Source organism: Orcinus orca, chromosome 16, assembly GCF_937001465.1.
Source record: "Orcinus orca chromosome 16, mOrcOrc1.1, whole genome shotgun sequence".
NCBI lineage: Eukaryota > Metazoa > Chordata > Mammalia > Artiodactyla > Delphinidae > Orcinus > Orcinus orca.
The window spans coordinates 73079032-73203338 of NC_064574.1; the positions used below are offsets into that span (position 1 = coordinate 73079032).

The window sequence follows — 124307 nt, forward strand, 5'->3', positions numbered from 1 at the left end:
CACTGCGCCACCAGGGAAACCCATGATGATTCTTTTTAAACTGCAGTGTCCGTTTTAGCTCATATTTATTTCCCAAATTGGTACATGTTTGAGAGTTTCTGCTTAAAGCTTTTATACTTGGGATGACATCATTTTGGATGGAATATTGTTGATTCATTTTTTTTTCCAGCCCTTCCTTTGAGCTGGTAGAGGCTATGGAAAGTTCTGAGGTTAGCTGAAGTTTCTTCTCAGATGTAGGTCATGCTTTCCTGCCCGAAGTCCTGTGGAATGCTTTCTCTTTCCTTGAAGTTCAATAGCTTAGCCAGGATTTTCTCTGGGCCAGTCACTCTATTAATTTTTCAAGGTATTTGATGAGCCCTTCGACTGCTGATTACCTCCTTCTATATCTCTGCATACTTTTCCTGTTTCCTTTTTTAGGTTCTCTGCCTCTGAGTCATCAATTACAACCAAGTGTTGGATCGTCTCTTTCTAATTTCCACAATTATGATTTTTTCCAGGTGCTTTTATCTATTTATTTTCTCCTGTGAATTCACTATGATTATCTCAACCACATCCTTCGTTAATCTGATTTTTGATCATGTTGGTTCTCTTCCTTGTGTCTAATTGATTAGATTTTCATGGTGGTGTTTTGGTCCTCTCTTTGCTTCCTTTTTTTTTTTTTTTGCCGCTTGTGGGATCTTAGTTCCCTGACCAGGGGTCGAACCTGGGCCCTTGGCAGTGAGAGTGCAGAGTCCCAGCCACTGGACCACCAGGGAATTCCCTCTCTGTGCTTCCGTAGTTCTATAATTTCCCTTTTCATCTCATACTGGGGTGCTATTTTCTTGTCCTTGTGCTCTTATTTCCTGATTCATCTATAGTGCAAAGCACTTGTAGGGGCATTTTCTTCCAAACAGCGTTCTAAATGCTGCAGCATCTCTAGGACTGGTCCTTTTCCCTTCTCTGCCTACATCCTCTGGCTAGGTGATCTCTTCTATCCTATGATTGAATGCCATGTAGATGCTTATGACTGGCAAAGTTATACCTTTAGCCCACACCTATCTCTTGAACTCAAATTAAAATTCAGCTGATTTCTTGACATCTCCACTTGCAAAGCTAATATCCATCTCAAAATCCAAATGTCCTATACAAATGTCTTGGTTTTCTTCTCCCACCTTCCAGTCACTCTTCCTCCCTCAATCATCTCCATTAGAGTAAACGGCACCAATATTCACCCTGTTCCTCAAGCAAAAGGCCTCACAGACATCCTTCTCCTCACACCCTACATCCAGTCCCCGACCAAGCCCTATTATGTCTACCTCCCAAGTGTGCCCTAGCATTCTGCACCTCTTTCATCTCCACCCCATCATTATTTCCTGCTTGGATATTCCACTGACTCCTAACTGGTCTCCCTTCTTCCACCGTTGCCTCCCTATAATTTATTCTCCACTTAGGAACCAGGATGTGGTGGTTTAAAACGTGTTTGCAAATTCTTTGACGCATCTGTCATCAAGATGTGGAATCCAGTTCCCCTTCCCTTGAATATAGACTTAGTCACATGTTTCTAAGAATAGAATACCCATGCCTTCAAGGCTAGATCGTAAAAGACGATATGGTTTCCACCTGCCACTCTCTCCTGTGATGATTGCTCTTGGGACCTGTTCCCCATTCCTTAATGGGGAAGAGGCCCAGGCCACGTGGAGAGGTTGCCTGTAGATATTGCACTGGACAGGCCCAGCAGAGGTCCCAGCCAACAGCCCACTTTAACCACCAGATATCTGAGCAAGGAAACCCTGAGATGACTCCAGCCCAGCTGTTGTTTAAAGGCAACCACATAAGAAACCTTGATCAAGAACCACCTAGTTGAGTTTAGTCAGGCCCCAGAACTGTGAGAATGATAGTGAGTGTTGTGATTGTGATTTTACATCACTAAGCTTGGGGTGGTTTGTTACACAGCAATAGATAACTGATACACTGAGTGACTTTCAAATATAAATGATATTATGTGACTCCCCTACTTGACAGCATTGAATGTTTTAGAATTGAGTTTATTTTTTTATTTTTTTGGCCACACCACACAGCTTGCAGGATCTTAGTTCCCGACCAGGGATTGAACCCAAGCCCTCAGCAGTGAAAGCACAGAGTCCTAACCATTGGACTGCCAGGGAATTCCCTCGAATTGAGTTTAAAGTAAAATCAAAACAAAATCCTAGCATGATCTGGCCCCACCTTCCATCTATCTCCTCCCTCTTGCTCATTGTGCTCCAACCCTGTAAGCACCAAGTGTTTCCTCTTCTCAGGACCTTTGCACACGCTCTTCCCTGCATGAAATGGACTTCCCATACCTCTCACCATGGCTGGATCTTTCTCATCTTTCAGGCCTCAGCTCAAGCATCACCTCTGCAGAGGATTTCTCTCTCATTCTGTCTAAAGGAGGAACTCATCCTCCTTCTGGTCACACCACCCTGCTTAGTTCCCTCAGCGCAGATACCACACTCAAAAATTAGCTCATTATTTGTTTATTTAAAAAAATTGTATGTCCTTCCCCCCAAATTAGAACATAAGCTCCACATGGCAGGAGTCTCATCTCGTTCATTCTCAGAACCTAGTAATTGACACATAGTAGGCACACAATAAATGTCTTTAGAATGAATGTGTATCAAGGGAGGGAGATTTTGTGATTTACCTCCTTTATATGGAAATCCTAGCAAGCACTGAAATTTGCCATTTGATGACATTTCCTAGTATTGAATCTGGACTAATTAAAAGAGAAGAACCTTTTGTTGGTTGTCCTCACTTTTTTCATTTACTCATTCATTCGTTCATTCACCAAGCACAAGATTCCTTCTCCCAGAAGGTGGAGGTAAACAAACAATAAGTATTAAAGGTACAATATAATATTAGGATGTGATACATATATGAAGAAGAATGAAGCAGGGCAAGGGGATAGAGTGTGAGTATTTTAGGGGGACTGTTTTAGATGGAAAGACCTGTCTGAGGAGGTGACTGGAGCAAAGACCCAAATGAAGTGAGAAATGGAGCCGCAGGAAGATCTGAGAGTCCTCCCGCAAAGAGATGGATCAGCAGGTGCCACGACCCTGAGAAGGGTGTGTGCCTGGTGTGTTTGAGGAACAGCTGGGATGCCAGTATGGCCAAAGCAGGACAGAAGGGCAGGAGATGAGGTCACAGGGGTCACAGGGGCCAGTCAGGAAGGGTTTCTGAGACCCTAGTAAGATCTTTGGTCATTACTCTAAGAACTATGGGAGGCTGTTTGAAGGTTGTGAGCTTCAAAGTAACTGATCTTTGTTTAAAAGAACATTCCAGAAACTGGACAAGGAGGGGAGAGGGAGGAGGATAACTGGTGAGGAGCTCCTTTTCACTCCAGGCCAAGTTTTCAGCAGGGCCTCGGAGAAAACATGGCCCAGCCCCAGGTCCCCTCACCTTCAACCTCAGTGTCCGGGGAGGCCCAGTGGGTCCAGACTGTGGAGGCTTCTCGGGAAACTGCAGGCTCCTTGAAATCAACATGTTAATTCATTCCTTCGATACTGGTGACAATGGTCTGTCTCTCCTCAGACACCTGCTCCATCCAATTGCAAACAGAGTGGAGTGTCTCTTAGCTCAAGAGCATGTGTTGCTCAAACAGAAATCATTGTTACAGGCTGCCTCCCAGTTGGTGTGGCTTAGTTATGAGTCAAAACAGCCTTTCAGCGGCAGTGGGCTTCTAAAGAACAAAAGTTCCCCAATAGCTCTTTTCCCAAGTTTGAACATGACACCCACACTTTGAGGGGGACAAAGACATAGGGAAGAGATTGGCCAAGAAACCAACCAGGCTTGCCTGGATCAACACAGTGTCCTTTAAAATTGGTTTTACTTCCACTATTGTCTCTGAACTTTTTTTTCAGTTTCTCTGAATTTAAAATTTCCCAAATAGTTTTTGAGTTGTTTTCCTTCTCAGTGAATTCGAACCTTGAGTATCCATTTTGTCATTGAACAAAGGTGATACTTTACACTTGGGAAACTGTTTTTAAATGAGTGGATTATAGAAAGGAATGGATAAACTGGCGGCCAGGTGGAGGAGGTGTCACCGTGGCTTGTGTCCCTCTGCCCCTTGCACACCTCCTCCATCCCCTGTTCTCCCAGCATGCTTGTTAAGTGGCACAGGGTGCAGAAGGAGGGATTACCAAATGGAACACCACCCAAAAGGCATAATTCTTGGCTTCATGGAGTTCACTTACTTTTATCTAATTTTTTTACTTATAAGATTCATTAAATGTGCACTGTCTGAGGACTTCTGAATATCTACACCAAATGTTAAACACAATGATGTTATTGGGTTCTTAAAACAAGCTTCATTTTGTGACCGTGAAGACAGGCAATCAGGGCGGGTGAGATGTCTGTCATGGGGCTGGAGACACGCGGCCCTCTGCAGGCTCTTGGTCAGAGTGTATTGATGGCTGAGTGATGGTACGTATTCTCCCAGCTTTATCTGCCAGCTCAGTGACTGTCACTGCCATGTGTCATAACAGGCCATCTCGCCCGGGCACCTGGGAGCCTTCTTGAGTTCTCCCTTCACCCATGCCACCAGATCCACTTGCTCTCCAGGTCCCATTTTGTTGTATCTCTGGACCGTCTCTCTTGTCTGCCTCTTCGTCTCCGTTATCCCCACCATCATACTTTCAATCTAGCGATAATCATTTCTGGCCCAGAGCAGTGCAATAGTTCCTAGTTGGAGTCTTTTAAACTCCCTCTTTTAATCAGTGATAGAACTCTTTACAAAACAGCTAAATGTAGACACTTCCTAGTATAACGACACATTGCCTTTTAAATGATCCAGGTACCATGTCTGTGTGTCTAAAATGTTTAAGCATTCTAATTACCATATGATCCAAAAGAGGATACAGTTGTACCCCCCAAACACATCAAGTTGTATGCGTTAAATATGTACAGCTTTCTATATGTCAGTCGTACCTCAATAAAGTGGTGGGGGGAATACAACTTTAAAGAAATGAAATATGTAGGCACTTTTCTCAAACTTTAATCGTTAACTTACTTCGACTGTGATCTCACTAGGCCAGAATGAAAATGATCCTTTGTAACTCATTGGATTTTCTTAGACCCAAAATCTCTTGCTAATGTGTTTTACTCTCTCTCCAAGTGGAAAGTCATTTTCCATTTCCACTTTAAGTTGCTCCATGGCATATTTAGTTAAGCTTCATTCTGGTTCACCAGAACAAAGGCATCCCTGGCTGCCCTGGAGTGAATGCTTCCATTGTCTGAGTTTATTGTGTCCAATTTCCACGGGGAAAATTCCAGAGGTGGTAGGGGAGCAAATTGTACTAGCTCACAGCTTTCCTCCCTAACTAAATACTTGAGGAACAAGCATGGATTGAGAAATAGGAGAGAGAAGTCAAAATCGGGCTTGGAATCCTTTCTGGAGGTAAATACAGAATTGGAGGGGAGAGTAGTGAAGCAAGGGCTTAGACCTGCCTCGAATTTTCTGGGGATTTCCCCACTTCTCCTTCAAACTCTCCTTCTCTTTCTAACTTCCTCCCCTGTCTTTCTCTCCCCTTTTTTTTTGGTATTCTGGGAACCTTAGGGAATAAATATTAATCTTATTTCCATGGGCTATATATATATATATTTTTTTCTTTGCGGTATGCGGGCATCTCACTGTTGTGGCCTCTCCCATTGTGGATCACAGGCTCCGGATGCGCAGGCTCAGCGACCATGGCTCACGGGCCCAGCAGCTCCACGGCATGTGGGATCTTCCCGGACCAGGGCACGAACCCGTGTCCCCTGCATCGGCAGGCGGACTCTCAACCAGTGCGCCACCAGGGAAGCCCTCCATGGGCAATATTTTAATGGAGGAGAGTCCAGTAAACACTATGTCTGATAAAAAATAACCCACTCAACTCTTGAAATGTCCCCCTCTTCACCCTCCATTTTCTCCTTTCCTGATCTCTTAGCATCAGATTTCACTGAACACCTCTGGGTACAACCGTCTTCCTTCCACTCTTTGGTCTTTTCAACGTGTTGTCTTGCATTCCGTGTTTTTTCAATCTTGTATCTAGAGCTAAAAGTTAGGTTTCATTTGGGCTGAGGGAAAACATATAGAAAAGCAGACAAATTATTTCAACCTTCAGTAACATTAGCTTCAAAATTCTTTGAGGGTTTACCCCCTTTCCCATCTGTTCCCTGTGTGGTGGCCACTGAAGTCTTCTAGAATAGTAACAGTTAATGCTCTCCTCTGGTTGACTATGTTTCTTTTACTTCAAGAGGAAAGTAACTTTAACCCCTCTTTTTTTTTTTTTTTTAAGGGAATGAGCTCGTTTCAGAGAGAAGTGCAAGGAAAAGCACAGGGTGACACAATACCCGAAGGAGAGGCCTACAACAGGGTGCATGGGATCTAGCACACGTGAGGAATCACACTCCAAGCAGAGAAAGGACAGGAGGAGAAAAGACCCTGTACTAGGGAGGCGTCTGGCCAGAACCTTGCCTGCTCTTGGCCTTGGCTTCTCCCTGGGGGTTCTTCCAGGCCCACAACTGTCCCCACTGACCCTCAGCCAGATCTGGACCAGCACTGTCCTATTTCACTGCTGTGCACCAGTACCGTGTGTGCCTGGGGCTGACCTTGACTTCACCCTGGAGTTGGGGGGCACCCTGGAGGCCCCCTAGGGATGTCACTTGGCATGGCCACCCAGCTCAGAGCACTCAGTTAGGACTGGCAGGTGCCTCCTGGGTTGGACCCCCAGGGACCTGCTGGCTGTGGTGCTGGGCAGTCATTCTGGATGGCCCAGTCCTCACTGCCCTCTCCAGCCATCAGAGGGATCAGGACAGGACCTCACAATCCCTGAGGCTTGTCTGGCCACTTCTACCCCTCCTCGATGGGCCTAGTCTCTACTCACCTAACTAAGAACAACAAATGTGTTTTCAGGCCTCTGTGGAGAGAGTTGGGAGCGGGCCGAACCATCGCAGCCTTTGCCCTCCATTGCAGAGTGGAGAGCCTCTTGGTGCAGCAGCTGGCACTGCTCAAGGGTTTGCACAAACACAAGGTTGAGAAATCCTGCTTGCTGGAGGGTGTGTGAGAGGCAAAGGGAACTGGTTGTCCCTGTAGGAGGAGACACTACTGTGTTGGCTTCAGCTGTTCCTCGTTGGACCCCTTGTGGGAATGGTTGACCTAAGTGTCCCTCTTCTCTGTCTACTTGGTGAGTAATTTAGCCTCTGTGGAACCTGATTTCCTCATCTTTGAATTAAGGATAAGACCACATGTTCCTCAAGATCCTTTTCATCTTGGCCATTCTATGAGTTAATTAGTTGATTGGTTTTCCAATAAGCACACCCCCCAAAACAGTGCTGTGGTCGTGAAGGTAGGTATTAATGTATTCCTATAATCTTGGATTCATCCAAAATGAGGGGGAAGTACTTGAAGGAAGGGACCTTCCACCCCTCCTTCCTCCTTTCCTTCCTTTTTTCCTTCCTTCTTGGCTTCATTGCTTTTTGATAACCTTAATTACCTTCTACAATCTTATGTCTTTTGACACTAAAGTTGACGTTTATGAACAGCCGTTTGAGCTAGGTCTTGTGGATAAGTGAGGGTCAAACATGATGCCATAACTTTGGCTACGACAGTTTCCCAGAGAGCGTGCTGTAAACTCTGAAATGCTGTCTGCCAGTCACTGAGTCACAGTTCAGACATCTTTGCCAAATTCAGAATTACACATGAAAAATATCCTGCGTGTGAAAGGGGTAAAGCACAAGGGCCTTCCCTTTCTTTTGATCCATTTATTTTCTTGGTTCTGGAATTTTTAACTGCTGATTTTGATGACTGGTTTGGTTGTACTAGACACTCCCACTGCTGCTTTCTTTAACACTTGCTGATTTGTCCAGCTCCTTTGAGAGATCTTTGGTGTTTTATATGTCAAAATACGTGGTCTAATAATTGCAGAAACATTCTACATATTCCAGGTTACTTTAAAAATTAGACCAAATCTTTATTTGTAATTTACCTTTCAGCTTTTGCGAAAGCAGCTAGCCATCATTTAAAGAGAATAGAATCTTCTGACCTTTCCACCATTTTCGCAGGTTGTAAGGTGCCTGCACGGGCATGGGTGAACATCATAGGTAGATGGTTTCTCGTCCAGTATGACCAGGAGACCATTTCTAACCATGTCATTGTGCAGATGTAGAACGAGAAGCCGCTTGTCAGGGAGCTATATTGGGAATTCAGGCATCATGTGGGTGGCGGGATTTACAGGGCCTTTTCTTCTCAACCAGAAAATTCTGCATTTCCATGATTCTAGCCCCTTCCCTACCTTCTATACACCATCTGTAGGCAGCTTCTGACATGACTCCCAATAATCCTGCCTCTTGGTATTCACTCCCTTGTGTAATAGCTTCTTCTTAAGTGTGGGTTGGACCTGATTCCTGGATTCTAAGGAATAGAATACACAAAGATGATCGGATGTCACTTCCATGATTAGGTTACTTGCAAAAGACTGGGACTTCCATCTCACTACCACTTTCTTTTAGCTGGCACTCTCTCTTGCTCTCTCTGCTTGCTTACCCTGATGAAGCAAGTTGCTACCTGGGGAGGCTCAGATAGTAAGGAACTGAGGTTGATCTCTGGGCAACAGTCATCAAGGAACTAAGGCTCCCAGTCCAACAACCAGTGAGGAACTGAATCTTGCCAAAACCATGTGAGGAAGCTTTGAAGCAGCCCCTTCTCCAGTCAAACCTTCAGATAAGACTGCAGCCTTGGCTGAAAGCTTGACACAGCCTTGTGAGAAACCCTGAGACAGAGGACACAGCTAAGCTGTGGACTCCTGGGAACCTAGATTCCTGACTGAGAGAAACTGTGAGATAATGACTATTGTTGTTTTATTTTTATTTATTTATTTGGCTGCACCACGAGGCATGTGGGATCTTAGTTCTCCAACAAAGGATCGAACCCACGCCCTCTGCAGTGGAAGCACAGTCTTAACCACTGGACTGCCAGGGAAGTTCCAATAACTATTGTTGTTTTAAGCCACTAAAGGTTTAAGGTTTGGGGGTAATTTGTTATGCAGCAGTAAATAACCAATACATCATTCAAGACTGTCAAAAACCGTCACTCTCTTAACATTGTTTTATTGACCAGAACTCCTTTTAGTGTATCAAGTGTTTTGCTTTTAGATTGAATTTGACTGAAATTTGCTATCAAAGGGGTTGGACTCAGTCATCTAGAAAGTTCCTTTCAGCTGTAATTTTCAGAGACACATTCTTTGCTCCAAAAAACAAGCATTCATTTTTTCATCCTCATGAAATAAGAAGGCTTAAGTGGCCACAGTTGCTGGTACAGGATTAACTGGCCAGCTGTGCAGAGGGCTGCTCGTGTGAGCGGATTCAGGGGCAGGGAGTGCAGTTGTGACCCCTACAAGCTCCTTTGCAGTAGCTCCTTTACAGAACAAACTGTACTTTAGCAGTTCTGTTCCTGAACTGAACTGTCACGTAGCATTTTTTTAAATTAATTAATTAATTAATTAATTTTTGGCTGCGTTGGGTCTTTGTTGCTGCGTGCAGGCTGTCTCTAGTTGCGGCGAGCGGGGGCTACTCTTCATTGCAGTGTGTGGGCTTCTCACTGTGGTGGGTTCTCTTTGTTGTGGAGCACTGGCTCTAGGCACACAGTCTTCAGTAATTGTAGCTCATGGGCTCAGTAGTTGTGGTGCACGGACTTAGTTGCTCCAGGCACGTGGGATCTTCTCGGACCAGGGCTTGAACCCATGTCCTCTGCATTGGCAGGAGGATTCTTATCCACTGCACCACGAGGGAAGTCCCGTAGCCTTGTTAAAGATACTCCTGTGACTCCTTTTTTCTTTCTCCTTCGAGAACAGGTGCCTGAGTCCTCACTTGTCTTGTTCCTTTGAGGACATTGAGGCAAAGAGAGGTTAAGTGACCCACTCCTGGACAGATCCTGGACTCCTCCCTCCCTATGGCTGGGCATCCCAACCTTGAAGTATCTTCATTGAGAAATGAACTCTAGGCTTCCCTGAGGATGGTGATGATGCTACCAGCACACCCTGAATCATCTGACTTGGACATTTCATGCTGCTACCTAAATTCTCTAGAGTTGTATGAAAGTGATATCGTCAGCTTTAACCTATTTTCCCTCTCTCTTTTTCTATTTTCCCTATTTTCTGCCCCTTTCTCCCTCTCTTTATACCACCTTCCTGTGTCATCTGCTACGGGTAAAGACAAACAAACATTGTTTGTTTTAAAAAAACCTAAGTTGATACATACATATATATATATATATATATATATATATATATATATATATATATAAGTTAAAAATTTAGGGACTTCCCTGGTGGCGCAGTGGTTAAGAATCCGCCTACTAATGCAGAGGACACAAGTTCGAGCCCTGGTCTGGGAAGATCCTACATACCATGGAGCAACTAAGCCCTTGAGCCACAACTACTGAGCCCATGTGTCACAACTACTGAAGTCCACACGCCTAGAGCCCGTGCTCTGCAACAAGAGAAGTCACCGCAATGAGAAGCCCGCACACTGCAATGAAGAGTAGCCCCAGCTTGACTCAACTAGAGAATGCCCGCATGCAGCAACAAAGACCCAACGCAGCCAAAAATAAATAAATAAATTTTAAAAAATGTAAACAAACAACGAATTTCAGAATTCTTTCCTTCTCAACCCCAGACATTCTAACAAGCCTTGATGGCCCCTATTTTGAGGTTACGTACTGTGGCCAGGACCTGGGCAACAGGCCTCCTGGTGGCTCGTGGAGGTTGTTGTGGACTAACAGGTTTCCTAGGGCCTGTCTCAGCCTGTGGGTAAATAGAAGGTCACGTCAATAGTTGTGAACATCCCAAATGCCTCTGGGTCTTAGCCTCACCTGCTGTCATAGGATCTTCCTCCTGCCTCCTCCTGCCCTTGGAGGGAGTCTTCTAGTGTGTCTTATTGGTACTCCTGAGAACTGGCAGGTTTGTTACCCCAGGGCATCACCATGTTCATTCCCCCTGCTCTGGCCTCCTTGGTTAATGCCCACAGCCCCTTGGCAGGCCTTACGTCTTCTGAGCCAGGGCATTCTCATAGCACTGGTGTCCCTGCTGAGGGCACTGTGCTCTGAAGCTTCTGAAGTTAAAAAATGCTAAAAGTTCCAGTACTGGTTGAGGCACTATGGGCAAGCATCACAATCAACTCTGACTAATTTAAAAAGAACAGAAATTTATTAAAAAGATATTGGACAGTTTGCAAAATTGCTGGATGGTCAGGGAAAACATGATGGGAAGCTCTATAGGCAGCAAGAAGGGCCCAGGTCCTGTCTGAGGGCTGCTCTGGTGAAGACACCCCTCCCTGATGCCCTAGCTGGACACCTGGCCTGCCCCACCACTGGCACCAGAGCCCTGTCACTGTCACCTCCAGAAACTAATGCTGCCGTTGCATCTACCGTCCCTGACACAAGGCCTGTGGGTCTCCCCACACCCTCCTCTGTGGAAGTATTGGGCTACCTGCCAGAGTTTGGGATTGTGGCAATAATTACACTGAGGCAGTGACAGCAGTGGATTGCAGCCAGTCCTGTGCGGTCCACTCATTGGCATCTCTGAGAAGTTATGGGAACCAGTGGCTGCAGGGTCTTGGCCCAGCCAGCAGGGACACTAGCCATGGTGGAAGATTTACAGAGAGTGACAGTGATTAGGGAAATAGAGGCCAGAGGCAGTGGTGTACTTGAACGCAGGCTTCTGAGGACCTAGGAGGGCCATGACTGCATAGTCCTGGTTCAGTGAGCAATGGAAATATTGATGATAGTACCGGTGATAATAATAGCTAGTGTTTATGCAGCATGCCAGATACTATTCTAAGTGCTTTCCATGTATTTATTCACTTAGTCCTCACTACAACACTATAAGGTAGATACTACTATTATCCTTCTTTCACAGATGAGAAAGTTAGGCTTGGATAGAGGTTGTTATGTTGCAGATTGAGATTTCCAAAGATTTCCAAAGCTGCCACAGTATTGCCTAACCCACATGTTATTCTGCAATGTGCCCTTGATCCTCCTACCTGAGCGATGATCCACCATCCTGAGCTATGGTGTTTATTCCCCTCTGCTTGAATCTGGGAAGGCTTCTGACTCTCCTGTAACCTACAGAATGCAGCAGAAATGGGGCAGTGTGACTTCCAAGGCTAGGTCAGAAAAGGAGATGCCCTTTTCAACTTGTTTACTGGAACACTTATCCTGAAGCCCTGAGCTGCCATGGAAGGAGTGGCCTGAGGAAGCCATGCTGTGAGGAAGCTCAAACTAACCCACTTGGTATGACCACATAGAGAGGTCCTGAAACTACATGAAGAGGGAGAGTGAGAGATACCCAGCCAGCCCTTGCTTCTCCTTCCCCCTACTGCCCCAGTTCTAACCCCTGTCTGATTTCAACCATATGGGGAGATGCTGCACCAACCAAGCCCTTCTTAAACTCCCAACCCACAGAAACCTTGAGAAATAACAAAACGGTTGTTGCTGTTTTAAGCCACTAAGTTTTGGGATAATTCGTGAGGCAGCAATAGATAAGCAACAGTAACTTGCCCCCCTTGTTAAGTAATGGAGCTGAGATTTGAACCGTCAGTGTGGCAAATAAAAAGACAACACACGCATACCCGAAGACACTTTTTTTGAGATCTCCAGATAAACCTGGGAGGAGAACTGATTATTGCACAATCATCTGGTGTTCAAAATTCACAAACCTCAGTTACAATTTTTATGTAATCTTGTTTATTTGCACACAGTGATGAGGTCTGGGAAATTCAAATTACACAGCAACGTCAGACTTTTTCTTTTAAAAAATATGTCTGGCTTCTCTCTAGCGTGTGAATGACCAGTGTTGAAAGTGCTTCTCAAAGACTCGCCCTGGAGGGGAGGGGCTGGTTGAAAAATGTAGATTGTTGAGTGCCCCCCAGATCTCTGAATCAGAATCTCTTGGTGGTAGGACCAGGAATCTGAATTTTTAACAACTCTTTTGGTGATTTTTGAGCACATTAGAATTTGAAAACAGCCGCTCTAGGGCCAACATCATTTAACCTGGAGAATATTCAAGGTAGGGGTACTAATTAGCCTCCCCAGGAAAGCCATGCGCTCATTAACCCTCCAATCAATATTACTGCCAGAATTTGTCTGATTGTAAGGATCACCTAGAGGATTTGACAAAAGTACACATTCCCAGGTCTCTCCTCTGCTGGGAATCAGGGAAGAAGCAAAGCCCAGGAATGTGCACTTTAAATTAGTTGTTAAGGGAATTCCCTGGCTGTCCAGTGTTTAGAACTCTGTGATTTCGCTCCTGAGGGTGCGGGTTCAATCCCTGGTGGGGGAACTAAGATCCCATAAGCCGTGCAGTGTGGCCAAAAAAAAAAAAAAAAAAAAAGTTAAATGTTCTTCTAAGTAACTACACAAATTTATGTGTTTCATGGAGTTATTGAAATACAGATCAGTTAAATTTTGGATAGCATTTACCCAATATGATAATTTTAGTTTTCAAATAGCAGTTTAGCCCATCACCTAGTCTATTATTTTTATTTTACCTTTCTTGTACTTCTCTTTCTTTTTCATGGAGTCAATAATTGTCTTTTTTAAGCCATCACTTCTGGAAGAATTAAATTTCACTGAATGCTTCATTTTTCTTTTACCCATAGAGACAAGGATTAAGATTACAATAATTAGCATTTATTGGGCACTTACTGTGTGCCAGCCACCATGCATTTAATCCTCCTCAGACACTTTGAGACAGGTACTATTGCTATCTCCTTGGCCAAAAGATTGCTAGAAGAAGCCTTGTTCCTAACACACAAGCCTTCTAAAAAATATTTTCTATACCAGCAAGAAAGGATTGCCAACTAAATTATGAGAGAAGGTAAAGCCTTTTGTTAACGATTTTTGAATAATTTATTCTTGGGCTTCCTCTGAATTGTTGAGGAGTTCACAGAGTATCTTGGAAAGCTTCTAATTAGGAAGTTTTAAAATAAACAAAGGATAAACATTCATAGGAGTTATATTTGAAGGCTTTTTGTGGTTTTTTTTTTTTTTTTTTGGTGTGTTAGTTTCTGCTTTATAACAAAGTGAATCAGTTATACATATACATGTTTTTAACACCTGATCCTGAAACCGAGCAAAGGGCTTATGTGCCTGCGGTGCAGAAAGCCAAACTGCCAGCAGAAGTTAGCAGCAAAGTACGGAATTACTGCAATTACAGGGCACCAAGCAAGGGAGTGGGAGACAAGCCTCAGATCCACTCCATCCTGGGCTTTGAGTTTGGGGATTTTTTAAAGGGGAAGAACAAAAAGGCTGAGATTAATCATCATCTTGTGACATTTCTGTGACATTTTAAAAATTGAAGTACGTATATTTGATTGACAATATTGTGTTAGTTTTAGGTGTACAGCAAAGCGATTCGGTTATATATATATATTTTTCATATTATTTTCTGTTATAGGTTATTACAAGATATTGAATATAGTTCCCTGTGCTATACAGTAAATCCTTGTTACTTATCTATTTTATATATAGTAGTTTATATCTCTTAATCCCATACTCCTAATTTATCCCTCCCTCCCTCCCTTTCCCCTTTGGAAACCATACGTTTGTTTTCTATTTCTGTGAGTCTGTTTCTTTTTGTATATAGATTCATTTGTATTATTTTTTAGATTCCACATAGAAGTGATATCATATAATATTTGTCTTTGTCTGACTTACTTCACTTAGTATGACATTCTCTGTCTATCACATTGCTGCAAATGGCAGTGTTTCATTATTTTTATGCCTGAATAATATTCCTGTGTGTGTGTGTGTGTGTGTGTGTATCACATCTTAAACCAATCATCTGTTGATGGGCACTTGGGTTGTTTCCATGTCTTGGCTGTAGTAAATAGTGCTGCTATGAACATTGGTGTGCATGTATCTTTTCGAATTAGAGTTTTCATTGTTTCTGGATATATGCCCAGGAGTGGGATTGCTGGATCATATGGTAACTCTATTTTTAGTTTTTTAAGGAAACTCCATGCTGTTTTCCTTAGTGGCTACTCCAATTTTCTGTGACATGTCTCCCTTTTTCTTTCTTTCTTTCTTTCTCTCTCTCTCTCTCTCTCTTTCTTTCTCTTTTAAGAGAAGTAAGCCTTTATTTCCTTGTTTCACAAATAAACCTAGCTGAGTTGGTTGCTTTCTGTGACATTTCTTAATCATAGTTTTGGGAGTCAGGATGTATCTGGTGTATGATTCGCTGGCCAGGTGGTCCATGGTTTGGGGCCTGTTAGCTCATCTTGCTGTGGAGAAACAACCTGGGTTTGTACATTAAGATGATATCTATAATAACAATTTTAGCACATTAACGATGTTACTGACAATAGCCATTCTTGTCATCTGACTCTGATGAGTGTTCAGTTAGCAGAGGATTGAGGTCAGAGGGGACAAGAAAGGGAATAAAGTTTTGGAGAGAGATTAATCATAGACTCCATAAGGGAACTCACTTTTAGGGGGGTTGGGTTTCACTCCCACTAGGAATTCAGCAACTTGGCAGGGGTTATTTACTGTCTTCCTTTAAACAGAAAGCACGCACATCGGTTAGCTCAAAAGTGTTCTCATCCTCATATAGTGTAAAAATATATGCAAGAAGAGATAGTGTGCTGTGCAGGGAGGGCCAGGTGCAGCTTGTATGTGGCTTCACTGCTGGCTGGAGTGTGGACCATGGACAAATTAACTCATCTCTTTATGGGTGGCATATGATCCTCCTCGGAGAATCTCAGAAATTCTTAGGGAGGGAACCCTGCAAAGTCAGGGCTTGCTACCGTCACGTAGATTGAGTATTTAAGGTGATAGACTGCGGGAGAAAAGAGAGACATTTAGGTTAACCAAGCAGGATGAAAAATGGTCTTGAAATAGCCATAAAGATCAGGGAGATGTCCCAACCTGTCTCCTGCTGGGACAATGGAGAAAACGTTGATTAGGACACAGCAGGTCTCTAGGGAGAGAGTAGAAGGAAAGAAGGGTATTTCAATTACTCTTACTTCATAATGTATAAACCCAAAACTTTAGAGGCTTAAAACAATAATCTTTTTTTTTCATGGTTCTGGGAGTTGACTGGGTTCCTCTAGGTGGTCTGCACTTGGGTCTCTGATACTGTTGCTGTGGCTGAGTCTGGAGTTATCTTAAAGGCTTCTTTAGTCCCATGTCTGGCGATTGATGTTGGCTGTCAGTTAAGACCTGCAGCTGTTGGCTCAGAGACCTAAGTGCAGCCTCTCCATGTGTCCTGGGGCTCCTCACAGCATGGTGGCTGGCTTCAACAAGCAAGCACCCCAAGAAGACCATGGAGGAATGGTTTATGATCTGACCTCAAAAGGCACAGAGCATCATTTCTGCCACAGTCAGACTCTCAGATTTAAGGGGAAGGAACATAGCCCCAAACTCTGGACGGGAGCAGGGCCAATATCACAGTGAAGAAGAGCACATAGGATGGGAGATCTTATTGCTGTCATCTTGGAAAACGCAATCTGCTATAATACGGAAGAACAAAGAGCAGAGTATAGGTGTTTAAGATTTCAGAAATCTGGCCATTCAAAAGGATCACAAGGACAACTCCTGTGGGCAGCTGAAGTAGAATGGAAGCAAAGGTCATCAGAGTTGAGGAAGATATGGGACAATGAGTCAGGAGAGTGGCATGGCCATTTCACAAGGACACGGACATCCTCAGGAAAGCAGAGGACTTGAGAGAGGTGTGCTGAAGGCGGAGAGGTCAAATTCTATTATAAAGGCTTTCTTGAGTTTTTGCCTTTTGTTACTGGGTGGTGAAAAAAGTAGTCTCTGGGGGGAGAATTTCTCTTTTATTTGGAAAAAGATATTTGCTGTGGGCTTATTATTTGTGCAAAGATACTGATAGCTAACATTTTTTCAGTGCTCATTCATTCATTCATTTAAAATGTACTTACTGGGTACCTACTCTGTGGTCAGGTCCTGTTCTAGATGCTGATACAGTAGCTAACAAAGCAGACAAAGATCTCTGCCTTTGGGGGGCTTACGTTCTAGTGGGAGAGACAGACATAAAAGAGATTTTTAAAAAATTAATATATATTATGTTATATGGTGGTAAATGCTAAGGAAAAAGAAATCTAAATTCTCTGTGTGTATTAGCTCATAGCACAGAAGCTAAGAGCATAGATCAGGAAGCCAGCCTGCTGGAGCTTGAATCCCAGTTCTACAACTTATTAGCTGTGTGATTTTTGGCAGTTTACTTAGCCTCTCTGAGCCTCAGTTTCCTTATCTGTAAAACATAGAAAACAATAATTCCTACATCAAAGGTTGTTGTCGGAATTAAATACAGGTAAAGATCTTGAGAACAGGATGGCAGGGGTGAGGGCCTGGTGGGGAATGTCACCAGCTTCAGGGCTCCTACTGGAGCTCTGGGACCAAGTTTAGGCTGGGTGGTCAGGGTGGCCATGCTGAGATTCATGGATCTTGGGAGGAAATGATCTCAGTGGAGCCTCAGGCTGCCCCAGCGTGGTATCTGGGATAGCAGTGAGCAGATGGAATTTCAGCAGACGTGAGCATTTAACCCTGGGTCCAGCCTACCACAGACCACAGGGATATATTGGTTTTTACATTGAGACAGGAACAGGGAAAGACCTTGGAACTTGGTTACATGCATAGAGTAGAATGGAAGGGGAGGGTTGGTGAAGAATCCATTCATACATCTGGGAACAAACAGAGCATCCATGTCAAATTGAGAGATGCCTTCTCAGAGAGAAGCCACACAAGCTGGTGGAAAGATGGGGAACACAAAACAGATTGGCCTGGGTACTAATTGAAGCTCTACTTCTTACAGTAATTGGGCCAGGTACTTAGCCCTCTGAGACTTACTTTTCTCCCATGGAAACTGGAGATAATGACACCTACCTTGTACAGAGCTTATGAAATTTAAACATAACATATCAGAAGCCAACACAGTGCCTGGTATGTAGATGTGTGCTCAGTGGACGGCCTCTTCATCTGGTGGGTCGGGAGGTCATCTATGTACATAGGATGTTTACTAGTCCACTCCTCCTCCAGTATTATAAAAAGAGCATTTCATCTGTGCTGACAATAATGAAATGATATCAGAATCCATTATTGCTTGAAAGCAAAAATGACACATCCATCCCCTTTCAATAGGATATTCACTTTGAGTGGGATTTTCCCGAAGGACACTGGGAGGCTTGGGATGTCACAGACTCTGTTATAAAAAGATTTTTAGGGAATTCCCTGGTGGTCCAGTGGTTAGGACTCTGGGCTTTCACTGCTGAGGGTGTGGGTTGGATCCCAGGTCGAGGAACTAAGATCCCACAAGTTGCGTACTGTGGCCAAAAAAAAGAGATTTCTAGCCAGCAACTGCCACACCTACAGCGTCCTGCTGTATCCTTGCTGTGACCTTTCTTAAAACTTGGACAGAAAATATACAGTGTTCTAACCCAGCAAAGCAAGTTTGGGGTCATGAACAAGCTTATAGAAGCCTCTTGGGATTTCTGGTTCTGGTATGATGGATTGAGCCAACACAGAAACTACAGAAATACAAATACAGAAATACGAGATACAACCTTCTAAGAAAAAAAGCTTAGGGGATTCCCTGATGGTCCACTGGTTAGGACTCTGCCGAGGGCCTGGGTTGGATTCCTGGTTGGGGAACTAAAATCCCATAAGCCGCGTGGCAAGGCCAAAAATTAAAAATAAATAAATTAAATAAATAGGAGATCTTAAAAAAAAAGAAAGAAGAAAAGCTTAAACACACAGCTGAGCTCAGTAGGAAGAAAGGCACATCTCCAGGTGTTGATGAAAGGGACCCTAAAACCAGCCCCAGGAATGAAGTGCTGCAGCTGCAGTGGCCCGAGGGGATGTGGCCAGGGAGCTGGCCCCAGAAGTTGGGGTGATAAACTGGAGTGGAGACTCCTCCCAGCCTGAGTCTGTCCTTCCAGTGAAAGGGAATGGTGATGGGGGGGTGCTCTTCGGGAGCACAGGGGGAGGAGTTTCCTGAATGAGGTGGCATCTAAGCTGGTATCATTCATTCAGTCATCCATTCACCAAATAATTCTTAAGCGCATGTTATTGTGCCAGGCACTACCCCAACTGCTGAGAATACAAAAGACCCAGCCACCGGCCTCACGGAATTTGCAATTGGCAGAGACAGACATTAAGTGAGCAATTACAACACGGAAGCTCTACGTACACATTTTAAAAAATAACAGGTTTTTTTTGTTTTTTGTTTTTGTTTTTTTTGGCTGCGAGGCATGTGGGATCTAAGCTCTCTGACCAGGGACTGAACCCGCACCCCCTGCATTGGAAGGCGAAGTCTTAACCAGTGGACTGCCAGGGAAGTCCCTAAAAAATAAGTTTTATTGAGGTGTAATTCACATACCATAAAATTCACCCTTTTAGAGTGGTTTTAGCGTATTCATAGAGTTGTGCTTCCACCACCACTGTCTAGATCCAGAATGTTAGATTACCCCAAAAGGAAACCCCATACCCGTTAGCAATCACTCCACATTTTCCATCACCCCAGCTCCTGGCTACCAGTAATCTAGTTTCTCTCTCTAGGGACTTGCCTACTCTAGACATTTCATTTAAAATGTGTGTTACATACATAAGATTCAAGGATATATTGCACAACAGGGGGAATATAGCCAATATTTTATAATAACTATAAATGGAGTATAACCTTTAAAAATTGTGAATCACTATGTTGCACACCTGTAACTTATTTAATATTGTACAGCAACTATACTTCAATTAAAAAATAAATTAAAGTAATGACATAATATGTAGCCTTTTATGTTTGGGTCTGTCTTCTTTCATTTAGCATAATGTTTTCAAGATTCATCCATGTTATAGCATATATCAGTATTTCCCTCCTTTTTTTTTTTTGCCACGCTGTGTGGCTTGTGGTATCTCAGTTCCCCAACCAGGGATTGAACCGGGGCCATGGCAGTGAAAGCCCAGAATCCTAATCACTAGGCCACCAGGGAACTCCCCACTTCATTCCTTTTTATGGCTGAATAATAATACTCCATTGTATGCATATACTACACTTTGTTTATCCATTTATCAGTTGATGGGCATTTTTGACTATTATGAATAATGCTATGATGAACACTCATGTACAAGTTTGTGTGTGGACGCATGTTTTCAGTTCTCTTGGGAATATAGCCAGGAGTGGAATTGCTGGGCCATAGACTAACTATGTTTAACATTTTGAGAAATTGCCAACCTGTTTTCTGAGGGGCTGCACCATTTTACATTGCTACCAGCAATGTATGAAGTTTCCATCTATGTACAAGTTTTTTTGTTTGTTTTGGCCGCCCTGCGCGGCTTGCGGGATTTCAGTTCCCCGACCAGGGATGGAACCAGGGCCCTTGGCAGTGAAAGCTCAGAGTCCTAATCTTCCACTGGACTTCCAGGGAATTCCCTATGTACAAGTTTTGAAGTTCACATTCTTGGATTGGCACAAAGTGACCTCCCAGAGTTGTGCCCACCAAGCACAGAAGGCCTCAGCTGCCTCTTGGCACTACAGAAAGGTTGATAAACCACTTTACGGAGCAGAAGAGCTTCTTCTGGACAGAGACAAGGGCTGTTCCCTGTGAGCCCCCAACAGTGACAACCTCCCCCAGCATCCTCCCACAGCAGCTTCCTCCTGCTGGGTCTGCCCACCTACCCCTTCCTGCTTCTGGGAACAGCACTTTCTTGTTTTTAGGAGAACTGGTTTTGCATAGACTCTCTTGTAGGTCTGGGGGGCGGCTGCCGTCTCCAGCACTCTTTCTTTTCTAGCTACAGGGCTCATGAGTAACCTGAGGCTGGTCGAGCTGTCTGAATTCTTCATCAGGATTTTAAAAATTGGATTTAAGGGAGGAGAGGCAGTCCCTTACAGGCAGGAGAAAACAAAGATGCAAATGGAGGAACTATGGGACCATTTTTCCTTCTATAGGCAAAAAACTGGACTGAGAGAACAAAATTGACACAGAGGTAGGAAGTGGACAGACAGAGTCTTGAGGGCGTTTGAATCCCTGGCCTAGTGAGCCCGATTAGTACAATAGAAGTGGGAAAGCCTTCAAGGAGAAAGAGGTATCTGAAATGTGGGTAAGTAGGAGTTTGAAAGCTCCAAGGTGAAGGTAGTAGAATGTGTATGAGGAATTCAAAGAAGTCTCTTCAGTTGTTCAGCAAAAAACACCATTAAGAAGGAGAAAGGGCACTTTTTCCGGTAAGCGGCCTGAGGTGACCTCTAAAAATGGTGTGCTATTCACTTGACCCAGAAAACCCCACAGAATCATGCAAATTAAGAAGGTCAGATCTTTGTGTTCACTTTAAGAACATTCATGAAACTGCCCAGGCCATTAAGGGTATGCATATCCAAAAAGCCACCAAGTATCTGAAGGATGTCACTTTAAAGAAGCAATGTGTGCCATTCCATCGTTACAGTGGTGGAGTTGGTTGGTGTGCCCAGGCCAAACAGTGGGGCTGGATGCAGGGTCGGTGACCCAAAAAGAGTGCCGAATTTTTACTGCACATGCTCTAAAATGCAGAGACTAATGCTGAACTCAAGGGCTTAGATGTAGATTCTCTGGTCATTGAGAACATCCAGCTGAACAAAACCCCCAAGATGGGACATAGAACTTACAGAGTTCACGGTCGGATCAAACCATATATGAGCTCTCCCTGCCACATTGAGATGATCTTTACTAAAAAAACCCAGATTGTTCCTAAACCAGAAGAAGACATTGCACAGAAGAAAAAGATATCCCAGAAGAAACAGAAGATACAGAAACTTATGGCCCAGGAATAAATGTCGCAAAAAAATAAAAGCAAATAAAAGTTAAAAAAAAAAAAAAGGGGAAAACAGCAAGCCAAAGTATAGGAGAAGGTGGGACTTCCCTGGTGGACCAGTGGGAAGACTGCGCTCCCAATGCAGGGGGCCCAGGTTTGATCCCTGGTTAGGGAACTAGATCCTGCATGCTCCCTGGTTGGGGGACTAGATCCTGCATGCATGCCACAACTAAGAGTTCGCATACTGCAACGAAAGAGTCCACATGCTTCAACTAAGTCTGCATGCCGCAATGAAGATCCTGCCTGCCACAGCTAGGACCCGGCGCAGCCTAAATAAATATTTTTTTTAAAAAAGCATAGAAGATATCTGCAATACACATACTGACAAAGATTTGTATGCAGACTATATAAAGACTTTCTTTCTACAAACCAATAAGAAAAAGACGACCCATTTTTTAAAGTGCGAAAAAGGCTTAAGTAGGCACTTCACAAAAGAGAACACCTAAGTAGTCAAAAAGCATATGAAAGGAGCTCAGGTTCGTTGGTCTTCAGGGAAAGGCAATTTTAAAACCACCACGATCCCTCTAGAGAGCCACCAAATTTTCTAAAACGGAAAGCACTGACCTTGCCAAGGATTGGTGAGGATGTGGGGTAGCCAGAACTCTCATACTTTGCTAATGGGAGCTTAAATTGGTACAACCCCTTTGGAAGACTGTTTGGTAGTGTGGTGGCCCTGGTGGTACACCAGTCAGTCTCCCTTCAAGAGAGTCTGCTGCAAAGAAGCTAGCTGGCCAGTAGCCTCCAGTGGCTGGCTACACCTTTGGATGGATCACAACATTCATGCTGAGGCCATGCTCTCCCCAGGCTGCTCCCAGCCCATGACTGTGCCTGGCAGGGCTACTAGATAGGGGGTTACTCCTGCCTTGCTCCCTGTCAGCCTGGCTGAGACTGCAGCGCTTTCACAGTGGTCAGACCTGCTTTGTGATCTGGAGGATTTCTATGCCTGTTCTTGCTCCCTGTCTCCTTTATCCTTCACAGGAATTGCCCCCTGTCAATCTCTTACACATCTGATTTCACTTTGGCATCTTCTCCTTGGAGGACCTAAATTGACTGAGGCAGTATAACTAATACTGTCTGACTCTAGTTCCGCCCCTGGATGTGTTCCCAGTAGACATGACTGCATACAGCCACCAAAAGATGTTTACAGAATGTTCACAGCAGCTTTATTCAAAATAGCTAACAACTGGCCAAATGTCCATAAACACTGGACAGACTGGATAAATAAAATTGTGGTTAGTTATATAGTGGACTATTACACAGCTGTGTACAATAACATAGATAAACCCTCACAGACATAATGATGAGTAAAAGAAGTCAGATAATCAATAGATCTTATCAAGTCAGTAAAGGAATCCAGAAGGAGGGGGCTCCAGGAGAATGAGTCCACTCAGAAGTATGAAAACCACCAGAGCGTTAGAGAGTCGATCTTTTTGAGGACAGTGGTAGACAGGCTTTAATATGATCCCAATGAGGGCTTCCCTGGTGGTGCAGTGGTTAAGAATCCACCTGCCAATGCAGGGGACACGCGATCCCTGGTCCAGGAAGATCCTACATGCTGCGGAGCAACTAAGCCCGTGCGCCACAACTACTGAGCCTGTGCTCTAGAGCCCACAAGCCACAACTACTGAAGCCCATGCCCTCTAGGGCCCGCGTGCCGCAATTACTGAGCCCGCATGCTGCAACTATTGAAGCCCACGTGCCTAGAACCTGTGCTCCACAGCAAGAGAAGCCACTGCAATAAGCCCGAGCCCTGCAACGAAGAGTAGCCCCTGCTGTCACATCTAGGAATGAAGACCCAACGCAACCATAAAAAAAAAAAAAATTCTTAAAAAAAAAAAAGATGATCCCAGTGATTCCCCTTCTGGTATCCATGCCTTTGTGTAATCCCCTCCCTTTCAGTGTAGACTGGACCTAGGGACTAGCTTTTTTTTCTCCTCCAGTTTTATTGAGATATAATTGACATATAACATTGTGAAAGTTTAAGATGTACAACATGATTTGGTATACATATGTAGTGAAATGATTACCACAATAAGATCAGTTAACACACCCATCACCTCACATAATTACCGTTTTTTATTTTTGGCCTGGAGGGAGGGAATGAGAACATGTAAGATTTAGCAACTCTCTTAGCAACTTTCACATATACAATATTATTAACTACAGATACCATAGTGTACATTAGATTTCCAGAATTTATTTATCTTATAATTGGAAGTTTGTGCCCTTTGACCAACATCTCTCCGTTTCCCCCACCTGCCAGCCCCTGCCAACCACCAAACAATTCTGTTTCTATGATTTCAGCTTTTCTAGATTCCACATGTGAGATTGTATAGTACACTTGACCCTTGAACAACACAGGCTTGAACTGCACAGGTCCACTTATATGTGGATTTTTTTCAATACACACATAGGACAGTAATACACGATCCTTGGTTGAATCTGTGGCTGTGAAACCTCGGATATGGAGGGCTGACTGTAAAGTTATATTTGGATTTTCGACTCCACAGGGGGCTGGTGCCCCTAACCCCTGCCTTGTTCAACGGTCAACAGTATTTGTCTTTCTCTGTCTGATTTATTTCATTTATCATAATGCCCTCAAGGTTTGTCCTTGTTGTCTCAAATGATAGGATTTCCTTCTTTTTTTGTGGCTGAATAATATTCCATTGTGGGTACATACCACATTTTCTTTATCCATTCATCCATGGACACATCCATGGACTAGCTCTAAGTAACAGAATATGTAATATGGGCTGTTTCTTCTGAGATTAGGTTACTAAAAAGACTGTGACTTCCATTTCCCTCACTCTCTCTTATCCCTTGCTTTAAGGGAAGGTAGCAGCTTCTTATGGAGAGGTACAAGTGGCCAGGAACTGATGGATCCAGCCAACAGCCAGAGAGGACGTGAGGCCTGCCAACTGCCCTGTGAGTGAGCTTGAAAGAGGATTCTCTAGCCTTGAGATGCCTGCAGCCCCAGCCAACATCTTGACTGCATCCTGTGAGAGACCCTGATCCAGGGGACACAGCTAAATAACACCCAGATTCCTGACCCACAGAAACTATGAGAAAATAAGAGATTTTTGTTGTTGTTGTTTTAAGCTGCAAGTTTGGGGTAATTTGTTACCCAACAATACATAAATAATAGGACATCAATTACTCAAAATCACTATATAAAACTGAAATCTCTTGGCCAGCGGCAACCAGGAAAAATCTAGCAATCTCCAAGAACAGTGTGTTTCTTCTTAGAGACAGTGAGAATAACATACATGTATTTTTCTTTTAGTTTTGGCCACCAGGAAGCTCAGAGCCAAATTTATGGCTCGGTTTGAATAATTATGTGATACTCTATGGGCTGCTTGTCTGTGTTCTTTTTTTTAAAATTAATTATTTATTTTTCACTGCTGTCGGGTCTTAGTTGCAGCACGCGGGATCTTTTGCAGTGGAGGGTGGGCTCTTCGCTTCATTGCAGTGCGTGCGCAGGCTTCTCTCTAGTTGTGGCATGCGGGCTTCTCTGGTTGTGGTGTGTGGGCTCCAGAGCGCTTGGGCTCTGTAGTTGAGGAGCGCGGGCTCAGTAGTTGTGGTGTGTGGGCTTAGTTGCCCCACTGCATGTGGGATCTTAGTTCCCCCACTGGGATGAACCAAAGTCCCCTGCATTGCAAGAAGGATTCTTTATTTGCAAGACGGATTCTTTTTCTTTTTTTAATTGGTCTGAGCCATTAATGCATTTTATTTATTTATTTATTCATTCATTCATTCATTTTTGGCTGCGTTGGGTCTTCGTTGCTGCACGTGGGCTTTCTCTAGTTGCAGTGAGTGGGGGCTACTCTTCGTTGCGGTGTGCAGGCTTCTCACTGCTGTGGCTTCCCTTGTTGTGGAGCACCGGCTCTAGGCACGCAGACTTCAATAGTTGTGGCTCGCCTGCTCTAGAGCACAGGCTCAATAGTTGTGGAGCATGGGCTTAGTTGCTCTGCTGCATGTGGGATCTTCCCAGACTAGGGATCGAACCCGTGTCCCCTGCAGTGGCAGGCAGATTCTTAACCACTGTGCCACCAGCAAAGTCCCTTGTCTGTGTTCTTACTCCTGGTCTTTTATTTATTTATTATAAATTTATTCATTTATATTTTTTGCTGTGTTGGGTCTTCTTTGCGGCGCGCGGGCTTTCTCTAGTTGCGGCGGGCTACTCTGTTGCGGTGTGCGGGCTTCTGATTGGGGTGGCTTCTCGTTGCGGAGCATGGGCTCTAGGCATGCGGGCTTCAGTAGTTGTGGCACGTGGGCTCAGTAGTTGTGGCTCGCGGGTTCTAGAGCGCAGGGTCAGTAGTTGTGGCACACGGGCTTAGTTGCTCTGCAACATGTGGAATCTTCGCAGACTAGGACTCGAACCCATGTCCCCTGCGTTAGCAGGCGGATTTCCAACCACTGCGCCACCTGGGAAGCCCCTGGTCTTTTATTTTGATTTGTCTTTTTCTTAGTCCTGATTTTTTAGTTCATTTTTATACTTTACTATATTACACGAATTATGTTAAGCCATCTCAAATTCAGCTTACAGGGAAGCAAGGCATTCAGAAATAATGTTTTAAAAATAGTTAAGTTTGCACTTGTTGAACACGAAGTGAGTGGAGGTGATGCTGGGGAATATCAGGTAATGTAAACGTGGCTCTGGAGCTTGGCTCTGGAGCTCTGGGAAATGGCCAAGGCTAATTTGGATTGGGTCAGAAAATATCAAGTGATAATGACAAAAAAAAAGGCAGAAAGTATGGCAATTGATTACCACCCGCAGGAGGTGGGGCCAAGGGCTTATCCAGTCACACACGGTGGTATCTTTGAAATTTATTCCTTTCACCGGGTACCCTAGGGCCCGCCCGCGCCACCGCTCCGCTCCGCTCCGCTCCGCTCCGCTCCCCTCCCCTCCCCTCCCCTCCCCTCCCCTCCCAGAGCCCCGCCCTTCCCTTCCCATGGCCCCGCCCCTCCTTCGGCCCCGCCCGCTGCGCGCGCCGCACTGCCTCCGGCTCCGCCCCCCGGCCGGCCTCCCGGCCGGTTGCGCACTCCGTTCCCCACTCCGCGCCCGCGCGCGCCTTCCCCGCCCCGCCAGGATCTCTCCTTTTGGGGCGGTTGGGCCGCTCGCCTGTGGGGGCGGGGCCCGGAGGAGGCGGTCGAGCCAATGGGGCGCGGCGGCGGCGGCGGCGGCGGTGGCGGCGGCGGCGGAGGCGGTAACGGTAGCGGCGGCGGCTGGGTCGGGCCCCGACGGGCGGCGGCGGCTGAGGTGGAGGCGGAGGGAGGCGGCGGCGGCGGCGGCGAAGGAGGCGGCGGCGGCGGCGGAGGGGGGAAGATGGCGGCGCCCGTCCTGCTGAGAGTGTCGGTGCCGCGTTGGGAGCGGGTGGCCCGGTATGCAGTGTGCGCCGCCGGGATCCTGCTCTCCATCTACGCCTACCACGTGGAGCGGGAGAAGGAGCGGGACCCCGAGCACCGGGCCCTCTGCGACCTGGGGCCCTGGGTGAAGTGCTCTGCCGCCCTTGCCTCCAGGTAGCCCGGCTAGGGGGAGCGGGCCGGGAGCGGCCGAGCGGGGCGAGGGCGGAGGCTGGGGGTGGGGAGCGCGCGGCGGGAGCTCGGGCCTGGGGGGCGGCGGGGATCGGGCCGCGAAGGGACCGACGGCGCCGTGAGCCTGGCCGGGAGCCTTGGCCGGGGCCGGGGGGCGGCGGCCGGGGTGGGGCGGCCCGAGTGCAGGCCGCCGAGGCTGAGGTGGCGGGGCCGCGAGACCGGCAAGGAGGGATGAGGTGGCAGAGTGCAGCCGCGAGGCCGGAGCGGACCGGGGGCAGTTGGGCAGGCTGGGGTCGGGCTCGGAGGGAGCAAGCGGGGTTCGCGGAGGGTGGGTCCCGGCCGGCTTGACAGATTTAGTGGTTCTCGCCCGGGAAGGCGAGTCGGGGGTGTGGGAGCCTGCCCGAGGGAGCCATGAGGTCAGTGTCCACCCCTCGTCTGGGGTCGCTGCTGCTGCCCAAGGCTGTACGGCCGGCGTGGGCTCGGGGTTTGCATTTCCCACTGTCTTCCCGGTGTTAGGACAGGTGTTTCCGTGGTCAGGCCTCTTTGTACTCTGTAGCGCTAATGAGAATTTGCAGACTTCTTGAGACAGTGACATTTGCGGGCAAACAAGAATTTGACCCTACTCTGGAAGGAGATACCTGCACTTAACATATCTGATTTCTTGGATTCCCCCTCGTATATTTCAGTGTGCCCGCGAGGGGGGAATGGCCTGAGTTTGGATCTGGTCTAAGCATAATTTGAGTAAAATACGAGTATGTCATGTGTAATGATGATGTTTGGGGCATTAGGGTGCCATTTAAACGTTGTTGGTTATTATAATGGTATACCCACCGAAGCTTAAAAATACACGCATTGCTAAACTGGAGGGATTGGTTTGTTTTACTGATACTTTTAGGTTTTTAAAAATGTTGTAGTCGATTTATCTGTTACACTTTATTTTCTGCATTAGATTTTTCTGGGTAAGTTACTTTGAAAAAAAGAGGAATTTACATCTTAAAAGTGGCTGCTCTTTTTTTTTAATTGAGGAGGGTTCATTTTTTAAAAGTAGAAATAGTGAAAGAAATTATTTCACAATTGATAAGTTACAATTTTAATAGAGACATTACTATGCCTAATATTTTGAGTTTGTTAACAGTAGTCACATTTGAGCAGTTTCTTCCTCTCACATTGTTCTGTAAATTACTACGTAGACAGTAATGTATAGCTCACTAGTTTATTTTGACCTACATATTGGTGATTACATGAACGACCTAGCACTGGAGTTTGTCTTGTTACTGTTTACAAATTTCAGACTGCTGATCTTTTCCACTTTGACAGCCTTCTTGGTGAGCCACGTACTCTTTCTCATTTGCTCTTAAACCAAAATCCTGTAGCTTTTTAGTGGAAAAATAGTCATCGTTATTGCTACATTAGACATAATGTGTTTAAAATGTAGATACCAGTTAACAGTTAAAATATGTCAATGTGACAAAACCTCACATTTGTTGTTGGGTATTTTGAACCAAGTTAATAGACCTAATAGACTCTCAGATATCCTTTGAGAATCACTGAGTGTATTTTATACAAACATTTTTATATTATTTTCACTATCCATTGGAAAGGACTTTTATATTTAAAGTACCTTGCACCCAAAGTTAGCTAACTAAATATATAATGAAAAGACTAAGCAGCAGTGTATTTCAGGTATTTGAAAAAAGGAATAAAAATAACTTTTGATATTAGATTAATATGGAATTTAAGCAGAATTATTACCAATTTTAGCTTTTGGAAACACTATAGTCTATCATAACTTTAACTAGACCTTTTAACATTTGGACTTGGAAAGAGTGCTTTATGTTATCCAGACTGTATGTTTAAGTTCTTAATATTGGCTTTCCTTTAAAAAAGCGTGTTTTTGAACCATGTAATAAGTATAGATTATAAATATTTTCAGTTATGTATCCTGCAAGGTCCAGGTTTTTGTGTTCTGATGTCTGTTTAATAAAGCACCATAAGATAATATAAATAACATCAAGTGAGATTATATATAAAGTATATGTGTAAGACTAAAAATATCTGGATCTCTTTATAGTTTTAAGTGTGAATTTAATATGTTGTGACTGACACTAATGTTTAATTGTGTAGCTGTGTACATAGAATATTTTAAATTTGATGCTCACTAAAGGAAGATAAGTAAGAAATAAGACATGCTAATAAGAGGAATAAATAGCTTATTTGCTGTGTACACAATAAAATTCAAGAAATTTAGACAGTTTGACCAACCTGTTTATAAACTGCTTGCAAAACCATATATATCAATACATATATACATTATATATATATAAACTATATATATTATATATATATGATGAAGATACAGAAATTTGGAAATTAAAGTGGCTTGAGTCTAATTTATAGATCAATTTTCTTTTGGAAGTAGGTAGACTAAACATAATTAAAAGTTTTTATTTTGTCAAAGTGAAAAAGGCTTTAAATAAAAGCAGATTATTGGAGACCTCAAGTTGTAGTTCTTTTTATTTGACTTAAGTATTGATTGCCAGTTAGCAGTAGTAGTAAAAAATGTGACTTTTATTTATTTAAAAAATTTTATTATTATTATTTTTGGCCATGCCACAGGGGCATGTGAGATCTTAGTTTCCTGACCAGGGATCGAACCCACGCCCCCTGCATTGGAAGCGTGGAGTCTCTTTTTTTTTTTTTTTGTGGTAAGCGGGCCTCTCACTGTTGTGGCCTCTCCCGTTGCGGAGCACAGGCTCCGGACGCGCAGGCTCAGCGGCCATGGCTCACGGGCTCAGCCGCTCCGCGGCATGTGGGATCTTCCTGGACCAGGGCACGAACCCGTGTCCCCTGCATTGGCAAGCGGACTGTCAACCACTGCGCCACCAGGGAAGCCCGAAGCGTGGAGTGTTAACCACTGGACCGCCAGGAAAGTCCCAAAGTGTGACTATTTTAGGAACAGAAAGTTTGAGCCCAGGTTTGAGTAGAATTAAAGATAAAGCATGAGAAAAATTAACCAATGAAATCCTGAGGAAGGTTCTCTGCCAGAATCCAGCGTTAACTCATGTGATTTTGGATTGCTGAAACTCACTTTATTCTCATTTCTTAATCCTTAAGAGTTCTAATCCAAATAAAGTAGAGATTAATGAGAGAATCTTGAGGGCTATATGTGTGTGTGTGTGTAAGTCCTCTATTATTTTGGGAGGCATCATTGTCTAAGGAAGTAGTTCCCAGATTTTTGGATTTCAAAAGAAGTATTCCCCCCCCAAATTGGGAGGCTGCAATAGAGGTGCCAGTTTGTTCTGCTGGCTGGCTATAGTCAATAAAAACAGCAACAGTAACCCATACCACTATCTGCTGTCACTGTCATTTCATTGTAAGTAAGGATATTTTAACTCAAATAATTAGAACTGAATCTCAGTATGAAAGATCTTTAAATTGAATCACTTAGGTTTATTAAAAAGTTTACTTTCTTCTCATTTTTCCTCATTTTTATTTAAATTACTAAAAGCTTGTTGCAAGTCTGCACCAGCCTGCCTGCTAATCCCTGTCCAGTGCACTAAGTTCAGATCCAAAGGTTCTGGGTGGACTCCTAGCTCGTCCACTTGTTAGACTGTGGCCTCAAGCTAGTCACTCATCTTCATGGAGCTACAGTTGCTTCTTGGTTAAATGGGGATATTAAAACCTACTTTGCCAGATTAATGGGTAGGATTAAGGAGGATACATGGAATAAATAAATGGATGATACTTGAAATAAAGTACGTACTCGATTAGTTACAGCTGTTATTGACTGGAGGTGGTATGATTATTTTTTTGCAATGTCTGATCATAAACGCCTTTAAATAGTACAAGTTACTTGTCTTAGGTGTAGTCATTTATGTATTTTAAATGTAAATTGTTTTAGAGTACTTTATTGCTCACTCCATGGCATAGTATAAAGACTTAAAATCCATTTAAAACAACTCCAAAAGTGTGGCAAGAGACACAAAATAATGTGTAGAATATTCTTTATAGGTATTTCCTATACGTTGCATTAGACCCCTTCTAAGAAGAGCTTTTATGTAAGAAAAAAATGATTTTGAAAGATGAAGAGGCTTGACAATTCAGGTCCTCAAAAAGTTGCCTTATTTCGCAAAATGTTGGACTAGTACCCCTCTCATGTCTTAAAAATAGTACCATCTGTTTACTACCCCCCTCTTTGAGACACATTTTTAGAATTAGAATAGAACCTAGGAATCTGTGCTGCCCCTTGCTTAGTTCAGCTAGACTCAGAGGTTAAATGACTTGTGCAAGGTAACACAGTTAGTGGCAGATTGGGACTAGAAGCCTGGCTTCCAGAGTACTTGTTTAGAGGGACCACCACCCCACCCTCCTCCATTTTTAAAATTAAATTCTTATATAGGTAATATATTCACTGCTTCAAGTTTGAAAGATACTAAAGCATATATAGTGAACCGTCCCCTTCAGAACCCTGCCCCCAGACTTGTAGTTCTCCCTTTCCTTAAGCAGACATGAAACTTTACAGAGCCATTTTATGCATATACAAGCATAAATATGACCATATTAGTCTCCCCATTTTTTACACATAAAACTACCATATTCTATGTTCTGATCTGTACTTTACTCTTTGCTAGCATTCTTTCCATCACCACCATACTTTTAAGTGCTTACATTCATATTTGGTGAATGTTAATAACTGCTACCACTATGTTAAAAACAATTTGTTCTACTGGTTAGTTTTGACCAAGATGAATTTAATAAATAAAATACAGGTTCTTACGTGACCATTGTTTCTTGGTATGGAAATTTCAGAAGCAGTATGGACTTCAAAGAATGTAAGGGGAATAGAGGGATATCACAAAGAGGTGAACTTGGATTGCCATGCATTAGAGATAGTTGTTAATACTTGGATAATGTTTACTGTGTACTAGGCAGTGTTCTAAATGCAGTTTATTTAATTCTCACAGCTGTCCTGTGAGGCACTTTTATCACCATTTTACAGATGAGAAAATTGAAGCACACAGAATGTAAATGAAACTTGATTTAGATAGTACAGTGGCAGAGGCCACATTTTAACCCAGGCAATCTGGCTCTTTACCACTACTTTAAATTCCATTTGATCTGATTTTGATATAGTGATACCCATATCAGCCAAATTTTTAAAAATATGCAAACATCTATGCTTTTTTTTTTGCATCTGTATGTTTGTGTTTTAGCTTTTACTTATTGGGAGCAATCTTTTTGGAAAAGCAAGAACATTACTCTGAAGGCACGGTATTCAAGAAGTAAATCCCTGGAGTGTTTGCCTTCTAAGCCTAAACTTGTGAAGATAAGGCATTTGTCACACCTAGTGAGTGAACAGGTATACAGTGGGGTGAGCTATCAGGAAGACCTAACAGAATAGCCGAGAGAAGAAAGATAAAGTGGATCTACGTACCTGGAGGTGTAGAGGGGAGGGGAAAATGTTAGTATGAATTTGTACTGGGGTGGGGTAGTCCTTCCTGAGAGAGGTGTTGAGTCATAAGGACCTACTGCATAGAGAAACAGAAGAATTGGGCCTGGGGTGTGGTGGGGTTAAGTCACCAGAACCAGGAATTTAAGAGGAATTCATTTCCTTGATGATTTGGAAGGATTCTAGGAAACAACATGAGGAAAGGCAGAAAACGGTGACCATTTTGAGGGGAATAGCAAATGGTCATATTTGAATGTAATGTAGATTTACCTGGGTTGGGAGAGGACTGGAATCTAGATCTTGGCCAGAAGAATGCAAAACCAGGCATTCTTGTAAGCCACGTGTTCTTGTAAACATAGATAAAACTTAACAAGCACTGTGCCTTGGGTTTCTCTTCTGTACAGTGTTTGTACTAGATTGCACTAGACTTGTATTAGATTATCAATTTTTAAAATTCATCCCCCAGAATCCTAGTTCTGTGGTGGTACAACAGGGATTTCATAAGCATTTGAGTCACATTTTTAACATTGTAAACTTTAAAACATTATAAACATTTATATACACTCAGATGTATCTCATGCTAAATTTTACATTAGAGACCGCTGATTTGTACTGCTGGGTTATCTAGGTAAAAAAAATATTCAATCATAAAAGGTTGCAGTCTATATGATTGCATTATATAACATTATTGAAATAACAAAATTATAGAGATGGAGAATGGCTTAGCTGTTGCTGGGAGTTAGGAATGGGGGAAGGGGTGGTTAAGGAGGCAGCACGAGAGAGCTTTGTGGGGAGGGAACAGTTCTGTATCTCAGCTGTGGTTACTCAAAGCTACAAATGTGATAAAATTGCATAGAACACACACACAACACACACACACACACACACACACACACACGAATGTAGAAGTGGTGAAATATGAGTAAACTCTGTACCAAGGTCAGTTTCCTGGTTATGATCTTACACTAGAGCTATGTAGGATATTACCATTGAAGGAAGTTAGGTGAAGGGTCCTCAGGACCTTCCTGTACATTTTTTTGAAAATTCCTGTGATTTATAACTATTTTAAAAATAAAAGTAAAAAAGAAAAAAAAAGTAGTGTATTTAGGGTGTTTGAGGGGAAATAAGCAAAAAGAAAAAATGAAAATTCTCCATAACGCCAACAGCCAGATAACAATCCTTATAATAGTGTTTCTTGCTTTCTGTGCCTATACTTGAATTTTTAAAATTTTTATTGATTGGAAAGATTGTAGCTTTACACTGGTCTTTTAAAAATTCAGATCAGTCCTTATTTGCTTTTGTAAAATTATATGAGCAAGTTTGCTCCTATAGACAACTCTCATTGCATTGTGCAATAACATGTGACTGCCTTATGTATAATGCCTTGATGTCATGATTAGTATATATTTTAAGATTTTTATTTTTTACCAAAATATTTGTGGTTACCAAGTATTCTCATTCCTAATATTATTAGAGGTTTAACTTAGAAATGTTCTACTTGGACTTCCGGACAGGTGTAATAAAATCCTCAGATAGCATTTATGTGCTGTTTTTTAAAGAATCACAAAAACTCTTATTTGCAATTGCTACTTTCTGTGAATCAGGTTTTTCTTGATACTGGGCAGTCAAACAAAACAAATTCGACTGCCCTAATCATCCATAATTTGAAGTTTGTATTCACCAGAAGAGCTTCATTGTAAATGTTATAAATTTGAGCTTTTCAAATACACTAATACAATGCAATACTGCTTTAATCTGTTTCTCATATCATAGATCCATTTAAATTTTCATTTACAAAAAAGTTCTTTTGCTAAACAACATTTTTAAATACCCTGGATTATGATCTATAAAGTTTCTTTTGTTGTTAGCACCTGTAACTTAGGGGCATTTCAAGGATGCTGTTGTCACTGTTGTGTGATTATTGACCTTTTAAAGACCATCATTGTGTTTGAGAAGTAAAATGGAAAATCCATGACAAAATAGGAATTAAGTGGAGTATATTCAACATCACTTTGTCTTAGGAGTTTGATTTATTTCCTCCTCTGCTTTGTGCTAATAGTTACTATCACAGACTCTAGAGCAAGTGTAACTGGGTTGAAACCTTGGTTCCATAACTTGATCTCGTCGCAGTTTCCTCCTCCGTAAAATGAGGATAATAATAGCGTCTAACTCAGGATTATTGTATGAAGTGCACCAATGCACCAATACCTGTAAATGGTCTTAGCACAGTGCCAGGCACAGAAGTAAGTGCTCATAAAACTTAGCTCTTATTTTAAAATACGGTTGAGATCATACTGTAAGTACTTTATATCTTTTCTCCTCATCTAACATGTCACAACTATTTTCTTACTATTTTCTTATTAAAAATTCCACCAGTAATGTAAGAGAATGTCAAGTGCCCTGTACCCCTGCCATATTGGGCATTCTCATTTTTTAGACCTTTATCAGTTTCATGTATGAAAAATGAAACTCTCATTGTTTTGACTTGCATTTCCCCCCAAGGTATAAGTAAGGTTTAATGTTTTTCACATTTTATTAACTGTTTGCCTTTCTTCTCCAGTCTTGCCTGTATAGATCTTAGAATTTTTATATTGATTTAGACAAATGCTTTATATACTTAAAGGATATGAATATTTTATTATATTTGTTAATATTTTTGCCAGTTTAGTTCAATTTCATTAATTTTTGCAGTACTATGGGTTTTTTTTTAAATTTATTTATTTTTATATTTTTTTTTTTGTCTGTGTTGGGTCTTCATTTCTGCGTGAGGGCTTTCTCTAGTTGCGGCAAGCAGGGGCCACTCTTCATCGCGGTGTGCAGGCCTTTCACTATCGCGGCCTCTCTTGTTGCGGAGCACAGGCTCCAGACGCGTAGGCTCAGTAGTTGTGGCTCACGGGCCTAGTTGCTCCGCGGCATGTAGGATCTTCCCAGACCAGGGCTCGAACCCGTGTGCCCTGCATTGGCAGGCAGATTCTCAACCACTGCGCCACCAAGGAAGCCGGGTTTTTTTTTAAGTATATAAAATTTAATTATTTTTCTTTTTAATTTTTTCTTATAGGTTTTAAGTTTAGAAGGGCATTTCTCATTCTGATATCTGATGAATTTATAATTTCTCTTAGTTTTGAAAAAGTTAATTTCTTAATCATCTAGAATGTAGCTTATCAGGTGTTAGATGAGTCTGTAACCTAATTTTTGTACAGACATATGTTTAACGGGCATTCATATTCCTTCTGGATATTGCCTGTTCATGCCTTTGCCCAATTTTTCCCTGCAGTGTTGTCGTTTTTTCTTATTGGTTTGCAGGAATTCTTTAGATATCAAAGTAGTTAATCCTTTGTTATATGTATTACAGATATTTTCTCCTAGTTTCTCACTTGTCTTTTAATTTCATTTATGGTATTATTATTTTTTTTTTTTTTGCGGTACACGGGCCTGTCACTGCTGTGGCCTCTCCCGTTGTGGAGCACAGGCTCCGGGCGCGCAGACTCAGCGGCCATGGCTCACGGGCCTAGCTGCTCCGTGGCATGTGGGATCTTCCCGGACCGGGGCACGAACCCATGTACCCTGCATTGGCAGGCGGACTCCCAACCACTGCACCACCAGGGAAACCCATTTATGGTATTTTTATTCATACAGAAGTTTAAACTTTTTATGTGGTCCCATCTTCGACTTCTTTGTAGCTTTTGAGTTTTTTTGTTTTTTCTTTAATCTTGTTTATCAAAATCTCTACCATCCCAAGTTTTTTTTTTTTAAGTTTTTTTTTTGTGATGTGGACCATTTTTAAAGTCTTATTGAATTTGTTACTATATTTCTTCTGTTTTATGTTTTGGGTTTTTTGGCTGCAAGGCATGCAGGATCCCAGCTCCCCGACCAGGGATCAAACCCTCCTGCATTGTTTTTTTTTTGTTTGTTTGTTTTTTTTTGCAGTACGCGGGCCTCTCACTGTTGTGGCCTCTCCCGTTGCGGAGCACAGGCTCTAGATGCGCAGGCTCAGCGGCCATGCCTCACAGGCCCAGCCGATCCGCGGCACATGGGATCTTCCCGGACCGGGGCACGAACCCGTGTCCCCTGCATTGGCAGGCGGACTCTCAACCACTGCGCCACCAGGGAAGCCCCTGCATTGTTTTTGGTTTGTTTGTTTGTTTTTTTTTTTGCAGTACGCGGGCCTCTCACTGTTGTGGCCTCTCCCGTTGCAGAGCGCAGGCTCTGGACGCGCAGGCTCAGCAGCCATGGCTCACGGGCCCAGCCGCTCCGCGGCATGTGGGATCTTCCCGGACTGGGGCACGAACCCGTGTCCCCTGCATCGGCAGGCGGACTCTCAACCACTGCGCCACTAGGGAAGCCCAAACCCTCCTGCAGTGGAAGGCGAAGTCCCAACCACTGGACTGCCAGGGAAGTCCCAAGATTTTCTTTCTTATAAATTTATTTATTTATTTATGGCTGTGTTGGGTCTTCTTTGCTGCACGCGGGCTTTCTCTAGTTGTGGCGAGCGGGGGCTGCTCTTCGTTGCGGTGTGCGGGCTTCTCATTGTGGTGGCTTCTCTTGTTGCGGAGCACGGGCTCTAGGCACGTGGGCTTCAGTAGTTGTGGCTCGCGGGCTCTAGAGCACAGGCTCAGTAGTTGTGGTGCACGGGCTTAGTTGCTCTGCAGCATGTGGGAACTTCCTGGACCAGGGCTCGAACCCTGTGTCCCCTGCACTGTCAGGCAGATTCTTAACCACTGTGCCACCAGGGAAGTCCCCCAAAGATTTTTTTTAAACTCTTGTATGTTATATTTGAAATTTGTTTTTTCATATTTAACTCTTTTAGTTTGTGTGGAATTTACTTTTTTGTCGGATGTGAGGTAGGGATCTAACGTACTTTTTTTTAAATTGATAAGCTTTTGCCTAATGCCACTTATTGACTTGTCCACATTTGAAATGGTGCAAGAATTTCCTTATATACATAGGGCCTCTTTCTGGACTCTCAGTTCAGTTCCAGTGATTTGTTTGTGTATGTTTCTGCAGAATTCCATTACCACAGCCCCCCTTTCCCCTGTAGCTTTATATAATACAGTTTGATACCTGATAGAGCAAATATGCTCATTTTCAAATTTTTCTTGGCTGTTCTCATGCATGTATTGTTTCAGGTGAATTTTAGAATTTACTTTGATGAGCTCTAAAAAAAATCCCATTGACATTTTGATTAGAATTGTACTGAATTTATAGGTGATTTGGGAAGGAGACAACCTTCACTAAAATCTTTGTATCAAGGAACAAACATATTGCGACTTTCTACTTGTTCTGGAGTTGCTAATCTGATGCCATTTTAACCAAATGCCCATTGTGGTTTTGTTTTGTTTTGTATGTGATTTATGTGGTGCTAGAAATTGAGAAATTTTATGATGGCATTCCGGTGGGATCCAGGAATACTAGAATTCCCTCCAGTCCACAGCCATTATTTTCAAGTCTATAGGGTCCCTAAGAGAGAGGTTTATATTTGTACCGGCAATGAAAAACCAAAATACTTTGCATCTTGAGTAGGACTTGGGCATCAAACTCTAAGACAGAAGACTGGAATGAACCCAGCTGCTTCATGTGGAGATGCTGTTTTTCTCAATTTAGTTAAGCTTCATTTGTTTCAAACTGAAACAGGCCATGGGATGGACACCCTCCATCTCCCCAGTTTTCAAACGTGGCTAGATCTTTCCCTTACGATGTGGGCAAAGCTGCTCTAACTCATTCCTATCAGTGCTCAGGGCCTTGTAACCAGAGAGAGCCCATTTGCCCTGGCTGACTGCTGATCTGGTCTTGGCCACCTGCCTCTGGCCTTTTCTGCCCAAGTAGTAGGTTTGGCCCTGGCTGTCACTTGGAATAGAGGAAGTCCTCTCTTGAAGGCGTCTCATACCACTTCAGTCACATGGAAGAAGCAGAAAAATGAGCCCGCACGTGTGTACTGACCTTTTCATGGTGATTCTACCCAGTAGCACACAGACCTATCAGTGCTCCCAAATCTGTCTTCTTCCTTCCTGAGAGTCAGGGAGAAGAGTGAGAGGGGCCTTAATTCCTCACTTCTAAAGATAACACAAAAACTTGCAACCATTCTCAGAAGCATTGGTTTTCTCTCTGGGTGTTGCTTCTCTCAAATCAGCCAGAGAGAGGTGGAGTAAAAACTGGCTTGCTGAGTATTGCACATAACCCATATGTTTTCTTAACTATGCATCAACCTGCAGTGAATGACTAATTACTCATGAGATGTTCTCTTCCTTTGCTTAATGGTTCATGACACGTTCTTGATTGTCCTCCCGCCGCTCGATTCCTTCTCAGTTTTCTTTACTGGTTTATCATCCTCTACCTGCCCATTAAATGCTGACATACCAGGAATCAGCCGTACACCCTCTCGTCAGTCTTCTTTCCCTAAACAATCACATCCCTGCCCATGATTTCACTTACAGATGAATCCAAAATTTATATTTCTAGCCTGGACCTCTCCTTTGAGCTCAAGTTCTGCATATGTAATTGCCTGTTGGACATCTCTGCTTGGATGTCTCAAAGGAACTATTAAATTCACCATGTCCAAAGTTTAATTCATATTCTTCCCCTGAAATGCTGTTTCCTGTCTCAGTGAAAGGCATCCCACCCAAACAGTTGTGCAAGTCAGCAACCCGGGCGTTTTCCTTGGTTGCCTTTACTAACCCCCACCCCAACCCAATCAGTCACCAGGTCCAGTTGACTTTTTTAAACCTTTTTTCTGATTTGTAACCTTTTTGGTTTTGTTCTGTTACATACAGAAAAGTCATTGATCTGTGCATCTTGTTTTGATGTGGTGGTTATAAAGCATAAGCCTTGTAACCAACATTCAGGTCATTAAACAGACAATTTTCAGCACTGCAGAAAGCCCTCCTTATGAAGTATACTTCTCCTTCACTAGAATAAGCTCTGCCCTGACTTTTATGATAATCACTTTCTTTTCTACCTAAGGTTGCACCCGAACTTGGTAGCTTAGTTTTGCCTGCTTTTTCAAGCTTATATAAATGAACCATTCATTTTGTATTCTTTACTCTGGCTGCTTTCATTCAACATTATTTTGTGAGATTCATCTGTGTGTGATGGAGCTGTAGTTTGTCACTGCGGTACCCGGTATTTTTTTTTGCGGTACGCGGGCCTCTCACTGCTGTGGCCTCTCCCGCTGCGGAGCACAGGCTCCGGACGCGCAGGCTCAGCGGCCATGGCTCACGGACCCAGCCGCTCCGCGGCATGTGGGATCCTCCGGGACCGGGGCACGAACCCGCGTCCCCTGCATCGGCAGGCGGACTCTCAACCACTGCGCCACCAGGGAAGCCCAGCGGAATGTTCTTTTATACAAATATATCACGGTTGATTGTTTTGCTCTTTTTTTGGATGGGTATTTAAATTGTTTTTACTTTGCAGCAATTATGAATAATACTGCTGTGAACACTTCTGTGATTCTTCAGTTTTAGTTGGTAATGCCAGACTATTTTTCAAAGTCATTGCACTAGTTTAGATTCCTACCAGCAGTGTATGAGAATTCCTGTTATTCCACCTCTTTGCCAAGCCTTGGAATTGTCAATCTGTTAAAATAACCATTCTGGTTTATATGTAATGGATTTTTTTGTGTAATTTGAGGTATATGTCATATCCAATAAGTTGCAAAAATCTTAAATGTACAGCTTGAAGAATATTTTACATATGCATGTACCATATCCATATGAAGATATAGAACATTTCCATCACTCCAGAAAGTTCTCTCATACTCCTTTCCAGTCAGAAGCTATTATTCTGACAAAACTGTTTTGACTTCTACCACTATAAATTTGTTTTGCCTGTTCTTGAACTTCATGTAAATGGGTTTGTAACAGTATGAACTCTTTTGTGTCAGGCTTCTTCTGCCCAGCATAATAATGTTTTTTGCAATTCATCCAAGTTGTTGGTTTTATTAGTTATTCTTTTTTTACTGCTTAGTCCCATTTTATGATTATCATTTTCTTATTGATTATTGTTTCTAAGTTTGGCTATTGTGAATTAAGCTGCTATGAATATTCTCACGCACATCTTTCTATATATACATACTCATTTCTCTTGACTGTATATCGAGGAGTGGATTTTGGGGCATCAGGTAGGCGTTTAATTTTATTAGAAACTACAGAACAGTTTCCCAAAGTGGTTGTACTACTTAACACTCCTCTTTGGTTTTAATTTGCATTCCCCTGATTACCAGTAGGGTTGAACAGCCTTTCGTGTGTTTATTGACCATCGTCTTTTCGAAAGGCTGATTAAAGGCTTATTAAAGTCATTTGCCCATTTTTCTATCTGGTGTTCTATCTTTGTCTTATTTGTGTGTGTGTGTGTGTGTGTGTGTGTGTATTCAGATACTCATATTGCAGATATCTATCCTCTTCCACTCTTTGGCTTGCCTTACCTTTTCATTTTCTTAAAGGTATATTTGGATTGAAATTCTTAATTTTAATGTAGTTAAGTATGTCAGTCTTTTCCTTTATAATTAGAACTTTTTGTATCCTGGTGATGAAGATATATTCTATATTATTTTCTGTTAGGTTTTGCCTTTCACATTTAGATCAACAATCTATGTGGAATTTTTTTAATGGTGTGAGATAGGGGTCAGTTTAATTCTTTGCCTGTATGACTGTCCAGTTACTGTTATTGTGGCACCACTTTTTAAAATGTCCATTCTCCCCTGCTCTGTAGAGTCACTTTTGTCATAAATCAGCTGATTGTATGTACGAGGATTTGTCTGGGCTCTCTTCTTCCATTTTTCTATTTTGTCTGTCCTTATGCCAAAGTGCCATTGTCTTAAATATTTCAGTAGTTCTCCTGGGACCATTTAGGGTCCCTGAGACCCTTTAAGGGGGTCTCTGAGGTCAAAACTATTTTCGTAGTAATAGTAAGATGTTATTTGCCTTATTCACTCTCATTCTCTCATGAGTCTACAATAGGTTTTCCAGAGGATGCATGACATGTGATATTGAAATAGATTGAATAAAGGAGCAGATTTGAGAATCCAGCTGTCTCCTATTAAGCCAGATATTAAAGAGATTTACAGAAATGTAAAGCAGTGCCACTCTTCCTGCTAAATATTTTTGTTTTGGAAAACAGTTATTTTTCATAAAGTTATTTCTGTTAGCATGTAATGGGTTTCTTATTATTTTTAAATGAATAAATAAATATTTCAGAATTTTCTGCTTCAGTTTCAAATGTGAAAAAAAATAAACTCACATAAACTAAAGCTCTTTAGAGTTTCAATAACTTGTAGGAGTATAAGACCAAAAAGTATGAGAATTACTACTCTAGTTTTATAAATCTTGATATGCAGTAGATAATTCTTGGTTATTTTGAGCCCCTTGCATTTGCATATACATTTTAGAATCAGCTTGTGAGGTTCCACAATGATGAGTTTAGTGGTAATCGAAATCTTTATACCGATGAGTCTTCCAATTCATGAGTATTTTCTCTCCATGTGTTTTGGTCTTCTTTAATTTTTTTCTCAATAATGTTTTATAGATTTCTAAAAAGAGGTTTTGCATATCTTCCTAACAGAATTTTTGAAGAGAAAAAGGTAATTTAACAATAGGCATAAAATAAAAATCCTCAGCATTATGTCATAGCTGGGCAATGTCTTATTTTTTAGTGCTACATAAAAATAATTGTAAATCTTACATCGAAGGTATCTTTTTTTAAAAGTTTTTATTGGAGTATAGTTGATTTACAGTGTTATGTTAGTTTCACATCGAAGGTATCTTGAAGTTTATAAAATATAATCTGTAAACTCAGTGTAATAACAATATCTCAAACAGGGTTTTCAAAACTTGATTCTAAAGTTCATATGAAAGGACATATGTGGAATTTTAAGAATTACGAAAACCAGTGTTCATGAAGGAGGTATTAATGCTATTAAAGTCTGTGTTAAAGCTAAAGTAATTAAGAATATCAGAGTAGACAAGTTATCACTGGACAGAGTTGAGAGTACTTAAGTGGCCTCATTTATAGAAATGTTATATATGATAAGGATGAAAACAATTCTTCAGTAAATAGTATGGGGTCAACTGAGTAGCTATTTGGGAAAAAAAGCTAGCTTGCTATCTCACTTTAAAAAAGAAAACCTTTGGGCTTCCCTGGTGGCGCAGTGGTTGAGAGTCCGCCTGCTGATGCAGGGGACACGGGTTCGTACCCCGGTCCAGGAAGATCCCACATGCCGCGGAGCGGCTGGGCCCGTGAGCCATGGCCGCTGAACCTGCGCGTCCGGAGCCTGTACTCCGCAACGGCAGAGGCCACAACGGTGAGAGGCCTGCGTACAGCAAAAAAAAAAAAAAAAGAAAAACTTTTATTGAGATACAATTCACAGGAAAGTATGCATACTTTAAGGGACCAACTCAACAAATTTTTATGTATGTATACACAAAGTACTCACCGCCTCAATCAAGATATAGACTATCTCCAGCATCTCAGAATTCTCCGTTATGCTCTTCCCAGTCAATACCGCCTCCACCAGTGATAACCACTATTCAGACCTCTATCCATAGATTAGTTTTGCCTGGTTTTGATGTTCAAATAAAGCGAATCATATAGTATGTCTTCTTTTGTGTCTAGCTTCTTTTGCTTAACATTATGTCTGTGAGATTTATTTATGTTGCATGTAGCAGTTCTTTTTTTACTCGTGTCGTATTATGTTGTGTTAATATGCCACCCTTTATTCTGTTGATAGAAATTTTGGTTGTTCATATTTTTGTGGGTAAAATGAATAAAACTGCTGAGAACATTCTTGTACATGTTTGTGGGGGGAGCACAAGTGCTCATTTTCTGTTGGAATTGAGTGGAAATGCTGGGTCATAGGATATGTGTATGTTTAATTTTAGTATATATTGCCAAACAGTTTTCCAGAGTGACTGTACCAGCTTATACCCATCAGCAACGTATGACAGTTCCAGTTGCCCTAAGTGTTGCAGAACCCCAGAAACCATAAAGAAGAAAAAGTTGATGAATTCACATAAAGACAGATAAAACCTATGTGTGGCAAAAACTAGCATAAAACAAAGTTGGAACTCCAAAGATAAACTGGGAAAAAAATTTGCCATGCATCACATTTAAGGAGCTAATTTTCTTTAAAAAGAAAAATCAGAAAATCTGGGAGTCCTTTTAAATCAATTCAGAAAAGACCAACAACTCAGTAGACAAGTGGGACAGGACATTCAAAGACAGTTGAAAGTAAAAACAAATAATTTTAAACAGGAAATGATCCCCAGTTTCAATCATAATAAGAGAAAAGCAAATTGAAAGTATATTGAAAGCATTTTTAATATATATGATTGGCAAAGAAAAAAGTTTGATTAATGTAGCTAAGACGTAGAGAAATAGCTACTTCCATTTAGTAATGATAGGATTATAAACTATGTAGAGCAGACGATATCCATTAAAATTAACAATGCATATACCTCAAGAGTAATATGGATAAATTGTGATGTATTACACAATGGAATATTACAGAGAGAAAGAATGAATGAATTACAGGACTTCCCTGGCTGTCCAGTGGTTAAGATTCCATGCTTCAAGTGCAGGGGGCGCGGGTTTGATCCCTGGTCGGGGAACTAAAATCCCACATGTCCTGTGACGCAGCAGAAAAAAAAAGAATGAATGACAGTTCATACACCATATGGATGATTCTCACAAACGTAATATTGAGTGGAAGAGCCAAACACCTAAGTTCAAAACCAGATAAGGGGCTTCCCTGGTGGCACAGTGGTTGAGAGTCCGCCTGCCGATGCAGGGGACACGGGTTCGTGCCCCGGTCTGGGAAGATCCCATATGCCGCGGAGCGGCTGGGCCCGTGAACCATGGCCGCTGAGCCTGCGCATCCGGAGCCTTTGCTCCGCAACGGGAGAGGCCGCAACAGAGAGAGGCCTGCGTACCGCAAAAAAAAAAAAAAAAAAAACCAGACAAAATTAATCTATGGTGTTAGAAGTCAGGGTAGTGTTACCCTTGATGGAGCTCACTGAAAGGGAACACAAGAAGGGCTTTGAGGGGCTTGTAATGTCCTGTATCTTGATGTGGGTGCTGGTTACACGGTTGTGTTTACATTGGGAAAATTCATGAAGTTATAAACCTAGGATTTGTGAATGTATGCTATACTTCAATATTAAAATAAAAAGTATATATACATAGTCATAAAGCACATACCTTTGTTTTAACAATTCCCTTCTATGCTTGTAAGCACACACATACATAAACATACACATTTGTATATATGGAGGTTAAATAATATGAGCATATTAACTGCTGTGTTTGTAATAGTAAAATTTTGGACAAAACCTATTTATCCATCAGTGGGGAACTGGTAAAATAACTAATGGTATAGTCATACAGTGAATTAGTAGTAGCTCTTAAAAGGAGTAAGGCAGTTCTTTATGAACTCCTTTAGAAATATCTCTAAGATATATTAAATGAAAAGACCAATGTGCATGAACACTATATGTAGTATGCTACCATTTCCATTTGGGTATTTTCTTTTAAGGCATGTACATACAAGCATATATAAATAGAATATCTCTAGAAGGATAGAAAGACATACTAATGCTGGCTTTCTCTGAGGAGAAGTGGATGGCTGGGGGCAAAGTGGTATCTCTAGAAGGATAGAAAGACATACTAATTCTGGCTTTCTCTGAGGAGAAGTGGATGGCTGGGGGCAAAGTGGGAGACACTTGCTCTGCATACTGTTTTGTGACTTTTAAATTAAAAAAAATTTTAATTGTGGCAAAATCCACATAACATAAAATTTACCATCTTAGCCATTTTAAGTGTGCAGTTAAGTATATTCACGTCTTTGTGCAAGCAGTCTCCAGAACCTTTTCATACCCATTAAATAACTCATTTCCTCCTCACCTTGACCCCTAGCAATCACCATTCTACTTTTGTTGATTATATGACTTGGACTACTCTAGATACCTCATCAAAGGAGAATCACACAGTACTTGTCTTTTTGTGACTGGCTTATTTCACTTAGCATAATGTCCTCAAAGTTCATTTAACCAATTTGTGACCTTTGAATTCTGTACCTTGTCCATTTATTACTTATTTTTAAAAGATCATTAAAATAAAAAGTTATGACCTTATTATTCAGAGCTGGCTAATTATGTGGTAAAAAGTTGATAATGTGTATTATTCACCTTAACCAAAAATGCCAGTTTGGGCAGCAAAACAACTTTATGCCAACGTGCCATTTGAAGCTTTATTTCATCTGTAGGTGCCAACCAAAATGCAGGCTTATCCAGTCCCCAGTCTCTTGACCCTCAGTCTGCTCAGTAGTTTTTACCCTGGGTTTATTGTCCAACTTTGATCTCAAAATCTAGTTCTTTACCCCAGGCACAGCCTGGTTCTCTGCCAAGGGCATTGCTTCTTCTTTGCAGATTTCTCCTCTATCTCTGATCTGTTTAAGAGGGTTTCTCGTTCTGCTAGCTGTTCAGTACTGCTTGCGATCATTAGTCTAGAGCCTTCTGCAGTAATCTTGTTTCCTGTGAATTGAAACTCATTGTTTCATTGGAATTGTTGACTGTGGGGATTGATGTGGAGACAAAGGAACAAGTTGAAATGGCTTTGGAGTTTATGGGAGGACTTTGTACCATTAAATAGAACAGAAAGAGACAGGCAGGCTCTAGGTGGAAGGTATGTGACTGGTTTTTGAAAATTTTGGTTTGAGATGCTGGCCTGTGAAATAGCAGGAGCTGTGAGCTAGACATGGGGATTTAGAAAATAAACTTCTCATTATAAATTTGTTGTTTATGTGTGTATGTGGGTATAGAAAATACAGAAAAGTATATAGAATAAAAAGTATTCATAAAACAGATAATCATTCTTAACATTTAATTGAATTAACTCGTGGGTTTTTTTATGGTTACATACATATAAATGTATATAAATAAACTCACATTTTAAGATGTAGTTGAGATTTTACATTTTGTATTCTGCCTTTTTTTTCTTTGTGTTCTATTCATGAATGAAGAAGTCCAAGGCCAGTTACATATGGTGCTTCTGTTGTGTTAAGAGTCAGCAGCAAAAGAGGTCATAAAGGAAACTGTGGGGCTTGTTGAAATTACACATGGTGAGATCCTGCACAGATGGAGAACAAAATATGGCAAGGACAGAACTTTGGAAACTTGCCTGTATTTGAGGATTCAAGAATAAGTTATAATCAGAGAAGTAGAATTAAAAGAGTTTAGTGTCAAACTGAGAGTGGAGCAGATTCTAAGAAAAAAAAGGAGTAGTTAGCATTGTTAGATATATTTTTTAAAAGAAGTAGAGCTGAATGAACTAAGAAAAAGGCTTTAGATAGGAAATTGTAAAATAGTTAGTTGATTTACAAAACTTATTCTGTCCAGCAATGAGGGAATAACAATGACTGAATTTACCTTGCTACCTTAAGCAACTAGAAAACTAGGCAATGTAAGAAATAACAGTTAAGAGACATTGGATAACAGGCAGCACAGGAACTGTGATCACTGAAAGAAGAGAAGCAAACCTTCTGAGCTCTATGGTTGCCTCAGTTTATTATCTGGAGGTGGTTTTCAGGCTGCAGAGCAGGAATGGGGAGCCCAGTGGTCTCACTGAGTTGAGAAGACAGAGACAGGAGTTTGAAGGCAGCTATGATTTGTGGGGCAGACAAGAGAGGAGGGAGTTGCACAGAGAACTCCAGAGATATGCAGAGGTGTCCCCTTGAGTCTGGCTGAGTACTGATCTGCACATGCATGAGAGGAAACCCCCTGAGGCCAGAGAAAGAACTTCACTGGAAAATGGTAGGTGGGAGCTCACACAGGTTGGGAAGAGTCTAAGTTCTCACTTGCCAGAGCATGCACAGGGCATCAGAAAGGTATTGTCTCGGTAATAGGGCTAAATTAGCCCTAAATTAAAGACTGCTCTGGACTCAGTCTCACAAAGCACAAAAGCAAGCCTTGGAGGATCCAACTGATTCCAAGAAACTTAACTGTACACCAGAACAAAGTCAGGCACTATTTAAAGGAATATAGCAAAATCCAGCACCCAAAGCATAAAATTCACAAGCCAATCAAAAATTACCAGGCATGCAAAGAACCAGGAAAATATGACCTATAATCAGAAAAATCAATCAGTAGAAATAGACCCAGAGATGATGGAATTAACAAACAAGGATGTTAAAGCAGCTGTTATAAATATGTTCGACACATCACTGTAAAGCAATTATACTCCAATAAAGTTGTTAAAATATATATATATATATATATATGTTCTGTATGTTCAGATAGGTAGAGAAAATGATTAATATAATGGGGAGAGAAATGGAAGATATAAAAAAGACCTAAATATAGCTTTTAGAGATGGAAATTGAATGAAAAAATAACACTGATGGGACTGACAACAATGAGGCACAGCAGATCAGTGAACTTATGTAACAATAGAGAAAGTGTCTGAAACGAGAAAAAGAGAAAAATGTTGGGAAAATTAATAGATCACCAATGACTATAACAGACAGACGTCAGGAACAAAAAACAGTCTAATGTACATATATTTGAGCCCTTTTTGGAGAGGGAAAGGGGAGGACAAAAAATACTTTTAAAAATAATGACTGGAAATTTCCAAATTTAATGAAAACTGCAAACCCACAGACCGAAGAAGCTCAATAAATTTACAAGGAAAATAAATATAAAGGAAACCACACCAAGGAACATCATAGTCAAATTGCTGACGACCAGTGATAACGAGAAAAATCCTGAAAGCAGGTAGCAAAAAAACCCCCACACACATTATGTACAGAGTAACAAACATAAGAATGTCAGCAGATTTTTCATCAGAAATTTAGCAGATCAGAAGATGGTGAAGAGGGACTTCGCCGGTGGCACAGTGGTTAAGAATCCGCCTGCCAATGCAGGGGACATGGGTTCGATCCCTGGTCCAGGAAGATCCTGCATGCTGCAGAGCAGCTAAGCCGGTGCTCCACAACTACTGAGCCTGCGCTCTAGAGCCCGAGAGCCACAACTACTGAGCTGGCGTGCCACAACTACTGAAGCGCGCACACCTAGAGCCTGTGCTCCACAACAAGAGAAGCCACTGCAATGAGAAGCCTGCGCACCGCAACCAAGAGTAGCCCCCGCTGGCCACAACTAGAGAAAGCCCATGCACAGCAATGAAGACCCAACGCAGCCAAAAATAAAATTTAAAAAAAATAAAAAAAGAAGATGGTGAAGAGACATCTTTAAAGTGCTTAAAAAAACAACAACCCACAAAACTGACAGCCTAGTATTCCTTACCTAGGAAAATGCCTTTCAAAAATGGGAGCAAAATACTTTTTGAATAATCTAATAAATGCCAAAATCATTTGTTGCCAGCAGACCCACACAAGAAATGTTAAAGGAAGTTTTCCAGGCAGAAGGAAAATTATTTAAGATGGACATCTGAATCTTTGCAAAGGATTAAAAAGTACCGGAAGTGGTAAATGTGGGGGCAGATATACAGAAATTTATTCTTATTTTTTAATCCTTTTAAAAGATGATTGAACTGAGAGTGACTGCCAACAGGTATAGGGTTTCTTCTGGGGTGATGGAAATGTTTTGGAATTAGTAACTAAAAAAAGATGCTCTGTTTTTAAAGCAAAAATAATGACATAGGTTTTACAACATGTAGAACATTTGACAACAGCACAAAAGTTGGGAGGAAGGTAAATGGAAGCATACAGTTGTAAAGTTCTTACATTATACATGAAGAGGTATACCATAGGAGAGTAGAATGAGAAGTTAAATATGTATAATGTAAAGCTTAGAGCAACCACTAGAAAAATTAAACAAGTGATAGCTAGTTAACTAATTGGGGAGATATAACAGAATCCTAAAAAATACTCGGTTAATCCGAAAGAAGGCAGGAATTGAGGAGAAAAGGAACAAAGCACAAATGGGACAAATAGAAAACAGCAAGATGGTAGACTTAAACCCAGCCATATTGGTCTGTCATTACATTGAGTGTAAATGGTCTTGAAAATTTTATTCTGGTTTTTTAAAAATTTGCAAAGTAAAGGAGATAAATATTATCTCCAGTGTCACCACAATTAACATTTTTAGTGCACTTCCTTCCAGTTGATTTTTGTCTATGCATATGTATGTGTATACATAAATACATGTATATATGTATATTCATACAAATGTTTATGTATACACATAAATATGTGCTTTTTTTAAGAAACAAAGTTGAGACTGTGCTCTTTGTTTTCATTTAATTTTGCATTGTAAGCATTTTGACATGTAATAAAATATTTGAAAACAGCTTTTGATATCTGCATAGTATTCCACTGAATGGCCAAAATGTGATTTGTTTCATCCTAGATTGTTTGCCATGTAGTTTTTTTTTGGCTGTGGTGCACGGCATGTGGGATCTTAGTTCCCCAACCAGAGAGCGAACCTGCGCCCACTGCATTGGAAGTGCAAATCTTAACTACTTGGACTGCCAGGGAAGTCCTAGGTTGTTTTTTAATTTGCCATTTTAAATAATGCTGTGATGAGCACTCTCGTACATGTTTATCTAAATGTTTACCTCCTTGGTTATTTTCTAGGCTATATTCCTGGAAGTGGAATTGTCAAATTTATCTCTAGAAAATTTTACCAATTTATGTTCCCTCTATAGCATATAGGAGTGCCAATTTAACCTCATCCTTGTCCACATGTAATATTAGTTAAACATTGCCGATCAGATTTTTTTTTAATTGTAGGTAACTTGACTTCCACTCTGAATGGTTATAGGATACTTTATCTTTGAAGTTTGAAATTCTCCCAGAATGTCTTTGTATTAAATTTAGCTAGAAGACAAAATGTGGACATTTTTCCTTCTCCTTCCCTCCTTCCTTCTTTTCTTCCTTTCTCTCTTCTTCAGCAGTAGAGTTTTCATTTCTTTTGTTATTGCTTCAGCCTCATTTGTTCTAGAATGTGAACTTTTCCATGTCTATCTTGTTCACTGTTGTCTCCTCAGTGCCTGGCTATAGTATACTAAATGCTCAATAAATTTGTAGAAGAATATACTGTTTTTCTTTCTAAAACTCTTATTATTGGAAGATTGATCTGTATAATTCTGACTTTTTTTCTTTCATTTTATTGATCTATTTTGTCTTTTTGATTAGAGTTGTGGGACAATTTATCCATTTATTTTATTATGTCACTGATTTTCATTTGGTAATATTTCACCTGCCATTCACTGCTTCTATTGTTATTTCAAATTTGGCAAATCGTGTTTTTCATCTTGGAAAATCTTTACATCTCTGTTAAATCTTTCCTCATCTTAGATTATTCCCACTTTGTGATGATTTACATAGGCAGAATTCTCTCATTCTTTTAATTTATTTATTTATTTATTTTTGGCTGCGTTGGGTCTTGTTGCTGCGCACGGGCTTTCTCTAGTTGCGTTGAGTGGGGGCTACTCTTCATTGTGGTGTGCGGGCTTTTCATTGCGGTGGCTTCTCTTGTTGTGGGGCACGGGCTGTAGGCACGCAGGCTCAGTAGTTGTGGCTCACGGGCTCTAGAGCGCAGGCTCAGTAGTAGTGGCATGTGGGCTTAGGTGCTCCGTGGCATGTGGGATTTTCCCCGACCAGGGCTCAAACCCGTGTCCCCTGCATTGGCAGGTGGATTCTTAACCACTACGCCACCAGGGAAGCCCCTCAAATTCTTTTAAAACATTAAGTACTCTGCATTTTATTATTTTCTCCTCAATTTATACCAGCTTTTTGAGACTCAGTTTTTTATATCTTTTTGTCAGCTCTAGGGAATTTAAACTTCAGTGGGAAATAAAAGAAAATGGAGTGTCCATTTGTTGATTAGTTTTGTCATTTTCCTTTACTTCAACCACCTCAGCACAATTTAAATGTGGTATCACAAGATTTTTAGTAGTAGAAATTTAGGCTCAAGAGTTCTTATTTGCAAATATTCCGATGTGGGAGTGTTCTAGAAAACACCTACTTTTTGAGCTATTTTTTGAGACCTCCAAAGGTAGAGAACTGGATCTAAGAAGCAAGTAATCAAAGAAAGTTTGAATACAAACTGTCTATTTTTGAGAAGACCACATATTCAGAACTTGAAAGAGTTGGAGTTATTCCTTTTTTTAATTACATACACTTTGGAATTTGACCCTGGGGACCCCGAGGTGAATAAGAGTTCTTTTCAATTCTGTTCTCAAGGAGTCCATCACCGTTGTCTGGCATTAGACAGAAGGGTGGTGGTGGTGGTGGTGGTGATGGTGGTGTACCAGATGGTGAGGCAGATCCGTAATTCTTGGTTTCCATTTTCTACTGAGAGAAGCCAGGAGAGGTTTATGCAGAGTGAAGGAGCTTTGAGATTGCATTTTGGAGTAATAGACTTGGACCTGGGATGAGTAAAAAAATTACAAATTAATGCTTAAGGGTTTTTTTCTAGTAATGTGAGTCTTCATGTAGGGGTAGAAACTGACAGTAATGTGTTGATTCGATAAGGTGATTTGAAGGAAAATGGGACTGAGCAACAAAGTGCTTGACAATCAAACTCAGTTTTGTGCATATAACTGCTAGAATCCTCATTACTTTTCATATTTAATGTGAAATTAATTACCAAAACCTCAAGTTAAAATGGAAGTTTAAAATGTTTTTCCTCATACCTGAAAACTATTCATGGTAGCAGTATTTCTGATGGCCTCTGGCATCCTCTTTCCCAACACTGATTACTGTCTTGAAAGAATGGCTTAGATTTGCTTGCACATTACAGAATGACCCACAGAAGACCTCCTAGTGTTCAGTTTTGGTGACTGGCAGATATGCCCCTGTGAATACTACTGGTTTTGTTTTGTATTTTAATTGTGGTGGAAAGGTCTAATATTCTCATCAATACTAGCTGGCTAATGATCTGCAGATCTCCGAACCAGGTGTTTAATTGGTTTTCAAGTTGAAATATACTTAAACTTCAGGGAGTCTGACATTAAAATCAGAACACTTTGATATTTCCAAAGGCAATTTTCTTCAGTTTGTTGAACTCTAAACTAGATAAGTTTTGTTCTTAAGGGAATATTCCTTGCTTTTTTGTTTTTTCCTATCAGAGACAACAGTTTCAATGGATAGGACACTGGATTAAATATGAAAATGTGCTCTAGTCTGAGCTTTCATTATTTACTGTGAAAACAAGCAAGCAATATGTGAAGCCTGCTAACTCCTCCGCTACCTGGGGGCCATGAGTACTCTGCATATAAATACCAACAACTGGTTAAGATGTTTTCCTAGACCCGTCAAATTTCTAGATACTTAAAAATTTAGGTTTACTTCACAAAATCTCAATAAAGATGTGTTCAGGATTTACATGAATTTACTCTGTTGACACAAACTCAGGATACAAGTTTGGATTCACTGTTTGAGGCTAGCCCAGTGTTTCTCAAACTGTGATGAAGGAAGAGTGAAATTTCCAGTCCATTATGGACGGGTATATTTACAAAATGAATTATTAACAAATAGGTGAAAACAACAGACATGCTAAATACGAGCTCAAGTAGTTTAGACATCTCACAAAATTACATTTTACTGATTAATATAATCAGTAAAATAACAGTAGAACACAAAGAGTTACAAAAACTGTAAAAAAAAAAAACCCCAAAACACTATGTATGTATAGTCAATTACTAGGGTGAATTTCTCTGCTATATTTTTTTTTTTTTTTTTTTGCGGTACGCGGGCCTCTCACCGCTGTGGCCTCTCCCGTTATGGAGCACAGGCTCCGGACGCCCAGGCTCAGCGGCCATGGCTCACAGGCCCAGCCGCTCCACGGCATGTGGGATCCTCCCAGACCGGGGCACGAACCCGCGTCCCCTGCATCGGCAGGCGGACTCTCAACCACTGTGCCACCAGGGAAGCCCTCTGCTATATTCTTAATGTAATTTTGTGATTGTAACTAAATAAAGTTATGCAATAGCAATTAGGTGTTCTAAACACCTAACATACACTTGAATAAACACTGTTTTATCACTATTTAAAGTTTTGATGTGACAGGCTCACTTCTTGCTTGTTAACTTCTCTAGGTTGGATGGAAGACAGCACTACTTTCAGGTAATAACATAGCTAAACTGTTGCTGTGCTTTGATTTAGTAATACTCAAGTAGAGAAACTATCTTTACTGAGTTATGCTGATGGGATTGGAAGAAGAGATACTAAAGGCAGTTTCCTCAAGCTCAGTATATTCATTTAGAATTTTATTCAGAAAAAGTGGTGCTGTAGTCTCAAATGTATCCTTTACCATTGAACAGTAGCCAATTACAACAGTTTATGTGGTGAATAGTTATATTATCTTTAAATGAAAGAAATGGGTTTAGTTCTATTACATTTACTGTCTGTGAATCTCATTTGGTTGGAAAATTAAATTTCAAAATGTTCTATGACATTTATGAGGTGTATGGTGGTAATCTGTAGAAACTGTTCTTTCAAGTTTCCAATTTTTGTTTTTCCCTTTAATCTTACCCGTCACTGAAAAGCATCCGTCATTTCTTCCTTGTGAGAAAGTCTTAAGATTGTTAAAAGTACTGAAGATATTAGACAAATTGGTTATCCAATTTACATCTTTTAAAGTTGGAAGCAACCTGTTTTTTGTCTTGTAGAAACACTGAGAGTGTGTTCTGTAATTCCAGTTTACCCCCTTAAAACCATTATTTTAACATTGACATTGTTTTAACGTTTAGTTCGTTAGCAGTCGTTTATAAGATACTTCTTTATTATTATATAATAATGAGAATGATCTCTAACTTAATGCTTTAGCATTAACATTTTGATGATTTTTATTGTGACACTAAACATGCTGTTTAGTTCAGCTGACTTTTTTTGTACCAAGACTTTGTCAACAAAAGAAGCACTGTGTTGATTTATTTTCTGGTGCTTCTTCTTAATCTGGGGAATTTCTCCAGAATGTTTTCTTGTCTTTGCAGCTGTGCCATCAGAACATTCTTCTCTACAAAACTCCAGACAACCTTTGTTGATGATGTAATTCTTTAGTTTTCCAGAGCGGATTGTGTTTGTTGGCTATAAAACTGAGAACAAGAGTTCTTCCTCCGTATCACCATTATGTGCAAATAGCAATATCTGTGCACTTGTCAAGGGGCAATGAAAAATACTTTGCAAGTTGGTCTTCCATGTCATTAGTTTCTAAATGTGGTGAGCTGTGCTATCATTGGAAAGTGCAGATTGACCCAGTATTTCCAAGCAAATATCTTTGATGTACTTGTTCACTTGTCTCTTAACAATTGTATTTAGCACTTTAGTCTTGCAACCCGAAGTGCAAGGATAGGAAGCCTGTAAAACGAACATTTATCGATGAAATACTGAATATCTGCTTCCGTTAGCCTTTTTAATTCAGTGCTTTTTCTTTCAAAAAATTCTTTTGTCTGTGAGCTTATTTTTGTGTATATTTTGTAAGTGAATGCTCCTTAAATTTTGATGTTTTTGTTGCTCCATTAACTAGTATATCTCTGCAGTTAACACACTGATGTTAGCACTTCACCATCAATTATGGCTACAAAACTGAACTCAGTATGTAAGGGGTCATACTCCTGAATGAAAGAAGGCCTCTTTGGTCTTCATCTGTTTGGAATCACTTCCTTTACCCTTATTTGGTTTACTACTGCTGGTGCATTCAGAAAAGGTGTGTCTTTTCCACTAAAAGAACGCTGAAAAATCTACTGAAGCTTGTTTGTCCCCATGTAAATTTGGTTAAAAATAATATAAATTTCACTTCTCTCATTTAGCTAATGATATTAAATTATAAATTAAAAAGCAGGCATGATTAAGATTAAAATGTTTGTAAAATTAACTAGTTATTAAAAATGAGTAAACCTGTGGCTTTTTTTGTTTTTTATAGATGTGTGTGTTTTTTTAAAAATAAATTTATTTATTTATTTATTTATGGCTGTGTTGGGTGTTTGTTGCTGCGTGTGGTTTTCTCCAGTTGTGGCGAGCAGGGGCTACTCTTCGTTCTGGTGCAGGGGCTTCTCATTGCGGTGGCTTCTCTTGTTGCGGAACACGGGCTCTAGGCGTGCGGGCTTCAGTAGTTGTGTCACGTGGGCTCAGTAGTTGTGGCTCGCGGGCTCTAGAGTGCAGGCTCAGTAGTTGTGGCGCACGGGCTTAGTTGCTTCGCGGCATGTGGGATCTTCCCAGCCCAGGGCTCGAACCCGTGTCCCCTGCATTGGCAGGTGGATTCTTAACCACTGCGCCACCGGGGAAGCTCCAAACCTGTGTTTTTTCTCAGATTTTTATACACCTTTAGGTAGTTGACAAAATAACCTTAAAATAATACATGTAACTTTGTTCTACTGTGCCTCATTAGCACTTCATGCCAGATGCAATTCACTATTGAATTGATAAGTTTGATAACACTTGGATCTATCTGTATGCTGTTCAACAAGACAAATCCACTAATCATGTGCTTTGATGTCATGGCAATGTCAAATGTCTGTAAAAGCTTCCAAGTGTTTAGTTTCAGTTTCTGAACTGATCTCATCACGGATCTATAACAAATAGTTCATAGACCATCACTAGTGTGTGAGCCATGCTTTCAATGGCAGTGGACTACCAATAGAGTAGTGCTTTATGTGCACTGGTACTTAAATCTATAGGAAATAATCAGTTTCACTGCATCTTTTTTTTTTTTTTTTTTTTTGTGGTATGCGGGCCTCTCACATTGCAGAGCACAGGCTCCGGACGCGCAGGCTCAGCAGCCATGGCTCACGGGCCTAGCCGCTCCGCGGCATGTGGGATCCTCCCGGACCGGGGCACGAACCCGTGTCCCCTGCATCGGCAGGCGGACTCTCAACCACTGCGCCACCAGGGAAGCCTCACTGCATCTTTTAAAAGGATTTATTTGATACCTATTACATGACACAACAGAACAAATTACACACTATTAAGATGTAATTCCATAATAAGATAATATTAAGGTAAAAGAATATCTTATTAGAAACAATAAGAAATACCATAATTGTATTTAGTCATTATTATACTTTAATTTTCAAATATTTGACAGTGCTTTTGTGAAAAAATGTGCAGGCATCTACTGTTTTAACTGGAATTTCAGAACATTTAAAGTAGATGTGAGCTGTTCTTAAATGTTTGTGAGATGTGAATTTGCAAATGTAACTTATTAGTGATGGTGCAGCTGTACAGTATTGTTTCTTTCCCAAGAAGCCATCAAGAAAAGAACCACTGTGTGGTGTTACTTGTGGCTCTTTCCAAGATCACAGTGCTTACAGCTGACAGTTTTTTTTTTTTTTTTGTGGTACATGGGCCTCTCACTGTTGTGGCGGAGCACAGGCTCCGGACGCGCAGGCCCAGCGGCCATGGCTCACGGGCCCAGCCGCTCTGCGACATGTGGGATCTTCCCGGACCGGAGGACGAACCCGTGTCCCCTGCATCGGAAGGCGGACTCTCAACCACTGCGCCACCAGGGAAGCCCACAGCTGTTACTTTTCAGTGCATACTTACCCCCACGTTTGTGAACTAGCACCACTGGGTATCTTCTGATTTATTTAATGGATGAGAATGTGTGATGAAATGTGTAAGAGTGACCCAACATTTTGTCATGAAAATTTTCAAGCATACAGAAAAGTTTAAAGAATTTTATAGAGTGCCTGTATACCCACCACGTAGATTCTGCCTTTAACATTTTACTATACTTGCATTATTACATGCCTATACAAGTATCTATACCTCTATCCAGCTATCACTAAAAACTTTCTCCTAAAAATGTCAACATACATGTCATTAACTAGAGTTTATTGTTTGTTTACAGTCTGTTTTCTTTTGAGCTAAAATACACATACAATGCAATACACAGATTACAAGTGTATGTTCTCTGAGTTTTACCAAATCATGCACCTATGTAAGCCAAAACTCTGTCAAGATATAGGGCGATTGTATTCATTTAGGGGCAGTTTTGCCTCCAAGGGGACATTTGACAATGTCTGGAGCTATTTTTCGTTGTCCAAGCTGGGCAGGGCAAGGATGGGGTAGTGCTGACATCTAGTGGGTAGAGTCTAGTTACAGTTCTTTGTCTATAGTGCCACTTTTGAGAAATCTTGATGTAGAGCATTACCATAACCCTGGGTAGTTTCATCATTTCTCTGGCCAGTCAATCCCCCCCTTACCCCTTAACATTCCAGAGATAACTATTGGTGTGGGGTTTTTTTCCTACTATAGTTTTGCTTGTTCTAGAATATCATATAAATGGGATCATACATTATATACTTCATGGCAGTCTTGTCTAAAAAAAACCAAAACAAAACATTGCCTATAACTCATCAGGGGAGGCAGTTTTTTCCCTATTAACTATAAAAGAAATGTCTTGCAGGTTTCACATAAAGGACACAGAGACATGTAGACAATGTTTTCAGCAGCATTCCTATAGGAAACAAAGTACAGGTATTCCCTCGGTATCCACAGGGGATTGGCTCCAGGACCTGCCGTGGATACTAAAATCCACAGATGCTCAAGGCCCACAGTTGGCTCTCTCTGTATTCATGGTTCCACATCCTCGGATTCAACCAATCTCAGATCATGTAGTACTATATGTATTTATTGAAAAAAATCCGCATATAAGTGGACCTATGTAGTTCAAACCTGTGTTATTCAAGGGTCAATTGTAAAGGAGTTCACTCATATGACTGTTTCCTTTAGGAATCACCAAGACATAATGCCAACATGAAACTCAGTGCAAGCAACTTTACATAGAGACAGTATTGTCCAAAAGCATAGATTTCTGATGGTCCAAGTTGATTTCAAATTAAAATCCATAGATGAATGTTTGGGATGATCTTCAGACATTCCCCACAAAGGGTACTTTTTGCAGCCAGGATTTGATAAGACATGTACAGCATCCATTTCAAGGTATATACAGAGTGCAGATAACATGGTGCCAGTTAAGGGGAAATCTACTAACTTTGGAGAACAAATAAGAAGAAACTTGCCTTGCCTTAATGTTGGCTATGCAGTTTTTTCCTTGAAGGTGGTATTTGAGAATATCTGAAGGCAAAGAAAGATTCTTTAAAAACCAAAACAAATAGCATAGTTTTTTTCACTCCAGCAGAAGCTCAGGTTCCCAAGTTAACCACCACTTTTTCACCCTTGACAGCTCTGATGACTAATAGTCATGTTTATTAGTCATTGATTGATGAATTGATTCACTTATATCAAAAGTTACTTGGTGATATCATTTCAGTCTCATGACTTTGAATACCACCTATATGCTGACAACTCCCAAATTTCTTAAACTATAAACTCATAAATCCAATTGCCTACCTGACATCTCTACTTGGGTATATGAAAGGCAATTCAAACTTGATGTTTCTAGAACTGGATTCTCTCTCTTGTCATTTCCCTAAAGTCTTCTCTTTCACATCTCAAAAGAGCCAGATTTCTAGCGGCTCAAATCAAAATCCTTGTATCATCTTAGACCATTTTCATTGTCTCACACTGCACAACCAGTCTGTGAGCAAGTCCTGGTGGCTATATCTTCAAAATTTATCCTGGGAATAACCGTTTTTCGCCGTCATCTCCACTGCCGTCATCTGCCTCCATAATTTCTTTCTGGGATTATTGCAGTAATCTCATAAGTGGACTTCTTATTTCCAGCTTTCTCCCTCATAGACTGTTTTAAATACAGCAGTCAGAGTGATCCTTTAAAAATATAAACAGTGGCTAAACCCGCAAATTAGCTTCCTGTTTCATTCAGAGTAAGAGTCAAAGTCATAATAATGGCCTAAACACCCTACAGGATCTTCTGTGACCCTTGCCCTGGTTTTTTCTTTTTTTTTCCTTTATCTCCTATTACCTTCTTTCATTTGCTCACTCTGTTCCATCCATACTTCCTGACTGTTCTTCAAACCTGCCAGGTGGGCATGGTTTGCTTTTTCACCTCAGGGAGGCCCCCCCGCCCCCCCGACTTCACAATTTAAAGGTAAAGTTTAAATTGCAGTTCTTTCAGCCCTAAACTCATCTCGACTTTGTTTCTGTTTATCCCCATCCGGCATAGTATATATTTTACTTGTTTGCTTGTCTCTCCTCCCATGAGAATGTAAACTCCATGAGGACATAGAATTTTGTCTATTTTGCTTATTGTATTCTGGGCATCTAAAACAGTACCAAGCACATGGTGGGCATTCAGTATTTGTGGAAATGAGTGTTGAGTGCCTACTCTATGGCATGCTGTACACTGTGCTAGACATTGGGTAGTCAGTAGTGAGTGGTCCCTCTCCTCATGGAGTATGGAGCATAGACTAGTACAGCAACACAGTAATTAGCACATAAATGTATGTACAGAATCTGAGATAAAAGCTCTCCCGGAAAGGAGCTTGGTTGTATGAGAGTATAAAACCTAGGAAGCTGACAAGAGGGGTGGGGAGGCGCTTCCCTGGTCAAGTGTCAAAAGCTGGGATCTGAAAGATGAAAGTTAAGTAGTTTCTGCAAGTGGCTTACCCTTTCTCATTCCTGAAACTGTTTTCCTCTTTTTTTAATTAAAGATGGGCCTTTATAGGCATTGATCCCTTTTATTAATCTTTGGTTTGTGCCATTATACTTGCTTCCTATTTCACTGACTACTTATCTTACATTTATTAGTTTCCTCCACTTTGGGGAGGTTTAATTTGCTGTTATTTTTCTAACTTTCTGAGATTAATAATTATATCACTAATGCATGCAGTTATGGTTGTAAATTCCCTTTAAACAGTGTTAGCTAAAACCCACAACTGTTGGTAGTGATATTCTTAGTAGGTATTTTAACAGACTTTTTACGTGGTCAGTTTAATTACTGATATATTTGGATTTAAAAATAACATCTAACAATTTCTGTTTCTCCCACCAGTTGTGTTTATTTTTCTTTCTTGTCTTCTCTTGGATTAATCAAACATTTTTATTATTCCATTTCCCCACTGTGTTATCTTATTCATATACATTCATTAATATCCTTTTAGTCACTACCCTACAGATTATACCATGCATCCTTGGATTATTGAGGTCTAGTATGAATTAATAGTTTTATCACTTCTCTGTCAGTGCATGGACCTTGGAATATTTATGCTTCATCTACCACAATCCTACCTTTTATGTTGTTATTGTCATTTAATTCTACGTGTCTGTGACCCCACAAGATATTAACATTGTTCTGTATAGTCCGTATTCATTTAGCTCTTCCCTCATATTTCTCCTTTTTGTCTTCATTCTTCCAGTTTGCAGTGCTTCTTTCTGGGGTCATATTTCTTTTGCCTGAAGAACTGTTTTTAGTGTGGATCTTCTAGTGAACACATTCAGTTTTTACTCATATGAGAAAGTATTTTCCCTTCATTTTCAAATGATATTTAGACTTGATATACAATTGTAGGTTGGCAGTTCATTGTATTTTGGCTTCCCTTTCTGTTGGTGTTAGCTGTCAGCCTTATTGTTGCTGATTTAAGAGCAATGTGTCCTTTTATGCCCCCCAGCCCCACCCGGGCTGCCTTTTTTTTTTTTTTTTTTTTGCGGTACGCGGGCCTCTCACCGTTGTGGCCTCTCCCGTTGCGGAGCACAGGCTCCGGACGCGCAGGCTCAGCGGCCATGGCTCACGGGCCCAGCCGCTCCGCGGCATGTGGGATCTTCCCAGACCGGGGCACAAACCCGCGTCCCCTGCATCGGCAGGCGGACTCTCAACCACTGCGCCACCAGGGAAGCCCCTGGCTGCTTTTTAAGATGTCTAATTTTCTTTTGTTTTCTGGAGTTTTACTATGATATTTCTGTGTGTGTTTTTCTTTAGATGTGCTGCTTGGGATTCAGCACCTCTTGAATCTATGGCTTGGTATTTGTCTTCAGTTTTGGAAAATTCTTAACCATTATCTATTTCTTCAAATATTGTTTCTGTCCTGTTTTCTCCTCTGTTTCTGGTGACAACAAAGTGGAAGGTTTGATCATGGGAATGGATGACTGACTTGGAGTTACTAAGTGGGTAATTGATGTGGTTGGCTGGTTCATCTGTGTGATGTTGAAGTCTCTCAAAAAGATTATGGGAGCTGGGGAGGAGAGAAAGCCTATGAACCAGGAGCCAAAGGCTTCCTTGAATATAAGGGTGTTGACAGTATGACTGTCAATGGGATTACAAGGTTGGTAGGTGGCAACAGTGAGAGTGGTGTCTGAGCTTGTATATTGAAACACAACTGCAAGGAGCAGGGAGTTTTGCAAGAGGGAAAGAGAGGTAAAGACTTGAAAGCAAAAATTAGAAGGAAGGAGCATATTTTCCTTCCTGGCTCTGACAAATGTGTATGAGACAAAAACATGTCAGCATGTGAATGGGCTGTAAAGGAATTCATGTTGTCAGAGAGCTAAAGAAGGCAGAAGAGGGTTTTTTTAAAGTGAAGAGCTGACGGGTCAGTGAACAGGATTTCAGAAGATATAACTGAGAGGTTTGGGAGGTAGGGGAGAAGAATGAGATACTAGATTTTAATGGGAAGTACAGAGCAGTGTGAGATTCATGTGATGATGCCTGATTTAGGAAGTCTGACCTTCTGGCAGTGACAGGTAAAAGGGATGACGTGAGGCATAATGAGAAGGGTCCTGATAGCTTCTGAGATAAAGATGGCCTACCAGATTTCCTCTCCTGATTATGAAGGCTTCCCCTTCAGGTATGGGGAAATGAGGTGGTGCCTTCCTAGAGCTTTAATGTATTGGTTCTTATGAGCTTATTGGATAGGGTGACTTAGCGAGGGCAGGCTTCGCAGTGGAGACTCAATGGTCTAATATCTTCATTCATGGCTTACTGAGTCTGGAAATAGCTTCTCAAGGCTTTTCAGGGTTTTGAGATTTGAAACCCAAAGCGAGGCCCTTGACCATGACCAATGCACCAAGCTAAATAGCAATTTGTGAGACCTCTGATGGCCTCACAATTGGTAGTTTTCTTTTCTTTTTTTTTGGTTAGTTTTTACCCTCTGTTAGTCTGGACAGTCTATCTTTACATTCTGTAACTGCATAATCTTTATCAATAGTGATATTATTCTGGTCAAATACAAAGATAGGCTGACTTTTTCTTTTTTTTTGTAACAGTAGGTCCTTGTTGGTTATCTGTTTTAAATATAGCAGTGTGAACATGTCAGTCCCAAGCTCTCAGTCTATCCCTTCCCCCCAACCTTCCCCACTGGTAACCATACGTTCATTCTCTAAGTCTGTGAGTCTATTTCTGTTTTGTAAATAAGTTCATTTGTATTATTTTTTTTTTAGATTATGATATTTGTATTTCTCTGTGGCTGACTTTTTCTTTAGAGGGCCAGATAGCAATTATTTGAGGTTTTGTGGGCCACATGATCTGTCCCAATTAACTTGACTCCCTGAGCCATCTTATTCGTGGCTGTAGTTTTTAGAACCGCACTTATAAATCCACATTTTAGACCGATTTATAATCCTTCAGATTTTTCTTTTTGGCTGCTTATTAAACACAATTATGTGTGTGGCTCAGAGACATGAAAGCTCAAAATGTCAAAACTCAACTCCATCCTCCATCGTTCTTCCTCCTGTGTTTGTCTCATGAATGTCCTCACCGTCTACCCAGTCATCCTGGAAACTTGGGAGTCAGTCATCCTTCCTCCATAATTCAGTACATTATCAAATCCTCTCAATTTTACTTCCTAATGATCTTTTGGATCCATCTTTAGTACTCTTACTTCTAGTTCAGACCTTCGTATTTCCCCTAAATTATTACAGTAGTTTACAAATTGGTCTCACTGTTTCGAATTCTGACCCCTTGGATCAATCTGTGCTATATACCAGTGCCACAATCCCTTGTTAACCCTCTCAGGCAGAATTAAACCTTCTTCACTTAGGAACATAGGTACTTTACAGTGTTTATTAGTTTGCATTATGTTTCTGGATGTCATTTTTCTCTCTGTTCTTTAAGACAAAGCTTCTTGAGGGTATGGACTGTGCTTTATGCATTTATATGTCCAACTTCACAGCCTGACTGCTTCAAACATCTACTGCTTTGATAAATTTGATAAAATTTGAATAAGTGAATTTTAGATTTCTGGATAAACATAATGGATTTTATGCATGTGTTTATCTCTACACCCTCAGGAAATTCCAAGGAAATGAGAGTAAAGGAATAAAAGAAATTGTATAAAACCACAAAGACAAAAAGAATGGGAAAGTAGACACAGCTCTAAGAAGACTAGCAGCCAGGCATCTTCAGCCATATCCCTACCCCTAACAGTAGGAGACTAGTGGGGGTTTTTTTTCCCTAGAGAAACATTTATTTTCCAAAAAAAAAAAGAAGTACAGATACTGACATTCAGGGACCTTTAATGATATGATTAGCTCTCTACCTAATAACCCACCTATAGTAACATCTAATGTTGACAAAACCATACATAATAATAAAAATTCCATTCTGCTTTTAAAATCTAAATTACTTTAAAAATTAATTTAAATTTACATAAAGGAAATTTGCTATTTGGCTTCCAGTTTGTTGCATTTAGACAGATGCAGTCAGGTAGCCACCAGTACCATCAACATCAGAACAGTTCCCCTTTTTAGTCAGCCCCTCTTCCATCCCTAACCCCTGGGAAACATTGATCTATTCTCTGTCCTTATAAGTTTTGCCTTTTCCAAAATATCATTTGAATGGAATTTTACAGTATCTAGCTTTGAGTTTGGCTTTGTTAACTTAGCATAATGTGTTTGTAGTTGATCCATGTTGTTGCATGTATCAGTAGTCATTTCCTTTTATGACTGAGTGATAGTCCGTGATATGTACTAGTTTGTTCATCCATTTACCTATTGAAGGACAATTGGGTTGTTTCCAATTTTTGGCCATTATAAAGTTATTATAAACTTTTACAATCAGATTTTTGTGTGAGCATAAGTTTTCATTTCTCTTGGGTAAACAACCAGTGGGAGTGCTGGGTCATATGATAAGTGTATGTTTAACTTCATAAGAAACTGCCAATTTGTTTTCCAAATGACTATACCATTTTGCATGACAACCAACAAAGTATGAGAGTCTCATTTGCTTTGAATCCTTATGAGCACTTCAGTGTGTATGTTTTGTTTTATTGTGTTTATTTACCATTCTGGTAGGTGTGTAGTGGTATGTCATTGGAATTTTAATTTGCATTTTTCTTAATGACTGAAGATGTTGAGCATCTTTCCCTGTACTTATATGTCATCTCTCTCTATATGGTGATGTGCTTATTGAAATCGTTTGCTTTTTTTAACCTAAGTTGGGGTTTTTTTTATGGTTGAGGTTTTAGAGATCTTTATGTATTCTGGATAAAAGTCCTTTGTTTTATATGTAATGTCCAGGTATTTTCTCTCAGTCTCTGGCTTATCGTTTCATTTTCTTAACAGTGCCTTTCACAAAGCAAATGTTTTTTAGTTTCAAAGTCCACCTTCTAACCTTCTCTATTGAGAATAGTGCTTGAGGTTTCTTTCTCCATTAAGTTGTCTTTGCACTTTTGTTAAAATCACCAATTGTATCTACTTCTGAGCTCTATATTCTGCTCTGTGATCTCTGAGTCTGTCCTTTTTCCAGTAGCACACTATCTTGATTACTATAGCTTTACAGTATCTTGAAATTAGTGTTTTCTCCAGCTGTATTCTTTTTCAAAAATGTTTTGACTTTTCTAGTTCCTTTACCTTTTTTTGGGGGGGTGGGGAGTGGCGAGCCACGTGGTTTGCAGGATCTTAGTTCCCTGACCAGGGATCAAACCTGCATCTTTGACAGTGAAAGTGCAGAGTCCTAACCACTGGACTGCAAGGGAATTTCCTTCTCTACCTTTCTATGTAAATATTTGTCATTGTCTACTAAAAATCCCACTGGTATTTTGATCAGAATTGCATTGAATCTGCATTGCAGTCTGAGCAGAGTTAGTATCCTAACAATATTGAGTCTTCCAGTCTTTCTCCATCTATGTAGGTCTTCTTTATTTTATCAATGTTTTCTAATTTTCAGCATACAGAACCTACACATATGTTGTTAGATTCGTACCTATGTATTTTATTTGTGTTTATGTACTATTGTAAATTATAATTTTGAATGTTTTATTTCCAATAATTCATTTCTAATATATAGAAATACAGTTGATTTTTGTATACTGACCTTGGGTTGTATAACCTTATAAACTCACTCACCTGTTAATTCTAGGAGCTTTTTAGTAGATTCATGGTATGGAAATAAATGAAGACCACCCAAATAAGAACAAGTAGGGCACCAGCCACCATTACTTGCATTTGGCACAGACTCAAAAAGAAATCTAAAAGGAGATTAGAATGGAAAAAAGGGAAAGCTTCAGGTTGTCTTAGTTGGCAGTTGTTGGCCATGGGGAAGCTGGAAGCAGGCCTAACCAGAAGTCGGGCATCCTGTGTGCTTGGTTAGGAGAGCATATTTGGCTTTCTCTGGTTGGTCCTAAATTGGAAGTGGGGGCAAAAATTAGGGAAGCTGGCAGTTATTGATCAAGGCCTGGCTGTTTGGATCTGATTGCTACAGAAGTTGTGGTTTGGCTTCCTGGACTGGTTGCTGCAGAGGCTGTGGGTCAGAGTTGTTTTTGGATGTGGTCTGGCTATTGTCCGTTTGTATATTCAGTCTCTCACTTGGGATATTCTATGTAGACAATCCTGTGGTCTTGCAAATAGAGTTTTATTTCTTCCTTTCTAATTGGTATGCCTTTATTTTCTTCCCTAATTGTACTGGCTAGGACTTTCAGTACAGTGTTGAACAGGAGTGGTGAGAGCAGACATCTTTAATTTAGTTTCTGATCTTAGGGAAAAAAAGATTTAGTCTTTCCCTATTGAATGTGATGTTAGCTGTAGGTTTTTTGTAGATGACCTTTATCAGATCAAAGAAAACCCCTTCTCTTCCTAGTTTGTTAAGCATTTAAAAAATCATGAATGGATGTTGCATTTTGTCAAATGCATTATCTGTATCTACTGAGATCATCATGTGTTTCTTTTTCTTTAGTTTGTTAATATGATGAATCACACTGATAGATTTTTGAATGTTGAACCAGCTTTGCATTCTCACAATTAATCCCCCTTGGTCATGATGTAGTATCCTATATGTATATTGCTGGATTTGAGTTACAATATTTTGTTGAGGATTTTTGTGTCTATTTTCATGAGTGAGATGTTGTTCTGTAATTTTTTTTTGTTTTTGTTTGCTTCTTGTAATGTTTTTGTCTGGTTTTGATGTCACCGTAATGCTCGCCTCATAAATTGAGTTGAGAAGTATTGCATCCTCTTCTGTTTTCTGGAAGAGATTGTGTAGAATTGGTATTATTTCTTCCATATATATATATATATATATATATATATATATATATATATATATATATTAGAATTTGCCAGTGCAACCATCTAGACCTAGAGAGTTTTTGTTTTCTTGAAAGATTCTAAACTATTAATAGTGCTATTGAGATTCTCTTTTTCTTCTTCAGTGAGTTCTGGTATTTGTGAATTTCAAAGTATTTGTCCATTTCATCTAAGTTGTCAAACTTGTGGGCATAGAATTGTTTGTAGTATTCCCTTATTATCCTTTTAATGTCTGTACCTGTCTGTAATGATATCCCCTCTTTCATTTCTGATATTGATACCTTTTGTCTTCTCTGTCTCTTTTTCTTTTTCTCTTTGTCAAGTGTAGCTAGAGATTTATCAATTTTTATTGATCATTTCAAAGAACGAGCTTTTTATTTCATTTACTTTGTTTTTCTGTTTCAACTTCATTGATTTCTGCTCTAATCTTATTTTCCCTCCTTCCTTCTTTTAATACTATAAATTTCCCTCTAAGCGCTGCTTTAGCTGCATACCACCACTTTTGATATGTTATATTTTTATTCAGTTCAAAATATTTTCTAATTTCCTTGAGACTTTGTCTTTGACCTGTGGATTTTTTTTTTTTTTAAGAAGTGTGTTGTTTAATTTCCAAATAATTGGTGGCATTTTTAAGATACATTTCTGTTACTGGTTTCTAGTTTAATTTTCATTATGGTCAGAGGGTATACTTTGTATGATTTCAATTATTTAAATTTGTTAAGGTTTGTATATAATATGTTTGTGTTTTGTTTATAGTGTGGTTTATCTTGATGTGTATTTGAAAAGAATATATATTCTGCTATTGTTGGGTGGAATGTTCTACAAATGTCAGATCAGGTTGGTCTGGGTATGATGTTCTTTGAGTTTATCAACACTTTTATTTTCACTGAGTTTTTTTTAAATTTAAATTTTAATGTTTTTAATATTTATTTTTTTAATTTAAAAAAAATTAATTAATTTTGTCTGTGTTGAGTCTTCGTTATTGTGCGTGGGCTTTCTCTAGTTGTGGCGAGCAGGGACCACTCTTTGTTGCAGTGCGTGGGCTTCTCATTGTGGTGGCTTCTCTTGTTGCAGAGCACGGGCTCTAGGCACGTGGGCTTCAGTATTATGGCACTCGGGCTCAGTAGTTGTGGCATGTGGGCTCTAGAGCGCAGGCTCAGTAGTTGTGGCACACGGGCTTAGCTGCTCTGCGGCATGTGGGATCTTCCTGGAGCAGGGATTGAACCCATGTCCCCTGCATTGGCAGGTGGATTCTTAACCACTGTGCCACCAGGGAGGTCCCTGAGTTTTTTGTTTTTAATCCATAATGTTTGTATTTTGCTAAATTTGAGGAGTTTTAAGCCACTATTTCTTAAAAAACTTTTGTGCCTCTATCTCTTTTTCTGTCCCCTTCTGGGAATCCAGTAACATAAATGTTAGACTGTTTGGTATTGTCCTAGAAGTTCCTAAGTGCCTGTTCATTTTTTTTTTCTTTTTCTCTGTTCTTCAGGTTGGATAATTTCTATTGATCAATCTTTCAGCTCACTGAATCTTCCCCTTTGCCATCTTCATTCTGCTTTTGACTTCATCTAGTGAATTTTTAATTTCAGATCTTTCATTATTATATAATTTCCATTTGGTTCCTGTTTTATAGTTATTCCTTCTCTTCTGAGAACTTCCATCTTTCCAGTCATTTTTCATTACCTTCACCTTGTGGAACATAGATACAACTGTTTTAAATCTTTTTCTGATAACTCCAATATCTATGTCATTTTAGGATTGACACCTTTTTTTTCCCCTGAGAATTGGTCACTTTTTCTTTTTTCGGTTCGTTGTACGTCATATAATTTTGGAATATATCCTCGACTCATTTGGAATGTATCTTGAATATTTTGGCTTCTGTTAAAATCTTGAGAATATTGATTTTTGTTTTAACACGCAATCAAACCAGTTAGATTAAGACTACAAGTTCTACCTCCTCTGTGGGCGATAGTTTCAATGTCACTTCCATTTTCAAAGCCTTTGCCCTCACATGCCCCACTCAATAGTCAGTCTTCATCTTGAGTGGTGTTTAGTTCTCAAAGACTTTGGTGGGCTTCTTTGGTTCTGTTCCATGGTTTTGCAGCTCAGGGGTGTTAGTTGCTACACAAAATTAGGAGATCCTTTCTTTGGCTTCCTCCTTGCTGGGATTTTCTTCCTAACCTCTGGTTCCCAGCGGCCCCTTTTCCAGTTTCTCTAGCTAGAAAGACAGGTTTCTCACAGAGCATTTTACTCCCCTTGCTGTCATATAGTTCCACATGACAGATTTCACCCTCAGGGTAAAGCAGTGAGAGAAAAGAGAACAAAAATGACAGGATTCCCCTTACTTGCTTAAGACCACAGGGGCCCCTTTTCTCATTTCTTCCAGGCAGAGACAGGTTTTCTCTCAATTTGAGGTACCTGGACTGTCATCCCTGAGCTGCAGTTTCAGAACCCTTGCTCACCTTTAAGCAAGGCCAGGAGGGAAAAAATAATATAAACACAAACTGTGGTTGCCCCCCTCACACTACTCAGCTCACATGGGTCCCTTTTCTTCATCTTCTAGCCAGAAAGAGGGGCTTTTTTTGGCTGTCTACTACCCTTGGGCAATTCTGAAACTTGAGCTACTCTTGCTTCGAAGGCAGAAGATAGAAGAGGGGAAAACCCCCAGAAAACTCCACAGTACTGGTTGTTCAAGTTTCAACTTCTCTCCCCTGTTCACTTACTGTTTTTACTTTTTAGAGTTCTCAGGTGGTTGGTTTTCATATTCTTTCCAATTTTCAGTTGTAATCAGTGAGAGAGAGAGGCTATGGTGGGCATAATCTATTTTGTCCAGCACTGGAATTGGCATTCATTTTTTTTATTATAAATTTATGTATTTATTTTTGGCTGCATTGGGTCTTCGTTGCTGCGCGCAGGCTTTCTCTAGTTGCAGCGAGTGGGGGGGCTACTCTTCGTTGTGGTGCACGTGCTTCTCATTGCGGTGGCTTCTCTTGTTGTGGAGCACAGGCTCTAGGCATGAGGGCTTCAGTAGTTGTGGCTCACGGGCTCTAGAGCACAGGCTCAGTAGTTGTGGTGCACGGGCTCAGTTGCTCTGCAGCATGTGGGATCTTCCCAGACCAGGGCTCGAACCTGTGTCCCCTGCATTGGCAGACAGATTCTTAACCACTGCACCACTAGGGAAGTCCCAGCATTCATATTTTTAATGCCTTGGTCTACAGATGACTTGACAGTTAAGGGTCCTCAGACATTTGAGAAAAGTCTTCAGTGTGAGAGACAGATACACATAGACACACACCAAGGAACTCAGAGGAAACAGAAAATGAAGCTGCCTGAAGTAAACTTAAAATAAACATAAATGGTTTTATCTCATTAAATCTGAGAAAAAAAAGTGGTTACCCAGAAACAAAGCAAGATGCTATTTATGTAAAAGGAACCATCAGAGAATAAGAATCCAGTGTATGGTAGCAATAAGTTTAATAAATGAATTAAGATTACTTGGAAGATTTCATCATGTTAATCTCCTAGAAAATGGAACCAAAGGAAAGAGAGATGGCAAATAGAAGGAAAAGTAAAAGAAAATTAGAGGTTCTGTTTTAGAAGTCCAGCAGTTGCCTAAATCATATGTGAAAATTGTCTGTACTGAAGAACACAAATTTCTATACTGAAAGAGCCTACTAAGGGCCCTTCACAATGAATGACTGAAGACCCACAACAAGGCACATCCTTTGTGAAATTTTATATCACTAGAATTAACATGCAGTTTCTTAACGCTTCATGGAGGGACAAAAACAGGTCATATTCAAAGGTCAGAGTGGCATCAGATTTTTCAAGGACCAACTCTGGAAGTAGGTTAGTGGAACAATGTCTTTAAAAATTCTGAAGGAAAATTATTTTAAATTTGTAATTATATACCCAAACAAAATGTCAGTCCAGTGTGATGGTAGAAGAAATATATATATATATATATATATATATATATTCTTTGACCGTGCCGCATGGCTTGCAGGATCTCAGTTCCCCAGCCAGGGACTGAACCCGGGCCACGGCAGTGAAAGCCCTGAATCCTAACCACTAGGCCACCAGGGAACTCCCTAGAAAGATATTTTTAGACTTTCAACATCTCAGAAATTTTACCTCTAGTATGTGTTTTCTCAAGGAAGCTGTTAGAAGATTGTTTCACCAAAACAGATGCTTAAACTCAGGGGGAAAGGAGCATGCCAAACCTAAGAAATGAAAGATTCAGTGTAGGGAAGAGATTGGAAGTCTTAGGATGACAGCTGTGCAGCAAGCCCAGAGAGCAGCCAGCCCAAATCAAGTCCTCTGGAGTGGATCAGGAAGGTCAAGGGTTACAGGGAAGGTGTCTCCAGGGGAAAAAGTGCAATTCATAGATTTTTTAAAAAATTATTTATTTATTTATTTATGGCTGCGTTGGGTCTTTGTTGCTGTGTGCGGGCTTTCTCTAGTTGCGGTGAGTGGGGGCTACTCTTCGTTGTGGTGCGCGGGCTTCTCATTGCGGTGGCTTCTCGTTACTGAGCACGGGCTCTAGGCTCGCAGGCTTCAGTAGTTGTGGTGCACGGGCTCAGTAGTTGTGGCTTGTGGGCTCTAGAGCGCAGGCTCAGTAGTTGTGGGGCACAGGCTTAGTTGCTCCATGGCACGTGATATCTTCCCGGACCAGGGCTCAAACCCGTGTCCCCTGCGTTGGCAGGCGGATTCTTAACCACTGCGCCACCAGGGAAGTCCTTACATATATTTATAAGTGAAAATAATTTTTTTTTTTTTTATTTTGGCCATGCCGCACGGCATGTAGGATTGGGATCTTAGTTCCCCAACCAGGAGAGAATATTTTTAAGTGGTATGTGTAAGCAAGCATCTCAACAAATTCTTCCTCAGAGTAAGGAAAATACCAGAGGAACTCCTTTTTTTTTTTTGCGGTATGCGGGCCTCTCACTGTTGTGGCCTCTCCCGTTGCGGAGCACAGGCTCCGGACGCGCAGGCTCAGCGGCCATGGCTCACGGGCCCAGCCGGTCCGCGGCATGTGGGATCTTCCCGGACCTGGGCACGAACCCGTGTCCCCTGCATCGGCAGGCGGACTCTCAACCACTGCTCCACCAGGGAAGCCTTCCTGAATGTTTTAATCATGATATTAGAGCCTTGGTAGATTTTCCATGATGAAAGATTGTTTGCAGTAAAATTTATCAAATGCTTTTTGTCTGTTGAGATTATTATATGGTTTTTTCTTTCATTCTATTAATGTGATGACACATTGATTTGCATATATTGAATCATCCTTGCATCCCGAATGTAAATTCCTCTTGTTCACGGTGAACGGTCCTTTTAATATGCTGCTGAATTTGGTTTGCTAGTAATACTTTTTAAAATAAATTTATTTATTTATTTATTTATTTTGGCTGCACTGGGTCTTCGTTGCTGCACGCAGGCTTTCTCTGGTTGCGGCGAGCGGGGCTACTCTTCATTGCAGTGTGCGGGCTTCTCATTGTGGTGGCTTCTCTTGTTGCGGAGCATAGGCTCTAGGCGCGCGGGCTTCAGTAGTTGCAGTACACGGGCTCAGTAGTTGTGGCTTGTGGGCTCTAGAGCGCAGGCTCAGTAGTTGTTGTGCACGGGCTTAGTTGCTCCGCGGTATGTGAAATCTTCCCGGACCAGGGCTTGAAACTGTGTCCCCTGAATTGGCAGGCGGATTCTTAACCACTGTGCCACCAGGGAAGTCCCTGCTAGTAATATTTTATTGACAGTTTTTGCATCTATATTAATCTGGGTATTGGCCTGTAATTTTCTTTTCTGGTAGTATCCTTTTTTGGCTTTGGTATCAGGATTATGCTGGCCTCATAAGATGAGTTTGGCCTCTTCAAATTTTTTGGAAGACTTTGAGAAAGATTGGCACAAAATTAACCATTTTAGAAGGTACAGTGACATTTAGTATACTTGCAGTGTTGTGCAATCATCATCTCTATCCATTTCCAAAACATTTTGGTTACCCCCAAAGGAGATACTGTACCAGTTAAGCAATCACTTCTCACTTCCCCCTCTCCCAGCCCCTGGCAACCACAAACCTACTTTCTGTCTCTATGGATCTGTCTGTTCTGGAACTCTCATATAAATGTGATCTTTTGTGTCTGGCATTTTTCACTTAGCATAATGTATTCAAGGTTCATCCATGTTGTAGCATGTATCAGTACTTCATTCCTTTTTATGGCTGAATAATATTCCATTGTATGGATATACTGTGTTTTGTGTATCCATTCACCAGTTAATGGGCATTGAGTTGTTTCCATCTTTTGGCTATTGTGAATAGTGCTGCTGTGAACAAGTACTTGTACTTTCTTGAATACCTGTTTTCAAATATTTGGGGTATATACCTAGGAGTGGAATTGCTGAGTCATATGGTAATTCCATGTTTAACTTTTTGAGGAACCAAAAAATTGTTTTCCTCAGCAGCTGCTCCATTTTACCCACCAGCAGTATACAAGGGTTCCAGTATCTCCACATCCTCGCCAACATTTGTTATTTTCTTTTTTTTAAAAAAAGTTATAGCCATGGAATCTATAAAAATATAATTTATTAAAAGGTATATTATTTATTTTATTGAGGTATAATTGACATATCATTTTAGGTGTACAATGCATTGATTTGATATTTGTATATATTGCAAAATGATCACCATAATAAGTCCAGTTAACATCGATCACCATACATAGGTATACAAAATTTTTCTTTTCTTTTTTTTTTTTTTTTTTTTTGCGGTACGTGGGCCTCTCACCATTGTGGCCTCTCCCATCGTGGAGCACAGGCTCCGGACGCGCAGGCTTAGTGGCCATGGCTCATGGGCCCAGCCGCTCCGCGGCATGTGGGATCTTCCAGGACTGGGGCACGAACCTGTGTCCCCTGCATTGGCAGGCGGACTCTCAACCACTGCGCCACCAGGGAAGCCCCAAAATTTCTTTCTTGTGATGAGAACTTTCAAGATCCACTTACCTAGCTACTTGCAAATATACAATACAGTAGTCTTAACTGTAGTCACCATACTATACATTATATCCCCAGGGCTTATTCATTTTGTAACTGGAAATTTGTACCTTTTGACTCTCTTTACCAGTTTTGCCCACTCCCTCCCTGAGGCAACCACCAATCTGTTCTCTATATCCATGAGCTCAATTTTTTTGTTCATTTGTTATTTGTTGTTTTTTTAGGTCCCACATATAAGTGAGATCATACAGTATGTTTCTTTTTTTGTGTGACTTATTTCATTTAGCATAATGCCCTCAAGGTCCATCCATGTTGTTGCAAATGGCAAGCTTTCATTCTTTTTTATGGCTGCATAATATTCTATTATATATATATTATCTCACACACACACACACACACACACACAGAGCCAGCACATTTCCTTTATCCATTCATCCATTGATGGACATTTAGGTTGTTTCCATGCCTTGGCTATTGTAAATAATGTTACAGTGAACATAATACACATCTTTTCCAGTTAGTGTTTTTGTTTTCTTTGGATAAATACCCAGTAGTGGAATTGCTGGATCATGTGGTAGCTCTATTTTTAGTTGTTTGAGGAACCTCCATACTGTTTGCCATAGTGGCTGCACCAATTAACATTCCCACCAACAATGTACAAGGGTCCTCTTTTCTCCATATCCTCACCAACGCTTATTTCTTGTCTTTTTGATAGTAGCCACTCTAACAGGTATGAGGTGTTATCTCATTGTGGTTTTGATTTATATTTCCCTGATGACTAGTGATGTTGAATACCTTTTCATGTACTTGTTAGCCATCTGTCTTCTTTGGAAAAATGTCTATTTAGTTTCTCTGCCCATTTAAAAAGTCAGATTGTTTGGTTTTTTGCTATTGTGTTGTGTGAGTTCTTTATATATTTTGGGTATTAACCCCTTATCAGATATATGATTTGCAAATATTTTCTCCCATTCAGTAGGTTGCCTTTTCATTTTGTTGATGGTTCCTTTTGCCCTGCAGCAGCTTTTTAGTTTGATGTAATCCTACTTGTTTATTTTTGTTGCCTTTGCTTTTGGTGTTAAATCCAAAGAATCATTGCCTAGACTAATGTCGAGGAGCTTACTGCCTATGTTTTCTTCTAGGAGTATTATGGTTTCAGTTCTTACATTCAGGTCTTTAATCCATTTTGAGCTAATTTTTGTGTATGGTGTTTGATGTGGCTGTCCAGTTTTCCTAGCACCATTTATTGAAGACATTATCCTTCCCCATTTTATATTCTTGGCTCCTTTATCATAAATTAATTTACCATATATATGTGGGTTTATTTCTGAGCTCTCTATTCTGTTCCTTTGATCTATGTGTCTCTTTTTTATGCCACTGCCATACTGATTTGAATGCTGTACCTTTGTAGTATAGTTGAAAATCAGAGACTGTGATGTCTCCAGCTTTGTTCTTCTTTCTCGACATTGCTTTGGCTGTTCAGGGTCTTTTGTGATTTCACAAAAATTTTAGGATTGTTGTTCTATTTCTACTTTATCTCACCCCAGTTTTTAAAATTTTGTCTGATCTGTGATTTGTTTTTTGTTGCGGGGGGGAGAATTGGTCAAAAGCAGTGATTTTTCAAACTTTTTGATGTCAGAACCCCTTTATATCTTTAATAATTATTGAATACCCCTAAAAGGTTTTGTTTGTGTGAGTTATATCTTTGTGGGGTTTATTTATTTAAATATTTATTTATTTTTTAAATTTTTGGCTGTGTTGGGTCTTCGTTGCTGTGTGCGGGCTTTCTCTAGTTGTGGTGAGTGGGGGCTACTCTTCGTTGCGGTGTGTGGGCTTCTCATTGTGGTGGCTTCTCTTTGTTGCAGAGCACGGGCTTCAGTAGTTGTGGTACATGGGCTCAGTAGTTGTGGCTCACGGGCTCTAGAGCGCAGGCTTAGCAGTTGTGGAAAGATCCCACATCCACTGCATGTGGGATCTTTCTGGTCCAGGGATCGAACCCATGTCCCCTGCGTTGGCAGGCAGATTCTTAACCACTGCGCCACCAGGGAAGCCCCTATATCTTTGGTATTTACTGTATTAGAAGTTACAAACTGAGAAATTATTTAAATATGTATTCACTCATTGAAATGTAATAAACCCATTACATGTTAACAAAATATTTTCATGAATAATAACTTTTTCCAAACACACACACACAAAATAGTGGAAAGACTGCCTAGTTTCTCTTATTGCAAATCTCTTTAAAGCCTGCCATAAGATAAGACTGTTGGATTCTCATATCAGCTCCTATATTCAGTCTATTGCATTATCACATGTGTTGCATGTAGCCTTTGGAAAACTCCCCTATACACTTATGAGAGAATGATAATGAAGGAGGCAAAGAATGTCTTAGATTTATCCTCAGGGACCTAGGATACCCAAGTTGGAGAGCAATTGGTTTTAAGATTTGTTGTTTCTGGCAAAATTAGGAGTGTTTAGAAACCTTTCAACAATTTCTCATAATACCTAGGGAAGAGGTATGGGTTGTTTATGCACCCAAATACAGAATATCCAAGGAAGTTACTATTTGGGTCAAAGATGATCCTTTTTTTAGAGTCAGAGATTAAAGAGAAGTTCTCATTTGCATAATCACTTCACTGATTTTATTCAATAGTATACTGAAGCAAAATGAACATCTGTATAAGTGGTACTTTAAGAAAACATTTCTTTTTGCTCCGTTGATTAATATCCCATCTTGTTCCATAAAGTACTTGGGGCATATAATTAGTATAATAGAGTTTTGAATATAGATGGGACAAGAAGAAAAAGGTTAGAAACTAAGATAAAGCCAAGCATAAAGTTAGCACATAAAATTTATTTCATATACTTTTGTATAGCTTTTAGAAGTGGGAGAAAACTACAGTATTTTCAAATGTTCCAACTTGAAAAAAAGATTCACTAAGTGTTTTTAATTACTCACACCATCCTTAGCAATTGTGAAGTATAGTGTCATTTATGAAAATCTGCTCTTATTCACCTTTCCTAGGAAAATAATCTTATGTAATGCCAGTCTACTTTGCTAGTGATTTCACTTGCTAACAGTTATTCCATCAGCCTTATCAAAGTTTATTAAGCATTATTCAACTTTATTAATTGTATTTATCAAGGAATTAAGCTATTATTCTGTTTGGTTGAAAATGCTGGAATGGTAACTGCATTTTATAACTTAATGCAACATGAGAGAAAGAGCACAACACTGCGATCCAAGAGACCAGAGATCTAATTTTGGTTCCGAGACTGGATTCCTACAAGCCTAGGCAGCCACGTGCATTTTGCTCATGGGTGGAGAGGAGTGTGGATTGCTGGAAAGAGACTAACAATTTAATTTGGGAGATGGAAGCACTCTGTAGAATGTTGAGGTGTTTTTTTGTTTTGTTTTTTTTATGAACGGTACTTACATTCTCACTTCACACTCCTGGAATTACTTCACACTCCAGAATTACTGTACCAGGACTAGTATACCAGGATTACAATTTGTATACCAGGGTTACTCAGGTGTATGTATTTGTCAAAATTACACAGTTAAGATTTGTGCATTAAATATATGTACATTTTACCTTAAAAAATCTAAAAATAATCATCAGGTGGTTGGGGGTAGAGGTGGAGATAAAACAAGAAAGGCACAATTTTCGAAACTGGGTGATAGGGACCTAAGGTTATTACACTGTTCTTTTCACTTTATGTATATACATTTGAAGCTTTCCATGTCAAAATGTTTGTATTTTTTTTAAAGCAACATTTTGGTCTACCATATTAGAAGGTCAAAAGATAGCATTTAAAACTGATAAATCAAGAAATGGCAGTGTAAGCGTATTATTTAGAAACGTGGAAGTAAATAGAAGGGAAAAACAGTTAAAAGGTATCAAAGTGGTTGCCTATGGGGATCAGAGCTGAGTGTGGAGAGGCCTGGAGTAGGAAATATCTCTATTTTGTTTTATAAGGCTTTTAGTGTTACTTGATTTTTAAACCTTATGCATGTATTACTTTGATAAAATGATGCATTCATTCTATGGATTACTGCTTTGCTTTCAAGGAAAATATCCACAGGATCATATGTGAATAATTAGGCATAGACCAATGCTTAGAATATAAAAATTCTGTTTATGTATGATAATTCTGGCACTATGCCCAGTTATTTCCATTGCCAAAGTTGGTGATTTACATTTGAATTCCTACTTCAGATGAGTAGGGCTTCAAAGTGTGATTGCATAGTTTGTCCCTGCCCTCCTGCAGTTTGGTCTTTACACAATAGTCAAGAGCGATCATAAATAAGCTTATATTACTCTCCTGTTTAAAAGCCACTGACTGCCTTCCCATTGCAGTTAGAATAGAATTCAAACTCTTCATCATGGCCTACAAACAAGGCTATAAATTATATAAATGATGGAACGGTGCCTCATTCTCTTGCCACTCTCCCTCATCAGTGTCAGCCTTGATGGTCTTCTTTTACACACTCATAGCTCTTTCCAGGCCTTTGTACTTGGCATTCCTCATGAGATTAACTGCTTCAGGATTTCTTCAGGATTTAATTCCTGCAAAAGGCCTTCCCTGACCATCTAGCTGGAGTAGCTCCTTCCACCCCTTCTCCGTCTAGAGCAGTGGTGCGGAGTGTGGTCCTCAGACCAGAAGCATGAGCATCACATGGGAGCATTTTGTTTTGTTTTGTTTGGAAATGCAGTCCTACACCCCACCACAGACCAGCTGCAGTAAAATCTGCATTTTAACAAAACTCCAAGGTGATTGCATGCAGTTTAAAATTTTCAAAAGCTCTGATGTAGAATAACCCACCTTCTCAACTTTCCTGTGTATCTGTTAATAGTGCATCCATTTCTGAAGATAAGTTAGTCATTTACTTGCCTATTACTTTTCCCTAAATGGAATATGAGCCCCACAAGGGCACCACTTTGACTTGTTCACTCGGGACAAGTCAGCACCTGACCCACTGTCTGCACCTGGTACACACTCAATGAGTATTTGATGTGTAAAAGAATAAACACATATGATTGAGATTATTTTGCGTTCCTTGATGCATATAATTGTATAATAACATCTTCATGGTTCTCACTTGCTTGTAAAACTAGGGTTATCTCCCAACATCATCATTATGAAGAAATTTCACTCTCTTTCTTAGACACTAAAGTCGTGTGACTAGTAAGGAATCACTTATTTATCCTTATTTTCAGGTAGTTTATCTTCAGAACCCAAGTTTAGATTTTATTGAGTAATTTGCTACAGACTGAAAACATTTTCTTTTTGGTATTTTAAAAAGCACTTTCATTCATAGTTAAAGTTATTATCAAAGGTTTTTATCCAAAGTAAATGTTAGTTTGATATTTGTATCAAATTTTATTAAATCAGAATTTAATTTTTAATAAGCAAAAAAGATTCTGAAAATGTAAAGTCAAATGCAACATTTTCAGTTAAATTGCAAATAAAAACTAATGGGGCAAATAATGTATCAACTTTTTACTCTTGAGATAAGATTCTAGGGAAAGACTTTAAGTTTCTGATATTCTATCGTACATTTAAATGTATGTTCCCAGGATATGTTTCCTCATGCATGTCCCGGTCAGGAAGCAACATTATGGTCTGTTAGGAGAGCTTACATCAGTGACTTTTAACTGGTGGTGATTTTGCCCCCAGGGGACATTTGGCAATGGCTGACGACATTTTGGGAGGCACAGCTGGCAGGCGGGTGGAGGCCACGGATACTGCTGAACATCTTGTAAGGCACTGAATAGCCCCCCACCACAAAGAAGCGTTTAGTCCAGCATGTCAGTGGTGCTGCTGCTAAGAGACCCTGGCTTACATCGAAAGAGCCCTTCCTCTGCAAATACTAATGCTGTCAGGAAAAGAGACTATATAGAAATGGGCAATTTAGAGATTCAGATGGGTATGTGGGCATGATATGCTCAGATAATTCTACATTTTTTAAAATAGGAAAATTCAAGTATAGGGTTACTGGTTTTCTTTATTTTACAGATGGGGTCGAGGATTTGGTCTTTTGGGTTCCATTTTTGGAAAGGATGGTGTATTAAACCAGCCAAACAGTGTCTTTGGACTTATATTTTATATACTACAGTTATTACTTGGTAAGTATTTTACAGCAAAATACAAAAATAAGTTCGTTATATTTCATTTAGTACTTTGTGTCTTTGCCCTGATGTGTCTTTATATTAAATAAAAGCATATGTTAGTGATAGAACAACTGGTTTGTAACACATTTTGGTGTTGTGAAAACTTGGTTCACTAAGATTTTGACAAAGCTCATGCTGAACGTGGTATCTGTTGGTGTTTAATCAGGGATAGCAGCATCCCATAATGTCTAGAAAAACAAGTCCCATTCAGGGAAATTATTACTCCAAACAGTTTGCCCTGGAAACCTTTTCCCTTGTTATTTTGTATACTCTGTAGCTATTTTAAAATATTATGCATTGAGAAAACATTAATGGTATATGATATTCAGTCATAATTCCATCACCTTTACATAGCCACTATTGCCATTGTAGTCTACTTCTTTCGCTTAATTTTATGTGAACTCTCTTATATTGTCTATCCTCTTAAGTGTTTTATTATTGTGAACATCAAGGCTTCAGATTTTTTAATATCCTAAATAACACTGCACTGATCAACTTTGTTTAAAGTCCCCTTCTCATACCCCCTTCCCTCTTTGAATTATTTCTGCAAAATAAATATCTAACTGTAGGATGAAAGAATCAACAAACAAAGATTTTTTTTTGGTATGGATTTTAATAGGTATAACCAAACTGCTTTTCCCTCAGTTGTCAGGTTTCCCCAAAGCTTCATCTATCCTCATTTTTTAAAGTTTTTTCTGTAAAATTTCTAATTCAGCAGTTACATATTAGTAGCCATTATTTTAATTTTACTGTACTTTAATTTACTTTTATTGCCAATTTAGTTATTGGGATCCTGATAATAGTACACTTCATATTTGTTACAGACATTTTACCCATTCTTTAGCCTTTTTAATGTCAGTTTCGTGAGTTCTGATTGTACAAGCGTTTTCATACTTTTAGAGTTAAATCTATCCTTTTTTGTCCTTGCATTTCAGTTGTTAATATTTTATCCTGTTATCTGCCAGGTCTTCTGTCTAGGTGCAGTAGATTTATTACAAGGCAAATTGTGTATCAATTTTTCTCAATACATCCGTCATGTTTGCCCAATTCCGTATCTGTATATCCTGCAGAAATATGAAAATACGCACAAGAATATTCACAGCAGTACAGTTTAAAATAGCAAAAAACTGGAAGTAGCTTAGCAAAACGTAATGGTTGAATAAATTAGGTTACAAGCATACTAGAAAATACTATGTAGCCATTGAAGGGAAAAGTAGGTATACAAACCCTGGAAGATATAGACATAGTTTAGTGAAAAAAGCAAGTTGTGGTATAATAGATGTAGGATAAATATATGTTCATATATATGCATGTAAATGCACAGAAAATGGTGTGGTTGGGGGCTGGGGTGGAGACTTTCACTTTTATTCCATTTAATTGTTTTGTTTGGATTTCTGAAGAATATAAAGTATAAGCCCATATTAAAATAACCTAAGAAAAGCTTTGACTGTGTTAATTCTTGGAGATAGGGGTTGAACAAATTTGTTTACAATATTTAATTTGTTAATTTCATTATATACACATTTTAAATCATGTGTATCATATGCATCTTTATAAATTTATTTTTAAATTTATTTTTATTTATTTGTTTTTGGCTGCGTTGGGTCTTCATTGCTGCGCGCGGGCTTTCTCTAGTTGTGGCGAGCGGGGGCCACTCTTCGTTGCGGTGCGTAGACTTCTCATTACGGTGGCTTCTCTTATTGGGGAGCACAGGCTCTAGGCACGCGGGCTTCAGTAGTTGTGGCTTGCGGGCTTTAGAGCGCAGGCTCAGTAGTTGTGGCACACAGGCTTAGTTGCTCCGCGGCATGTGGGATATTCCCGGACCAGGGCTCGAACCCGTGTCCCCTGCAGTGGCAGGTGGATTCTTAACCACTGCACCACCAGGGAAGTCCCCATATGTATCTTTTCTATTCACATTTTATGCATTCACATGCATTTTTAGTGTCAGTGTCTTTACCACTGTGGCACATTTGAACTCCTCAAACATTGTTTTCCAGAGCACATCATCTTCACTTCCTTCTAAGTTGTTCTAGATACAGCCTTTTTTGGTTTTGTTTTGTTTTTGGCCGCGCCTCTCAGCTTGCGGGATCTTAGTTCCCTGACCAGGGATTGAACCCAAGTCACCACAGTGAAAGTGCCGAGTCCTAACCACTGGACTGCCAGGGAATTAGCTCTTTTAATCTGCACAACAGTCTTCGGAGGCAGTCATGATTATCATCACAGTTTTACAGTTAAGGAAAAGAGTTGCAGAGAGAGAGTAAATAACTCGCCCATATCATTTTGAAATGAAATTTCTTAGATAAAATTAAGGTGACAGCACTAATTTTTTCTTTTTTTCTTTTTTTCAGTTTTTGGCCATACGACACGGCATGTGGGACCTTAGTTAGTTCCCCAACCGGCGGTCGAATCCGCACCCCCTGCAGTGGAAGTGCGGAGTCTTAACCACTGGACCGCCAGGGAAGTCCCTGACAGCATTAATTTCTGAGGTTTTAGATGTTAGCACAGATGAGGTCAGCAAACTATGTTTTTTAGTAAAGGGCCAGATAGGAAATAATTTAGGCTTTTCTGACTGTTGCAGCTGCTCAACTCTGCCACTCTAGTGCAAAAGCAGCCATGGACATTACATACATGAATAAGCGTGGCTGGGTTACGATAAATCTTTATTTACAAAAGCAGGTGGCATAAGTAATGCAACAGCATCTTAGTCTTAAAGAGCCTTGTTAAAGCATCATGTTCTCTAGTACTGACTGGTGTTGGGGCAAGTCGGCCCCCATGGCCAAGCTGCAGTCCACAGGGAACTTCTCATTCTACTTGCAGCAGGGATTTCAGCTTCTTAATTAACCTCTTCAAACCACTACCACCTATTCTTATTTTTTCCTGTTTCCGTGATCCTTATCCATTACTTGCTGGGTAGGAGGGTATAGGTAGTTTAATATGCTCTGCTGTCTCCTCTGTCCTTGAAAATAAATGCACGTTTTCAATACTGTTGGCTACAGGAAATTACAAAACAATACATGTGAAGATGTCAGGTAGCATCAAGAATTCAGGCAAGCCTTTGTCTTGAGAACCAAGCTTAGCACACATAACTTGATCTGGTTTGACCCACATGTGGCCAACTGGCCAAATGCGGTTTCTGTTATGCCCCAGGGTGAGCCCTTTCTGAAATGTTTATCATGATTTTTTTTTCTTCAGCAGCATGTTGGTGTAATCATCTCTTATTATGTTTTTTGTTTTTTTTTTGTCTAAACATGGGAAAGCAAATTTTACTTTCCACAGGTGGGGATTCTACCTATAGTGAAAAGGTCAGGGGGAGGGTCTCATCAAATGTGTCCTGCTTGGATGAGAAGCTTGTGGTCCTCGTGTTATTTTATTCATTAGAGGAGGTAGGGCTGTCAGTTTTACAAATCTGCTCATTGCATAATGTGATTGAGAGACTGCATATTTTCTTTGTGTGCCTTAACTGAGGCTGGTTTATGAAATAAGTTAATATTTCATCTAGAATATTGACAAGTCAAAAATATTGCAGCTATAAAACTGGTATCCTATGTGCAGAGTCAACCTGCATAATCTTAACAAAATAGACCTGTAGTTTTTGTCCTCCAATTTCAGAATGTTTTGTTGTAAGATCAGTATTCCAACACTGCAGCAAATCACAAAATGTTACCTTTTAACTCAGAAACTCTCTCTCCAGTGTCAAGGTCTGATTGAGCCAAGTGTCTCTTTCTCTTGCAGGCCTGACAGCAAGTGCAGTTGCAGCTTTAATCCTCATGACATCCTCCATCATGTCTGTAGTGGGGTCTTTGTACCTGGCCTACATCCTGTACTTTGTGCTGAAGGAGTTTTGCATAATCTGCGTCATCACATATGTGCTGAACTTCATTCTTCTTATCATCAACTACAAACGACTAGTTTACTTGAATGAGGCCTGGAAACGGCAACTGCAGCCCAAGCAGGACTAACCACCTGACGAACTCTTAACTGACAGTCTGAAGTCCCTTTTTCCATTAAGTTTATTTTGCAGCAGTTTGGTTGTCGTTGTTTTTTTTTTTTTAATTCTTCACAACAGACACTTTCCCTAAGAATCTTAAACTGATTTTTTAAAATCCTGTAAATTAGAAGGAGCTCTAGCTATTTTCTGTGTCAATCTTCATTTTAAATATGGATACAAAAAAAAAAAAAAAAAGAGGATACGCCGAGCCAATCAAAGACAAGCTTTAACTTTACTTTGGAGATGTTTCTGAAATAATAAATGTAGCCCTAGCCTCCTTCCCTCAATTGTAAAGTGAGCAACCATTGCTAGTAATTCTCTAATGTGTATAAATTACATTTCAGCTATAACAAATGTGATCATGACATGAAAATATTTTAGAATAGATACTGTATTAAATATTGCCATGTTTACAATATGTAATGTTTTTAGCTGATGGATTTAAACATGTAGATTCAACTAGAATCCATTCATGTGATATTTGTAAATAAAGGTAGAAATATTGGATCCATCCCTGCAGAACTTACTGTACAGTTTAGTTGAAGTGTAGCAATGAAGAAATGTCAGCTCAACGTTGACTGAAGAAATAGTGAAAATAGTAAGTCCATACAGAGCATCTTGTGAAAAGCACTGAGAGCTGTGGGTCTAGCATTGACAGCAAAAATAATAGGGTGATTGGTTCCCTTTCATCTCCTTCCTCTGAAAGGAGGAAACTAAATTTGGACATTCAAGTCAAGCTTGTACCTAGTCATAAAACTGGATCAATTATAACCTTACAGAATGAGTCATGTGACCAGACTTTCAAGTCCAAGGCCTTCAGGATACTAAAGATGGGAAAATGGGTAGATTTCTTTGGAGAAAAGCTGGAAATACTAATATGGCATTTTTAAGTAAAATCTCTTACAACAGTTGAATTTTCATGCAGATAATTTTCCTTAACATTGGTGCCAGTCAACCAAACAGTATTGATTTTGAAATCATCAGTAGAAGCCCAGTCGCTCCAGAGCAGGATTGCTCTTGGGTAGCTCTGTAGTGTTTTCCCTGCTTCTTTCTACACTAATTAACCAGACATCTAGTTTAATTGTTTTAGAGTCAGATACTGGATTTGTAAACTTTAGGGCTGACATGCTGCTCAGTTTGCTTAACTGGGAGAGGAGTACTAAAGGTAGAAATATCTCAAGGTGAAATACAGTACTCTTTCTAATGCAGAGTTTGTGAAAGTGATCCGAATAAACCCAAATGAAATAGTGACAGTATGTTTCTATGGTTAACATCTTATATCAGATTGTTAAAAGTGCCTTCTGTCTTAAATCTCAAACCAAATATTTTGTGTGTTGAACTTGGGCAGAAGTGTCCTTCCTTCCTTTCTTAGCATGAAGTAGAAAACTTGCATTCTATAGAAAGGTTCCGTATGATCATTTTATTCCTTAGATTGAGAAGTAGTAGCCATGTTTTTGCCTCCAATTCCATTCATCATTATGTTAAAAAGAGACCGGGTAACTTTTGAGTGCTTTATTTGCCTTCTTTTGAAGGGAGGGGACAGGCTCTGCTCTGTAAACTGTAACGTGCAGAGTCAGCAACTGTTCAGCAGTTTCCAACTAACTGTCATAATTGATGCAGTGTATTCTGGCCCAAGGCAGGTATAAAATCTGAGTTGTAATGTACTTTCAACCAGTTTAAACCAGTTTTGTAAAAGATAGCTTAATTCAGATTTCATCAAGGCTTATGTTCTCCCAAGAATGTGAATATTTCAATATTATCTATGTATTGTTCTTGTTTCTATAGTTAAAGAACTCTAGAAAGCATTGATTAGATGTCTGATATTTATGGAGAAACAAGTCCTAATGCTGGAAAACCGTGCAACGAGGTCGTCTTGTAGCAGTGCTTCCCGTCTACCCAGCAGTTTACTGCTTCTCTTTTCTCCGCTAGAGTGGAACTGGCTTCACGGTGAAGACTTCGTGGTATATATAACTCTGGTCGTGCTAAACAAGTTCCTCGTGTACCAATTTAAAATAGTTTTTCACCATATTTTGTATCAATCAGTTAGAGTAGAGTTAAAGCTTGTCTTGATGTTGCGTTCTTGCGAACATCTTCAACTCTTACGTGAGAGAACGTTAGTGTTCAGCCAGACCCTTCGAGTTTTTCCTTTGCTTTTCTAAGCCTTGGGTAAACCACTGTTTCAGTTGCAGAAAAATTGTTGCCACATTCCTATGACCCCAGAATTAATATCCTCCTTTTCACTGGGTGATGACCATGTGCTGCCTGAAATACCAGCGCGGTGACGCCTGTTTCGCTGTAAGCAAGGGACCCGCCCCCGTCCCCCGCGCCCCCCCTCCCCCATGCGTGTGATTTGGTATTTTTGCACGGGAAGAATTTAGGCTTCCCTCTACATCCTCAATTACACCCCAGAAGAGGGGGAAAACCCCATGTTATAAAATCTGAGGGCTATTTTGACTATTTTTTGTTTTTTTTTTTGCGGTACGCAGGCCTCTCACTGCTGTGGCCTCTCCCGTTGCGGAGCACAGGCTCCGGACGCGCAGGCTCAGCGGCCATGGCTCACGGGCCCGGCCGCTCCGCGTCATGTGGGATCTTCCCGGACCGGGGCACGAACCCGGGTCCCCTGCATCGGCAGGCGGACTCTCAACCACTGCGCCACCAGGGAAGCCCCCTATTTTGACTATTTTAGACAGAATATTTAAACACTGCAACATTATTAGCCACCAATGTGGAAGAACAGATTAGGGAAGAAATTGCATTTCTGCTTCTTGGTTTTCAAAATGATTTGTAACAACGAAGCCTCTTATCTATTTGACAGTCCTATCATTTGAAGAAATAAGAGAAGTTGTAGTTAGATGATAAATTCTAGGGAATCTAGGTGGTTTGGAGGATTTGGTATTTTTCATTGCAGCTAGTTGCTATCAGTGAGGGTAAACGTCTGGTGAAATAACTCAGGTTTAACTAGCTGTGTGCCAGGAATTACTTTTACTTGATGTATAGGGCCTCTCCTTAAATCCATTACTTCTAAGGATGTTGAAAGCATTGACTATTTTCTTACAAAGAGACAAAGATCTATCATTTGGTACAAGAGATCCTTGGACCTACTAGGTAGGATACAGGACCAAGACTACAGTGAAATTAAAACTGTTAGTTGGCTTTAGTTTTCTTGTATTTCATTTATTTTTAAGACTATCAGCAAAAGTGCAAAGTTGTCTTCAGCAAAGCTTGACACCAATGAATGCTGACAGATCTTGTCCTGAAAAATCAGTATTGAACAAATGCCAACAAGAAACCCACTATTATTTTTGGTAACCTATTTGGGAAGGAATACCTGATATTCAGTCTTTGTCCTCGTGTATTTCTCCCCAACAGGCAAGCACTGGGGAAACATTTCTATTCAGATATTTTAGGCAGCACTTATGATTCCTAATTTGTGAGAGCTACCCTTCAATAAATCAAAGGGGGCGGGGGTAGGAGTCCAGGCTACTTGGTTAAACATTTTTTTTGACAAATTAGCCCAGAAAAGGTGAAATGTTTTGTTATAAAACTATTAAGCATGGCCTAAGTATTAGGTGTATGATCTGTATAGTACGTTCCATCAAAAATATTTATTACTAGTGCTTTAAGCTCCAGAGTAAACATTCATTTAAAATGGAGTTCACTGGGCAGATTTCCCCTTTAATATAGATAGAAATATTCTTTATCAGAGATTTAGGACACAGTTTTGCTAACTGGTAAAAACAAATGTAAATATGTAAGAATGTTTATTTGTTGCACATAACTTTTTGGTATAAAATAAATGTAGAAGTTACCTGTGGAAGTTGTGCTGCCCTCATTCTTATACTGCAGTATTGCATTTCAAAAAAGAAGCAGAAATGAATTCAGTCTTATAAATTTTCTTGAAATTGTTTCTGTAGCGTCATTTCTACGTGTACTGAAATGTATTTCTACAGGTGTACTGTAGAATGTATTTCTACAGGTGTACTGAGTTGATTCTTCTCTTAAATTATATGTAACTTAGAGAAGACACAAGCAGAATTCTCAGAGATTCTAGTTCTTGGAATTCCTGTTGATTTATGATGTATGTGGTTGTCAAGAATTAATGAAAAAGATGTTACTGCTTACAGTCCTGTAAGCACATAGAATGTATTAATCAGCTGTTTTTCCACTGCTTTACTTTAGCTCATCTCGAACACTCCACTGTTATAATCTAAAAAGTTAACATCTGTAAGAAAGATGATTCCATTTGAAATGCAGTTAGCCATATTTTATTGAACAGAACAAATGTGCCCTGTGTTAGAACCTTAGGACTTAAGAAATGGACCTTACCTCTAATTTGTAAAACATTTAAATGTGTTTGTGATGTTTAATTTTTTTTTTAATGTTTGTCAAGTAAAGAGTTTTATATATTATTCCTTGACATTAAACTGGAACACAAAACTTGATTACTCCAAGGGACTTAAGTTTAGTGGTAATGAAAGAAATATGTAACCACTAGAATTCCTAACTTATTATTTGAACTGACTATACTCTCATTTCTTAAAAATGGTCTAAAGACGGCCACTAAAATGAGGTTAAATTATCTGTACTGTTCCTTTCACGGAGCTTGGAAAGGAAGGGTAAAAAAAGGGCATGTGCTGAGATGTGAAATCCCCCGCAAGTGAAGTGGATCAAGCTCTGTATTAAGAATTGTATTGTTTCATGGTCTTCTATTTGATTGGACAGTATTTTTCCAAAGCTTTCAGCTTTAAACCAAGATAGATGAACACTGAACTCTTACAATGTGCCTTACTTGCCTTAATGGAGCCTGTGGAAGAGGAGGAGGAGGAGGAAAGATTCCATAAGGAAAGACCATCCTCAGAAGCAGAGCGGGTGGTGTCACCCAGAGGTACAAAAGCCTGTCCTACTTGTCTGCAGGCCCAGCCCGTTTAAAGAGGCCTCATCACATTCACTGGAGTCAGCTGTGATGGCCCAGTGGGCTTCTACGCCCATCTATCCCTCTCAGTCCAGAAAAAACTATGGCTGAGGTTGGAAGAATGTCCCAGAAGAACTGGTAACCTCTCAGCTCCCTTCCAATTCTGACATTCCTCAACTCTTACCTTTCTTATGCTTACGTGTCAGCTTAACTCTGGAAACTGGTACGTCGACCTTGTGCATTATTCCAGCGTGATACTACTTTCTGTGAATGTGCTGGGACTTCGGCTTATCTGTGGAGTTACTAGCACTTGTCTTTTACTGTCACCTACTCAAGTCAAGGCCGGCCTAAAGCACAGGTGGCATCTGAGCACAGGTGGCCCTAAAGCGGCAGGGCTGTTCCTGTGGCAGCACACAGTCTGTAACCAGCGACTCTGACTGTGGCGAGTGCTGAAGCAGAGGTTTCTCAAGACTCCGTACTCGGTTAAGGCCATGAAAACAGCCTGACACAGAAGAACCATTTCCGATGCTGCAGCAGTACAGGTCATTGAATTTATGGATGGTTGCTTTTAAGCCAACTCTTTACTCTCATACTACAAAAGCCTTTATTTTCACCTCTAATGTTCCCTTCTAGCAAATGACCACAAAATCCAGACCAGAAAACTTCCCGGTCTGCCATGCACAGTCCAGGAAGCGCTTGCTCTGTGTCCTGTGGAAGTCGCCCCCTACTTGGGAAGGAGGGGCTGACAGAGCCCTTGTCAGCAGAGAGGTAGTTCTTGCTTAAAAAGTAAACGGGCTGTTTCCCACGCACTGTGACTTCACAGCTGACCGGTGGCACTTGGTTTCATTGGCAAGTTTCCAGTACCTCTCTCGCAACAGGAATGCTGCACTTTTCGGTTGTCTCTGACGAGTGAAGATCCCTTTTCTATTCCCTATCGGCCTCTGTGGTGCTAAAAACAAGGCAAAAGGTATTTCAGATGACTTCTGATGGGCCAAATCACAACCAGCCTGGAGCCAAGCTGGGCACTAAACAGAGAGGTCCTCATGGTTTAGAGATGCTTGGTCTGAAGTGGTATCTGATGAAGTGGCTCCTTAACGGGTTAAAGATTTAAAAATCACTGCTCCCCAAAAACACTTAGCTCTCTGGTGTGTTAATTTTTCTTCTGTTAGGGAAATAATCCAAAATTATTTATCTTTTACTTGCAAAATAAGGTTTAAGACATTATGGGTACCCACCTGCCTGGTAACTGGAGCAGGGCTGAGACAGAGCTCCCCTTGGAAAGGCTTGTGCCTCTCTGAGGAGACAACTGTGCTAGTGGGAGCCAGAGACTTGACCAGTCACAGGCGCCTAAGAGGGAGCTACTCGTAGATTTTAAAGTCCCGCTGGGCAGACTTTCAGCTGGGTCCCCACCCCTGGTGGCAAGTCCGCCAGAGCTGGAGCTGGGAAAGGAGCAGCTACACTCCCAGCGAACCCCTCCATCTCCTAGAGAAACCACCGCTTCTGTTAAATGGAAAGCAGGTCTTTCCCACTGAAAAGCTCAAGACAACAATAATTTCTTCCACGAAAAGCAAACGCCAGGCACTGTGCCAAGCGCTTCGTCAAATGGAATCCCTGTGTCAACCTGCAAGGTGGTAGGCGTTAGCCCCACTTTACAGGCTTGTGAAAAGGTAGGTACCTTGTACAAGGTCACACAGCTAATTCCTTACTACGCGAAGCAGTGCACCTCGTCACAAAACTAGACTTCCATCCAAGCTTATTTCCGGGAGCTGTTAATCTCGTTTGCCAAAAGCAGAGTGGAGGCTCATGCTGTCTCTTTTTTTCTTCACCTCTCCCATTCGGATTTTTAATTAAACCTTAATCTTCTAGGGACTTCCCTCGTGGCACAGTGGTTAAGACTCCGTGCTCCCAATGCAGGGGGCCCGGGTTTGATGCCGGGTCAGGGAACTAGATCCCACATGCATGCTGCAACTAAGAGTTCGCATGCCACAACTAAGGAGCCAGCGAGCTGCAACAAAGGAGCCTGCCTGCCACAACTGAGACCCGGTGCAACCAAATAAATAAATAAAAATATATCAAAACAAAACAAAACTTTAACCTTCTAAAAACCTGTCTTTCCCCGTAAGTAATGTAATGTAATTCCCACTACTACCAAATCCTTCCCTTCCTCCCCAGATTGCTATCCTAAGTTTATGGTATATCAAGAAGCTAGTTACCTAGAGGGGTAGAAAGAAATGGGAAACTCATTTGGAACTTCTGTGAAGTAGCCCTCATTATCCCCACGTGAGAAAGTACAGGTCGTATTCACCTTGAAGGCTTTTAAACACTCCCACACTCAAAACCTTTTGACACTTAACCTGTATTTGGCAAACTTGCCTTTTATAAGTGAAAAATATAAAACAGACTGAAATATCTGAAGTTCCTCGGGCTTTGTACCTTATTCTGGAATAATGAGTATATCCCACAAATAAATCCAGTACGAGGTCCACTTTTTCCTCATACTGTGGTGAAACACAGAGGTAAGCTAGCCACCTCTGCCTTCAGACGGTAGCCTCTCCCATTTGCTGTTTACCTTAAAATGATTTAGGCAGCCAGCAGGTGATGGCTGCTTGCTAAAAGCAACTTACTTCTCCTAGGGAATCCTCTATGTAGCCTGCATTGATTACATCAGCTTTCCCCCTTCTTGTTTCCAGGGTTCTTACAACCAAACGTCCTGAACTAAAATGCCAACCTGAAAAAAGGAGAAGCGGTACATTCCATGCACCGAACTGCCACTTACACTGGTCAGTCATAAAATCAGCAAAATTCCAGATGAGCTCTCCAACCACATATTCTTTTCGTTTTTGATCCAGAACCACGTGATACTGCTCAAGCAGGCCTTTCTGGTACTCTTCACTGAACATCAGAGGTGGGTCCTGGAAGTCAAGGCAAAGAGAATTTAGGACTCAGAACAAGCAGGACTGTAAATGTTAGATAAAAATAAAGATCCACGTGATGACCAAAATATCTGTCCTCACGGTGGGCTATAGTGACTGCAGGACTTGCTGCTGCTGGTGTAGGGACACAGCCAGGGTATGACATAGCCCAGGGTAAAAAAAAAAAAAAAAAAAAACACCTTAATTAGTAACTGGGTTTTTTTGGCCACACTGCGTGGCACGCAGGATCTTAGTTCCCTGACCAGGGATTGAACTGGGGCCCTCGGCAGTGAAAGTGCCAAGTCCTAACCACTGGACCACCAGGGAATTCCCATAAACAGAATTTAATATTTGCTTTATCTTTAACATCTCTATTCCCCAGTGCAGTCTTAAAGCTGAACTACACTAGGAGAAAAAGTATGTCTCTGGATAATAAGTTTAAAACCCAAGTTTGAAGTAGCTGCCAGTGCATAACTTGAGAACTAGAGTGACTCAGATTTAACTCGCCTCAGATTCTTCTGTATCTCTTCTGGGTAAGTAGCTGCTGTTTAGCCCATTCATCCATTCAACAAATAATTATTTAGTATCTGCTTATATGGCAGGCATTGGAGACAAAGTGACAAACTAGAAAGATAGGGTCAGGGAACTAGATCCCGTATGCCACAACTAAAGATCCTGTGTGCCGCAGCGAGGATCCCGAGTGCCACAACTAGGACCTGGCACAGCCAAAATAAATAAATAAATAAATATAAATGCTATTATAGGAAAAAAATGCTATTACAGGGACTTCCCTGGCAGTCCAGTGGTTAAGATGCTGTGCTTCCACTGCACCACTGCAGGGGGCACAGGTTCGATCCCTGGTCGGGGAACTAAGATACTGTATGCCTCGCGGCACAGCCAAAAAAAAAAAGATACAGAACGACAACAGTGAAAGCTAATATACACCGAAGATACGACTGTGCCACTGAGCCCTGTTTTGTTGCAGTTCCAAAGCAGAATTTGAGGGCAGGGCAAGATGTCGAGTTCCTTCTGTGTTTTAATGGAAATGACCCTGCCTTGTCTAACGCTAGCCACAAGAGGTTATTTAAATATAAAACTACTTTAAACTACATCAATCACGCTAGTCACGTTCCAAGTCCTCAAAAGTCACACGTGGCAGTGGCTCCCGTTCTGGACGGTGCAGGTCTAGAACATTTCCATCACCACAAAGGCACGTTCAGAGAGTGCTGACCCAGACTCTTTCAGAATTTCCTTTTTTTAAAAAAAATCTTTATTGAATTTGTTACAATATTGCTTCTGTTTTATGTTTTGGTTTCTTGGCCGGGAGGCATGTGGGATCTTAGCTCCCGGACCAGGGATCGAACCCACACCCCCTACATTGGAAGGGGAAGTCTTAACCACTGGACCACCAGGGAAGTCCTTTTCAGAATTTGTTAAAAATTCAGAGTTGGTCACCTTTTCAAAGAGGGAGGACAAATGTATGTACTTTGTCTTCATAAGATACTTCCCCCTACATTAGTCTGTCCAAGTGGCACTCTGTGTAGGCAAGATGAATTTAAGGGTGTGAACAGAATAAGGGAGTCCATTTGGGTTACTGTTCAACCTACTGAGGATCAGCAAATGAAGAAATGTGTCAACAAGGAACCCCAGCCGTTGTGACAGGTGTCGGCTGGCTGGGGTTCAAGAATCCACATGAAAACAATCCCCACAAAACAGCCTGTCTTTGGTGAGGAAATGGACAAAACAAGGAGAAAAAGCTGGTGATTAAACCTTGCTCCAACAACTTCCCTGGTGGTCCAGTGGTTAAGACTCCACGCTTCCAATGCAGGGGGTGTGGGTTCAATCCCTGGTCGAGGAACTAAGATTCTGCATGCCGTGCAACACAGCCAAAAAAAAAAACTCCCCAAAAAACCAAAATCTTGCTCCAAGATCTCACTCATTTCTCTTAACAAGTATCATTTAGCACCTGCTGTGTGCCGGACCCTGCTGAGTGCTTGGGAAGCAACGACAAATAGGATTTAGTCTCCCTCCTGGAGCCCTCGGTCTGGTCAAGGAGAGAGCCAAAGAGATCATGACAGTGCACAGTGAGAAATGCTGAGACAGAGACGGAGCAGGGGGAAGAGTTTCCTCTGCCCGGGCAGGTGGAGTAAACCTCACCAAAGAGGGGCCACCTAAGCTGAGGCTCGAATGCTGAGTAAGAATCCATTAGTTGGGCTTCCCTGGTGGTGCAGTGGTTAGGAATCTGCCTGCCAATGCAGGAGACACGGGTTCGAGCCCTGGTCCGGGAAGATCCCACATGCTGCGGAGCAACTGAGCCCGTGCGCCAAAACTACTGAGCCTGTGCTCTAGAGCCCGCAAGCCACAACTATTGAGCCCACACGCCACAACTACTGAGCCTGCGTGCCTAGAGCCCGTGCCCCACAACAAGAGAAGCCATCACAACGAGAAGCCCGTGCACTGCAACAGAATAGCCCCTGCTTGCCACAACTAGAGAAAGCCCGCGGCGCAACGAAGACCCAATGCAGCCAAAAATAAATAAATACATACATACATAAATACACAAATAAATAAATAATCCCTTAAAAAAAAAAAACAGAATCCATTAGTTGATGATTATGGTGCTAAGAAGGGCATTCTAGGTAGAAGGAACAGGCCAAGCCAGAGCAGAAGCCAGTGAGCACAGTGAAAACAGGCCAGGGTCCAGGACTGAAGGCAGAGGAGGATGAAGACCTTGGAGATGGCACAGGGCAAAGGATGCTGACAGCCCTGACCACAGATTAGGGCTTCGTCCTGTGGGCCAGGAGAAGCCAGTGACGGGACTCCCAAGGTTTGGATTTGTTCCAAAGACCATTTGGCCAGCTAGTGGGAGGCTGTCTGAGGACCACTCAAGTGAGGCAGAGGCTGAGTCCAGGGCAGCCATGTGGAGGGGTAGGTTAAGGTGAGCCTGGTGAGCTATAGGAGGTCATCAGGACAAGTGAGGGACCGGGAAGGAGGCACCTTTCTAGCCTGGGGCAGTGAATGACATCACTGTCCAAGATAGTGAAAAAATAACTCAAATGTCTACACTACTTACCTCGTGAAACCCTGTGATGGTTTCTGCTCCGTACTCGCTCTGAATAATTGGCTTCTGGTAGGTCTTATACCAGCTCTCAAACTGGGTTGCCAGCTGCAGCTGAATCACTTCCATGTGCCCGTAGTCATGATACCAGGAGTAGTAACTGTTCACACAGATGACGTCCACATAAGGCACCTGGAAGAGTGTTAAAACGTGTTCACGAACCAGGAGAGTGTAGGATAGCGTCGGACTTACACTTGGGCGGGGGGGCGGCACTTCTGGCACAGGAGGTAAGAAGGGGACACAGAAATGAGTTAGGGGACTTCCCTGGTGGCACAGTGGCTAAGAATCCGCCTGCCAATGCAGGGTACACTGGTTCGAGCCCTGGTCTGGGAAGATCCCACATGCTGTCGAGTAACTAAGCCCGTGTGCCACAACTACTGAGCCTGCGCTCTAGAGCCCACGAGCCACAACTACTGAGCCCACGTGCCACAACCACTGAAGCCCATGAGCCTAGAGCCCATGCTCCGCAACAAGAGAAGCCACTGCGATGGGAAGCCCGCGCACCGCAACGAAGAGTAGCCCCCGCTCGCCGCAACTAGAGAAAGCCCGTGTGCAGCAACGAAGACCCAACACGGCCAAAAATAAAATTAATTTTAAAAAAGAAATGAGTTGGATGCTCACACGTATAGGACGTGGGGTTAGAAAAGACCTGAATGGAACAAGTCTCTTAACTCTGGGCTGGTGCTCCCGACCTGGCTGCAGCTGGGCTCAGGGGAGGGTGCCCAGCACGCTGGCCCCAGTGGGAGCCCAGGGCCCATCCCAACCCGACTGTGTTCCTCTTTAGGTTGTGCTCCTGTCACTGGCTGTCCCCCTGGCCCTGGAGAAGTGTTCCCAACTAAGGGACAAAGGCAGTTTTTCTCCTCACAAAGGCTCTTGATTCACCTTCCTGAGCTAGTACTGTGGGCCATAAAGTGGCTGGAAAATTCCCTCCTAGGAGGGTAGCCCAGATGACGGGGCGGGACTGCCTCGAATCTGAACAGTGTGGTGCTCAGTGGGCAGCAAAGCTCACCTGAACCCACACTCACCTCCAAAGTCTGCACTGTGACTGTCGTGGTCCGTCTTTCCCAAGTGACCTCGGCACCTTTCCGAACTGGTGGCGGAAAGACCCAAGTGGAAAGTGGTGCCTCTGGGTGGGCACATGACCATGACCATGGCTCAAACACCCCACCAGGTGAGCCTGGCAACCTTCTGGGGGGACCGGCAGAGGCTCCCCTGCCCACTAGAATGGGAAGGGACACCACTTAGGCTCTGAGAAAGTCCAGGTCTGCCTGTGTCACACTGGTATTTGACCACAGTCTTCACACTCCTTCAAGGGGGTGTTGTCGAGGGATGGCACAGGAACACCAGGGCTACAAACTGTCCCATCCATGTCAAAATGACAGTGCTCACAATTTATACTTGTGCAAAGGTTTTCTCATCCATTCTTTCTCCTTTACATGATTTCTCTCTCTGGAGCACTTTTAAGTACCGGCCTCAGTTCTCTAGCGAGGAGCATCTTCTCGCTCCCATGTTTTACAGCTTCCGTGCAACTCAACACGGCTTCTGAGGGGCTGCTGCGCCCAGGGACCGCGAGGGTGGCCGTGGGGTCTGGCCGGCTGTGTGAGCCTGTTCCTTTGATTCTCAATCCCAGGGTCTGGATCTAGTCTAGTCTAGTCCGGTTCCCAAAGCTGGGTTGATGACTGGAATCACTGAGGAGTTTTTTAAAAACTCAGATTCCCACCCTGGACTTTACTAAATCAGAATCTCAGAATCCAGATATCTACACTTTCAGAAAGCTTCCCTTAGTGGTTCTGACGATCAGCCAGGTTTGAGAAACGGGACGATGATGACTTTAGGCTCCCTTAAACCTCTACCCTTTTCTGAGCCTATTAAACTGAGGGGCATAAAATTAAACTGAGGTGCATAAAAACTGATGAGTCTGAACTGAGAATGAATTCGACCTCCCTGTGCCCAGCCTCCTTAGATTCAAGAAGCCACACTGCCTGGCAAGTCAACGGGCAGTCCTCTTTAACCTAAAGACCATCCATGGAAATGGGTGGACTGGCTGCTGTGGTCCCTCCCAGCGGCTCATGTCAGCAAGCATCCGGGCAGGATGAGAGGACAGGCAGAGGGGAGACGTGGCATGGAGACCCCCAGGCTCACCCCCAGGTCTGCTTCATAGTTGGAGTTGGTCACAAAGGTCACGGGCCGGGAGGGGTCCAAGGCTTTGGTGTGGGCAATCAGCGTCCTGTCCACGGAGGGCAGAAGACACAGCACCGTCAGTCAGTCCAGGGAGGACTCTCATCCCGCATCCTCTCCTTCTCATCTTCCCAGCCAAAAAGACCCCCAAGACACCGCTCTCCTCCCTGCCTTCCAGTGTATTTCAGGTAAGCAGACACGTTCTTCTAGGCATCACGTTCCCTGACATCATTCTTTCCTCCTTCCTCCCTCCCCAGTTCCTAGTCCCCCACCCCTCCCAGAGGAGAGGCCATCCTCCAGGGGTGGGAGACACAGAGCAGAGGTCCTTGGGCTGGGCACTGCCAAAAGCTGGGCTCTGCATCTCTGGCGAAGCTCTTGAAAATAGGACGGGGTGTGGATTAGGATGGATGTTAACTTAGCATGTAAGTTGGGGGCTGGGAGGCAGGCTGTGCGCTGGGCACTCACTAGAAACTTAAACAGCCGTGAAGCTCCATGGAGCGAAGCCACACGGGCGAATGTAACAAATTACAAGCGCTGGCGGGAATGATGAAGGGGAAGCACGGGGTTCTATGAGACCGTAAGGCGGCACATCCCCGAGACCAGACCGTCAGCACAGCCTCTCTGAAGACACGGCATTTACACTGAGTCCTGCTAACCAAGGAGGGGTGGCGAGAGGATGCTTCCCAACAGAGGGGCTGGTCTGTGGTCAGGGCTCAGCCTCCCCAGCGCAGGTCACCCTCACTCACTGTTTAAGCCTATTTTCCTCTTCTATTTCCTCACAGCTGGTTTTCTTTTCCTTGACACACGCCCCCCCCCCCATTATAACTCTTCTCACTCGAAGGCTTTGGTTTCCACAGGCCAGAACAGTGCCCTGCGACCTGCAAGTCCCTAACCCACTGTCCGAAACAGCCTGTCTGTCACCTGGGGAGCTTCAAAGCCCAGCCGAGCACCTCCAGCCCAGGCAGGCCTACTTACATCCTGCCCCATCCCCACTGCTCCCAAATCAAGCCTCTTCTTCTCCGCACCTCCCAGAAAGGTTCACAGGAAACCTCAGGCACCTGCTCCTGGAAGCTTATCCTTTCACGTTCACAGAAAAAATTCCGTCCACCAGCCTGGCTCAACATCCCTGTGCCACGTGCTCTGGGGCTGTGTTTCCGGAGCTCAGCTTCACCCGGGTGGGTCCACTCCTCAGAGCCTCCATCTGGGACACTGGGATGCAGGCAGTGTCTGCCTCAGGGAGTATTTCCATGGCCTCTGCTGCCTCCACAGGAAGTGAAATAATTCCCCTCTCCAGGCTACACTACAACTGCATGATCGTTAAGAACGAGAAGGAACCGAGGAACACCCCGAGGGGAGCCAGCCCAGGGCGGGGAGATGACCCCTAAGTGGGATTTCTGTCCACAGCAATGCCTGGGGGGTGGGGGGAGCTACTGGCATTCAGTGAGCGGACCATGAACTTTAGATGGCCTGGTCCCGTCCAACAATGTAACTTAGAACGGTTAGAACATGCACGTCGTTTCAAACCTGTTTATAATTACATGCCTAGGTAAGCCGGCTTTATAAAGCTTAATTCCCCTTTACAGATGAACCCGAAGCATCACAAAGCGGTTTTGTGCGGTTTTAACATGCACTAAATTTCCCAGGAACGGAGATACCACAAAAATCGAGGGAAGACTATACTTGGTTTTGGTTGCAACTTTACCTGGGGTGGCTCAGTGTTTTAGAAGAGGGCAGCACTGAAGAAAACGCTGCTCACGGGATCAGAGTCACCAGCTGTGCTTTCCAGCCCCCGTCATCAGCTTTTGTAGCTGTGCTTTCAGGGAGATGCCACATCTAGATGCAAGCTCCTGACCCCTTCACTGCATCTTCCGGGGAGTCAGGCCCATGCACTCACGGACTATTTTACAAATGACTCCCTTATACTACGGTTAGGCCACGTCACTATTTTATTTTCTTTCTTAATTAGAAGTTATGTGTATAAGTGGGTTAGGTTAACTCTGGATTTCATTTCAGGTGTGTCAAGGAGACACTGGGTTGAAATCACAATCTGGGTGGGTGGGTACTTGGTCCCCTGAACTGACCAGGTATGGATGCACCTGGGCTGGGAGCAGGTGCTGACCCTCTCACAGCCCACGCCCACCCCAGGGCCCACTGCAGCTCTCCCGCAGCTACCAGCCGAGGCTGAGCTGGGCCAGCGGGCTGAGGTCTCACCCCTGACCCGGGGAAGGCAGGGACACTCACTTAAAGTAGTAACCAGCTGGTTTCAGGAAGGAAGCGGGCTCGTTGGCCACAGACCACATCACAACAGACGGGTGATTCTTGTCCCTGCGGACCATCTCCTCCATCACCTCCAGGTGGTGCTGCAGAGACACGTTGCTGTAGCTCTGGCTGCGGGGCCGGGGGAGGAAAGGGAGCGGGTCACAGGGTGCCAAGCTGGGCGGGCTGGGCTGTGCGGCTGGCGGGCACTCACGCCAGCACGATGCCCACTCCGGGACTCTCGTCGATGACCACGATCCCATAGCGGTCGCAGAGCTGCATCACCTCCTCTGCGTAGGGGTAGTGGCTGGTGCGGAAGGCATTGGCGCCCAGCCAGCGAAGCAGGTTGAAGTCCTTCACCAGCAGCGGCCAGTCAAAGCCCTTCCCTCGGATCTAGGGGACAGCACAGCAGAGTGAGCCCCTGCCCCCTGTCCCCGTTGAAGATGCCCTTCCTACTAGAGCTGGGCCCCTCAGAGTCACCCTGTTAGCCCACTATCCAGGCCAAGCACAGGCCCCATCGGGCAGTGGTTTTGAGCGGTTTGCTTAACTGCTCTGAGCTGCCCTCAACCACTTCAAGGGACGCGGAGGAAGGGATGGCGAGAAATGGCCCCCCACAGGGACTCAGGAGCCCCAACTCACGTCTGCATCCTCATGCTTGTTGACCCCGTGGAAATAGAAAGGCTTCCCGTTGATGAGGAACTGGCTCTGTGTGACAGCCACGGTGCGGATCCCCACGGGCAGGGTGTAGAAGTCAGACACAAACCCAGCAGCCGTCTGTGCGGTCAGCTTCACCTGCAAAAGCCAAGCACTGGGCATGAGGCATCCTGGACGGCCTGAACACAACGCAGCCCGCACTTCGGCAGGATGGCCCCTTGCAAACCACGGCAGCCCACCTCTGGAACAGCAGGTAGAGAGATGCAGGAAGTACAGGCATCCGCCATGAACAAGAAGGAACTTTTATGCAGACCTACTAGAGCATGGACTTGAGGATACGGGGAGGCGGAAGGGTGAGCTGTGACAAAGTGAGAGAGTGGCATGGACATATACACACTACCAAATGTAAAACAGATAGCTAGTGGGAAGCAGCCGCATAGCCCAGGGAGATCAGCTCGGTGCTTTGTGACCACCTAGAGGGGTGGGATAGGGAGGGTAGGGAGGGAGATGCAAGAGGGAGGGGATATGGGGACGTATGTATGTGTATAACTGATTCACTTTGTTATAAAGCAGAAACTGACACACCATTGTAAAGCAATTATACTCCAATAAATATGTAAAAAAATAAAAAATTTAAAAAAGAAGGAACTTTTGCCCACCCTGCCCCTGGGGCCTGCTCTTCAAACTGGGCCTCCCCACCAAGGGCTGGAAAAAAGCAGGCTGGGGACTCTTCAATCCAAGTGACTGGGAAGATCAGAGGACCATGCCTACTGAAGCCAGAGCTGCTGGATGGGGGGAAAAGACCTCCCACAGCCCAGTCCTCACCACCATTACCTCCAACGAGTACAGGTAGGCAGGGTGCTCGTGCATCAGGTACGGCCACCAGAGGTGGGCACTGGGCACCTGCAGCTGGCCCCGGCCCCCGGTCCCCTTGGCCACGACCGTGCCTTCCTCATCCAGAAGACACACTTCCAGCTGGAAGTGCTCACTGCCCTGGACAACGATCTGGTAATTCACCAGCCCTGCAGGAGACAAGACAGATCAGACAAGAGAGAAAAGGAAGGGATGTGACCTGGGGTCACACAGATGAGAGTGCCCTGAGGCCACCTTTCTGAGGAGCCCCTAGCTGACAGCCGTTAATTTTTTGAGCTTAATCTGCAGCGAGGGGAGATAAAGTGAGAGCGGCACAGTGGGAAAGGGACATGGGGTTCTCCTGCATCCTGGGCTGTTATTCACCACGAGCTATGATTTGAGGCAAGCCCCGCTTCCTCCCAAAGTGAAGTCAGAGCAGATGGGTGATTTCCGCTGCCCCTGCCAGCTCGGACGGGCTGGATTCCAGCTGCTGAGGTGGATGGGACAGTCTTTCTCCTAGGGGATCTTTCCAAACAGGGAACAAAGCCGCTGGGGGCCTGGCTGACGCAGACCCTGCCAGGAGCCTCACCAGTGTCTTGGTCCACGTCGGTGGCGACGGTGATGTCATCGATGTAGGCGGTAGGCGTGGTGTAGAGGAGCACAGTCCGATGCAGTCCCGCGTAATTGAAGAAGTCAAAGTTTGTGTTCTGGACAAAGTAACCCTTGGGGTACCTAGGATGGGAGGACAGTGGCCTTGTCCTGGGTCCTTCGACCTCAGCTCACACGTCTCCCTGGCCTCCCGGAGCCAGGGCCTCACCTCTGTTAAGGCCACCCTGCCCCTGACGGGAAGACCACTGGGCAGAGCGGGGAGGGGGGCGAGGTGCTGCTCACTTGGAGGTGTCCGTCTTGTAGAGGATGGTCCCTGGCGGCAGGGTGTTGGGGGAGAGCGTGTTGTTGATGGCGATGGTGATGCGGCAGGAGGACAGGGGCCCACTCTGGACCAGCCTGCTGATGTCAGCCTCGAAGGGGAGATGGCCCCCCTCGTGCTCTGCCACATGGACCCCATTCACCCACTGCAGACACAGGGATATATGAGGAGGGCGCCCTGCCACCTCAGGCGCTTCCTCACGTAGAAGTGCAGTATGGGGGGAGCGGGTGGGACGGGCTGCCAGCTGCCACCCGCCTCAGAGGTGGAGGGAGGGAGCTCTGGGGGAATAGATGAGGCCACCCTCCCCACCCAGGGCACAAACCCCAGTGCGGGGCATGAGTGTGCCCCCCACCCCGCGGGCACCGCAGGAGGCAGGCTGCCGGGTGACGGCTGGGAGCCAGGCACCCTACTCGCTCCGCCTGCCGCTCGCTGCACTGACCACGATGGCGTAGTAGTGGGCGCTGCCGACCCTCAGCACCACTCGTGTGCCCAGGTCCTCGGTCCATCGCTGGGGCAGGGCGGCCTCCCGTTCATACCACACCCAGCCGACGAAGCTCCTCAGCCGCCCATCCTGGCCCACGTCGTTGAAGCTGGAGGGAACCGGCATGTCCAGGCTGGGGCCCGACTGAGGAGACAAGGCCCGGAATCAGGTCCAGATCACCTGGGAAGCTAAGGGGCCCTCCCCAGCAGCCCCACTTACAGGAAGAAGCTGGACGAGATGACTTCTCCCAGACCCTCCCGGATTCCAGGCCACCCCACCAGCAACCGACCAACGTCTTTTACGGACTCAGTTAATTTTCGCGACTCCATGAAGCGGACCCAGTCACGCACGCACTCACTCACTCAGTGGTGCACAGTGAACACCTACATGCTGTTTTAGGCGCTGGCAATGAAAGAGTGAACAAGGCCTCTGCTGCCAGGTGAGCAGCTCTACGAAGACAGCGTGGAGCATGGCAGGGGACTATCTTAGGGGCCAGGGCCCCTGAGATACGACCTCTGGACGTCCCGGCAGAACCAGGTGAATCTGAGCCCCACAGGGAATCCCCTGAACCTCCGCACCCTTGAACACCTCAGGGAGAAGGCAAGGCAGGAGTGGGGCAGAGAACTCAGTGAGTCTGGAAGCAGCCTGGGGAAGAGCTTCCTGAAGACACACGTGACCTCCAAGGAAGCAGGGATTTCCTGTCCCTCACAGCTGTCTGCCCAGCTTCTGGCACAAGCCCTGCCCCATAGTCAGGACTCAACAAATATTGGATGAATGGATGGATAACTTGCTGCTGAGAGACCAACTGCTAGGATGCTTTGTGTCCAAGGTCTGGTGAGGCCATAAGTTCTTTCTCAGGGTAGCGGGCAGCAGGCACCAGGGTCTCCATGGAATGGGGTGAGCTTATGGCCACAACCAGGCTAGGGCAAGAAGGATCTGCAAAGTCAATCTAGACCCTGACTAAGAGGAAGATGACCAACTGACTGCCCCAGGGAGGGAGGAAGGCTGGCCGGGGTGCACGGGCCGCTTTGCTGAGGAAACTCTGAGTTGCGCAAGAAGTGCCGAGCACCAGCCCCCGCCCGCTCCTTTCTTCCTCCGCTGATGAGGGCTGGGCGGCAAAGACTTTAAAAAGAGGATCTAAGTGAGGTGAGTGTCGGATGGGCACACAGGCCTGCCCCTGCTCCTGTTCTCAGCCCACACGATCCAAGTCAGAGGGGAGGCCTAGAGGGGGATGCCAAGCCCCGTCCTCTACCTGAACCTTGGAACCCAAGGTCCTTCCTGCCAGGGCAGAGCTGGCCCCAAGACGTCCAAAGCCTCCCCTCCTGCCACTGCGCGGCCACCCGCCCCCAGGTCGGTGCCGGGACACTGTTCCGGCTCCGCCTCCCCCACCGACATCGGGCCCGCCCATTTGCTCGTTCCCGGTCACTCTCCGGGTGGGTCGACCCCACGCCCCCACAGGCCCGTCCATCTTTAACCTCCTCCTGGCCTGCAGTTCCGAGGGCTCAGGGGAAGGCTCCCCACACCCCCGACCCGGCTTCCAGGAGCTTCCCTGCCCTGGTCCCCGTCCCCAGAGCCCGCACCTCCCGCAGCGGCGTCCGGTACCACTGCTGCTCGAAGCCCTGGCGCCGGTTCTGGGAGAAGTCGGCGCGGAACCTCCAGAGGCCGTCCAGCTCCTTGCGCTCCCGCGATCGGCTCTCCTGGGGGTAGAGCATCCCGCCTTGCAGCAGCGCCAGCCCACAGCCCCAGAGCAGCGCGCCGAGCACGGCCCAGGTGCCCGCCAACCCCCGGAGCATGGTTCCCGCGGGCCGCTAGCTGCCAGCATCCCCCGCCCGGTGCCGTGAGCGCGGGAGGCGGGGCCGGGGTGGAGCCTGAAGTCACGTGCCCCGCCCCCGCGCCATCTTCGTTGAAAGCGATTGCGCGGCCCGGAGGCACACCGTGAGGCCCGCGCCCACAAGGCCGTTCCAGGCCCGCCTTCCTGACGGAGGGCGGCGGCGGGGGAGGGCCCGCGGGGAGCCCGAGATCCACCCCGGGCCCCGAAGGGCGGAGGTCGCAGGCTCTGCGCCCGCGAGGTCACTGCCGTCCTCCGCCCTCCCCCGCCCTCCCTCGCCTTCCCATACTCGGCTGCTCGCGCCCAGGGCGGCTGGTCCAGGGCCGCGGGCCGCAGCGAAAACCGGGAGACGGCCGGGGTACCACTGATGCTTCGAGGAGGCCGACCTGGGACACCTCCACTCGCTTATGCTTGCGGGATACCGGTGAGCTCAGACGAAGCCTCAACATGCCTAGTGCCTTTCGCGCAGGCCCACCTGGCTTATAGCCTTGACCCTGGGCTTCCACCTGCGGTCCCCTGGGCCCCGAACCCCTACCCAGGGGCCCGGCGCTCCCTCTTGGCATTGCGGATACACACATAAAGATGCAAGGAGCGGGGGTCTATGGTACAGGTAACCTGGCCTGGATGCAATTGTTCGTACAATTACTCTATTTTTAATTTATTAATTTTTGCTCTGATTTCATGTTCACCAAAGCAACCTTCTGGTAATGGACCTTGACGCCGTAAAAAAAGTAGTTCCCAGGGTGGTAAAAATAAATATATTGTAAGAAATGACAAGGCCTACAAGTTTTTCTTTTCCCCAAATGTTTACCATATAAACATAAGAGAAAGTAAGATACAAAAGTATATATAGTATGATCCCAATAGTGCTAAAATTATATCCACACAGATCTAGATACTTGTAAAGTGTTATTATGGGTGTTATAGATGATTTTCATTTTGTTCTTCGTATTTTCTGATTTTTTGAAAATTTCTATCATGAACATGCATTATTTTTATAATCAGAATCAAACTAATGAGCCTTTTAAAACTAGCAAATGGGCAAAAATAAGTAAAGGTCGATCTGCTTCTATAAATTAATAAATTGATTTTCCATTTGCGAGTCAACCTATATATATTTAGTTAGTACAAGTTGATTTTCCTCTTTTTTTTAAATTTTAATTTTTAATTTTTGGCTGCGTTGGGTTTTCTTTGCTGCACGCAGGCTTTCTCTAGTTGCCAAGAGCAGGGGCTACTCTTCGTTGCGGTGCGCGGGCTTCTTATTGCGGTGGCTTCTCTTGTTGCGGAGCACAGGCTCTAGGCGCGCGGGCTTCAGTAGTTGCGGCACATGGGCTCAGTAGTTGCGGTCGCACTGCGCAGGCTCTAGGGCAAGCAGCTTCAATAGTTGTGGCACGCGGGCTCTAGAGCGCAGGCTCAGTAGTTGTGGCACAGGGGCTTAGTTGCTCTGCAACATAACTTGGTTTCTGAACATTTGAACCTGACGACCAGATCCTGATGGGTAAAGCCCATTGGCCAGTTTCCTTCCCCACTAATTTTGCAGCCTGGTACAAACATATGGATCTGGAGATGAAAATTTGGGAATTGTTCAGCAGTGAGAATGGATAAGGTCACCAAAGAAATGAGTGTGGGTGGAGAACAGATTCACACGTTAGCCCCAAGACACCCCACATTATGAGTACAGGGGATGAAGCATGGAGCAAAGGGCTCAAACCAGTGACCTTTGCGTTGGCAGGCGGATTCTTAACCACTGTGCCACCAGGGAAGCCCCTCAGAAGCTGTTTCTTTGCTAGAATATATCAACACAGCCTCTGGCACTTGATATGTGGCTAATGATGTGGTAAACGTGTTCTTTTCAATCCTCAGCAACAAGACAGGATCAAAAGCAGGTCGTAATTACATGGGGCAGTGGTAGACATTCACTGTCTAGCCTGAGGCCTACGCTCTCTTTATCCTCTGTCAGTATAGTCTACAGGGACCGTGGGTTCCACACAACATCATACTGGCCCAGACCAGTATGGTCCACACCACAGGCATCACTCACCTGGATTGTAGCCTCTTCACTGATTTCCCTTCCTCCACACGTGCCCATCCCACCAGAGCAAGCAGAGTGAGTGGTCTTTATAAAAATTATACCATGTTATCTGGTTAAACAGTGGCTTCCCAATACACTTTGGAGTGAAATTCAGACTCCTTACTGTGGCCTTCAAGGGCCTGTGTGACCCAGCCCTACCAGCTCTCACTCTCATTCACCATTTTGCAAACACTTGAGCCATTTTCCTGTTCCTCAAATGCTTCAGGCCCATGCCTGCTTTAGGGACTTTGCACACAATGCTCTCCTAGTTTCCCCTTTTTTGTGATTCAGGCATTGGCTTAAATGTCACCTCCTCATTGCGTTCTCCTCTTCTGCCTACTTTAAAATTCAATTGTAATAGTTAACCATGGGACTTCACTGGTGGTCCAGTGGTTGGGACTTCGCTGGTGGTCCAGTGTTTAGGACTCCACACTTCCACTGGTTGGCGGAACTAAGATCCCACATGTCACAAGGTGCAGCCAAAAAAAAAAAGTTAACCATGGTAGTCGTTAGTGCTTTTCACCAAACATTTTCTGGTCCTCCGCCTTTCTAGACACATGGTCTTTGCCCCTTTGAAGTTAGGTATGACCATGTGGCTGTTTTTGCCATATGAGATTTTGACAGCAGAAATTTAAAAGCCAGCGCTGAGCTGCCACATCCCTTTTCCCTGCCTTGGCGATCATGGAAGCATGTGTCCAAATTGAGCTTCCATCAGCCTGAATTCCTGAGGGACTGAGGGTGATCAGTGCTTCCCTTCCAACCTGTGATGGATGTGTGGCATGAGTGAGAAATAAACCTTTATTATTTCTACCACAAGGCATTACCTTATTCATCCTCATAACATTCTCTTTTAAGAAAGGCAGTGTCAAGGATCATGACCACAATTTTACAGATGGGAACACGAAGACAAATGGAGCTAGTGACTTGCCAAGACCAGAGAAAAACCTGTAGCAAAATTCGGGATAGAACTTGTGCTTTTATAAATTCAAAATCCTTTCCTATTTCTTCTCAATGATATGTCTCAAATTTGTCTTAACTTTAAGCATTACTTTATCTATAAATTAGCATGTTTAGAATCATGCTAATGATTATAATCTAATTTTATTTGAGAAGTGTGCATCATGAATCTGGCAATTTCTAATCAAATAAATTATAAAATGGTAAAAAAAAATAAAAAACACCTTTATTGTTTCAAACAACTAAGATTGTGGGGTTGTTTGCTATTACAGCATAACTAGCCTGTCCAGACTTATACCCTATAGAGCCAGGTACTTATCTGGGTGTTTTACATGTATTAACTCATTCACTTCTCACAACATTAAGTAGGTACTATTATTATTCCCATGTTACTAATACAGTGACCGAGAAAAGTTAAGTAAAGGGCAGAGGTAGAGTTTGAACCTGGTTAGAGATTTATGCTCTTGGTCATTCTGCTATACGGCCTCTAAAAGACGTTCAAACTCATGTTTGAACAAGGGATTGACAGAGTCATGGGTTTTATTACATATTCATACATATATAGAGAAAAGGGAACTGCCAGTTTTCATCCTTAGAATGTGAGAGTGTGTGTGTGTGTGTGTGTGTGTGTGTGTGTGTATCTTTTAGGAATACAAGGATGTGACTTGATATATTGATTGCTATTTTAATATCAATACCAGGACAACAATTATCAAGTGTAACAACCAATTAGAATAACAGATTTGTTTTCTTTTTTTAAAATTTTTGGCCGTGCCACGTGGCTTGCAGGGTCTTAATTCCCCGACCAGGGATGGAACTGAGGCCCACAGCAGTGAAAGCACGGCGTCCTAACCACTGGACTGCCAGGGAATTCCCTAGAATAACAAATATTTTAGAAGTTAAAGGTTATTTTTACAAGATCTGAAAATAAGTCTGAGTGTCTTAAAAAGACCCTCCCCCACCTTGTAGAAATACTTCCAAGGACTTTTTTTTTAAATTGTTTAAAACAAACTCTCTTGACGTATAGTTTACAAATAATGAAGTGCACGCGCATTCTAACTGTACAGTTTGATAAGGCTTGACAGATGTCTACACCTGAGTGCCTACCAGCACTATCAAAATACAGAACAGTTCCATTACTCCAGGCAGCTCCCTCCTGACCCTGTCCAGTCTGTCCTGCCTCCACCCCTGACCCCAGGCAACTACTGACCGACATTGTGTCACCATAGAGTAGACTGGGCTTTTCTAGAGCTCCACATAAACAGAATGATACAGGGTGCTTTTCTGTGTCTGGTTTCTTTCATTCAGTATAATGTTTTTGAGATTCTCCATGTTATTGCACATGTCAATATGTCATTCCCAAGGACAGTTTTTAGTAACAGAAAATAGAACAAGTTTCGGTTCTGGGCAGAACTTTCATAACTATTCCCAATTCCATACTTTATTCAGATAAGAGTCTTTGAACCAATTTTATGACCTGGAATGGTGTCTACCCTCTGCTGCTTGGAAACAGGAAATTCCTGAAATTCCTTTTCTCTTGCAACATTTTCAAAACTCAATACCAGCTTTCCATTAGCACCTAGAGAAAAGAAAGTTCAGGGGAGCGCCATACCCGCCCAATGGAAAGGAAAAAGGCAAAAGAGAATTCTAAGCCAGAGGAATAAGGGGCATGTAACGTTCTTCTCTGATACACCTGGTAGGGAATTCCCTGGCGGTCCAGTGATTAGGACTCCCCACTTTCACTGCTGAGGGGGCAGGTTCAATCCCTGGTCGGGGGAACTAAGATCCCACAAGCCGGCAGCACAGCCAAAAAAAAAAGAAAAAGATACACCTGATAGAAGTTAGCACCTCTCCCATCACCTTCTCACCTCTCCCTGATCTACCCCTGACACTTCTCACGATCTGAAATGACTGTGCCCACTTCCTTTCCAGAATGCCGGACACGTGCTTTGGCCAGCTCTAGCGGTGCTGACAAATGTAGCTCAGGCCCATCCATTTTAATGGCTGGAGAGTATTACATCGTGTGAATACACCACCACTGATTTCACCCGTTTTCCTGTTGAGGATTTAGGTTGTTGCCCTTTTTCACTTTCCATCAACACATTCCTCAGGTACCTCCTGACCTTGTGCTCACACGTGAGACTTTCCCCAGGTGTTTCCTAGGGATGTTGCTGCTAGGCTGGAGGCTCTGTTCATCTTCCCCTTTACTACAGCTGAGCACTCTCCGTGGGGGCCGTGCACACCAGTGCTTTTCCTCCCAGCTACCCCATGGAAGCTGAAGGAAAACACCCAGCCACCAGCCCCTCACTGGACCCAGCGCAGGCCCTTGTGTCTCTCCCCTTTCACCACTTCTGCTTGTGTCTGGTTCACAAAGAGGTCTTCCTTATTTTTATCTTGACTAGATTTTATCTTGACTAGATTTTATTCGTTTTTATTATATGTCTGAAGCATGGAGTCATGATGCTATTTGACTGTAAGTCTGTCCTAAGTGACTTTTCTATGCATCTCCCCCATCCCTGGGTGCCCTTCTACTGGTACACTTGCTCCTTGGCCCCAGAAATACCTTCCCAGGCTTGTCTTGAAGGCGGCATAGTTCTTTCTCGTCTTCTCTGGGTCATTTTTCTAAGCTTGGCTCACATGCCAGCTCTTTTGTTTCCTGATGGGGACAGGACTTGCTCCTAGGATAAGCAGCTGTCACTGCATTTGTAGTCAGGGTCCTGAACTGGAGTCCTGGCTGCCTGTCCCGAGCCAAACTGTGACTCTCTGGCAACTGACCCTCCTTTCGTAACCACAGTGATGTGGGCCTCGTGCCATAGGCGAGAGCATTCAGAGTATCACTTGGGTAAAGGTGACCTGGGCCTATAGGGTGTCCACTGGACTCCAACCGCTTGATAACAGTAGTATCAGCAGCCCCCCGCCCCGCCCCCCCGCCAGCAGACACTCTGCTAAGAGATTCTTACAGCTCTGAAAGACTGTAAAATGGAGTTATTCTTTCTCTGCTACAGATGAGGAAATTGAGGCTGAATTGAGAGGAGAGATGAAATGACTTGCTCAAGGAAATACACCCAAAATACATTGACTTTTTTTTTTTTTTTTTTGGGCACAGCTTGCAGGATCTTAGTTCCCGGACCAGGGACTGAACCCGGGCCCTGGCAGTGAAAGCGCCAAGTCCTAACCACTGGGCCGCCAGGGAATTCCCTACATTTACCATTGTTGCTGGCACATTCACTCCTCTCCTTCCCCCAAATTACCCTGCGTCCAGAAGACTTTCTAATGTCTAGGACAGAAGATAATATTGATAGAATAAGCTCCCCCTGGTGGTGAGGTGCATCAACACAAAATGTCCATGAAAAGATGTGAGGGTTCCAGCCTTGAGTATAACAAGCAAGTCACAGGACACTCAGCTGATCAGAGCACAAGTGTGAGACTTCTCATTTTTTTTTTTTCCAATAGATAAGTTTCACTGCATTTTAAAGATATCACAAAGAGGTCCTGGGAATCATTTGGTATCTTCTTGTTTCCATAGCAAGACAACTCTTAGATCTTATTCATCAGCCTGATGATTTGTTCCTTTTTCAGAGACATAGATAACATCCAAAATGTTCTGATACCCTTATTTTTAACTGTGTGGCTTGCTGAATCAAAGCAGCTGAATTTGATGCAAAGTCAGTGCAAATCACTTCCTGGGCTTGAGATACTGAATAAGCAATGCCTGGCCTCATATGAGCCCTGCAGATTTTTCATCTAAGAAATTTCCAGTATCAACAAGAGACCTGCTCTCCTGAATAAATACATGGGTGGGGAAGTGAGCATACACAGACGTACTCTTGTAATGGAAGCCTAGTGGAACACCCTTGATCATGTGTTGTATTGGACTTGGGACTGCATGAACTGGAGCCGGTTCCTTTCTCTTCTCCACTGTTTGTCAACCTGGAGTCCCTTCCTATTCTTTCCAAGGAGGCTGAGTTCTATACTGATGTAGTCCCTCTGCAGGATTCCTCTGGGGCCCTTCACAATAATTGTGTGTCCTTCTACAGTGATGTTGACATTTTCTGGAATGTCGACAGTCTGGTTGCTGAAAATAGGCTTCATTCTCATGGTGGATTCAGCAAAGAGAGCATCTTAAGCTATTTTTTTGTTTTTGTTTTTTTAAATGAATGAATGAATTTATTTTGGCTGCACCAGGTCTTAGTTGCGGCATGCAGGCTCTTTAGTTGCTGCACTCGGGATCTTTAGTTGTGGCATGTGGACTCTTTAGTTGTGGCATGCAGACTCTTAGTTGTGGAGTGCATGCGGGATCTAGTTCCCCGACCAGGGATCGAACCTCCCGGCCCCCTGCATTGGGAGTGCAGAGTCTTACCCACTGGGCCACCAGGGAAGTCCCCTTAAGGTTTATTTTTTAAACAGATTAAAAAAAATTTTTCTTGGGGTATAGTTGATTTACAATGTTGTGTTTAAACGGTTTTATTGAGATATAATTCATATCATACAATTTATCCATTTAAATTGTACAATTGAATGATTTTTAGTATATTCATGTATATGTATGACCATCATTATGATCAATTTCAGAATATTTTCATCACCTCAAAAAGAAACCCTGTGCCTTTTAGTTACCTATCCTTCTATCCCTCCCACCCAGCCCTAAGCCACCACTAATCTATTTTTTGTCTCCACAGATTTGGCTAGTCTGGATGTTTTATGTAAATTATGTAATATGTGATATTTTGCCTCTTAATGTTTTTAAATTAAATGTGTTTACACTGTAATTCTGCTTTATACCAGAATTCATCAGAAACGGTGCTTTTAGCTCTGTGATTTTACACGTTTCTCAAGATTAGCAGAACATTACAGCAAACCCGTAAGTTATATTTTCTCCTCCCTTCTCTGAAGGAAAGCCCAGAGACTCTTTCTTTAAGAGATCGTTCTAGGGGAAACAAAATGAAAAGAAGGACAAATGACAACCCAGGGAATTTGGGACATTTTGAATTTTTATTGAGGTTCTCACCATCCAGACCCCTGATCTCCAGGCCCTGCCTGCTGTGGGGTCTGAGCCCGCCTTTGTGGTGCAAAGGCTGGAAGGTGGGTCAGGGCTGCATCTCCTCCCCCATGTGCAGACTGCAGAGCTGCCTGCCAGAGGAAGAGTGCCCAAGGACACCTTAGAGGCGGACATGCAGAGAGGCAAGAGTGGAGAAGAGGTGAAAGTCCTATTGCCCGGAGGAGGGAGCATTATCAGAGCAAGAGCTGAAGACGAGGCAGTTGCCAACAGGCCCAGCCAGCTCTCAAGACTGCCTAGGGGGCCCCAGCGTACTGCAGAGGGTGGGGTATCCTTCAAGGTCAGCCACAGGACGGACATCTCTTAAGGTGGTACGTGGAAGCTCTGCTTGGGTGCCGACCCTCAGGAGGGAACTCGTCAAACTGACCCTCTCCTTCTGACTTCACCTTTAGGGAAGGTCAACCAAGTCCCTGCTTCCACCATAGTCCCTTTACCCAGCGAAAATGTCTCAAATATTGGGCAGGAATCGTATGGCTCTAGGACAAGACCTGAAAGTGAGCGCCTGTGGACTTCCCTGGCGGTCCAGTGGTCAGGACTATGAGCTTCCACTGCAGGGGGCGTGGGTTCGGTCCCTGGTTGGGGAACTAAGATCCTGAAGAAAAGAAGGTGAGCACCTGTTGCAGTGCCAACTCGCGGTGTGAAATAGATACTCTAAGAAGGAGGATGGCTCAGGAGACCTCAAAATCCAGATTCTACTTGGACAATCTCAAGTGAGCCGGGGTGGGGGGGAAGGAATTGTTCTGGCTGAGCTGGAGTAGAGGGATGACAGAAACAAAGGTCCAGTGCCAAATGGAGACCTGGCTTATAGTGAGAGCGTGAGACGGGGCAAAACACACACACAGCAAGAGATAAAACGTTAACAAGCAGATTCTGAACCGCTGATACGGAGGGCCAACTATAAAGTTATACGTGTGGGTTTCTGACGGGTCAGACGGTTGGTGTCCCTAACCTCCACATTGCTCAAGGGTCAACTGTATTTGCTCTGGCTAGAACCTTCAGTACAGTGTCGAATAGCAGCAGTGAAAGCAGGCATCCTTGTCATGTTCCTGATCTTAAGGGGAAAGCTTTCAGTCTTTCAATATGATGTTAGCTGTGGGTTTTTCATAAATAGCCTTAATCATGTTGAGAAATATGCCCTTTATTCCTACTTTTCTGAGAGTTTTTATCATAGAAAGATGTTGGATTTGTGAAGTGCCTCTTCTACACAGTTTGAGAGAGTCATGCAGTTTTGTTTCCTTCATTCTGCTAATGTGATATGTCACATTGATTGAATTTCCTTTTTCTTTCTTTTTTTTTTCTTGCCTGCACTGTGCAGATTGTGGGATTTTAGTTCCCTGACCAGAGATTGAACCCGGGCCTTTGGCAGTGAGAGCAGAGTCCTAACCAATGGACTGCCAGGGAATTTCCATATTTTCTTATATTTAACCACGCTGGAATCCCTGGGACAAATCCTACTTGGTCATGGTGAATAATTCTTTAAATATGTTATTGGATTCAATTTGCTAATATCTTATGGAGGATTTTTGCATCTGTATTCATGTGGGAAATTGGTCTGTAATCTTATTTTCTTGTGATGTCATTATCTGGCTTTGGCATTAGGGTAATGCTGGCCTCATAGGATGAGCTGGGGACTGCTCCTTCTTCAGTTTTTTGGAAGAGTTTAAGAACAATTAATGTTAACTCTTCTTTAAATGTTTGGTAGAATTCACCTGTGAAGCCATCTGGTCCAGGACTTTTCTTTGTTGGGAGGTTTTTGATTACTGATTCAATCTCTTGTTATAGGCCTGTTGGGATTTTCTGTTTCTTCTCGATTCTCTGTTTCTTCTTGAGTTGGTTTAGGTAATTTGTGTGTTTCAAGGAATTCGTCCATTTCTTCTAGGTTATCTAATTTGTTGGTGTGCTATTGTTCAGAATATTCTCTTATAAACCCTTTTTATCTCAAAAAGCTCAGTAATAATGTCCCCATTTTCACTTTTTTTTATGACTATGTTCTTAGCTGTATTTTATTTATTTAGTTAGTTAGTTAGTCAGTCAGTTTTGTCTGCATTGGGTCTTCATTGCTGTGCGCAGACTTTTCTCTAGTTGTGGCGACTGGGTGCTACTCTTCATTGTGGTGCGCAGGCTTCTTATTGCAGTGGCTTCTCTTGTTGTGGAGCATGGGCTCTAGGTGCCTGGGCTTCAGTAGTTGTGGCACGTGGGCTTCAGTAGTTGTGGCTCGTGGGCTCTAGAGCGCAGACTCAGTAGTTGTGGTGCACGGGCCTAGTTGCTCCGCGGCATGTGGGATCTTCCTGGACCACGGCTCGAACCCGTGTCCCCTGCAGTGGCAGGCGGATTCTCAACCACTGTGCCACCAGGGAAGCCCCTCATTTTCACTTCTGATTTCAGTTATTTGCAGCTTTCTCTTTTTCCTTTCTAAGTATGTGCTATATTCTGAATGTTATGTCCACTCAAAACTCGTCTATTAAATCCTAATGCTGAATGTGATGGTATTAGGGGTTGGGGGCCTTTGGGAGGTGATTAAGTCATAAGGGCAAAGCCCTCACTAATGGGATATGTGCCCTTATAAAAGAGGTTCCAGAGAAATCCCTGGCTCCTTACACATGAGATAATGAGAGTCTGCGACCTAGAGGAGGCCCCTCACCTAATCACCGTGGCACTTTGATCTTGGACTTCCAGTCTCTAAAACTGTGAGAAATAAGTTTCCGTTGTTTATAAGCTACCCAGTTTGTGGTATTTTGTTATAGCAGCCTGACCAGACTAAGAAAGTCTAGCTAAAACTTTGTTAACATTGTTGAGCTTTTCAAAGAACCAACTTTTTTTTTTTTTTTTTGGCTGCGTTGGGTCTTCGTTGCTGCGCGCGGGCTTTCTCTAGTTGCGGCGAGCGGGGGCTGCTCTTCGTTGCAGTGTGCGGGCTTCTCATTGCGGTGGCTTCTCTTGTTGCGGAGGACGGGCTCTAGGTGCACAGGCTTCAGTAGTTGTGGCTCACGGGCTCAGTAGTTGTGGCTTGCAGGCTCTAGAGCGCAGGCTCAGTAGTTGTGGTGCACAGGCTTAGTTACTCTGCGACATGTGGGATCTTCCCCGACCAGTGCTCGAACCCGTGTCCCCTGCATTGGCAGGTAGATTCTTAACCACTGCACTACCAGGGAAGCCTGACTAGTGTCCTTATACCTTCCCACCAGCAGTGTACAAGGGCTCCAATTTCTCCACATCCTTGCCAGCACTTGCTGTTTTCTGTTTTTTGATAGTAGCCATCCTAATGGGTATGATATGGTATCTCACTGTAGTTTTGATTTACATTTCTCTATTGATTAGTGATGGTGAGCATCTTTTCATGTGCTTATTAGCAATCTGTATGTCTTTGTAAAAATATCTATTCAACTCCTTTGCCCATTTTTTGTTTAATGTATTTTAGCTTTTTTTTTTTTTTTTTGGCTGTGTCAGGTCTTTGTTGTGGTGCGTGGGCTCTACATCGCATGCAGGCTTCTCTCTAGTTGTGGCGTGAGGGCTTAGTTGCCCTGTGGCACGTGGGATCTTAGTTCCCCAACCAGGGATCAAACCCGCATCCCCTGCATTGGAAGGCAGATTCTTAACCACTGGACCATCAGGGAAGTCCCCTTTGCCCATTTTTGAATCAGGTTGTTTGTTTGTTTTAACTGTGGTTGAGTTGTAGGAGTTCTTTATATATTCTGGATATTAACTCATCAGATATATGATTTGCAAATATTTTCTCCCATATTTTCTCTGTGGGTTGCCTTTTTACTCTGTTGCTATGCCTGTTGATGCACAAAATTCTTAAAATTTCATCAAGTGCAATCTATTTTTTCCTTTGTTGCCTGTGCCTTTGGTGTCATATCCAAGAAATCATTGCTAAATCCAACATAATGCAGTTTTTCCCCTACGTTTTCTTCTAAGAGTTTTATAGTTTTAGATTTTACATTTAGGTCATGGATCAATTTTAGTTCATTTTTGTATAAAGTGTTAGGTAAGGGTCCAACTTCATTCTTTTGCATATGGATATCCAGTTTTCCCAGCACTGTTTATTGAAGACTGTCTTTCGCCCATTGAATGGTCTTGACACCCTTGTTGAAAGTCACTGGACTATATTTGCAAGTGTTTATTTCTGGACTCTATTGATTGTCCATATGTCTGTCTTTATGCCAGTGATCTTTCAACACACTCTTGATTACTGTAGATTTGTAGTAAGTTTTGAAATCAAAAGGCTTGAGACCTCCAGCTTTGTTCATCTTTTTCAGGATTGCTTGGCTATTCAGGGTCCCGTGGGATTCCATTATGAATTTTACGATGGGATTTTCTATTTCTGTTAACTATGTCATTGGGATTTTGAGAAAGATTGCATCAAACCTGTAGATCACTTAGAGTTCACAAACATGGGATGTCTTTTCATTTATTTATGTCTTTAATTTCTTTCAGCAATGTTCAGTAGTTTTAATGGTATAAATCTTTTGCCTCTTTGGTTAATTCTTAAATATTTTATTCTCTTTGGTGCTATTATAAATGGAATTATTTTCTTAATTTCTTTTTTGGCTTGTTCATTGTTAGTGTATAGAAATGCAACGGAATTTTTGTGTGTTGCTTTGTAGGTTGCTACTTTGCTGAATTTGTTTATAAGGTTTAACAGATTTTTGTGGAATCTTTAGTGTTTTCCACATATAAGATCATAACATCTGTGAACAGAGATAATTTTATTTCTTCTTTTCCAATTTGAATGACTTTTCTTTCTTTTTCTTGCCTGATTGCTCTGGTTAGGACTTCCAGTACTATGTTGAATAAAAGTGGCAAGAGTGAGCCGTCCTTATCTTGTTCTTTATCTTAGAGGAAAAACTTTCTTTCACCATTGAGTATGATGTTTGCTGTGTATATGTTTTCATATACGGCTTTTATTATATTGAGTTAGTTTCCTTCTATGCCTAGTCTGTTGAGTATTTTTATCATGAAAGGGTGTTGAATTTTGACAGATGCTTTTTCTGCATCAATTGAGATATTCATGTGGTTTTCTTTCCCCTTCATTCTGTTAATGTGGTATAGTACACTGATTGATTTTTGTATGTTCAACCATTCTTGCATTCTAGGGGAAAGTACCACTCGGTCATGATATTTAATCCTTTTAATGTTATTTTTAAAACTGTGGCATATTGCACTTTTTTTTTTTTTAAAGAAATGATTTCTTGAAGGAATGGTCAGCAGTGTCAGGAACCTCCGAGAGGTCAAGTAGGGGAAGGACTGAAGGGGGTTTTGTTATTAAGAGGTTTTCTGTTAAACTTGTACTTGAATGTTCTTAGCAGCACTATTCATAAGAGCCAAAAAGTATAAACAATTCAAATTTCCATCAACTCATGAATGTGGTATATCCATGCAATGGAGTATTATTCAGCTGTAAAGAGGAATGAAGTTCTGATACAGGCTACAACATGGATGAATGAAGTGAAAGAAGCCAGGCACGAAAGGCCATATGCTATGTGATTCCATTTATATGAAAGTCAAGTAGACAAGTCCACAGAGACAGGAAGTAGATTAGTAGTTTCCGGGGGTTTGGGGAAGATGTTTGGATCAGGTTGGGAGCTTGAAGAAGGTATGAAATCTTTGGATTAGCTTCCCTCAGAAGAGGGCAGGAAGAGTTGAGCAAGAATAAGTGAAAAACTAAATGTTTGGCTGAGCTTATAAGCCCAACCTTGTACATTCAGATGGCCGCAGGAGTTGGTAAGAGATCAGGGTAACTGAGAACAAGCTGATGACTTTTCAGAATTACCGTGGGCAATGTGGTAGCTGCTGGTGAGCCATGGTAGGCTGGAAGGACCGTTAAGTTTTCAAGAATGGGAAGAAGGTGAATCCCACAAATATTTTAATAGACTAGTGTGCCTTCACAGCATCTGGCGCATGTAGAAAACACTTATTTGTTAAAAATAAAAGAATAATCAATTTTGGGGAAGGGTATCAACTTTACTGAGGTATATAATTCACATACCATACAATTCACTTATATTGGTCAGTTGATTTTTTTTTTTTTTTTTTTTGTCCGTGCCACACAGGTTTTGGGATCTTAGAACCCCGACCAGGGATCAAACCCGGCCCTGGCAGTGAAAGTGCCCAGTCCTAATCACTGGACCGCCAGGGAATTCCTGGTCAGTTGATTTTTGACAGGGGTGCTAATACAATTCAATTGGATACAAACAGTCATCTCAACAAATGGTGATGAGACAAATGCATATCCACATGGAGAAGAAACGAAGTTGGGACCTTTCCTCACACTATATACAAAAATTAACTCACATCCTAGTGGGTATAAAGTAATTTCTCATTTTGGCTTTGCTTTGCTGTTCCCTAGTGATTAATGATATTGAACATATTTTCATGTGCTTATTGACCATTTATGTATCTTCTTTGGAGAAATGCCTATTCAGATATTTTGTCCATTTTTAATTGGGTTATTTGTCTTTTCTACTATTGAGTTTTAAAGGTTCTTTTTATATTCTGCATACAAGACCCATATCAGGTATACGATTTACACATACCTGTTCTGTGTTTCTTTGCGCTTCCTTTGAAGGGCAAGTTTCTTGTGGGCTTCTTTTTTTTTTTTTGCGGTACGCGGGCCTCTCACTGCTGTGGCCTCTCCCGCTGCGGAGCACAGGCTCCAGACGTGCAGGCTCAGCAGCCATGGCTTACGGGCCTAGGTGCTCCGTGACATATGGGATCTTCCCGGACCGGGGCACGAACCCGCGTCCCCTGCATCGGCAGGCAGACCCTCAACCACTGTGCCACCAGGGAAGCCCGGGCTTCTTTTTAGCATGATGAAATGTTCTCAAATTGATTGTGGTGATGATTACACAACTCTGTGAACATACTAAAAACCATTAAACTGAACACTTTAAAATGTTGTGTTTTATGGCATGTGAATTATGGCTCAATAGAGCTGTTATAAAATAACAAATGCTGGAGAGGGTATGAGAAAAGGGAACCCTCCTACACTGTTGGTGGGAATGTAAGTTGGTGCACCCACTACCGAAAACAGTGTGGAGTTTCCTCAGAAAACTAAAAATAGAATTACCATATGATCCAGCAATCCCACTCCTGGGCATATACCCAGACAACACTATAGTTCAAAAAGATATTTTGCAGTGGTTAAGAATCCGCCTGCCGATGCAGGGGACACGGGTTCGATCCCTGGTCCGGGAAGATCCCACAGGCCGCGGAGCAAATAAGCCCATGTGCCACAACTACTGAGCCTGTGCTCTAGAGCCCATGAGCCACAACTACTGAAGCCCGTGCGCCTAGAGCCCGTGCTCGGCAACAAGAGAAGCCACCGCAGTGAGAAGCCCCGTGCACCGCAATGAAGAGTAGCCACCGCTCACCACAACTAGAGAAAGCCCGTCTGCAGCAACGAAGAAAGACCCGTGCAGCCAAAAATTTTCAAATAAAATAAATAAATAAATTTATTTTTTTTTAAATCACGAGTTTAAAAAAAAAAAAGTTTGGCAGCAAGGGAGCTGCTCTGCTACGTACAAAACCCCGGCCCAGAAGCAGGTCGTCTACGAATGATCTAGCACAGGTTCCCCACAAACATGTGGTACGTGATGGGCAATGGGGTGGCTGCCTTTCCAGCCGTGCCCTGTGTCCCTGTATGAAGGGCTCTCCACACCGGACCCCGGTCCTGTGAAGTCTACTAACTTTGTGATTGCCAAACATGTCAGTGCAATCTTGGTGCTTCAACAGGACAGTAATCACCCACTCTGGACTCCATTGGCTGCTCAATGAACAGTCATTTCTCCTCTCCCTTCTTCCTTAGTTATGGACCCTAATATTGTTCAGAAGACAACAGGAGCAGTGAAGTGGGCCCTGCCCCAATCCCCAAGGGATGTTTAAAGTTTAGTATAAGAGCCAATGAGACAACCTCATTCCCTTTTGCCAGGTACTTGCTTCCTCAGCATCCCTTGCAGCTTTGAGTATAAAATGCAAGAATAAAGACATAAATTGAGGTAAGAACTGGTAAGCAAGAAGAAACCAGGACTTGATGATTTGGGAAATTCTCAGCCTATCTAGATTGCAAAAGATGCTAAAATTAGGAGACTCACTGTTAGGAAAACATGCTTTAGAGAGAAAGCCTAGGGTGTGGTTGGACAAACTTTTGCTACTGCCTGGAAAGGATCAGAAGGCCAGAGTATCCTGTTAAGAGTGCTCTTTAAGAGATTTGGCACATGACTCATGGATCCCTCCAGATATTTCAGCAGAAGCCAGGAACAGAGATGGGATTATATAGGAAAGAGGACTCTCTTGTCCAGTGAAGTGTCCTGTGACATACACAGGAGACCCACAAAGTTCTTGAGGATGTTATATCAGCAAAAACTCTGCCGGCAAGGACTAAAAGGAACAAGAGAGGGGGAAATTAAAGAAAGCTCTAAAAGTTCTCTCAAAATATTAGGAAATATGCTAATATGCTTCTATGTTACTCAGCTACAAACATGTGCTACCCTTCAAGAAAAAGGAGTGGTGACTGTGAGGACGGAGGTGCAGGTCCAGAGGGTAGAGCTGAGAGCCCTGGAGGATTATTTCCAGGCCTTGAAACCTAATGGAGTTTGCTAGGCTGGATTTCAAAATTGCTTGGAACCAGTGACTCCTTTTCTCTTTCCATTTTCTTCCTTTTTTTTTTTTAATTGAAGTATAGTTGATTTACAATATTGTGTTATCCATTTTCTTCCTTTTATATTTATTTATATTTTTTGGCCACGCCACACAACTTGTGGGATCTTAGTTCCCCAACCAGGGATCAAAACCAGGCCCATGGTAGTGAAAGTGCTGAGTCTTAACCACTGGACCGCCAGGGAATTCCCATTTTCTTCCTTTTTAAATTGAAATGTCTATAACTGTTATACTGTACCTAAACCAGCATCTTACTTTAGAAAGTGAGTAGATAATTTATTTCTTGAATTTTTGTGTGTGAACTCATTTAATCCTCAGCACAATCACAGGTTCATGGATGGAGAGGAATTTTGCCCCGGGATGGATCATACCCAGAATCGCAGTCATACCCTTTTAGATGATGAGATATGGGACCTTTGAGCTGATGAGATTTAGATGAAATTTTGAACTTGAGTTGATGCTGTAATGTGTTGAGACTTTGGGGGACCTTGGGATCAAGTGAATGTATGTTGCATGTGGGATGGACATAAATCTTTGAGAGCCAGACAGAATGTAGTAAGCTGAATAATAATCCTTGGAACTTGTAACTATGTTACTTTAACATGATAAATAGGGACTTTGCAGATGTGATTAAGTTAAGGATATGGAGATGAGATTATCTTGGTTTATGCAGGTGGATCCAATGCAATCACAAGGGTCCTTATAGGGAGGCAGAAAGGTCAGTCAGAAGATATGACAATGCAAATGAACCTATCTATGAAACAGAAATAGAATCAGGGACATAGAGAACAGACTGGTGGTTGCCAAGGGGGCAGGGGGTGGGAGAGGGTTGGACTGGGAGTTTGGGATTAGCAGATGCAAACTGGTATACACGGAATGGATAAACAACAAGGCCCTACTGTATAGCACAGGGAACTATATTCAATATCCTGTGATAAACCATAATGGAAAAGAGAAAGAATGTATATATATGTATAACTGAGTCACTTTGCTGTACAGTAGTAATTAACACAACATTGTAATTCAACTACACATCGATAAAAAATAAATTAAAAAAATAAAAGATGTGACAGTGGAAGCAGAGGGTCAAAGAGAGATTTGACAATTTTACATTGCTGGCCTTGAAAATGGAGGAAGGGTCGTAAGCCAAGGGATGCACGTGGCCTCTAGAAACTGGAACAGACAAGGAAACAGATTTTTCTCTAGTCTCTGGAAGAGGCATGGCCCTGCTGAGGTTTGATTTTGTCTCAATAAAACCCACTTCAGGGACTTGCCCGGTGACGCAGTGGTTAAGAATCCACCTGCCAGTGCAGGGGACATGGGTTTGAGCCCTGGTCCAGGAAGATCCCACATGCCGCGGAGCAACTAAGCCCGTGCGCCACAACTACTGAGTCTGCACTCTACAGCCCTCGAGCCACAACTACTGAGCCCATGTGCTGCAGCTACTGAAGCCTGCGCGCCTAGAGCCCATGCTCCGCAACAAGAGAAGCCCCCGCAATGAGAAGCCCACACGCCGCAACTAGAGAAGGCCTGCATGCAACAACGAAGACCCAACGCAGCCAAAAATAAATTAAAACAATTTAAAAACCCACTTCAGACTTCTGACTTCAAGAATTATAAAACAGTGTTTATGTTATTTTAAGCCATGAAGTTTGTGGTACTTTGTTACAGCAATAGGAAATCAATACAAGGTCACACTGAGCTTTGGTGTAAACAGCTTCTGAGATTAAAAACACAGTAGACAAGAGGAAAGTATGTAGCCAGTCTGTAGCAGAACAGAAAGAGGCAGATAAGTGGAGTAGCTCAGTCATGTATGGACAGAGTCTGGGAGAAAAGCTGCACAAACTCTTGCCCTTCCTGAGCTAGGACAGGCCATTCCTTCTGGTCAGGCCAGGCTCCTGAGTGGGAAGCCCAGCGAGGCTGACTGCAATTCAGTTAAGGAGGAACTTTTAACAGGATTGTCTGGAAAGAGTCCCCATTTGGACTGGGGTGTGCCCCCTCAGTGGAGGCGGTAGAGATGGAGGGAGGCATCGCAGCAACTTCCTGCCTCCCTCTATTCCAATTCTCCGTGTGCTAAATGTATTAGTTATTTTAATCCTGTCTGCTGTTGGATGGGTGAGGCCCTCCTTCATTTCAGAGACTAGATTTTAGGCATTCTCTGGATTAGCACTTTTTATTTTTTTTACTCCTACAATTTTGTTTCTGTTTGACCCCTTTGGGTTTCTTTAATTTTTTATTTTTAAAAATTGAAGTATAGTTGATCTACAATATTGTGTTAGTTTCAGGTGTACAGCAAAGTGATTCAGTTATATATATATATATATATGTATATATATATATATTTTTTTTTTCCCAGAGTCTTTTCCATTATAGGATATTACAAGTTACTGCATATAGTTCCCTGTGCTATACAATAAGTCCCTGTTACATATCTACAGATCAGCACTTCTGACTCTAAATGTGCACAAGAATAACCTGGTGAGTTTGTTAAGCTGCAGATTCTGAATCAGTAGGTTAGGGTAGGGGCCCAGGGAGGCTGATGCTGCTCGTCTGCGGCAACTTTGTGTAACAAGGTTCTAAAGATCAGTGACTCTCAAACCTGAGCACATGTCAGCATCACCTGAAGGACTTGTTAACACAGGCTGCTGGGCCCACCCAGAATGTGATTCAGTAGGTCTCGGTGGGGACTGAACATTTTCCTTTTAACAAGTTTGAAGAAGATGATGATGATAATAATCAGGAACCACACTTTGAGAACCACCACTCTAGAAGATTCTATGTGTGACCCACAGCTTTCACCCTTTTGGGAATTTGGTGTAGTGTCCCCACTGCTGGAGTTCTGGTTCTTTAGCTTACAGAGTCTTCTGATTGCTCCCAGAGTCGCTCAGGAGGAGTCATTCATTCTTCTTTGTGTTTAGCTTGCTTACCTCTGTTGTTAAGAAACGTCTGAAATTTGTGTTTTATTAGCAGGATTTTGGTGAGATTTGTATAGACGAGGCCTCTGCATCTCTGCTGGCTCTGGGGACCACCGTTATGGAATCCTTACCATGTCCTAGGCCTGGCCTCGGGCTCTTTGCAGACTCAGTGAGACCATCCCTCCCTTGACCGCAGCACGGGCAGGCCCCTCTGGCACCACCTGTCCGTGGCCCTCACCTCACGGT

At 42.5% G+C, this 124307-nt stretch overlaps 2 protein-coding genes and 2 pseudogenes across 5 annotated transcripts; 2 read left to right on the plus strand and 2 right to left on the minus strand.

The window, feature by feature from the left end:
* Positions 1–21108: 21108 nt before the first annotated feature.
* On the plus strand, positions 21109–21806 carry LOC101270863 (60S ribosomal protein L17-like; annotated as a pseudogene).
* Positions 21807–26886: 5080 nt separating this feature from the next.
* VKORC1L1 (vitamin K epoxide reductase complex subunit 1 like 1) lies at positions 26887–88733 on the plus strand. 2 transcript variants are annotated; one of them, XM_004268746.3, is made up of 3 exons: positions 27033–27367; positions 80149–80258; positions 84036–88733. In XM_004268746.3, the coding sequence occupies exons 1-3, from the start codon at positions 27174–27176 to the stop codon at positions 84260–84262; spliced, it is 531 nt and encodes a 176-aa protein (XP_004268794.1). In that variant the 5' UTR covers positions 27033–27173; the 3' UTR covers positions 84263–88733. The 2 variants fall into 2 exon arrangements, with proteins under 2 accessions (XP_049555547.1, XP_004268794.1); XM_049699590.1 differs by lacking the exon at positions 80149–80258 and having other exon boundaries at positions 26887–27367.
* A 1001-nt stretch (positions 88734–89734) lies between these two features.
* Positions 89735–104444, minus strand: GUSB (glucuronidase beta). 3 transcript variants are annotated; one of them, XM_004268747.3, is made up of 12 exons: positions 104163–104444; positions 102541–102726; positions 102065–102246; positions 101763–101905; positions 101156–101343; positions 100307–100459; positions 99882–100060; positions 99653–99799; positions 97376–97460; positions 95189–95365; positions 91980–92115; positions 89735–90152 (listed from the first exon to the last, which is right to left on the minus strand). In XM_004268747.3, exons 1-12 carry the CDS (start codon positions 104373–104375, stop codon positions 89983–89985), a joined length of 1959 nt encoding a protein of 652 aa, XP_004268795.1. In that variant the 5' UTR covers positions 104376–104444; the 3' UTR covers positions 89735–89982. The 3 variants fall into 3 exon arrangements, with proteins under 3 accessions (XP_004268795.1, XP_033282149.1, XP_012388206.1); XM_033426258.2 differs by having other exon boundaries at positions 91932–92115; positions 104163–104425; XM_012532752.3 differs by lacking the exons at positions 101763–101905; positions 102065–102246; positions 104163–104444 and having other exon boundaries at positions 102541–102607.
* Positions 104445–110982: 6538 nt separating this feature from the next.
* Positions 110983–111578, minus strand: LOC101271595 (60S ribosomal protein L9-like; annotated as a pseudogene).
* Between the last annotated feature and the right edge of the window lie 12729 nt (positions 111579–124307).

Excerpts from the sequence above, each read along its gene's own strand:
- VKORC1L1 (XM_049699590.1), top strand. The coding sequence starts at position 27,006 with ATGGGGCGCGGCGGCGGCGGCGGCGGCGGTGGCGGCGGCGGCGGAGGC. Across the intron at positions 27,368-84,035 it reads TCTGCCGCCCTTGCCTCCAG|GCCTGACAGCAAGTGCAGTT; the intron begins GTAGCCCGGCTA and ends TTTCTCTTGCAG.
- GUSB (XM_033426258.2), bottom strand. The coding sequence starts at position 104,375 with ATGCTCCGGGGGTTGGCGGGCACCTGGGCCGTGCTCGGCGCGCTGCTC. Across the intron at positions 101,344-101,762 it reads CGACGTGGACCAAGACACTG|GGCTGGTGAATTACCAGATC; the intron begins GTGAGGCTCCTG and ends TGTCTCCTGCAG. Across the intron at positions 97,461-99,652 it reads CCAGCTGGTTACTACTTTAA|GACGCTGATTGCCCACACCA; the intron begins GTGAGTGTCCCT and ends CTCCGTGGACAG.